At 29.1% G+C, this 110140-nt stretch overlaps 2 protein-coding genes across 6 annotated transcripts; one reads left to right on the forward strand and one right to left on the reverse strand.

Moving 5' to 3' along the window:
• The first annotated feature begins 11542 nt into the window (after positions 1–11542).
• Positions 11543–68824, forward strand: LOC136982662 (uncharacterized). 5 transcript variants are annotated; one of them, XM_067279222.1, is made up of 23 exons: positions 11543–11777; positions 20141–20217; positions 34509–34609; positions 39374–39507; positions 40787–40888; positions 43068–43190; positions 43303–43394; positions 44777–44945; positions 45016–45717; positions 45766–46809; positions 46896–47099; positions 47201–47394; positions 51339–51400; positions 54473–54753; positions 55243–55607; positions 57982–58043; positions 58161–58438; positions 58831–59090; positions 61442–61503; positions 61580–61785; positions 61861–61902; positions 62025–62170; positions 68093–68824. In XM_067279222.1, the coding sequence occupies exons 1-23, from the start codon at positions 11633–11635 to the stop codon at positions 68537–68539; spliced, it is 5298 nt and encodes a 1765-aa protein (XP_067135323.1). In that variant the 5' UTR covers positions 11543–11632; the 3' UTR covers positions 68540–68824. The 5 variants fall into 5 exon arrangements, with proteins under 5 accessions (XP_067135323.1, XP_067135324.1, XP_067135326.1 ...); XM_067279223.1 differs by having other exon boundaries at positions 45796–46809; XM_067279225.1 differs by adding an exon at positions 63059–63122 and having other exon boundaries at positions 45016–46809; positions 68093–68229.
• A 1278-nt stretch (positions 68825–70102) lies between these two features.
• Positions 70103–90537, reverse strand: LOC136982668 (probable rRNA-processing protein EBP2). Its single transcript, XM_067279232.1, has 9 exons — positions 90467–90537; positions 85402–85485; positions 81561–81757; positions 80609–80732; positions 80405–80494; positions 76292–76367; positions 74262–74331; positions 72390–72534; positions 70103–70321 (listed from the first exon to the last, which is right to left on the reverse strand). Exons 1-9 carry the CDS (start codon positions 90518–90520, stop codon positions 70265–70267), a joined length of 897 nt encoding a protein of 298 aa, XP_067135333.1. The 5' UTR covers positions 90521–90537; the 3' UTR covers positions 70103–70264.
• Positions 90538–110140: the final 19603 nt, after the last annotated feature.

Genomic DNA, 110140 nt, shown 5'->3' on the forward strand with positions numbered 1-110140 from the left:
AAATCTTCCTCGCGACCGACGTGAAAAATAGCTTAAGACGAGTTAAAACAAGAAACTGTTATACTTGCCACTTGTTGTGGCCTGAATAAGTTGTGTATATAAAATTTGAATTTGAAATATAATTAATAATATTTAGAATAGTACATATATTCAAATAATATTAGAATAGTAGTATTTTAATAATAATATTTATGTATTATATTAATTTAATGATAAATTAATTTTTCCCTTTTTTTAAGGCGGCTCGCGCCGCCCCCTAGGCTTGCCGCCCGGGTGCCCCGCACCCTCTGCACCCCCGGGTCGGAACGGCCCTGTGCCGAATACAGCAGAATTATTTAATATATAAGAAATGAAATAGAATTAATATTTTGTAACAAATATTTTCACAGGCTACCATAAATATGAAGTACGAACGAAATGGCCCATTGGATATCTTCAAATAAATTTTGTAAAACACTGAAAAACGTTACCCGAAGCTTATGTTCTATAACTCGTTTAGTCCTTATTTCGAAAATTTATCAGAATATGAAGATTATTGATTATTAAAGGATTGTTTTTAAAATTTTCTTGAAAAATATGCTATATGCTACTGTTTGCTTCTAAGCTGGAAAATGTTTGAAAGTGCAAATATAATTTAAAAAGTTTTATGCTCAATGTCAGTGGCGGACTGGGACTAAAACCATTGGTTGCCGGAAACAAAAGGGTCCCACCCACAACTATAAAGCTATTATTTAATTTTCATAAAAAATATATATTTTTGAAAATTTTATTTAAGTAGAAAAGGGTAAATTAAGATTTTTGCTAAATAAACATATATTTTTTTAGTAATTACAGTGTACACAAGTAATATTGTACTGTACAGTACATGTTACTGTACTTTTTTAATCTCTTTCCGTCCTGTGGAAACTAAAGGGGCCCTTTTTTTTAGCAATCCCATTATGGGTTTGGCCAAACCCATAATGAGGCGGCCGGGAGGTGAGATATGGGTCAACATACTCGGACAAACTACTATCTAAAAAATTCCTGGGGATTTATCGACCCGTCCACATTCGATTCCGGGTCCCTCCGAGCGGCAGGCTGCCATCTTTAGGCTAATGTCAGACGAGCGTGAAAACGGACGAACGCTATTTTTTCGATTCACGGATGTGAAAATTTACGTTGGCAAAGTCGGTGGTCAGACGAGCGCTATATTTCACGAAGCGCATTAGTAGTCAGTTTTATTTCGGACGCGCATACGTTGACAGAGATCTCGTAGATTGCCATGCGCTGTTTTTTTTTTTTTTTTTTTTATTACGCACAGAAGTATTTAAAAACAAAAAAAAGACGTAAACAATATTAGATACGTCCTTTTGATTGTAACCGGCCTTCCTTTTCTTATTTCTGTCTTTAAAAAGTTCAAATGAAGTTTCTCACAGTTCTGGCCCCTTAGTAATTTGTACGATCATTTTTCTTATATCAATGTGCATTTTTTTTTTTTTTTTTTTTTTTTTTTAATACGCAGGTACCGTACATCCTTCGGCAGAAACGACGCGACCCGGCACTTCCTCGAGATAAATGTTACTATGTCCGTCGTTTTTCGCATCTGATATCAGCCTTACCGCTCGTCCATCGGCCGTCATATTACTGTACTGGAAATATACAGTAGATATTATATGAAAATACAGATTATTATTATTATTGAATTCATAATTTTAAATAAGTGGTTGATATTTTTAAATACTTTGCTTGTACCGAACGTTTTACACATTTACAGGTAGTTCAAAAGCATATTTCATGCAGTACACTATTAAAGGAAATCGTTTGAATTCATTAGATTATTGCTCTAGCTTGTCAATAATTGTTTCTGCATCTAGCAGTTCCTTTCAATGGATAGCAACATATATGATTTAAGGTTTACTTCAGTGAATTTCTTAGCCTTGTCTTTATGATCGTTAGCATTGAAAATGTCCTCTCACATTGGACTTGAGTAACTGATAATATGCAGATAAGTTTATAAAAGTTATCATATGCCTTGTCGTAAAGTCTGTTGGATGCCAGAATTTTTAGTACACACAATGATCAAGTGCTAAAAATTTTAACACTTGTTACAACAGGAATTCTCATTTTCATTATCATTAAGCATTAGTTTAACATATAACATATTGAAATCATTTATTTTTTTCGAACTATTACTTATTATTTTTGTCAACTTGGACTTAACACCAGTTTAACAGTTCTGTTAATAATTTAAGTATTGACGCAAAATTGAGCAAAAGTCTGTTTTCTTTAAGAACTTTTGCTCAATTTTGCGTTAATACTTAACACCAGTTTAACAGTAGTGTTAATAATTTAAGTCCAACTTGACAAAAATAATAAGTATTGAAATAAGGACAATAAGGCAATAATAATGATTTCAATATTACTTCATCGTTGTCGATTTATGGAGACAGCTTAAACACAAACCGAATACTAATGCTATACTGACTAATGGATGAATTATCTTGCGTTGAATCAGCTTGAATAGAATATTTTGCTTGTAAAAAGGCGCCATTTTTATTCTTGGCCATAGGCGTCCAAAATCCTAGTTACGGCTCTGTAACATGTTAATTGTTGTCAAGTACGTAATAAGACCACCACGGTCTTTACTTTTAGCCTTTCTTTGTTGTTCTAATAGTTTGATTTTTGTGTAGACTTCTTTTGTACTGAAGAAACGTGAGCTGCCAAAATAGGATCATATTTTTCCATCAACTATACTAGCTAAAAAATTGCCATGATTCACTCTCATCCAGAATTTAGGCCGATTCCTTTCCGTAACCACGAAAAAAGTTCATATATAAAAAAATATTAATTAAAAAAAACCACATCAAACACAACCAAGTATCAATGGGTGAAGAGCTGACGAAACACACTGAGGCCGACTCAATGAAAAATATTTTCTGTCTTTGCAATGTATGCAATAGCTGGATTAAAGTTGATTCCGACTGCACATCACTGTCCTACGTTGGGATTCCCAGTAAGCTTCATTCTGCAGTCGCAATAGTAAAGATCCGAGCCTATATAACGTATGCGTCTTCCTCACATAACCCGAATCGGAATTATTTTTTCGGTTATTTATTATATTCTTAAATACAAAGTATTCTCATAAAATGATTTTATTAAAATAATAATACAAAATAAATTTTAGTTGCATATAGTAATAATATTGAAACTTCTGTTGTGTTTTTAAGCTACTAAAAGATCATTAACATTTCCAACATATTGTCTACTTTCCAGGCCAGTCCGTCACCGATCAATGTAAACTAACCAAATTAAAAATTTACTTAAGAATCTAAGAATATGACAAAAATTATAATTTAAATACACGATTTAATGATTATTTCAAAAAATATATATAATCTTTTTCTTTCTTTTAAATTTTGAATGTTCTATCCATGGGATATCTTAATGTATGTATAATAACTTATAAAATTATGAAACAGCGTTTAGCTTCTAAAATTGTAAAAAATAATACTTAACAAATAAAAAAAAATCAATTTTATTTTGGTGCGATTATATTTTGAAATTTAGAATTGAAAAATGTTTAATATTTTTTTAATTGTGATAAATCATTCTAGAGTTGATTGTCTATTATAACCAGAGGGCGCTCCGAAGGGACAATTGCTCTGCAGAAGATTTGCTGTATGACAAATTTTTTATTTGGTTTTTCTCGATTATGCAATTACTGCATAAACCGCGAACAAGAACAAGAACAAGAATATTTGCTGTATTATCATTATTATTATTTTTTGGTTTTTTTCGATTATACAATTACTGCATAAAGCAGAGGTAATTGGCAAGAGCAAATCTATTCTAATAATTGTTACACGAAGTAATTACAGTCCATGCGCGTCGAAATGGCCCTCTAGTTTTCCTTTAAGCCGTATGGAGGAGCTGCGCTATTTGGAAGACCACGTGTTTTAGAGTAGTTTGAGTCTTCGCTTGTTTTTTATCATACGGTTTTTATCATTCACACGCATGAAGTTAGGCGAAGATAGAAATAAATCTGTTAAAGGAATATAACTTTAATGATATAATTAGAGTGCTCCACACGAGGAAAAGATAATAAATGCATCAATCTTTCGCTGAGGGATCAGCATCAAGTTTGGACTGTCTTCGAAAATTTGCATGCATAGTTTATATGTATTTTAAATATTAAACTGGATAAAAATTTTCCTATATTATGATGTATATTTTTCTTAAAACACTTGCTTCTTTTTTATAAATGTAACATCTGTGCTAGTATTTTTTAATCAAAAACAGATATAACTTTGTCTTTTGATGAAATATACTGTATATATGAACGGGGCCTCTCGCAGGTCAAAAGAGGCCCATGATTATTACTTTTTTAAAGCCTCTAGTATACTTAAAAAATAAAACTGTTAAAAAATTATATTGTATTTTTTTATACAATAAAATATAACAAAAATAAAGAACTTTTTTCTTAACATACAAGAAATGCAATGGGCTGAATAATTTGCATAAATGTTCTTGGAAATCGTTAATGTAAGGCAGGCCTGGCCAACCCGCGGCCCGTCACGTTAAATTGTGTGGCCCGCTAAGCGATATTATATATCTATTAAAACTTTTGTTTCCGTTATGTGTAAACCAAAACAATTAAATAAATGAAAATTTGCTTGTGTTATTGTTATAATGCGCAAGTGCGAGTACGAACTCTTGGTATAACAATAAAATCTTATTTATTTTGTATTTGTTTTACTTTTTTAATAGCATGTTTGCCTAAATTGTGGCCCACCGTAATGTTACGCGTGATCAAAGTGGCCCGCGAAACAATTTGGGTTGGCCAGGCCTGATGTAAGGTTTTAGTGGCCTCCCGTAATAGTCTGTATATGTAAGAATATAAAATATAAATAATATAAAAAATAAGAAGAAAACTTAATTTTTACTCAAATATAAGTTATAATCTATGAGAAAATTTGCATTATTTTAGAGATATGTTCAGGTATTTTTTTAATAATTAATAAATTAATTTATAAGCAAGAATTGTAAATATTACATATTATAAACATAAAAGTAATAAATAATTTTTATGAAATTTGAACTGTTTACTTCATTGTACCTAAATTATATTAATAAAATAACAGCGAAATAAAGAAAAAAAAATTATAAAACCATTAAAAAATTGTTTTGTTGACAAAAAAGTCAAGAGTCCTACTGAGAACTTAATATTGATTTTCGTAATATTTCATTTTTAGATAAATGATAGCAAATGTGATAAGATTAATCAATGATGATACGACTATATTCCTAATTTTAAAAATAAGCTACTAATATCCTACAATACAATGTTATATATATACATTATTTATGCTTTGTATGTAAATTAAAATACAATTAGGGAAATAATACTGTTTAAATCCACATATTTAGTATAACTTATTATGGTAATGTTATGGTCTTATACGATAAACACTTAACTAATTAAAAATATTTTCTTTTTAAAATAAAAGGACTTGACTAGCATAGACGTGCAGAAGAAAATATTTATAAAGCTGATTTTCTACGTTACATAGTTCGAAAAATTTGATATTTTGATTGTAATTTCTAACAGTTTTATATCAAAATCAAGGCTTATAGAAATTAAGTAAACGTATCTGAAAAAATTTTATATATAATATTCAAACAAATATTAACACCGTTAATATTTGTTTCTTATTTGTAACACTAATAAGAAACTTACTAATGAGAAATAACTTATTATTATAAATTAATTACAACGTAAAAAATAATAGATAAACGATATTTAATCGCCTTTGTTGTTTTGTTATATGTTTACTTTCTTTAATTAATAATTTAATAATTAATAAATATATGGATTCAGAATTGTAGAGAAAATATTCATAACAATTATGTTAAATCTTTTTAGAAAATAAAATTTGACAAAAATAAATGCTCTTTTTTTCTTAATGCATAAGAAATACATAAATTAATAATTTGTACAAATGTTTTGAGATCCTTATAAACATAGGGCCCATTCCAAATTATGACTCGGATGGCCTCATTTAGTAAGGCTTGTATATGGATAAAAATAAAGAGTAAATTTTAAATTTATTCAGAGAAGGACGATTTGGAGAAGTGAGAATTTAGGAAAGGAAATCTTAACCGAAATTTAAGGATGTTAGTATAGTTCATATATGATTCATTGAATATAACATATAGTCTATTCGTAAGCGTATTTCGTTATCACTGATTGGATTGGATTGACGAGAGAAGGCAGTGCAACACAAGTTGTCAAGGGCTAGGAGGACTTTCTATGGGAAACTGGTCCCTATTTGGATGATTGACATGTGAAGGAAATCCGAAAAACTTACGTGGCTAGCCCGTTGGTGAAGCGCAAAACCCACGACGGATAAAAACCACTATTCACTTCGCCACTGGTGAGCTGTTCTGACTTTTTATCATTGAATGAACAAATGCTCAATCAATGATAAAAATTATCTCAAAGTTTGGAAGCGTAAAGAATTTATAATTCAATTTTTAACCAATAGCGAATAACAATCATCCATTCGTTTAAGTATTCTTATTTACTCGAAAATAATCTTTCCGAATAAGTTGTAGTAGAAGATAAATTAAAATGGAGAATAACCTTTTAATTCTTTCCTCATTTTTTATTTGTAAAGGTAAATTTTTAGAGAACGAGTCTATTTTAATGAGTTCTCAGCTGCAACAAATTATCATATATCTATAAAGCTATATTGGCTTTAATTCCTGTCACGAAATGCTCGAGTAGAAGCAGATTTCTTTCAGAAAAACTAAATAGTATGGTCTAAACGGGGACGTTAAGTACAGTACGTTTCGAGAAAAGTCGTATATTTTAAATTGCAGTTTCTTTTTTGTTATCACTGATTATTATTTAAAGTTATTCAATCGATGCATATAAAATTAATACTGTATATATAAAAAGTTATTATAAGTTCCAACACAGACGTGGAATGCGTTCTACAAGTTTATTAAGATACAAGAGGGATAAAACTCATTAAATATATTGCACTATTCGCATTGGAATGTGGAAGAACAGCAAATAGAACAAAGAAATGAAAGATTAAAATTTAATTATTTAAAATTTTAGATTTTCTTTAAAACGGAAGAGTAGAGATAAACAGACAATCTAATCAATAATCATTTTTCTCTTCCTTGAAGAGGGTCGAGAAAGCGATTACACGCGATAAGATAGACCTATATTTTTATAATCTATTGAGCTGTCATTATTCTCATCTTTTCAAATACAACGACTATTGATTTTACTTTTTTAATTCTCATTGCAAAATGAATCTAACAAATACCACGTTCTTCTACAGGTTCGGTTTTGTTTTATGAAATCTGACAACTTGAAATATGGAATAAAATTTCAACGAAACTGCTATTTATTTTATTCAAAATTAGTTTTTAAAGAAGAATCTAACTAATATAATAAATTTGAATGTCAGAATAAACTTAAAAAATAAAATAAAACTTATTTTTGATGGGGTACCGCGACGCAACACGTGAATGATCTGCCATGGGGGGAAATTCCTCTTGGGATGACTTTTATGAGAACCTGGTCCCTATTTAGGTGTTAGACACGCGAAAAAATCAGATCCTCACACGGCTATTCCATTGATGAGTGAACCCACGACCCATGTTCTGTGGTTTTATCCACTCGGCCATTGGTGGAGAAGTTTACATTAGCGATCTGGCGATCTGTTCCTGATATGCCGGACCCCATCCTCCTCACCTAGTTATTGTTAGCTTCGCTGAAGCCACGATAGATATGGAAAAAATCCTTAGTGCCAAAGGGTGGAAAACGTATATATATATATAAATTATGACTATAAAAACGTTCTCGCTTGCTTATATACAAAGTAGGACATGAAATTTGAGCAATTATCAAATATCCTCTGAAAAATTAGATAGAATATTTTATTCTAATTATCAGTAAACAAAATGTATTAACTAATGATAAACCTTTAATTTATTAAATATATTTAGAATAAAGAATTCAAAGTTAATATCATGAATAATATCATTATCATTTATATAGTGATAATGATCACTATTTGAATAATGATGACATACTGACCACAAGAGATATAGATCATCATTAGTAATTAATGAAACATAAATCATAAATTATTAATGATATCTTATAATTAGTAATAATTATTACTAAAAGTGAACATTATCAATGGTATTCGTGATAATGCTGTCATTCGTTCCATATCTCTAATTCTATTTCACAAAGTGAACAATCAGGGAAATTGCTTTAATTATCAGATACTGATAGCATTGCATAATGCATAATATAAAACTATAGTGAGATTGATGTTTTAGATATTTACAGACAGTAATTGTGATGTATATGACAAAGAAATAATTCAAAATATAATATTAAATATATATATATATATGTAGATCTATATACTCTACTGTTTATATATTTTTAAATTTATACATGGAAAAAGTAAAATAAAACTTTCTTACTTAATATATTGATTTTTGTTTATTATATACATAATAATACAATTCTTACCAGATGACTCATTCAAAATTATAGCTCTAAACTTATTTTCGAGATCACCAACACAGCAAATTCCAAGCTGTCATGCGTAAAGTCTTCGGGGCACGAATGTGACATATATATATTATTGTTTGCAAGAGATTACCATTCTTACTCGATTATGTATATGCGAAATGGAAAAAAAAAACCTACAGTCACGTACTAGAGCTAATTAATTATATGTTAAAAAAAAATATTAGTCTTTTCGGAATGCAAACCCAACTTTTTTGTTTACACTTAAAACCGTAACCAAATAATTTAATGGAGTTTTAGAGTCTATAGGGTATTTAAACTCATGTCGTATTATATATGTTATTAAACAAATATAATCCTTTATAAATCCATTGAAATGCAATTAGCTGTATTTTTATCCATCTATTTCCTGAAATTCAGAAATGTTAAAAGTAAATTTTTAAATCTTTATTTATAAAAATTGCCTACATACAGTAGCGATTGTAGGCAACTAGTGGCCTACAATAAGACCCAGGGTATAGCTGCTCCTTTACCCTTTTGTGTTTTGAACATATAAAATGTGTAGAATGTTTCTTTATTAATAAGAAAAAGTTTTGAAGATTTTATTTTCTGTTAATAAAAATAATGTTAATTTTATAAGGATAGAAATCACTATAGACCCCTAAGTTTTCTCCGGACCTGAGGAAAAATTCCTAGTGTCTTCCATCTCGATGTGTGTGTAAGGCCATTAAAGGCCTCAAACACATGCTACAAATACTAAATATGTTTATCGACTCTCAGTGTTAGTGCAGAATCCTGTACTAGTTAGGATGCCATACCTTGTATAATATTGTATAATACGAGTTTTACATTATGTAAACTTACGTGTAAAGAATCTCGCAGGTTCACGCTTGCATAACCTAAGTCCATTAATTAGTCATTTAGATCATATATATATTTAAATATTCTCCTGATTAAAAATCTTTTGCTGTTTTAAAGATGTCTTATCATGAAAAGATTTAATTTATTTGAACTTATTTTTAAGATAAGTTAAATTCACTTGGCATTCCAGGCGTGGTTCTTAATAATTTATGACAATAATACCTGATATCTCACGCATATATCTCATAAAAAATGTTACGATGATTTTTGATACTTTAACGTTCTCATTTTGTTTTATTCTAGCATTACACAACCTAGTTAATAAGACAGATCCTACTTCTACAAAGTATTGGATTGTTTTGTATATTACATGAAAAATATTGTTTAGAAATAATCTTTCATGTTTTTAAGTAAAGGGAAACTGTTTGTAATTGTATTAAATTCATTTATAAACAGTATTTTGGGATCATAAAAATGAGAAATAAATTATAAATTAATTAAATTCTTCAAAACACTGCATCTTTGAATCATATTTAGTCAACTAATGCAAATTACAAGAAATGTTTAACTTGTGTTGCTTGGTAGAAAAAATTCTTTGCATTATTTATAGGCCTATATGCTGATGTCACAGTGACAGAATTAATGTGAAATAGTAGACAAAGAAGTCATAGAAAGTAAGAAAAAAGGTCAAATGATTTTTTTCTTCGAAACTTATATATCATTGTTAACTTATGAGACATTTTATTTAATGTTAATGTTGAATATTATAAATGTAAACATTCACTATTTAAATAACATAAATTGTAAATTTTTCATTTATAATATTCAACATTTAAATTAATAAAATGACTCATAAGTTAACAATGATATAAATTTGAATTTAAAAAAAAAAAATCATTTGACCCTTTCTATTGCTTTCAATGACTTCTTTGTCCACTATTTCTCATTAATTCTGCTATTGTAACATCAGCATCTATGTGAAAACGTAGACAAAGGAATCACTGAAAGTAACAAAACAGGGTCGCATTTTCTTTCTTCGAAGTTTATATTATAGTTAAGTTATGAAATATTTTATTAATTTTTATGTTAAATACTATAAATAAAAAATTAAAGTAATTAAATAAATATTAAAAAATATGTTTTAATTTTGATGTAACTTAATTACAAGAAGTCTTACAATTAAATCAATTGATATTCTAGTTACATTATTGTTTAGATCACATTGTAGTATCGTTATTTATTTATTTATTTTTAAATAAAAATCAGTTTTACATCTATTAGGCCTAAATCTTATCTAAGAATTCACGCAAATGAATCATATATATATATATATATATATATATATTATATATTCGAATTTTTGTTTTTAGAGGAAGTGTATATAGTATAAATTGCCTTTAATATTAGTGTCAGATCAATTTACAAATATTATCGACTGTATATAAGAAAAATAAGATTAACCGAAGCCTAAGGTTATCCTATTTATTGAGACTATTCGAAGAAAAATTTTCAAAGTATCAGAAAAAACGAGGACGTTTAATAAGGATGAATTATTCTAAATAGATTTTAAATTTTTTAAAATTATTTTTAAATTTAATTTCAAGTCCGTTAAACGAGGACTTCTTGAGCATAATTTTTATTTAACAGGATTAATTTTATTATCAGAAAAAAAAATTCTTATGTAAACTTGAGTAATTTAATGTAAAAATTTAGTTTTACTAATGACAATTTCGTTAAAATTACAATTTCTATTAAAAAATACGTGCATAATTGTAAGAAATAACCAAAAATTATTTAAATATTTATGACTTTTAACAGTACATTTAATAAAACCTTTTATTTTATTTTATTTTTTTTATTGTCTTAAATTTTAGTTTATAAATTTATCAAAAAGACAATTTAAACAACTAAACCTACAGAAGAACTTACTAATCTGATAATAATTCAGCAACTTTGTTAGAGAAAGTTATTCTCACTTTGAATAGTTTCATTTATTGAAAATAAACTGAAAAATAGCCAGATTCCGGAAATAAAAACCAACTTTTCCTATTCGATGGCTTAAGTCGCCTCTTGAAAAACCAGTCTTACCTGTAGTCACGTGACAGACTGGTGGAAATAAGTGAGTCCAATCGTGAAGACAGTTCCTCGAACAGTCGGTAGAAAAACTACACACGAGCAACATCGGATTAACGTTCATAAAACGAAACTTTCATGTTTGTTTAAGTGATGTTGACTGGCGTGTTTTATTTGCTTTGTTGTATCGTTGGTCATTGTCTAGCACACGTTGCCCTTACCTATCCACCTGCACGTAAATATGATTTGGATTTTCTCGATAACGGAAGAACTAAAGCACCATGTGGAATGCCAAAAGGTGAGTTTAATCTATCGATTATATAACTAAATAAACATATAATTAATTATGAATTATTTGTTTTTATATATACTGTATATATATTACGAAATATGACCTATTGATAATGATTTCAAATAGTTTCAGTCGTTCCAATAATTACTTGATAACTGAACATGTTTCAAGAGAGTGTAACTGAAACCATCTGAAATCTGTAGTATTTAATGAGGTTAATTTTTATTTAAAAGTAAAGAATTTTCGGACGAATAAAGATTTAGATTTAAGCAAATCATTTTATGTATCATGATTTATAGGACAGATTAAGCTCCATTAATTTCGCTAATATGGGTCATTCAGATCACAAAGTGGCCTGAAAACGCAAATTAAGTGGACTCGATTGGATTCACTTGTATGATATTCACTTGTGGTTTATTATCTTGTTTTATCTAATTTTTTGCAGTGACATTAATAATTTATTATTTTTAATTCTGATACTCTATCAATACTTAACAATATTCAAACAACCTAAGCAATGTAGGTTTTTAGATCAACCCTGTATCAAATGTGTCAATACTCCTTCTGAGGATTATTCAGAAGGAAATCCTATTCACATTGATTATCTAAAGACAGAGCATCTGATTATTTGCAATTATTTAAGCTACACATAATTAAATACATCTTAACCTGCTTTGTGAATAAGAAATCATTAAGAAAGATTGTTTAAGATTAAAGATTACTTCAAAATTTGATAAGCGACCCTTTAAAAATATTGTCTTCTTGCATTCAAAGAACCGATCTTTCGTGAATCTTTGTCCTTATTACAATGCGTAAAAATAAAAATAAGATATATAATCCTTATCAATTTCATATTCTTTCAATTGAACTGATAGTTATTTCTTGAAACGTCTTTCTCTGATGAGCATAGAATTTTGAGCAGAAAGACAAATGACTTCATTGCCACTTCATTGCCCCTGCAGATACCACTCAAGCAAAACCAGACAGTCATTTCCGCTAGATGATTCTAACTTAAGCATAAAACTTTCTTTTCCCATACTCACTTCCGACAAGTTTTTGTTTCTTTATTTGAACATCAGGAAACAATTCTCGTCTTTATTTGAAGGTTAATGAATAAAGTTCATGCATAAAGGAACCCAATAATAACTAGGACAATAATGAGGAAGAAGTATTATTAATGAGATTCGTGCATGGCGTAAAGATGTTCTTCCCTCTTTTAGGTTCAAAAATTTGCTTTGGGCGAGTATCTTTCCCAATTTAATGTGATGTAAGAACTTCTTTTGTCAAACGTTTTAATAGATTTTGCAATTTATTTAAATTCTGCATTAAGGCCAACAATCTAAAGAATGACAAACGAATTCTACTTATTCTCGTTTCTCTTGACTTAAATTTCATAATGAGTAGTATAGAAAACATTCGATATATTACTTTAGAGTAAATATAAAAAACAAATAATAGTAGTAATAAATTTACTGCACTATATAAAGATATAGGTTAAATATAAGATAATAAAAATGTTTATCATTTATACATAAGTGTAGTTAAGTTTCAATACTTAAAAGTAGTAATAACATAAGTCTATTATCAACAATTGTTCTTATTTAAAGTAAATAAAAAAAAATTCAATAGTAATATGTTGTTTCAATTTTATAGCCATTAAAAAAAAATATATAATATATAAATTTAAAATGAATATAACTTTTTAAATAATGCAACAAAAGCATAGATTATCTTTTAAATGTCATTGTTTATTTTCCTTATAATAGTTAAATCTCATGATTAATTCTCATGATGTTTTAAATTATACTCTGAAATATTTAAGTTTATAAATAAAAGATATCGTACAGACTTAAAAAATTCATCAAAATTAAAATTTCTTGTTTTATCAACGATATTTTTAGAATTTAATTACAAAAGAGCATTACGATCCTGTCATAAATGTCCAGTTTCGAAAATAAATATGTGGACTAGATAAGTCATCGAAGCTCGTCATAAATAACACTTCCTGTTACCTTGAAGTAGCAGTGTTCTTTCTCTGGCAATGCACCGTACAGTACGTCTAGAACCCTGCTACTAAAGCGTGACTGCTTCATCATATGACAGATATTTTGATTCAAAGTTGCCCTCCATTCACGATGTCTTCCCTCAACTATAATCGAAACATGTTGCAATCATTGCACATAACTATCCAAATGCAATTTCTCTATTTGATAATCGAATGGAATTTTATAATTCAAACAATAAGTGAAGTATCTTATAATTGTTGGAATTGGATATTTATCTGTAGAGGAAAAGGAAAAAATAAATATATTTATTTCTACCTATTGGATCATTATAGTGTTATGAAGGAATGCTTTGTTATTTTTTGTTCAATTATTTTGCGCCAGTTTCTCCATGGAAGTGACTCCGCTGTCGTTTGACCGGTCTGTCGACTAGTTCACCTCTACGACACACCCTTTCAAGGAAACTAATACAGCTCCCGTGTCATAAACAGAAATTTATAATAATTATTTTCTATTAGTAAAAACAAACATGGTTATCTTTTCAACTTGGAAAATGTTATACATTATTTGGAATTTATAATTCCAGTATTATTTTGTTTCTTAAGCTAATAGCTCTTTCCATGCTAATTTTCGAAATAATAATAATAAAAAACCCTCTTTAATTACCTCATTAATTTAGCTTCGAGATTGTTAAAATACATCTAAAAATATTTCATGTAACATTAACAACTATTCAAGTAATCTTATGGTATAAACAGACGTATTTTCTGGTTTCAAAGTAGGTCATGGCATAAAAATACTTTACGTAGGTTTGACAGAGTATTTACAAATAAACCTGTAGAATTAATTAAAATAAAGATTTTATATTAAACGCTAATTAAAATTTCAAAACTAGAAAAACATATTTAATGTTATTTTTTCAAATATAAAAAGAATCATGAAAACAAAAACAGTTTGTATTTTGTAAATTGAGATAATGCTCAATACAACATTTAAGTCAATAGGTGGAGATTATACTGGATTATACTGGATTGAAAAATAGGAGGAAAAGAAAAAGGGGAAGACTAAAGCGGTGGTAGGAAGACGAAATTAAAGAATTTGCAGGAAAGAAATGGAAGAATAATGCAATACAACAAGAAGAATGGGCGACTTTAGGAGAGGCTTTCATCCAGTGGAGAATAGAGACAAACTGACTATAGTAAAAAAATATTGAGCATGTATATATTCGGAGATTCTATTCTTTAATATACAAGAGTTGAAGAAAATAACAATAGTTTATAAACTCTTGACTCACTATTTTGTTTGAAATTGAAAATCATATTAGAAAATTTATCATCATGCATATTTAAAACAGTTTCATTATGTAAAATTTACTTAATAAAATAGATTTAATTTAAAATATAAGAATTTAAATATATTATGAATATAAAATGATAATTTAAGTCTTCACAGTATTAAAATACTATTTCCTAACTCGTTAGCAGGAAAAATTTTTTTAAAAAGTAGAAAAAATTATCTTATTTTTTCATATTACATTACATGGTTTTATTAGTAATCCGAAAAAAAAGAATGTTTGTAAGTTTATTTTCATCATATAATAATGATGAAATATCCGCCATTTTACGGATGACTGCAAACTCCAAGCTTATTTCTAACAAGAAAAAAGAAAAGTAAGAACAAAGTGCTAAATGACTTCTCGTTTTTCCATACAAAAATGATTCTTATCAAAAATTACATAATTAAAATAATAATTTCGAAAGTGAATAATTACAGATTTTTAGAATAGAAACAATTCTTTCGCTTTTTCTTATCGATACATTTTTTAATTTTTGTCTGGGAAAACAATGAAACAATTTGTAAAGCAAGTGGGTCTCTTTTAATTTAAAAATGTTTATTTCAATGATAAAAATTAAATTCTCAAGATTTAGTTCATAATAAATAGATATCATTAATGTAAATATAGGTTACTTAGTAAAATAATATTCTATTATTCAATGCAAGTTTCTAAGATTTCTAAATAGACAAACGTTTCTAGAATTTTTTGGAAACGTTTTAATTATGTAAATTAATCTTGTCCAATTTTTAAAATGTGTTGTTTTTGTTGCTGTTGTTTTTTCAATTTTATGTCTTCATACGAGAAAAGATTAATTCTATTATATTAATTCATTCTTATGTTATCTAAATACAATTTATTTGTTTCACTTTATAAGTTATCTTAGTATTAGAAATGTTATATAATATTTAAATTTATTTAATTTAGAATTCCAGTGTAATTACTAGCTTCTGCTATATTTAAATAAAATAAAAAGATTTTATGATTATAACATTTACTTTATATTATATATAAAACAAATGTCCTAAATATAAAGTAATATAAACTCTATATCCATAAAGAAATGTATCGTAAAGGGCAACACCTTAGAGATAATGTATGCAGAAACAATTAAGAAATAGTAAAAAAATACAAAAATCCCGGATATAGTAAAAATTACAGCTGATTCATTTCATTATTATATGTCAAGACAGTTTATAGAACGATACACCCCCGCTTTTAGACCTAATTCTTGGAAATCCCCCGTCATAAAGGCTGTCATATTTCCCATAGACTCAGTGTCATAAATTGAGGTTGCATTCCTATGAAGTGTAATATATCGCATCAAAAATGGCCAACGAAATATACGATATTTCATAGTCATAACGATAGCGTTCTATTATGTATACAAACAAATTATTGATTAAAATTATTAATTTAAAAATTTCGAATTTACATGTTTAATACGTTGAAATTTCATCTTTACTCATCTGGTTTCCGAATAATTCGCATGTTTTAGTGTTAAACAAAACGCGTGAAAGTTTTAATATAACGAGTAGACATATCAATAATATACGCTTTTACTGCCCACTGTTCTCAGTTGCATAGTGGATCTAGATAAAAACATCAAAATGTATCATAATATTTCATATTCTAACATGAAGTATATAAAATTAAAACAATAATGAAATCATTTAAATATTATATAATCTGCTTAATCTACTATAAACTAATTAAAGCCTCGACGGTCACCTTCTCTGCCGAATAAGTCAATTAGCATAAATAATAATAATCATTTATCTTCAATTTAGTTTTCTGAAAAATAAATTGGATTTAAATATTAAATTGACAATGGAATTCAGACAAATTTCTGTTCTAGAAATAAATATTACTGTATAAAAAAATATGTATTTATAGGCCTTATAGCCTAACAGCATTTCTCATTGTTATGACATGTGCAACAAATTACCAATATTTATATATGCTTCGATACCCAACTTAATCTAAATTTTTTTAATACAAAGTTTTTACACTCTCATTCTTTAATACACTCTCAATTGACTCACGTGATTCAAATAATAGTTTGTTTTTGCATACAGAAAATTTTATAAATTATTGTAAATCATTTTATTCTATTGTTAAATTCAGTCTTTAATAATTTCTGTTTTCGTTTTTGTTACGACCTGACGGCATAAGAAATTGCTACATCATGATGAATTTCTTATGCCATGAGGCCGGTGTACCTTAAAATAGTAAAGTATGCCACACGAGAAGGAAAAGTTTGAAAAATGTTGATATAAAACTATATTTAAGAGTTTTTTCTTCGACATAAGTATTATAAAATATCATTATATCAGCTATGTAATTGAAGCAGATTAATTTTCTAGATAATAGCTAAATTAGCTAAGCATTTCAAAGTAATTTATTTAGAAATCCGGCTATCATTTAACTCTTAAGATTTTATCTTTACTTGATTCTTTTTTACTTAAACAGTGTTTTGTTAGTATAAACATAATGATGGCCAGATGGCCGAGGCAGTAAACACATCAGCCTGCAATTCTAGGGGATCTGAGATCTAAACGGGGAGGAGAACCCCAAGGATTTGTCCCGTCCCTGAATACCCGACCACTCCCATTGTGGGCCTGGTCAAACCCACAATGGACCTGGAAAAACCCAAAAACTAGACAAAGTATAAAAATAATTATATATTTTATTAGAAAAGAAAGTAATATCGGGTCAAATTTTTGAAATCCGAGTTCGCTGAAAACTTTGAGCTACTCTAGTGGGAAGTAAAAGTTATCAGCGTTGCGGAACTACGAAAAGTAATAAACACTGGTTGAACCTGTTTGCCTATTATTATTTTCTTTTTAATTCTTACTATCCTTAAAACCAGTCCCTCAATTTTTTCATTATGATTTACTAAAAAAAGCTTATTCATTTTACCATGATATATTATATGATTATATATAAATTCAAAATATTACATTATATTCAATGTAAAAACTTCTTTTTTGCACTTTATTTAAATTGGAATAATTTTTAAAATTAGTTTTATTTTGTAAACAATAGAAAATGGAAAGTGACATGTTTTCATTTTTCAACTTTTTTTTGGGGGGGAATCTGCTTCAAAAGAAAGATAAAAGTACAGAATAAACAATAGCTACCTTATTATATTTTGGTATTTTAAAAATTACCAATAGCAAAGAATCATAACAGATTTCCTAAGGCTATAGGCAAAAAATTCTAATGGAATTTTAGCAGCTGAACTTCTTAGGAAAATTGTATAAAAGCCTAAAGGTATTTAAGCAAGAATGATAGCTAGGTGTCAGAAAGGTCCTTGACCTCATTGAATTTTATCAAAATTTAAATTTTTAAGAAATCAGAATCTTTTATTAAATATTTAATGAAATTTGATTTATTTTATAAAATTAAATTAAACTGGTTTCCATTATTTTAATTTTAATTATTTTAATATCTAAAAATTTGATATTTAATTTGTATATCATGTCATAAATTTTAAAAATTGTATAAACATTTTTCTTTTTTTCTTTTTTTCCTTTTTAAAGTAAGGATAATATTAAATTTAATAGCTTTTAGACATTTTTTTTAAAATCTGTAGAAACTTATTTTATAATCAGAATTATAATCAAAATCTACAAGTTACAGTCAACTGCTGGTACTTTAAATCTCAAGGTTAAATAAAAATTTCTAGTCTTGTAAATTTCTTGAAAAACAGGTAGTTTAATATTGCTATTTATTTTCCTTCTTCATACAGATAAAAAGAAAAGCTGAAATATCTGAATATAAAATTTGAAAAAAGTTTAAAAATTTTTTATTAATCAATAAAATTCACATTAATTTAAATGAATGTAAATGAATTCATACAAATTTCAAGAAGAATCTATAAATATAATAACAATTATTTAAAGAAATTACATTATCTAGATAAATAAATTAACCCATTTAAAGTAAAAATATTTTATAACAAATGTTCCAATAAATTTATTATATTTTAATTTATAAATTGGTTAGAATAAATTTTAATACTTTATTATTTTATTACTTCATTATAGTACTTTTATTATATATTATTCTATAAAATGTTTTATATCTATTATTAAGGAGTAGATAAATAGAATAATTTTATATCTTCAAAAGGAGTACTTTGTTAAATTATTTATTACATATATATAATTTTTTTAAATTATTTTATCATCAGCAAGTACTTAATATACTCTTATCTTAAGTACAATATCATTAACTTTATTTTATACATAAACACTATATTAAATATCAAGAATAATTTTATCAGTAATGTAAGTTGCAACTGTATTCTAATATTAATATCCTCATTGGCTTCAACTACTTATAACTTAGAAAAATAAAGGAAAAAATAATAAAAATAGGTGCTATTTTTTGACGTCTGCAAGATTAATAATAAGTAGTAACATAAGTGGAATTTTTTTCTTTGAAATTCTTGCATAAACATGCAGATAATTATTATTATTATATGAGAATCTTCAGATACCGTCTTGTGTCACCTAATTTCATTGACCTTTTGTTCGTGTTCCACTTAACATCTTAATGATTATGTAAAATTCATATAAGGCAGATGCATGTAAGAATGAAAAACAGATATTATCATGACGATGATGTTAGGAATTCATGCTTAAATGTTCTTTTGAATTAGTAAAAATTATGTAAGAATAAGAGTCACAATAGTTTTTACCTTATACAGGCTTTGACAATGATGATAACTTAGTTAGTGTTCTAAATGAACGTATAGGAGCCTAGGGAAATCTACACAAATGCGAATGTCGGCACGATTTACGTGATTCACGCAATCGTGATGCATTCACAGATACGATTTAAGCAATCAAATAAGTTTTATTGCACATTTTCTAAGAACAGATGTTTTTCTGCAAAGATTTCTTCTGTAGTAACTTACAACACTAATACTAAAATACAATATAGTGCTGTATTTATTTAAATTAAATTACCTTTAAAATAACGTAGTTTTTAAAATTTTAATCATCTTGAATCTTTCTTTTTAGGTGATACAGTCACGCAACTTCCAGCAGCATCAGGAGCAATGATCAATGTTACGTGGCATTTAGCTTATCCCCATAGGGTATGTGTTTTTTGAAAAGATTATCTTCTTCCTCATCAATAAATCACATTTTACAACTATATATGTATATATATATATATATTATACAGAAAAGCTATTTTTTATAGAATTCTATATTTTGAAGAAGTTTAAAAATTAATTTAAAGCATTTTAAATTATAAATATACAGTATAAAACTTTGTATATTTTACTCATTATTAAATTTATGACACGAAGTTGTTAACAGATATCGGTCCTTGTAACAAGCTACATAATGTAGCGTGTTGCAAGGACCAATATATAGACCTTCATCAATAATTATAACCTTCAACAATTAATAATTTTGAGGACATTAGTAGTCTACTTCCGCTGAAAGGAGAAACTGCAAATATAAAACAGTCAAGCAATTCTATTTTTAAATTTTACTTTCGAATTCTACATTACAAGATCGGTTTACACTTATAAGTCAGTTATAAAATTTTCCATTTGAAATACACTGGGTTCTCGACATAGTGAACTCTCAAAGAACTAAGATAAAAGATTCATTAAGTGTTTACTACATACGTAAAATATAACAAAGCTCAATAAAATTATTCGTTACATCGGGTAATCACTACATTAAAAGTTCATTATTAAGGAAATTTTTTCATGCTTTAAACTTTTATTAGGCTACTAAATTAATGCGAGTATAGACAAAGTTTAGAATAAGAAATTTAAACGAATTTAAAGCATGAGAAATAGATACTTAACGCATTTTAAATGTCCACAATTAAATTATTTTCTAGATATGGCATTGTTTTTATTGACTCGAATGAAGCTACTTAAGTAAGACCTAACAATAACGGATTTCCGTTGCTTTGTATATTAAATAGTCTATATTTAAAAATTCGGAGTACTTAAAAGAACAATAAATAAATGTTTTTACTTTCAAAAATAGCATTTAAGTTTATTCTAAAGCTAAATTTACTGGAGCGTAACATTAGCCAGGATCGGTTTTTTTCTCATTAAAAATTTATATTAATTAATGATTCATCGGTAAATATATTATCATTTTTTTAAAAGAATTATATAAGTTAAGTTGATAAGATTGTTACTACAAAAGAAACTTAAATCGATTCTGAATGTCTAGGAGAAAAAAATCTTCGGGGAAGGTATTGCAAAATATCAAATGGACAAAGAAACCGAAGTCACATTGGATTGGCGTAATGGCTAAGGTAGAAAAAGTTGTCCTATCAGTGTCCTAAATAGCTTACATTCTTTACTTATCTAAGCTGGTTGGTGATATTTTTGAGGAGAACCACCTTCATATAGGACGCGTTTGCCCTGGGGATGAGATCATTTTAGTATATGTTAAGCTAAAATTATAACTGGAAATTTTTATAAAATTATTTTTAATATTAAAAGGAACGAATTTTTTTTTTTTTTCTTCTCTTTTCTTTCTTTCTTGCATGAACAGGATATAACTTTAGCGCTTCATAAACCATCGAAAAATGACATTTAAAGCGTAGCAAATTTGAAATGAAATTTTATACATTATCGCTCATGAGAAAAATTTCTCAGGATATAAAATCATGATTTGACTTTTCTTTTTCTTTAAATATAATTAAAAATTAAAAGTAATTTTTATACTTTACATTTGAATAAATCCTTAATTAAAATGATTTAAAATTTATTTAATTATGTGAGATTAAGCTTTAAAAATCAATTAAAATTTTGCTTTTATTATTAATGCATTTATCATATTTTAATTAGAAAAAAAAAACATTTATATTACTTAAAGACAGAAAATTATAGCGATGTTTATAGTAATGAAAGAAAAATTTAAATAAGACTCGATAATCTTGTTACTTATCAAAGAATGACAATATCTTAATTGGTATCTCATTACAGCTAAGCTTTATCGCATATAGAACACGACATTCTAAGAATATTAATGACTTATTCTATAGTTGTTGCTATTTCTTGCGTGAAAACGACGCTTCGGCAATGAATAGGTATTTGTAACGAATAAGAGTGGCTATTGATAACCATAGGTTTCATATTTTGGGTTCCTATAATTAAAATTGATATTTATAAAAAAACAAAAAAGGAATGTTGTTATTGTTATACTAAATACCTTAAAAAAACAATAAAAAGAATGAATAATTATTTAAAAAATTTTACTCTAATTGTTTCTAATATCTTAGATGCCACTTCAAACACTCGTGTTTTGTTCTCTTTATATTGAGATTTTAATATTCTGTCGTCTTAAAATATTATAAATAGACATAATTGTGTAAGGATAAAATATACCTACCATATTTTAGCACTGAAGATAGTAAAAATTGAATAAATACACATACACATACACAAAACAAACAAAAATATAAATTTCTGTAAACCTAAATAGAAAATATATAGATTTGAAACTAAATGTTTTCCAGTTGAACGATTGCTTTATAAAATATAACTCTTAGATCTTTTAAATTTAACATGCAAAAGTATCTATTTATATTATTGTTAATAGAGAGTGATAAAGTTCAATATTTTATACATATTTAAATTGAAAAAAATATCAATATTGTTTAATTCTCTTTGATAAAGCAATCTATTTCTTAATTTATGGCTTATTAAAACGATACAAATCGCATATAAAACCAATTTATTTAACGATGAGATGGAAATATTTTGATAATTATTTAAAATATTTTATATTTCATTGAAACAGGAATATAAATTTCATATGCAATATTCAATTTGCTTTAAAATAGAATCTAAAATTCGAAAAATAAATAAATAAATGGTGCAGTGAATTACTTCAAAGATTGACAACAGATTTATTAAGGAACTCTCTCATCAGTACGAATATTTAAAGAAAATGATCACAAAGGAAAACTTATTTTCTTAATAGTATTATGATGTATTAGTAGTATTAGTAATAGTATTAATAGTATTGATGATGATAACGAAAAATGAAGAGTACAAGAAATTTTTTACAAGAATTTCATAATTTTCCTGGATATTAGCATCGCTTGTCATATTACCTTTTAAAATACGAATAAAATTGAATTGGAAGATAATAATTACAAGGAAAAAACAATTGATGAAATAATAAGAATTAAATTCCTTATGCAAAAGCAAGAAAATTAGAGTGATTCTGTAAGTTAAGTCATAAGAGCAAATTTAAGAAACATTAAATATTCTAAAATTGTATATTTAAATATACATTCTAATAAAAATTGCATTAATTTTGTAATTTTGTAATTAATGGACCTTTAAAAACAAACTTAAATATATTTATTATAATTATTGAGAAGCAGCCAAGACAACGTTAGGAACTAACTAGATTACAAAGTGTTAGCAAATATATTGCATGATTAATGTCTCAGTATTATTAAGGGATGAAAAAGCATATAATTAGCATTAACTTACAGTTATTATTACATAATCATATTATATTTAGCCTATATATAGACTAAATATAATATGATTATGTAATATATTTATCAACACTACAGATAAATTTTGAGTAGATTATAAATCTTATTTTATTTTATCGTTTTATCAATACGTGTTAATGCGCTTATGGATCTGATGATAAAATATGATTTAAGATATAGGTCTTTCTAATTATAATTAGCTAATTCAGATTCGCTACTGTATAAATAGAAGTAGAAATAATTATTGCATAAGATGAGATAAAAACTAAATATATTTTCTAAGATATAAATAAATAAATTGCTCAAAGTTCATATTAAATTTTGAAATTCGTTGTGTTGAACAATTAGGCTATATACTGAGAAATAATAATATATGATTTTTAATTTCATTTTTTTTTTCATTGCAATAACAAACGTGTATAAAGAATTACCATAGATTTATATAAATTACTATAGACATAACTCCCCAGGAATTTTTTATAAAAGTCAGTCCGGGATAGTGCTGTGTCGGTAATTGATATATCAAACAGGAATCAATATATATTTACAATATCGATATTGATATATCGAATCTCGATTTAAGCCCAATATTGATATAAAAATTTTGGTAAGCACATTTCTAGACCGGAGTTCTTCCTTACCATTCTGTCTCTCCCATTTCAAACCTGTCCCAGTGGAACGTTGTAGCTTTGTGGGGCCCGGGAAAACTTAAATTAGGACCCCATGTACAAAGTTGACTTCAAAAATTTTTCTTCGAGGGAATTTTTTGGAGAAAATATTTCCTTATAAAAGATTGGTTTGAAGTCCCTGTTGGTAAAGGCCCCGGGAAATTGCCTTTTAGCCCATAGGATAACACGCCACTGGCCTGGCATGGGTATGGAAAAAGTCCTTTTAGTGATCACACAGATCAGAGTGAATTAAAAATGATTAAAAAAATACAATATATATATTTAATGTCACAATGTATGAAAATGTTAAAAAGGAAAATTCTAATAGAGTTCTTATTAATGGTAACTTAATTAAAATAATAATAATCGTATATTTCACAATTTGTCAGCCTATATCTTTGAAAACGTACTTTACTCATTTTGATGCTAAAGAGTTTTTAAAATTCGCGATTTTCAAATTTGTAACGGTTAATAAACAAAATGAAAATATATATAAAACAATGACATTCTACTTGTAATTCGTTCCAAGAACTATGCCATACGTAACAGGAAGATTTACTATCGGTATCACTCTCCCTCTCTCCTTTTTTTCCTAAAATAAATCACCTAACCCATCACAAACGACTATATTCAGTGAAGCTTATCAAAATGGCAAGCTTTCTTAGTCTCGATTTAATTTGTTTTAACACGGTTGTGCTTGGTTAACTCGAGAAACAATAGGAATAGATATTAATAGAACAGCATTAATGGTATTTATTCATTTTATGTGGACTTCTTAATGTTAGTTCATATTGTTTGGAAGTCGTTTATGTCTCATATTTTACACTGAATTTGTTAATGGTAAAAATTTACTTTCAAAACCAGTAATCAAAGCTTATGGTTCTATTCTTTAAAGATATAAAATGACAAAATTGGATCTACGGTTTGTATTAAATATGAATCACTGCACGAATTAATGGTTATAATTTTAATTAGCCTGTCAGCTTTTAAATGCGACGAATTTTAAATTGTAGGAATTATTTACTTATATGTAAATAAAAATACATATTGAATACACCAATTTTACTGTTACAATTTTAGAATGTAAGAGAAAATCCTATCTGTTCTTACCTTATATGGATTATTGCTTGATAAATTCTTAAGCTATTTTACCTTAGTCGCATCAAATAACCGTCCTGATAATTTTTTAATCTGGATATTCTTTCTTTTCATTTATTATATGTTAAAAACTGTCTTTAAAAACGGTATCTTAGAACTCACACTGACGAGCGATTTAAAAATAGAAATTCAAAACACGAGTAAGTATAGACTTATAAATAAATTTTAATGTAAAATGAACTATTGTAATTTTTTACAATTTCGAAATTGTTGCAAAATAAGGAAAACTGGAAAAAAAGAGGGAGGGGGAAACGAAGAAAAACATTATTAAACCGTATAAAGTGCTTTGGGTTTCTTAATAAAATCGAAAATAATAAAAATTCTATTACAAAAGTCATTTAACGCTTCTGAGTTTAGGTCTTTTCCATGTAGTAACTGGTACAAAACGTGTTAATGTCTATTTTCTTTAGTTGTCTTTCAAATAGTGCCGAGAGAAACAACAAAAATGTTTTGATATACATTACTGTAGACATTCTGAAAATAAAATTACAGATTTAACTATAAAATTACAGATTTAATTATAAACTATAATTTAACACTGATTTTCATATTTACACTTATTTTAACATTATCTAGTTTTAAAACTAATAATACGTTTATAAGTTAATATTAGTTTAGTTATTTATACTAATTAAAAAAAAAAAACAGAGCTCAGATCTAAACTACGAAATATAAAATATTATTTTAGATGTGTTTTATTTATCATCATCATTAAATTCAAATTTAACATACAATCTATACAGGTATATTTTCGATATTCTTCCAATTTTCTGCGAAAATAAAATTATAAAAATTTTATTTTTACGATTGAGTAAACGATTTTTATCTTTATTAAGTTTCTTTTTAAATAAAATTTTAATAATTAAAAAAAAAAAAAAAAAAAAAAAGGATAAGTGAGCTACATTCGAAAATTAAAGAAGCGAAGAAACTTGTTATTTTTTTCATTAAAGAAGAAATTTTAAACAAAATTAACTACAAAATAATTGAAGCTTAAAAATCGTCATTAAAAAGTATTGCGTGAATCGTGATATGATATGGTCACTTAATTTATATTCGAAATTTTGTAATAGTTACAAATATTTTCAATAACAAAAACTAAATAAATAATGATTTCTAAATTAGAATGTTCTATGAAATATGTAAAATTATAGTATGTTTCATTGAGTATTTTGCACTATAGATTTTACTTCATGCAACAGAAGTATTTTATTTTCAATTGTCATCAATTGTATATTAACTATTTCTATTCAACGAGCATTTAGTTAAGGTTTTGTAATGTAATGAAAAGTTAAGTTACTAAATCAAAAAAATTACATATAAATAAATTTTGTAAAGATATTTGTATACAAATTTTAGATAAAAGTGAAAGCTTATTTGCATTAACATACAGTGAATAAGAAGATTAATCAAAACGTCTACAGATATTTAAAAAATATGTAATAATAATACTAATAATAAAGTACTATTTTACCACCAGAGAAAGCGAAGATACAAAACCCCTTTCTATTCTGGAAGCATCAAGTAACGTACAGTACTGTACAATAAATTCAATTCATTTAAAGTGATATAATCTAATTAATTTTATATAGGTCTATATAATAATCATTTATAAATCCTAGAAAATATTTTAAATAATTAATTTTAAAATAGACTTTTTGTTTTTTCGAAAAGATATTAAAATTTATGAACTGACCTAAAGTAATCGATCAAAAAATTAAGAATCCTTGCACAAATTACCAAAGAACTTCTTACTAGGTCATCAATGATTTGAATAGGTAATCTTTTATTTGAATACGTTTTAATAACTGTAATTTGTATCACAAGATATTTCGATAAGATCGATGTTATCCACAAGAATTGTTAAAATTGTTTTTTGCGTAAGTTTTCGTACGAAAAATAATAGTCTTGCACAGTGTACAATGGGCGCTTGCACTGTTCTATTCATAAAAGAAATTCAGGTTATATTATTTATGATTATAATAAATTTTGTGAAATAAAATTGATGATTTGCAAGTCAAGAGTTGATTAATAAAACATTATTTTAAAAGGAAAAGAAAACCATAATATATTATTTAAACTTACATAGCGATGAGAAACATATTTATAAAAGAAAATATATATAAGAAAAATACACTTGATAATCTGAAGTATTAAAGAAAATTTAATATTCAATTTTTTTTAAAATAACTAAGTTGAATACTTTTTGGATAATGCAGTGTTAATAATTTTCTTCCTTCAGTTTTTTTATAAAAATTAATTGATCGTCATTTCATATAAATACAATATATTATAGATTAAAAAACAATAACGAATGATTTGTACGATCATTAAATTTTTTGGTTTTTCTCTTTTCTAACTCAGGACAGAAAAAAAGTTAATGGTTAGAAAAGGTTAAAAAGGTTATTAAGGAAACTCACCTAAGTGGAAAAGGGAGGAGTTTAGCTAGACAGATATTGAACCTGGGTTCTCCCGGTAAAGTATGATTCATTTTTAAGAAGCCACCCAATTGAATTAACTAAAGGTTAAATCAACGAGAAGATTACTTGTAGCCTTTTTACTCTTCCATAAAGCAAAATGAATGTTAATGATTATAAAATATTTTGCAAAAATGCATTAAAAATAATGAAATTTAAATAAATTCAGAATTTTATAATCTTTAAATTTATTCTCCTTAATATATCCAACCGATTTTATTGAATTATAGTTGTAGTCAGGAATTATAAAATTATGATATAATGGAATTGTTATTTACATTTCATAAAACCAATATAGAGAAATTTTTGTATGGTTTTTAATACTAAAACTTCTCATTATTCTCTGTGAAATACTCTTAAAAGTATTTTACTTCAAGCTTATTTACATTAAAATATAATGAATAGAAAGATTCGTTGATATATTTATAAATAGTGAACTATTTTATTACATTTTATTATTATTAGACCTAAAAGAGAAAACGAAGAATTTGAAAATCTTGCAGTACGCCAACATTTATACATATTTTACAGTAGATTCCAGGATTTATTGTACTGTAAAATACAGTATGTAGAAATATTATAGAGAATATTATAATAAATATATGTAGAAGTATTATTCTTATAACTTCCAGTTATAATAATAATAATAATAATGCAAAAATTGAATTTATAAAATAGTTTGAAGTTAAGTAATTCGGAAACACGTATATAACCTGATATTTGTGTAGAAAAGTGTTTTTGTTTCGTGACGTCTTCAAAATTTTCCACTCTTTTCTTGTAACATGTTCTCGTAACTTATGGATAAATTTCGTAAATTGCATATTTTATTTTCATATTTTCATAAATTACGAAGAAATAACAAAAAATGTTTTGAAGTATTTAAAATAAAAAAGTGTTTAAATTACAACTATTACATAAACTAACTTATTATCTTAAATATAAATATAATTAAATATAAATTTTTCATTTTTTCTTGTATTATTTACATCGTTATTTCATTTAATTTAATTATTTAACTCCAATTCAAAAATTAAAAAGGTATATTTTTTTGGCTTGTTAGCCAAAAACTATTGACTTGTTATAAAATATCATATAGTTAAAATTGAGATTACATAACATAAAAATTGAAATTATGTATCTCAATTTATGACAATGATTTACACAAAATGCAAGATCTACTGTCAAATACACATACAAGTATCGGAGTATGGCAAGATTTTCAAATTCTTCCAATTATAATAATAATATTTTATTATTATTATAAGTCTTGTGAAAAATGAATATATAAAATTGGAGTTAAATAATTCAGAAACATGTAGACTGTAGAATACAATATTTGTTTACAATTAGAAGTTTTTAGTTTTTTTGAAACTTTCTACTGTTGCAATGAAAATCAATTTTATTAATTGCCTTATGATTTGTGTGCATATGGCACATATGTATTTTCAATGTAAATTAAATGTAATTTAAGAAATAAGATAAACTACTGTATAATATTTTTTTATCCAAAGAGCCTATCTAGATTCTGATATATTTTTAGGCAAACCTTATTGTTTTTTCCTTTTTATACACTGTTTTTAAAACATTTTGCTTATATTTTTTCATTTACGATAATTCACACACCAATTGAATAATTAATCCATTTAATTATTCCATAAGAGGGAAGGTAAGTCAGGCCTCATCTACTAGATCAATCGCAAAAAGCTACGATCCAAAACAATTTGTCCGTTTGGAAAAATATTCTGCTCTTCTCAAAAAGCTAAAAATGTTCATTTAAGTTACCTCTAATAGTTAAATGAATAAACCTTTTCAATAAAATTTAAAAATAAATAATTAGTTTATTATAGTTTTACTAATATTTTGTGAAACTAAGAATATTGAAATGATTTATCTCTATAATTTCATTATTTATATGAAAAGAATGAATGTAAATTTCGCAATTGGTTCTATTTTGGAAATAATGCGGTTATAATTGGAATAAAGAAGAAACGAAAATATACGAACCAGGAAATAGGAAGATCAAAACAGGAAAATAATAGCAATAAAGTAATATTAGAAAGGACTCAATATATACAGTATTTGAAAAGGTCAATAGAAACATGACAAGATAAAATAAAATACATTGATAAATCTTTCCATCGTAAAATGTCAATAATATTTTATGAATTATATATATATATAAAGTATCTTATATATAGTAGACCTACAATCATTTGATTTCTTGCATAATCTTTGGATTATGAAATTTTTTAAGATATCAATTAATCACTTGATTTTAGGACATTATGACAAAAATAGGCTAATGTAATAAAAATTATAATCATCATAACTAATTTTTAAATATGACTAGTAACACTTATTTTACAATTTTTAAATTACATAAAGAATATATTCAGTGCAAGATAAATACAATTTTATTAAAAATAGATTAAAATGCAATTACAGTAAATTGTATAAAATCGAAAAGATAATCTGTTATTTCTGATAGTAACCGTGTAAGCAAGCTATTTTGGATAATCAAGGTCGACGAGAGGGTGGGGATGATGGTTTTTTTTTTAATCCCTCAGGCCCAGGATTCACAGGGGCCTAGACATGCAATTATAATATTAAATGCTTAACTATAACTATTGTTCTTTATTTTGTAAAAAGTAATGTACAGTAAGACCCCGCTTAACGCGGGGGATGAGTTCCTAGATGACAGAGCGCTAAACGAAACAGCGTTAAACGGGGTCATCTTAACATGTAAATAAGGGGGATACGTGAAACAGAACAGATAATAGGAAAATTTATCAGTTTTTTTTTTTGTTTTATTTTGTAACATTTATTGTTAAATACTTTTTTATTACATTAATTATAGACTTTTTATTGCTAATATCGATATTTATTCATAAAACATTCATAAAAATAAAAATAAAAAAGTTCGAATAAAGAAGTCATGTTTGGGATGAGGAAGGTTCTTCCTCATTTGACATCTTTTGTTTCTTTGTGAAGAAGTCATCTAACGTCGTTTGCCGTTCCCTGTTTCGTTCAGCAAGCAGTTGTCAGTAGCAAGACATCGCATCAATGACACTTCGTCTTGCCTTTGAACTTCTATCAAAATTGAAATCATTTTGTATAAACTGATCCATTATTTCCGTTATACTGGCTAAACTTTTTTTAGAAAATCCGTTGGAAGTTCCTTTCGTTCCTCATCTTCAGAAATGCTAATTTCGTCATCTTCGTACACCTGTTGTTCTACTAATTCTTTAAGATCGTCGTTGGAAAAACTTTCTCCAGTTGTAACTTGCAATAATTCTTCAATATCCTGCGCATTTATATTATCCAACCCTGTTTCATTAGCTAGCGTGACAATTTCGTCGACATCAACAATGGATTCTCTTGTGTCAACATCTTTGCTTAGCTCCGGCCATACTTTCTTCCATACTCCTTTCAAAACATTTCTGGGTCACCTCATTCCAGGAAAGATTGATGTTGTCTACAGCATCCACGATATTATAGTTTTTCCAAAAATCTCTAATGGATTGTTTATCTGCTCCATCTGTTTTATCAATCAGTTGTCGGAATGTCCGCCGCAGATAATTATCTTTAAAATTTGTTATTACGCCCTGATCCCAACACTGCGTGCGATCTCGGGTAATTCCAATACTACCACGTAATACTGAAACAGCGTTAAGCGGAGTTTTACTGTATATTCAGAAAAAATTTTCAAATAATTTATTTATTTGAAGCGTAAATTCTCCTGCCGGGCCTGGAGATGTCTCTCGATACCCATGATAATATTACAAAGTTGGCTCACCAGTGGCAAATTCCCTGAACACCGGGAGTGGATTCGCAACTCGCCGGGACATGCTTGCCACGTAGAGTTTTTTGGGTTTTCTCCACATTTGTAATGCCTAAATAGGGGCCAGTTACCCTTAAAAGACCTCCTGGAAGGCATTATTCCATTGCATATAAAACAAAAAAATATATAACTACTAACCATGCCACATAACATGTCCATGGTAAAAACTTACCACGGGGCATCATAACCTAGTAGCTCTTGCCCAACGAGAAGACAAGATAATATTACAAAGTTGATGTTATTTAATGTTAAGTATGGTTGAATTGTTAGCATTAAATACAATCATATTTAATGATTATTATGACATGTGTTGATCTGCCAAGAGGAATGTCTCCGGACGGACTATGGAAAACTGGCCTTATTTAGATGTTACAAACATGAAGAAAACTCGGAAAACTTCTGTAATAAATATCAAAAAGCCGTAATATTATATTTTTGAATTCATAGAGTTGTTATGATGCAGTTTTTAATAATATTTTTTATGTATATACAGTACAATTATGAGGTCATAAAGAATATCTGCCTGGTTAGAAAGCAATTTGATTGGCAAATTTAAGTTAAAAATCATAACATCCTAACTCATATATTTATCTTATTATCATTATATTTTAAATTTAAAAATGTTTAAATAAGAAAGAAGATAAAATTTTTTATGACATTTTGATTGAGAAAGTATCTTTTCTATGATCAATTCAATTCATTCCTGGATTTTTATAAAATATATTCTGCATATATTAAATTTTCCCTGTTTCATTTTATTATATTCTTTTGTGACATCTAATTTTACTTTTATGATTATGATTTTTTATGGGATATATAGTGTTATCTTTTGTCTCTTGTATTACCATTTAAATTAAAATAAAGAATACAGCACAGTCATTGCAACGTGCAACTTATCAAGATAATTACTTCTGTTAATTAAAAGAACAGCATTAATCATGCATAAAACCCTGAAAAATCCTTGCATTTGTTTTCTAGATCTTGACTGCCATGTGTCAACTGGCTTCTGCAAAATTTTATTTGGCCTTCAGTTCATATTATATAATATATCAATAAATGAACTGATAGATTACAAAGTGCCATTAAATAAATTCCATTGTTTTAGATTTTCAGTGATATGCTATTTAACTTTGGATATATAAAAATATAAAAACTATAAATTTAAAAGCAAACATATTTGCATTGTTTTTTAAACATGTACAGTACATATGGATTCAGACAGCAATTATTGCTCATATCAATTTATTTACAGTAGTACTGTGTAATCATTTCAACTGGATAAATATAACTTAAACTAATACACCAACAACTGTCGTAATTGGTCGGGCCAAATTTACGGCAGTTGTTGGTGTATTTGCTTATGATATTGGGTTTGGTTTTATGTATGTTTGTATAACTTAAACTGAAAAACTGTTAAAATCCAGCATGTACTTTTGGTGAGTGAATATGTTTGATTGTCTTAATTATCCCACTGAATGCTTTCCTGTTTTTTCTTCATCATTTATTACCATGTTTGAAATGTTCTCATGAAATATCAAATTAGTTTATTCATTTTGGAATATTACTTATCCATGGAGATATCCATATCCTATTTAAATATGATTACAATCCTTTTTATTTGAACATTTTTAAATGCTGTTTTTATTGCCATTTTTATTTTATCTTTTTCAATTGTTTATGTTGGTCATCACTGTTTAATGGATTTGAATTATTGTGAAGATGCAATAGAAAGAATTCTTGGTTTGTAAAATGGGTAACCATGCCACAAACCAAGAACTCTCACCCCCAACTTGTTTCCATTGTTTTTTTTAGATTTGTAGTGTATTTTGACTCTCCAATAACACTCCAAAGTCAAACAAAACATTACAAGGATACAAATTAAAGGAAATTTGAAACCATAAATCTGAAAATATGGTATACACATGTTTATTTTTTAATATATTTTATTGGTTAACTTATATTAACTGAAAAATCTTAGCTATTTTTTAAATAGCTAAGATTTTTCAATTAATATAAGTTAACCAATAAAATATCTATAGGATGACTCAACTAGTAAATGACAAGTTAGTTTCCAGTGGATGACTACCACCATCATTCACTGGAATTCTATGTATCAAAGTATAGCCAAAAATGTGCATGTGAATAAACAAGAGTAATTTTTAGACATTTCATACTACTGAAAGACTGTATATGGTTTCCTACCAATTGTTGATTGGGTGAAGGTCATTTACTGGGTTTTTCTGCCTTCAAAAGATCATGCTTAATATTCACAGATATTCTTAAATTGTATCATCTTTTCATAAAACAATATACAGGGCAAGTTACATCTCATTAATTTGGGATAAATAGTAGTCTTACAAAATAATCTTAACTGACATCTTTACCTTAAATAGTCATTCACTGGTCTAGTCACCCTATATAGAATCGTCTTTGTCTCATTGAGTAAAAGATTGTTTTGTATGACTGACATGTTTTAATATTCATTTTAATAGGTTTGTATATTTATTTTGTAGTTTATTGATTTATCTATTTATATCTTGATAAATAAAATATTTGGAAATTTATTATAATTGAGGTTATTAATGATTGTGGATTAATGATCAAAGACCTAAATACTTTATTTTTTATAGTTTCTCTAGGAAATTTTCTGAATGATAATAAAACAATAAATAAATTCTTAAATTTATTTTGTATATTTCCTAAAAAATTTTACAGATGTAAACTATATTAATTTTAATTAATATTTTTGCAGGGTGGTTTTAAATTAGAATTATTGGATAAAGATGACAAATACCTGATGGATTTAACTCCTACTACACCAACTACAGATTATGTTGGTTCTGAAGATACTACGTAAGAATTTTCAATACTAAATTGTTTAATTACATTTTAATTTCAGTAATTTTAAAAGCTTTACATTTTGATAAAACAGATAAATTTTTTAAAATTAATATAAATTGTTTAATGAGACCATAAAAAATAATTGAACTTACACAATAAACTTTACTCTCAGCAATTAGAGCATTGTAACAAATCATGGATTAATTATAAAATTTACTGAATTTTGAATCATTGACTGTTTAATGGGTCTCTTTAAAGAAGTCTGTCATTTGTTTTTACAGAATCCATTATTTCAATAATAAATTTTTATTTATTTGTTTTCAAATAGTTACACTACAACCATTACAAATATGCTATTAAGTTTAGATTGAAATTTTATGTTCAAGTTTGAAGGTGGAATTAAAGGATTGCAAAAATGAAATTAAAACATTAAAAAGAGTTTGACTTCTTGAATTAAGGTCAATTAAGTTTTACATTAAAAATGACAGTCAAATATAATGATATAAATGAAAGTTCTTTAGTGAAAAAATTGAAATTATAATCAAGTTCATTTATAAATTGAAAAATTTGGGTCTGTTTTACAGAAAATATTTGAAACTCAGTTTTTCATACTGTTTATCACATTTACTACTTAAGCAATTAAAGTCATCTTTGCTTTAGAATATCTTTACTGTTTAGAATATGAACATGTAAATGACTATCATTTATTTTGCTTTCATATGTGTAAATGAAAAATATCACAGCAAAAATAAACAAACAGTAATTTATGATCAGTTTAATGTTTTTATTAAATTATGAACTTTTACAAATAAGAAGAGAAAATACTGAAATTTATGAAATAATTATGATATATTAAATTTAGATTTTATAAATAATAAGCAATGAATGCCTGTATGTTTTTAGCATCAGTAATCAATTTCTGAAAAATCAGACATTCTGTGCAAAAATACTAACTGCAAATCTATTTCTCATTATTTTAGTTGGGAAAAATTATAGTGCCTTGTACAAAATTCAACTCAAAATACCTTCCCAATACCCTAAAATGTACCTTGAATGATTAGAAAGTAATAGAGTTTTGTAAATTATAAAAAAATATTTGATGAATTTCAAAAGTTTGCATGTATTGTGTGAAAGTAAGAACCTAAAGCGTATACAACACTGTAAAAGGTTTTTTGTCCGTGACTTTGTGTTACTCACTGCAGTGTTAATAGTAGAAGACATTTATTGTGAACCTAAAGCTGTTGTAAAAAGTCTTAAAAGATCACTAATTATAAACTTTCAATAGAAAATTATCATCATTTGACCTGTGGTTTAGAATTACTAAATTTTGAATTAAATTTTGACCTGTCACTGTTCAAAAACTAAAATACAGTAAGTAATATTGTCTTTGGATGTAAAATGTTTAAAATATTGCTTTCTGATTACCAAACAGTTACTTTGTATGCAGTAATATGTGCAATCTAGCAGACAAATTACTGAGCACAAACGTTTTCGGCCGTTTTAAAAGGCCTTCTTCAGGTGCACTGAGGACGGTTGGAAAGTCGGATAGCCAATGTTTACGTGACGTCATTGTTTATGAGGGGTTTCCTCTTACAAGTGACGTCTTAGCAGAGAAGGTTTAAACGAAATTGACCTTGGAAAATATTTTAAGATTAGCCAAGATGCGTGAACTATTGTCGAAGATATGCGAATCGTGAAAGGCGGAAAAAAGGAAATAGAAAGAAAAAGGAAAAAGAAACCTGATAAATTTAGAAACTGCACGAGAGAACGAAACGGACAAGGAGAGGGGGACCGGCCTATTTAATTAAGGGGGTTATCAAGGAGTGACCGCCAGGCAGGGGAAAGCGAATCTGCATCCCTGCTGTTAATGCAGTTTCCTTTGAGGGATTTCCCCTGCCTGGCGGTCACTCCTCGATAACCCCCTTAATTAAATAGGCCGGTCCACCCTCTCCTTGTCCGTTTCGTTCTCTCGTGCAGTTTCTAAATTTATCAGGTTTCTTTTTCCTTTTTCTTTCTATTTCCTTTTTTCCGCCTTTCACGATTCGCATATCTTCGACAATAGTTCACGCATCTTGGCTAATCTTAAAATATTTTCCAAGGTCAATTTCGTTTAAACCTTCTCTGCTAAGACGTCACTTGTAAGAGGAAACCCCTCATAAACAATGACGTCACGTAAACATTGGCTATCCGACTTTCCAACCGTCCTCAGTGCACCTGAAGAAGGCCTTTTAAAACGGCCGAAAACGTTTGTGCTCATTAATTTGTCTGCTAGAAATAGTGTGTGAAAGGTTTTTTTGTGCCTACGATTGTAATATTGTCTTTGGATGTAAAATGTTTAAAATATTGCTTTCTGATTACCAAACAGTTACTTTGTATGCAGTAATATGTGCAATCTGCATGTTAACATGCAGACTGAACTATGAGCATTACTTGTACAATACTATATGACAAATAACATACATTAACAAAGAAACTTTTTAGAGAAAAACACAGGTTTACAATAAAAAAAATAATAAGGCAATTTAACACGAACTGTTATTCACCACATAAGATAGACATTTGAAGCTTTAATGAGTCGTCATACTTTTCAAAACATTGCGGTATACATGATCAAGGGTGGATCTACATAGTGACTAATAGGGCTGAAGCCTTGGGCTTTGAAGTGTCAAGGGCCCACAAATATTGAATTATTATCATAAATTTTTAATACTTTTTCATTAACAATGAGCACTTATCACATACTAAAAAATAGTTCATATTAATAATAATGCAAATTTATAGTATTACATGTATTAACAAAAAATGGGGTCCCATTAAACTTCAATAAGCCCTAGGCCCCAAAAAACCTAGATCTGCCCCTGCACATGATTCAGATATTCTGTCAATTGTACCTGGAATATTATTCTAGACTTTTCCTGCACTCTTTCTTGTTTTATTTAAAATGTTTCATTGAGTTTTCATGACATAAGTATAAATTTTTCCTGTACACATACTGGCTGAAAAAATTATACTGAGAGAAATTTACGTTTTAAAAACATGTGCATCTTTCAGTACAATGTCTTTCAGTCTTGCTATGCATTTTTTGTTTTTTAAACAATAATATGAAGAAACAAAAGACATTCTACCCAGGAAAACATTAAATGAAGAAAAACTGTTCTGCTTGTATTTACGGTATATAGGCAGAACAGTTTTGCTTTTTACTTTTATATTATTATATACAATAAAACTTCTATAACTCAAAACTTTGAGGAGTAGGAAAAAGTTTGAGTTACAGACAATTCATGTTGGAGACCAATGGAGTAAAAAATGCCAATTCTGAATAGATTTGTACTTTTACCTCTCTTGCATTATGTAAAGAATCTTTGATAGTTTTTTTTTGTTTTAAACAGCCTGTATAACACTTTTCAGCAAATGTTCAATATAACTAATGGAATTAAACAGTTTTGCAGGTACAGTACATCTTGTTGAGATAAAGTGAAAGGACCTCTCACTTTGGACTGGAACAGTGTCTGAAGATTGTTGGAGAATAGATACAACTAATAATCTGAGAATTTCACGAAAATCTGATAATTAGGATCATTTTGGATAGAAAAAATATTAAAATTCAAGTCAGGGAAGTTGAAATTAACATACTGTAAATTGGTGTCAGGGACTATGAAAAACTTTGACTTGAGGAAAATTTGAGTTAAGAAATTCAAGTTGGAGACATTAAATCCGTATGCTATTCCATTGAGACTTACAAAATGTTTCATTTTCTTTGAGTTAAAGAAATATTCTGGTTACGGATGTTTGAATTAAAGAAGTTTTACTGTATTTTAAGTATATTTCTTTAGTTCTAATCTACATTGGATAGGCATTACATATTTTGCATGCTAATTTTAAATGGTGTAACTGACATTTCTGCATTAAAAACAATGTTTTATTTTTTCAAATAATACCGGAATGTTTTAAAAAATATTTTTCCACTTCAATAAAAATAAATTCAAATTCAAATATTGGTTTTTATATGAAATCTATAACACAACAATTCAATGTCCATAATGCATGGATGTCAATGATAAAGAATTTGAAAACCTAAAGTAATGTCAAAAACCTCCAACATATATGTTTATGCATAAACATTTGAGGTAAATTATGATTGATATTTTTCTGGAAAAGTAAAAGTTTGTATATATTGAAATCAGAGTTTACATTTTTTTTTTTTTTTTGAGATATTCTGCAATGTGTCTGATTTACAAAGGTATAAAATTTCTGTTATAACATTGTCAAACATTATATAGAATAGCTGAACACAATTCAGTTTAACAAAATTTCTAATTAAACAATATTTGCATCATACAATCGAACAAGTGTTTTTTATGAAGCATAAAAAACTATATAAACGTATAAAAACATAGAAAATATAAAAATGTAAGATTAATATGCAAGTAGATAAATTTTTTAATCATCTTAATGAATCATATAAATGCATTTACTTTTAAGAAATATTGAATTTTAAAAATAAATCATTTATTTGAGTTATTAAAAATAGAATTCTATAATATATTATCTATCAGTTTTTCTATTATTGCAGATTATTTATCTTTTGCTTTTTTGTTTATTCCTGTTTTTTTTAAATATATTCTATTAGAAATGTTTATCCTATCTACAAAAAATAATTATATTTATTTACAAAAATGTTTTTAACATAATAATAATAATTTAAATTATATTTGAAATATTTTACTTGTATATAAATTTTATTTAAGCAACATTTTTATATATAATATATTTCAGAGCACAAAGTTATACTGTATCGTTTCCTGAATCTTTGTCATGTAAAGGTTGTACAATAAGACTATTAAGACAAGCTCAGGAATGGGGTCATCAGTATTTATTTTGGAGTTGTGCTGATGTGGATATCGTACCAGGTAGTTATTGTTGATATTTTTAATACTTCTCTGCACTCAAAGCTAGAACTACTTAAAATATCATAAGTAAGACAAAAACCCTTCACACTTTGTTTCTAGCAGTTTAATCACTAAGTACAAATGTTTTCGACCATTTTGAATGGCCTTCATCTCTGCTATTAATATTATTAACAGCAGAGACGCAGACTCGCTCTCCACCACATGGCAATCACTCCTCGATAACCCCTTAAATTAAATAGGCCAATCCACCCTCATCGAGTCTGTTGCAATCTTTCGAGCAATTTCTAAACTTATCTCGTTTTTTATTTTCCACTTTTAACAATTATCTTATCATCAATAGTCATTTCACATCTTGGTTAAACTCAAAAGATAATTAACAATGTCAATATCATTTAAACTTTCTTAGCAATGACTTTACTGGTGAGAAGAAACCTTTATAAACAGCTATACTCGTTTTTTATTTTCCATTTTTAACAATTATCTTATCATCAATAGTCATTTCACATCTTAGTTAAACTCAAAAGATAATTAACAATGTCAATATCATTTAAACTTTCTTAGCAATGACTTTACTGGTGAGAAGAAACCTTTATAAACAGTGACGTCATTTAAATATCTGCTAACCAACATTCCAACTGAACTTATTGCACCTGAAGAAGGCCATTCAAAACGGCCGAAAACGTTTGTACTTAGTGATTAAACTGCTAGAAACAATGTGTGAAAGGTTTTTGTCTTATGATATTTTTAATAACTAAATTATGAAAACGTTGACAATTTTCAGTTTCATTAAATAGACATTTAAATTCTAAACATACTGTCTCAATTGTTATAAGAGAAAGATAAATTTAAATACTATTTAATTATTTTTCAGTTCATCTAATAAAAACTAATCAGCTACATTATTGCAACTACAGGATTAGTAAGAAAATGAATAGATCTTAATGGATTTGAATGATTAGATCTTGAAAAATTGATAGATTTTAAATATTATCTATGTTTCTCAAAACTTTAATATATATTCATTCTTTTGGACTCTGTGTTTTATAACTTTAGCTCATCAGTTAATTAATTAGTATTTATTATTAATTAGTTAGTATTAATTAATTAATTAGTATTCATTATTGTTAAACATATTTTTCTGTCAAAGTTTAATTATTTATCATAATGTAATTTATTTTATTGACAGTAGTTAATTAATTTCAGTTGTCAGTCAATAAATTTTTATAAAATTTATATTATTTCTAAATTGATGAAATAATCAAATGTTTTTAATTTTCAGTGACTGAGTTAAGAACTGTTTGTTCTAATCATGGAAAAATTAATGCTTTTGGACAATGCCAATGTGATCATTTGTATTCTGGAAATGTTTGCCAGTATAAAGGTTAGATTTTTAAAAATATTAAATATAATACTCATAATACTTTCCAAATTATTTAATTTTTATAATGTATATTAATTACAATTAATGAATATATAATATTACATTTTATAACTTAGATAATGGATTATTCATCAAATTCCAGGACTATAATCATTTGTTTTGATTTTTAAGCATTTATAAATTTAATTATAGAATAATGGAAAGAAGAATGGAAATAAAATGAACTAATTATATATTTAATAATCATTTATATTTTGAAAAGTATTTTTTGAGGCTTAAATTAATTATTTCTTAAAAATATATTTCTATTATTATTTAATAAAAAGACTAAAAAAATAAGTCTGAGGAGATAATTTAATATTTTCAAAAATAAAAATATGAAAAATCTATATCTGAATCAAAATATCATGAAACTTGATCAAGTTTAATTCTTATTTTTGTCTTCTTCATTGAAAGAGAGAAACTGTAGCTTAATCTTTCCAACAGTGATTGTATTTAAAGCTGGAAAAACACCATTTAAGGAGATTAGTCCAGTTCACTGAACAATATTCAAAGTATCTGTTATTCATTTGAGCAAGAGAATAATGATACTCATTGTAATAATTGAATAAATCTAATTTCAAATAATTATATAGTCATTGTACTTGATATTGTAGGCTATTGTCATATAAAGTACAGTATTTATTTTCAAAATAAAAGTTTATTAATTAATATTTTCTTTAATAGATCTGATCTATGTTAATGAGATAATTTAGTTAGGTTTATTAATCCATAAAGTTTGTTATTTATATTTTATTTTTATAGAGAAATAAAAACTTTGAAAATATCTTCAAATATAGAACTACATTTTTGTGTTTTTCAATTACATTTGAAATATTTCATAAACAAAAACAAACATCTTTGAAATCTTATTTGTCACAAAATAGAATTACCGTATTTTACGGACCATAAGACGCACTTTTTTCTTTGAAAAATTGCCTCCAAAATTCAGGTGCGTCTTATAGTCTGTAGCGTCTTATAGGTATTTTTTTAAAAAATTGCTTACAAATTAAGGTGCGTCTTATAGTCCATAAAATACGGTAGTTGTAGTTTTTTCAAAATTGATCTAATGAGATAAAGTTAAATAAAGATAATGTCAGTTTAATTTTAACAATAGTTAAAGTCAGTTTAACTCATTAGATCAGTTCTGATTCATCAATTCTAATGTCATCTGTTTTGAATATATTGGTTTAAAATACAAATTACTCTTTGTTTAAAATAGTGTTCATTAGTTCTGTAAACAATTTGCAATCTTTCTTTCTTAATTTTGAGATTATAAGAAATTTTCTATAATGATACATGTAAGTGTAAATGTGTTTTGATCATTGTAAATCAAAATCATTACATTGACTTTAATTTATGCAAAACTTTTTAACTTAATAGAAAGTAACATTCATAACAAGAATTTTTTGATTTTTTACCATGTATTGTGCACAGTGTGTATACAATGCTTTTTCCTGTTTTTGTGAATACTGTTTAGCTGATTAGATTGGATCAATCAGATATGGTATCATTTTAGGATTACAATTTCTATGAAGAGAGGACATTTTCATTCTAAAGAGATAGTTGTACTATTTTAATACTACTATAGATTTAGAGTTAGCAATATCATATGCAATATAAATTTTTTAGCAATTTAGTTTCTGTTTGATTTTTAATGATAATTTTAATGATTTTTTTCTTTTGTGCTTTATATCAACTTGTAACAAAACATTATAACAACTACAAAAATTTCTACTTTTATTTATTATATAATGTGTAAACAAAATATTTATTTCTATGACTATAATAAATACCATTCTTTTATTATATAATATTTCTTTAATTCAAACAATATAATTTATTATTACGTACAGTGTCAAAGTAAATATAAAATGATTATTATTGCGTATATTACTTTTAAATTATTTAATTCATAATCAAAATGCTCATAATTTTTAAGGAGAAGTAATTACTGTTTTAAGAATATTATATATCATCTTTAGATTCAAACTTAATAATAAAATATAAAAATCTTGAAAAATATTTTATTAAGTAATAAACTGACCCCTTAAAATTATTAGTGTTTGTATTGTGAATGATATAAATATGGAGTTGCTTATGAACAGAGAATTAAATTAATAATAATTAATTTTATTAGATGAATGCTGGAATGATGGAGATTGTGGATCCCATGGAAAATGTATAAATATTGATGCAACAACTTTTCCAAAAAAACAATGTTTTTGTGAAATTGGTTGGTTTGGTGAAAAGTGTTCAAAAGGTATTTTTACTACAATAATTAATTTTTAAAATAACAGATTTCATTCTAATATAAAAAGAAAAAATTTTGAGTACTTAAAACTTGTTATCTTACTTTTTAAATTTTATTATAGAATCTGCAGTTAAAGATATGAATATAGATTATTCAAAATATTCAAAACAAGATTTGTCAGATGAATTTTCTTTCTACTGGAGAATATTACAAGTAAGTAAAATTTTTAGATATTTCACATAAATAAACATATTTTTAAAATTAATATGCATTTTTATATTGTTTATAATCCTATATTAGAATTGCTTAATTATTTCCTATTATATATTTTGTCAACATGGACATTAATTATTAACAGGACAATTATACTGGTGTTAAGCATTTACACAAGAATTGAGGAAAAAGTTCTTAAAGAAAGTCCTCAATTCTTGTGTAAATGCTTAACACAGTATAATCATTCTGTTAATAGTTAATGTCCATGTTGACAAAATGTATAATAAGAAATTAAATAAGGACAGTAAGGTAATAATAATTAATAATTGCTTAATTATTTATTTACTATATCTATACTGTATTACTACAGTATATATTATAATACTACTGTGTATTATAAGATTTACATTTATAGTGTTGAGTATAATAAATGCTAACTCTTTCAATGAATGATAACTTTGTCATTGATGTACTTTTGGCTTGGGTGGAATTTTACCTGTTTTCTGAACAAAATATTAATCATTCATCATTTCATTAAATTAACATGAAATTGTTCAATTTGTTTTAAATGTATTTTTATAGTACCATAAAGGTTTATGGAATTCATTCAGAATTTATGAGATTTTACATTTATGCAGTTGTTTGAATACAGTGAAAATTATAAGAATCTATATGTCTAACATTCTTTCATAATTCATACTTTTTTAGTATTGAAATTATGATTAAAGTATTTTTTGTTTAAGTATAGTGATTCTGTAAGTTATTTCTTGAATTTTTGTATCATAAGTATTCTTACATTCTTTGTGAAATATTGACTCAAACCTAAACTTGAATTACAGTACTTAAAATGTTAATTTACACATATATTTAAAAATCCAGACAAATTGAAAATTGGATGGGGTGTGGTTTCAATTAGTCCAGATTGTTGATAATTTACTGTATTTATAAATTACGTTTGAAACATAATAATGCACAAATCACAATGGCTTAATTTTCATAAATGTATGTCATAGCTAATTACCCCTTTAAATTTAAAAAGAGAACCATTATACTGTCTATAGTCCCCTCTAGAAAAGATCATACAGGACGTGCTATACACAAATTTGGAAGCAATGATGAGATTAAAAAAATATATATATATAAAAATTAGCTAATAGATATAGTTTCAAAGGAATAAAATATATTAATTTTGAATGCTGAAGATGTAAAAATGATATTTATCCACATATAAGTTGTAATCTAAATAATTTTATTTTTCAATATTTTCATAACCAAGGAAGACAAAAAAAAATTGAAAGTGAAATCAATTTTCAGAAATAATTACTAATGCTTTACAGCTTATCTTTATTATTATGTAATTATTAAAATTTCTTGCATTTCAGGAATCAGAAGAACTTGAAGCAGTTATGAAAGTGAAAAGTACTAGTTATGTAGCTATTGGATGGAGACCGCATGATATAACAAAATCTTGTAAAGCTTTTCCTGTTGTACAAGATAAAATTTTATCAAGAAGTTTAGAACCTTCTCCTCGACATATTGGCTATCAAAATGGTAAATATAATTGAAATAAATATTATTGTATTGAATGTAATTGAAAAATAAAATTATTTTATTATGGTAGGAAAAGCTGAACCTCAACCTGAATTAAACTTAAATGTAGAATCTAAATTTAAAAGTAAAGGCAAATCAAAATCTGAACCAGAACCAGTAGGAGAAGTTCAATCAGAACCAAAAGCTGAAGGAAAAGCTGAACCTGAACCAAAGGCTGAAGGAAAAGCTGAACCTGAACCAAAGGCTGAAGGAAAAGCTGAGCCTGAACCAAAAGATGAAGGAAAAGCTGAGCCTGAACCAAAAGCTGAAGGAAAAGCTGAACCCGAACCAAAGGCTGAAGGAAAAGCTGAGCCAGAACCAAAGGCTGAAGGAAAAGCTGAACCTGAACCAAAGGCTGAAGGAAAAGCTGAACCTGAACCAAAGGCTGAAGGAAAAGCTGAACCTGAACCAAAGGCTGAAGGAAAAGCTGAAGGAAAAGCTGAACCAGAAGGAAAGGGTGAAGGAAAAGCTGAACCAGAACCAAAGGCTGAGAGAAAAGCTGAGCCTGAACCAAAAGCTGAAGGAAAAGCTGAGCCAGAACCAAAGGCTGAGGGAAGTGCTGAACCTGAACCAAAGGCTGAAGGAAAAGCTGAACCTGAATCAAAATCTGAGTCAGAACCAAAGGCTGAGGGAAGTGCTGAACCTGAACCAAAGGCTGAGGGAAGTGCTGAACCTGAACCAAAAGCTGAAGGAAAAGCTGAGCCAGAACCAAAGGCTGAGGGAAGTGCTGAATCTGAACCAAAAGCTGAGTCAGAACCAAAGGTTGAGGGAAGTGCTGAACCTGAACCAAAAGCTGAAGGAAAAGCTGAACCAGAACCAAAGGCTGAGGGAAGTGCTGAGCCAGAACCAAAAGCTGAAGGGAAAGCAGAACCTGAACCAATAATTGAAGGCAAAGATAAGTCTGAAACAAAAATTGAAAAAACAGAGTCTAAACAAAATATTGATAGTAAAGCAAATTCTACTCCAGAACAAAAAGATGAAGTAATAAAACAACCAATATCTCATCCTCAAGGAAAACAAATACATGATTCAAAAATTGAACACAAAATAGAATCAAAACATGAAGTAAAGCCTGAAGTTGAAACAAATTCTGAATCTCAACTGAGTGTTCATCATGTTTCAAATGTTGAACAATTTCCTGAAGTAAAATTAGAACCTTCCACTAATATTGAAACTATTATTATTCCAAAACATAACAGTAGATCAGTGACTGTAGATAAAACACACGAAGAAAGAAAACCTCGAAAATTATCATATATTGTTCCAAATCCAAGTTTTAAAGTTAATGAGCAATTTTTACCTGACTTTGCAAATGATCAAAATTTCCCTTTTTATCCAAGTTTAAATCTCAGACTAAAACGTCAAATAGTATCATTAAAAAATAATATTGCATCATCAAAGCAATCTATTCCAGAACCAGAAACAAACCCTGAACCTATTAATAAGCCATCATCATCAGAACCATCTCCTGAAATACATTATTCTACTATTCTGGAAGCTACTTCAAAACATAAATTATTAATATCTAAATCAGAACCTGAATCTGAACCAACAAACAATAATAACATAGATAAGATATTATCTTATAAAAATTATCCTGAGAAAACTCCATACACTCCTAGAGCTGATTTTCATGCTATGGATTGTACAGATATTGTAATTGGTGTAGCAAGAGGAAGTTTAAGTAGAATTGCAGATTTTTATACAAGGGACAGATCAACGCCAAAAATAGATTCATATTTTGGTGGTAAAGATGATATTACAGCTGCTATGGGATATGAAATTGATGGAATAACAACAATCTTATTTAGGAAGAAACTTAAAGGTAATATACAACATTTTTTCAGTTTTGATTATATAAACAATAAAACAAACTATTCTAAACAATTACAATTTTTTCTCTCCCATTAGCAACGGATTTTACAGATCATAGTATATCTAATAATTTAATGGATGTGATTTGGGCACGAGGACAAGAACCAAATATGTACATTCATTCTCCTACTACTGGACTTGAATCTGGAAAAGCTAAAATATTAGATTTCTACAGACCTGATGAATTAAAATATCATGGTCATGGAAAACAGAGAGGAAAACTCACTCTTAATTTCCTTAGTAAGAATGTTTAATAGAAAAATAGTGATATTTATATTTATTCAAGTTATTCACTTTTATTTTATCACAAGTATTTATTCACTAATAATTTATTTTGACAGGTAATAGCCAAGAAAAATCAAAAAAAATAACTGATTGTATGGGTGAGTGGAAGTATCCAGAAAACTGTGATGAAAAATGTGAATATTCTGTGAAATGGAAATTTTTAGATGCAACTGATGAAATTTCATTTACTGTTAATACCATTCATACAGACAGATGGACAGGAATTGCTTTTTCTAAAGATAAAAGAATGGTAAAATTAAACATAAATAATGATAAACATTTTAAGAATATACATAATTTTAATTGAAATAATATATAATATGTAATAAATTCTCAGCTTTTTATAGATGTAGAGATCTATACATTGCAACCATCTGGATTAACCTGATTAACTGTTATATCTATCCATTTCAGCCAGATAACTGACACAGCTTGATGGTACAGATAGATATAACAATCTAGCTTTAGCTTGTTCTATAGTCTAAGATTAAATTTGATCTATGGCAGCTTGGTTTATGAGATATTTGTTTGTTTATTGAAACTATGGATGCTGCAGTTGCCTCCACCGAATTTATAAAGGTCATTGATGCTCTAAGGATTTCTGAAATATGCAATATTATCTATTCATGTATAATTCTGGATGAATGGACTACTGGTGTCAAGACCACTATAATAAGTTTTATTTGCATTAATAATAGCATTTGTATACAACTGTCACTAAGTATTGATATAATTGTGTTCTTTTATACATCTGTACAATTGTCAGATGTATAAAAGAATACAGTACAATATGGCATGGCAGTATCTTTTTTCTTTATTTATATTTATCTGTAAATACAAATTTGATTTTATTATCATATTACTTTCTATAAATTAATGAAAAATTATTTTGTTTATTGGAAGCAAGTACTGTACAGTCAATTTATTCAGTATTTTGAAAACATACAAGGAATATAATGGGTAGCCACATGCACATTGCAGGACCAGTTAAAGTGATAGAGATATGCAAATGGTTAAAAGAACAAGCAAAAATATGTAACAGATACCTGTTTATTCAGTAACGAATATGGTCCCATGGGCAGATATTCAGACTGCTGTACAGTGAGGCATATTGTCAATGAGACAATTTATAGTTGTCTGAGGTTTCTCTTGCAACAGGTGTTCGAAGGGAGAGATATCTGGCAAGGCTGCTGGTCACAGTGGTGTGCCGTCCATGGAAGTTGTGGAAGCGTCGTTTCCCTTGTATTTTCTAAAATATAAATACATATTGTGCAATTATTTTCATATTTTAAGGTACTTTGAATTACTTAAAATTAATACTTTATTATAACCACATTATGTATTTTATTACAAATTTCTATACATGTGAAAAACAATAATAAGATTGCTATTGTATATTCAAATATAAATTCATATGTGCATATTCCCAATGGAAGCACTGTATTGTCAAATATGGGACAGCTTCCATGGCAAAAATATCTGAATCATGTAAAGCAGCCAGATTATACGCATTTGCACATGCGCTTTACAGAGCACCAACCTCTGGTGGTTTAGCTGGCAAATGATTCCATCCATTAGCCACTCATAGGGAGCTATTCGACTAAGAGGATTTTATTTTTATATACGTTTCTATACAAAGCTATATTTAATTATAGTTTTTTTTTAATTATAATCATATTGACAGATTTTTAGACATAAAATCTTTAGAATTTTTATCACTTTTAGATGTTAATAATTTTAAATAATATGAAAAACAATATTCCGAAGTGAGTTTTAATTATTTACATAAATTTTATGGAAAATTTTTTGATTTATCTAAATTATGTAGCAAACTGCAATATTTATATTCATGTCCAGACTATATTGGCAAGTCACTCTTAGATATAAAAAATATAATTATTGACAATCCAAACAAAGATGTACTAAAAGAATTATATGATTTTATATTAATTTTTATGGTACCATCTACGAGTGCATCCGTAGAGCTCAGTTTTTCAATCACGAAGCGAATTCGTACATTTGCAAGGAACACTCAGTCAGAGGAAAAATGGTTGTCACTAGCATTGGTTTTAATAGAAAAAGTGCTTTTAAATACTTTGATGGAATTAACAACAGGCAACTTTTATGCTAATTTTTTCCACAAAGTCGTTAATTACTTTGCCGAATAGAGTTAGTTTACAAAAGATAATAAAAACAAGTTTTTATATCTTTGTTTCGTGTCAATTATCTATTTTAGAATTAAAATAAATAAACTGTTTATTTTTGTCATTTCCAGTATTTGTTTAAAATTTTTATGGAAACACAGCTTCCCTATCATCAAATGTCACGGCACACCACTGGCTGGTCAGGGAAGGAGGTGAATTCTATTCAGGCTGGCAAGAGTTTACCATGCAAAGTGTGGTCAGGCATTATCTTGCTGACACATTGTGTTGGGTACAGCCTGCACCAGCATCTGAACTACAGGCACCACAATTTGTGTTATGATACTGGTCTGTTGTCAGAGTACCAGAAATATGCACCAGGGCTACCTGATGATTGAACATGATTCCTCCCCAAACCATGATGCCTAGTGTTGGGCTGATGTGACACTTTGCAAAAAGGACTGGTACATAGCATTCCTGGGATACTGCCACACCTGTCCATGGTCATTATTCCTCCACAGACAGAAATGGGATTCATCTATAAACAATACCTCATGCCATTCAGTGGTCCAGTTGCTGGTTGGGCTGCATGCACAGCAACCAGCAACAGGGGTGCAGTTAATGGCACTTCAGTTGCTGGTTGCTGTGTGTGAAGCCCAACTTTATGCAATCTGTTGCAAATGGTTTGGGTAGACACAGATTCACCCATTGATGGCTTCAAATGTCATGTGCTGTAGTAAACAGATGTTAATGGGCCATTCAGAGAATATGCCAGTCTGAGCACTCTCTCATGCACCAGTGTGATCCACTCCCTCTTTGGCATGTTGCAGATGTTCCTGCATTCATTGAGTCACACATCACTGGATGGTACTCATGTCATGCCCAACATGCATAGCAACTATGTGCATCAAGAATTTGAGGTCACGCAGCTCTAGAATATGGTCTCATTACCCAGCTGTTAACTGGTGGTATTCAGCTCACTGTCATCTCCAAGGCATTTTCAATACTTCTTTAAAAATTAGGCTGCCATAAACCATTGTTGTTAGCATTTACAACCTAAGCCAGCTGCTAGTCTTTATAGCCCGAAACTGGGTACCATATGACCCAATACATATGCAAACTTAATCATTTGCATATCTCTGTCACCCCAACCAGTTCTGCCATTTGTATGTGGCTATGAGTATTCCTTCATGGTGTTGTCACTTTTGAGGAGAGTAAATAATATTTATATTACTGTATATATATCTATTTAATATTTAATATTTATATAAATATTTCAAGAATCCAATATATTAATTAATATTTATTTTAAGATCTTTATTCAATATAAACTTTAGTTTTTAAGATTTAAACAACTAGAGGAAAAAAGCTGTTATGTATGTTGTTATGCTGTTATGTATACATAACAAGAGAAAGTATTATATAATCATAACAGTAAAATATTTGTGTAAAAAAAAAACAGATTTTATTTAAAGTAATGTTAGATTTATATGATGTTTCAAATGTACATGAATTGAGTTCAGCTACCAAACACTATTACTTTTGCCCACTACTAATATGAATCTAGCTTTGAATTCACTCCAGACACATGCTACTAATAATTATTTAGTAGTACAGACTGATGTCATTCCTCATCCTTCAATAATCCTGGCATTTCACAATGATATATTTGTAGATATAAGGAAGATTAGTTTTTATCTATGACCAAATTAATCAGACATTAAGAATTATCTTGTTTTAAATAAAATTGAATAAATTATTAAATTGAACTGAAATATTTGTGAATAAATAAATACTATATTTTGTATATAACCTGCAATGGGTTCAATAATTTATCTCACCCTAAACCCTGAAATTATGAAAGCAGTTGTTGCTCCATAGGTGTAGCATATAACCTGTTTCATTGCATAAACTGCATCTCCTCCTTTCAAAACATCTTTTAAACTGATATAACCTGTAGGTTATAAACATGAAAATATGGTCACTGTCTTTGTATTAAAAACTAGTGTAATTTTTAATGTTATAAATTGTAATATATTTTATTTATTTATAGTCTCAAACAGATGCTGTGATTGGATGGGTTGATCATATTGGACGAGCAACTATTTTAGATGTGTAAGTAATACTTATTCTATTGTTTCTTTTTTCAGTAAGTGTTACTGTTTTTTCTGTCCAAAGTATTTAAACTTTAACAAAAAACTGAATTAAGTGTAATAACAAATAATAATATTGTTGCAAATAAAGAAAAATTCAATTGTGAAGTTCAATCCACATATTTTGAAGATAAAACAGAAAAACATTTTGAAATCTTCTAAGCATTCACTCACAATTAACACTAGCAGAGCTGACCTTTTCTTTAATGACTCTTTTTCCTCTATTCATATGCAAATTGTTTAAAGTCCTCTTTATAGAATTGGATCTTCATACAAATATTTCTTCTTTGTGAAATTAAAAAATCCAGGATGGAATGTATTGTAAAAAATTACAAAAAAAAATGCAATTTATGAAATACAGTAGAGTGTTGTTTATCTGAAAGCTTTCCAGTCGGACTGTGTTGTGCTGAATCGAAGATTTTTGATATTAGATTAACTTATAAAGTATCATTTTTTTTGTTTTTATATTTTTCAATAATATTTATTTTGTTTGTACAAAATGAAATAATTTTTAATGATACAATAGCCATGATTATTATAAAAATTTTCGTTAGGCTTAAAATCGACGAAAGTTCAACGTGAAGTGACATGGGTAATTTTTTAATCTATGCAACGGAGAAAAATTTCAACATAGGATAGGTTAATATATTTTTTTGTACATAATCGGTTATCCGAACAACCCCAGTCTCCAATTGATTCGGATAAACAACGCTCTACTGTATATTGAGAATTAGAAAATTTTTTAGTTTTACAAAGAAAAATTTTTATGAGATCAGATGTCAGAGGGGTTTTTAAACAATTTGCATATGTGTAGATGGAAAAGTGTCTATAAGGAAAAAATCAGGTCTACTAGTGTAAATTGTGAGTGGATGTTTAAAGGATTTCAAAACTTTTTATATTTGTATATGTGTAGCTAGAGAAGAGTCTGTAAAGAAAACTCAATATATAATCTCTCTATTCACCGGAACTTGTAATAATAAAAGAAACCCTTCTAACCTTTTTTAACCGGTGAGGTTCTATTTTTAGAATCGCTTCGTTCTATTTACAGATTAGCAAACGTTTTCACAGCCCCTCCTGGGCTCTTCTTCAGGCTTCGTCGAATAGGCCGTTAACATTCGAAAATATTCAATTTAAATTTCTTTCCGGAATATTATCACGTGCGGCATCTGGATATTGAAAACAGAACTATCGAAAACATTTTTGCGAACTAAGGGACTTTCTGTTTTCGATAGTTGAGGACAACACAATGCACCAACATATTCTCGAACTAGCCCATTTGTTATGCTACGGCTCTCTTTTCCAATTTAAAGGGATCACGTACATGCAAGGCAAAGGAGTCCCGATGGGCAGCCCGCTCTCGGGTGATTTGTGCGAAATGGTAATTAGGAGATTGGAAAACAATATCCTACCGCGATTCTTGCCCAGCATCTTGTTGTACAAACGTTACATAGATGACATTATTATATTTTGGAAAGTAGAACCGGACATAAAATTATTCCTCGAAGCCATAAACAGTAATCCGTACGGGCTAACATTAGAGGTGGAGCAGCATGACTCATCGAGGGTGCACTTCTTGGATATTGATATCAACTTTGAAGGAGCTAATATACTTACATCAGTATACCGAAAGCCTAGCACGTTCCACACATATATTCCTAGAAATTCATATGATCCTTTTCAATATAAAATAGCTGCCTTCCGAGCATTAGTGAGAAGGGCTCATACGCACTCCTCTACAAAAAAAGCGCTCGAAACGGAGCTCAATCATATCCAAAATATTGCTATAAGCCATGGATACAGCAAAACGCTCATTGAAAAGTTGTCTAGAAGACATGAGAACTCCCAAAAGGAAAATAAGCAAACAGCACAACCATTGAATATCACACAGGAGGAAAATGAAAGGATACCTATCACATACAATCCAGTGCTGAAATCCATTTACAAAACCGTGGCCAACCGTCAAGGAATTAACATCGTGTACAGAAGATGTCAGACTCTCTTCAGAATATTAAGCAACGGTAAAGACCCACCAAACCCCGACAGGCTTCCGGGAGTATATATGATACCACTAGAAGATCACAGGTGCGATAGACAATTAACATACATTGGTTCCACGAAACGTGCGTTAAAAGTGAGATTAAAAGAGCACGAGTCAGACATACACCACGGTAGATACACCACGGCCCTGGCGACGTACGCGTCGGAAGAGGAGATAACGGCGGACCTGCATGCGGCAAAAATCATTATACCCAGCTATAACCCACAGCAATTGAAATGGCTAGAAGCCATAGAGATATTTAAAGCTGGATTACGTAACACCTGCGTTAATCATAAGGACGAAATGATCCTATCGAGCGCATGGCAGGTTGTCCTAGAAAACAGCGTTTAAAGGAGAGGAGCATCGAGCATGCGCAGTACAAATATCCAGATGCCGCACGTGATAATATTCCGGAAAGAAATTTAAATTGAATATTTTCGAATGTTAACGGCCTATTCGACGAAGCCTGAAGAAGAGCCCAGGAGGGGCTGTGAAAACGTTTGCTAATCTGTAAATAGAACGAAGCGATTCTAAAAATAGAACCTCACCGGTTAAAAAAGGTTAGAAGGGTTTCTTTTAAGAAAACTCAACTCTATTAGTGTTGTTTTCCAATGGTTATATATGGATATTTAGATTTCAATGTTTTTTATATTTAATTTTTAATTTTGTGATTTTTTCCAATACATTCCATCCTGGATTTTTTAATTTTTAGTATTACAAAGAAATGTAAACATATATACTCTAAATTATCTATCAAAAGTCACATATTTTGTTTTATAATAGTTTTTAAAGATTTCATGAAATGATTTTGTTTGTTTTTAAAAACTTGATTTTAATTAAAATGAAATTCATGATTAAATGAATCACTGCAATTACTATATTTGAATACAAATTAGATTCTTTTAAAATAACAATGATATATAAATAATAAATTTATTAATTATTGAATAATATAGAATGTTTCTAATAAATGAAATAAATATTGCATATTTTCAGTTGGCTAAATGACTATACACCTCCAAAACTTGATTTAAGTCAAGATATTTATAACATATCCGGAGAACGCAAAAATGGACAAACCTCTCTTCATTTTGTCCGAAAACGATTCACAATAGATTTCGATAATGATATTCGTTTCTCAGATACTGAATGCTCTTATTTTATGTTTCCTGTTAAAGGAGGTACATTTAATGCAATAAGTAAAAAAATTGGAAAACATGAAACGACACCAATAGTTTCACAAGATAAAATCTGTATTCGTAAATGCCAAGATAAAGGTAAGAGAACATAATTTTTAATAAAAATGTAATAATCAATATTAAAGCAGATAACCAAAGATTATTAATTTAATTGATATTTTTATTATACCAGTGTTATTAAAATGTATTTGATAATTAATGTTGTTTAATAATTGAATATAAATATTTCACAGTATTTATCATAACAATCATTTTGATAAATTAAATCACAGGTAATTTTTTTATCTGCACATATGCTATCACCATAACATAACAAAGCAATAAAACATTAAATTGATACCAAAGAAAAACTATGTAAAAATGATAAATTACATATAAATTGTATTTAAATCTGATTAAATACACTAGTTTGTGTTAAAAATTTCAATTGGTTTAATAAAATATGGATTATTTGTGATAAATTATAATCTCAGTTTAAAATATGATATTACAAATTAATTGAAAGTTTTGATAAAACCAAATATAATAAACTTTTCTGAAACTTAAGCTGTAAAATTTATTAAATAGGAGCAACCAGTGAACCAGAACCAGAAAGCAAGCCAGAACCTAAAAGTGAACCAGAATCAAAAAGTGAACCTGAACCAGAAAGTGAACCAAACCCAGAAAGTGAACCAAAGCCAGAGAGTGAACCAGAGCCAAAAAGTGAACCAGAAACCAAAAGTGAACCAGAACCAAACAATGAATTGAAGTCAAATCAGTTTGTTAGTTCTTGTTTAGGTGAATGGAAATCACCAGGAAACTGTGAAGCACATAATTGTGAATATAAAGCAAATTGGTTCTACATTGATGAATCAGATGAAATTATATTTACTGTTAGTAGTAAAAGTTATAATAAATGGACTGGAATTGGATTTTCTAAAAATAAAGCAATGGTAAGAAATAATTTCATTTATTATTGAGTCAAAAATCAATATAAAAATATAGTTTTAGAGTTAAATACTTTTTAATATTAGAGATAAATTTGTTATTCTAGAATATTATTTTTTCTTTATAGAATTCTTAGCCTTACACAATCTTACAAATTTTATATTATTATTATTATGTTTGGTGTAGTTCTTATTGGCATCGGTATCCCTACCAGGAGCTTTTGCTCCAGCTGGCATTGTTCTATGGATCAGTAAAATTACTGGGCTCTCCTACTATGGTTAGGTGGTGACCTCGAGAAAGTTCTTATTATTATATTAATTTTATAAGTATGGAATAAAAATTATAGACTTTTATAAAGAAAAATTTATTGCAATCACTGCTTCCATAGTTATATATATATATATATATATATATATATTACTTTCAAAGGTTTTGTATCTAAAAGCAGAAAAAAATATTATGCTTTCATAACACTTTATTAATTTTTACAATATAAGCATGAAGAGTAACTTAATAAAATAAAAAGTAACTGGATGGGTACAAAATAAATGTACAGTAACAATGAAAATAGTTTATACCAGTCAAAATTTACTTAACTGAGAAGAAATTATATGTAGATAAATTCTTAAGGTGAATCATGTAGTTACTGTTGGTCACTTCATTTATTATTATTGACTTTTTCTTGTTTTTCTTGAAATACATCCATTATGGTACATGAATGCTATTGATCTGATCATTCTTTTATGTAAAAAAATTTTAATATAGTAAGATTCCGCTTAACGCGGGGGATGCATTCCTAGACGATAACACACTAAACGAAACAGCGATAAATGAGGTTATTTTAACACAGAGTAAATAGGGAAAGGGGAACATGCGACCAAAATTAAACAAATTTCACTATAATTTTAAGTTACTTTTATATTAATTTGCATAATAATATATGTTAAATAACACATAAACATATGCACACAGAAATGTAAAGTTCATTTTTTGTGTTGAAGATCCTGGCTTTTTTGAAATTCTTTTTTTTTGTGATAAAGTCGTGTAGTTTCATTTGTCGCGTTTTTTTTTCTTAAGCAATTGTCAGTAGCAGAAGATCACATCCAAAATGCCTCGTCTTGCTTTTGGACTTCTTTTCATAATCTGGATCATTTGCTACAATTTAATTGACGATTTCAGTTATTGTTACCAAACGTTTACTAAGGAAAATAGTAGAGAAATTCTCTGGGTTCTTCATTTCAGAATCACTATTTTCCAGTTCTACATGAATTCCTTGTTTTGCCAGTTCTTGAAGGTCATCACCAAAAACCTGCAGTAACTCCTCAATATTTTTCTTGTCTACATCTCCTAGTTTTTCTGTATCGATTAGGTTGACAATTTGGTCAACTTAAAGATACAGCAATAGGCTCTTCTCATTGAGAATTCTTAGATACTTTCAGCCATACCTGCCAGCCTACGAATTATCAGTTAGTTCTTGCCAAGTGAAGTCGATATTGCCTATGGCATCCATGATGTTATATTTTTTCCAAAATTACACCAAACAAACATAGATTTAAGGAAAGTACAGTGCTACAACGAATTGCCACCTTTCGCTGATTGGTTCATGTTCGTAAATAATCATATTATATACAAATTGATGAAATGCCACGATAATTTGAATCAGCATAAATTTTGAGCTTTTTTTTACTCTTCAAGCAGACCGCATTATATCAAATCATTAAACGAGGCAGCATTAAGCAGGGTCTTACTATACCTATAATGTAATTGTTATTGTTACAACACAATAGTAATGCTCTTTACTATACAACTAATTTTACATATACATAAGACAAGTTTTTGGAAATGTTCCTTATTGCATAGCATTTGGAACATTTGAAAATTGCATAGTCTATTTCTGATTTTACAATTTTAAGCATTGATAGTTGTTCTAATTTTTTTCCAGGCAAAAATATAGTTCTACCATTCTATTATTTGCCTTTTCTTACTTTAATGCATTTTGATATAATTTTTTAAAGCATTTTAGCTTAACTTCGTAGTTCACAATGATAATTTTAAACATAAGACTTTAAACACATACAGTTTTATGCTATTTTGGAAATAAAGATAAAAAAGAAGTTTCACTTGAACTCAATCCAAAAGCAGAGAACTGTATATATTTAAGGTAATTGGAGAAATAAATTTATTTGATAATGAAGAAAGTTTCCATACTAACAGTTAAATGCTATTAATTTTGTTATTATACAAATCTTTTATTGTAAAAATTTTACATGTTAGCTTTTATGTAATTTATGATGATATAAATACAGTAGAAGACCCTTAAAAGGGTTTTTAATGATCAAATTTTGGTGATATATTATTTTTTTCACTATAAACATATAGACTGAAACAGATGCTATTCTTGGATGGATAGAGGAGACTGGACGTTCTTTTATTATGGACACGTGAGTAAATTTATTAAATATTTAACATTTTTGAGTAAGAAACAGAAATTTTTATTGTTTCTTTTTATATTATAATTTTAAATGCTATAACATATATATGTTTTTCACACCTTATAGATGGCTAGATTCTTATTCAACTCCAACCATTGATCCAAATCAAAATATTTATAATGCAACTGGACAAAGAGTTAATGGAACAACTGTGCTGCAGTTTGTTCGAAAACACAACACAGGAGATAATGCAAGAGATTTACAGTTTTCAAATGACTGCTTCTATTTTATGTATCCTGTACATGGTGGAGTATTCAATACTGTCAACAAAAGGATAAGGAAACATGAATCTACACCAATTGTTTCTAATGAAAAAATCTGTATTCATAGTTGTAGATCAAAAGGTATTAGAAAATTTTTATTTAAAATTTAATTTAAATGTTGTTTATCCTAAAAATTGATTTTATTAAATAATTACTAAATTAATAAAACTACTATAATTGAAAGTAATTTTAGCATTTAGTATATAGATAGGTAAATAACAATAAAAGTATGTTTATAATAGTATTCATTGTTATTTCATCAAGGCTACACATAAAATAAATAGTTAATATTATTATAATCTAATACTAAATGATAATTTTAAATAATGATAACTTTAAATATGTAAAGTAAAATTAGTGCTATCAATTTTATTAAGTTGAAAAACAAATTTGAATGTAATAATTTAAGTTTAATTCATTTAAAATTATGCATAAAATAATAATGACTTGCTTTTCTATTTAAAAAATTTTAGGACTTTCTACATTAAAAACTAAAGAAACAACTTTGAAAATTCCACCTACGACATATCCTTCAACTGTTATATCTGTTTCCACTACTGTAAGTAGTGAAACAGAAAAGACTTCTCCAGTAATACCAACAACTACTGCTGATGTCACTGTTTCTCCTGTTAAATATTCAGTTGAAGTAAAACTTCCCCAAATGTGGAAAACTGGATTAAACGACAACAAGTCTTTTGATTATCAAAAACTTCAGCAACAAATTTTACAAGAGGTATAATTATTTCAATATGTAACTAAGAGTAGAGTTTAATCATATTTGTTTAGCCAGAATTTTTATAATTTTAAAAACATTTTGAATAAACTAACAAATTCATCATTAATTGTCTATAAATATCTTCAACTTTCAAATTAAACTAAAATTTAAAAATGAAACAATATTCTGATTCTTAAGAACACTATTTACTGTAACAATAACAAAATTTTTTTTGGAGTTCACTCTAAGAACAGTTTTCCTCGAGCATTTTGAGGCAAACAAGCCCATTGTTAGAGGCTTGATTGCCCAAAACTGCTTGAGAAAAATTGTTGTTAGAGTGAACTCCAATAAGTAGATTTTGTTGTTATAATTTTAAAGAATTTAGAATTGTTTTTCATTACTATTTACTGCTTTATTGGATTTAACACACACATCTTTAGAGTATATTCTAACAAAATAATATAGCACTCAAACATAGTATTTCTTATGGCCTGTGGCATACTTATGAGAGGTAATGTGGGTGTTGGATCCCTATCCAGAAGTTTTAGGAATAAAATTCAAAGTTAAAAAATTTTGTCTTAAGCAAGAAATGTAAAATTACATTTTATTAACGAATAATTCAATATTAATCAATTATTTCTCTTCTTATTATAATAAAAAAAAATGAATGCCCAGTTATCAATTGCTTATATTACATGACTATGGATTATTCTAGAAGAAAGATCATAGTTCAGATATTAGATTTTTTCTCAAAGTTTCCTTCTAAATGTATCAGAAACATTCTAGAACATTTGTCTGGCAGGTATATAAGGAACACTCATTTGTTGGCAATGAAGAGTAAGAGATGCTTAAGGTCTCTTTATTCTGATTCTATTTTTTAGATTATTTCCAGATCACCACCTAGAGCAAAATCTTAGTTATGCCACTGCCTATGGCTATAAAATTTATACTAATGATAAAATAAGATGGAGGCAAAGGTTTTGATTCTAAGAGTTGAATGTTGTGCCATTCAGATATTAAATTTAAAAAATTTAGAATATAATCTGCAGATGAATCAGACATCTTACAAGCTGAACATTTCTTAGTAAAATTAAGGCTGGGCAGATGGCCAAGACAGTTAATGCATCATTTTAGTGCTCTGGGGACAGAATCAAATCTGGATGAGCAATTCCAAGAATTTTTCATGGGAGATTTATCCTGGATATATTGGGCCCTATCCTTCACCACCTAGTTGCCTCCATTGTGGGCCTGCCAAATCCATTATGGTTATGGGAAAAAGAGATCCTCTTTGTATTCTCTGATGAAAAACAACTTTGTTAGAAAAACAAAGTAATAAAAAATCAGAGAGGAGAGGAAAAGAAGAAAGAAAGGGGGAAGTGATCTCGGCTCTCGACGAGAAAGGTCAGGGAGCACGGGTTGTGTGTTGGAACGAGAGAGGTTAGAGATCGAAGCTCGACGAGTGAGGTCGAGACGGAGAAGACCTAGTGTTATAGTAGATAAAGAACTTCCTGACGAACTGACAATCTTGCTGGACAGATTCTGAGTGGATTATCGTCCAAGTGAACTAAAGGAGTCCACCAAAACTAAGGATAAGAGGCATCAGTAACCCTGCTCAGCATCACGAAGCCATCATAGCAAAAATCCCGGGTATTTCCACCTTCCCCTTTTCTATGTATCTATATTCTCTCTTTCATCCATTCTCATAGTATGTAAGTAGTTTTAAGATAGTTTAGGACCCTTAGTAATATTAATAGTTTTATATTACATATTCTGGACTTTGTAATACCACCGCTTACACGTTGGGATCTGTGTAAAAAGAACCTTGTAGCTTAGCGAATAAAGATATTTTTTTTTTTTTTGTAAATTAACAAAAAAAGTGTGTTTGTTAATCATTGCATACCATTTGCTGTCGGCTAATAACAAACTTTTGCATAAATAATATATTCTAAATGGTCATAGATATAGTCTATTGAAGGAGATATAATCATAAATATTTTTATAGTAGTTAAAATATTATTAGAGCAAACTAGATGTGAGACAATGGTATACAAAAACACACCTAATTGACTTCCAGCAGTAGATTTAATACAATAAAAATGTTTTTGACCTATTCTAATGTCATCCTCAGTTGTTTCATATGCTGTTATTAAAGAAAATTAAAGTGATACAGGACTTTATTTATTTTAATATTATTATTTCTTAATTTTTTTTAATATTAATATAACACTATTGTATTCAAACTTTCTAATATTTATATTTATAAATAAGATTTGCCACATTAAAAATTTGTTTAGAACATTTTTATGACATAAAATAAGCTTATTTATTTATATATTGAAATAATATACTTAATATTCATTTATACATAGATGAAATCAGTTCTTGGTCCTGTTAATGGTTTTCAAGCAGTAGAACTTGATAAATTTGAAAGGTATAATGTTTGTTGCTATTTTAAGTATAACAGTCTATGTTTAAATGACAATATTTTGAATTTTTAAAACTTTCAGTGATAAAACTGAACCAGATGATGTTATTGCAAAGATGAAAGTAATATTATCCAATAATATGTCATCTAAAGAAGGCAGACAAATTAACACTGAAGAGCGAAGTAAACAAAAGGATTTATATTCTGTGTTAAATTCAACAATTCACAATGGAAAACTTGGAAATTTACCCGTTGATCCTTCACATTTAAGCATCGTTGCTTTGGCATGTAAGAATTATTTATTGTATTTATATGAATTTAAAATGATAGTCTTATTACAAAGTTTTAAATAAATTTGCCTAGCTGCTCAAGACAGAACACCATATGAAGTACCTATTAATCAAGGTATATATTTTTTATTAAATAATGAAACATAATAGTTATGAAAATGAATTAATTTAAAGTTTCAATGCATAAAAAGTTTGTTGTATAATTCTTATAATTAAAATACTTATTTGTTAATATAGAATCAACTAAAGATGGTCTAACAGATGAACAAATCAAAATTTACATTATTATAGCTGGAGTTTTAGCTTTGGTATTTTTAATTATTGTACAAGCTAGTTGCATGATTTATCGTGACAGGAGGAACAAGCAAGGATCTCATACAAAGGTAGGTCTTTTTCTGTTTATTATTATTATGGATCCACAGATTATATAAATTTCTTGAATCCTTTTATAAACAGTATTAAAAAAATGAAATTATAATTTTCCTAAAAAAACTTAATATTCATAGAATTGCATAAGATTAATTTGAAACTAGTAGTTTCAAACTGTTTTCTACTGATCAAACAACTGTTTCTGAATCTTAAATAAATCAAATGCATGATTTCCATTACTCTACCTACATCTACACTTGTGATTATTTCAGGCTATATTAATGCTAATTTTTAATAAATTACAATTGAAATTTTGTCCTAATAATATGTGGTGATGCTACTGCCATTTTGTTTAAACTTGCTTCTAATAATAAATTTTAATTAATTAAAATTTATTATTAGAAGCAAATTATTAGAAGAAATTTTGAATAAATAATAATAATTAGAATAACCAAATTTTAATACTAATGAATTAGGCCAAATTTTAATAGTAATTACTTAAAGTTAGCATTAATACTATATAGCTAAAATCTAGAAGTTTTGAAAATTATTTTTTCTTAAATTATTTTCCTTTTATCTCCCTTATAAACTACTTACAATGATAAAAATCATTTGAAAATAATTAAAAACTTGTTAAAAACAAAAAAAAAGACTTTTTAATAATATAAAATGAATTATAATTAGCCACAGCAAGAATTTGCATATATAGCTGAATCTCATTTAATATGCATGCTAAATTACATTAAGAGAGTAGGAAAATATGAGAAATATTTTATTGAAAAATTAAATTATTATACAATATAATGTATACATAATAAAATAATTTACAATAAATTATTTATATCTCTTTTCTCATATTGTTTGTTGATATGTATCTCCCTTTCTCTCTTCTCAACCTATAGGTTAGTGGTCTGCATCTTACTATCCTAATATTTTCCTTTCCGTAGCAAGCTGTTTGATTACACAGTAAGATCTATTTTCCTATTTTCCAGTATTCATAGTTTTATACAAAAATGTTGTAATAAAAATGATTTAAAATAAATAGAAAAAACAAGACTTTAATAATAAAAAAATTAAGTAGCACGATGCCTTTGATTCTAAAAGAATATGTATATATTTTTTAATTAGCCACATTTATAAATATATATTTGTTAGAATAATTTTATAATTTTTATGATTAAAAATAATTCATAAGTTGTAATGTATAAGAACTTGTTTTGTATATTTTTTCATATATACAGGGTTGTTCCAAACTATGGGGATATAATTTGGGAATAGAATCCTGATAGGACAAAGAACAAAAATGGTCCTATCAACAAATGCACTGGTGCAGAGATAGACTCACTTCTGTGTTCGTATTTGCCATCTTCCCTGATAGATGGATAGGTTTAGAGAGGCCTGTCTGTTGCCAGACCTCAACCCCCTTGATTTTTACATGTAGTGACATATAAAAGTGTTGTATTGTGTACACTGAACCAGTTCCTGAAGGACATTGGAGCAACATTTGGATGCTGCTTGTAACACTGTTCAGATACAGGCAGAAAGATTCAAAAGGGTGCATCAATATAATGCAACATGTGACAACTTGTATTGAAGCCCGTGGTGGACATTTTGATCATTTACTGCCATTTTGCCTGAGATGTGTGCCATACATGTGTTGTACAATGTTATATCCTGGTTTGGCAGCTTATGATGTCCAATAGTACCATCCATGTCCAGTGCATTTTTGCACATAAGTAAATGAGACTAATTTTGTTCTTTGCCATACCAGGAACCTATTCCCAAAGTTTGTCCTCACAGTTTGGAATCACCCTGCATTTGCAAGTTATCGCCTTATGAATAATGCTATGATTGTTTTACAGAGTTTAACTTAATTACTTTGCATATCCTATTTTTAAATTATAAATAATTGATAATTCTGTTAAATTCAATAAAATATATTCAATGAAGATAGGCTGTTTAATGAGAAAATTTACAAATGTGATGTTTGAATTGGGTCTTAGTTCACATGATGTAGCATTAATTGTTTTGTGCAATTCTTCCATATTAGCATTTTGTGATGTATTTAATAAATGTTGTGAGACATGTGGGATATCCACAGCTTGGTTCATCATTAACAGATCTTTTTTTTTTAAATTTATTCAATAATTCAATATTGTCTTATCTATAAGACATTGACTTAGGAAATTTTCTTTCAAACTTCTAATTTCTTTGGATTTCTTTCTTGGACACATTCATTTTTATGGGAATTTTCAATTAACAAATCAATATTTTGCTGTAACAGACAGACTTTATAAGCATCCTTTATTATAATAATTTGTAGTGTTTGACCAAATATTTGGCACTATTCAGTATTGGATATATGACCACAAAGTAACTATTTAGTATTCAACCAAATATTAAACACATGTATTTGTGAGGCTCTAGACCAATCTAAACAGTTACTAAAATTTGTGTTAAAATTATTTTTTTAAAGGAAAAAAAATAAAAGCTAGAAATAATTTTTTGTATGAAAATGTGATGCAAACTTTTAAATAATAGAAGAATGTAAGTCCTAAGATTGACCATCTCCATTTGGAAGATTGAAGTAAACATTGATTTTGACCTCTCCCACGATCTGAGTTGAGATCTTGTTATACTTATTATCAAGTGATCAACCACTTAGAAAGCAAGAATGAGGAAAAGCGACCAATCAGAATAGATGATTGAGGATAGAAATTAATAAAAAACCTGGGAATTCAAGGATGTGATGGCTTCTTCTCCCAAAAGTTCCAAGTGTTGGACCAATTTTTGTGTATGTGTCTTGTGTCCTCGGATCAACATCCTCCCATCACTGGAAGTTGACAGCATTGTCTCGAGGTTGTCGAGACATTGAGGGAACTGTCATTTGCGAACAAGGGACACTCCTTCATTTGGGACTACCTTGGAAAGGAGAGGAAGACCCAGGGACCACTGCCGATCTAGAATTTCCTAGATTGCAGAAACCTTGTAAGCTCCTTCTTTGTCAAACAAACAGTTTCTTGTAACCATAGAGTCTGTCTCAGTGCCATTGCTCCCACATACCCTCTTAGCGACCTCTCGACCCTCTTGACATTCCCCCATTGGCGACTTTACATACTTGATATTCAAACGAAATACTTCCTCAAAGCTGAAGTATTTGGTTAAATAATTTGATTTTAGTTGGGGAGAGAGAGAGAGAGAGAGAGAGAGAGAGAGAGAGAGAGAAAGAGAAAGAGAAAGAAGGGAGGGAATAAAAAATAAATAATAAAAAAGGACATTTAAAAACTCAGATATTTAAAAATACTGTTGTTTATTCCTTTGTAAACAATATATTGAATAAGCTGACATAAACATTGAATAACCTGATTCTTTTCTTGATTAATACTAAATGATCTACCAGATTGTATTGGGCTATTTTGGCTACATTTAATAATTATAAATCCACAACTCCTGCATTGTAAGCAGGAGTTATAGGTTTGAGTCTCATTTAGGGTTGATTCTTTTCTTCTAGGACTTTCTAAATTAAATATTAAATATTAATTTTTTAATAATTATTAAATTTATTATCATTGATGACTAAATTGCCTACCTCTAGGCATAATTACTATATATCTAATTATTAAATGCAGACATAATATAGCTTGATACAATCTGGCAGATCATTTGATATTTCCAAAAATTATAACTTAAATAATATTTGCTCAAGATCATTTATTAATCATTTATCAAGAGTGATAAATTGTAATGAAGGAACAGTAATTCTTCTTGCATTCATAGGAAGTAAGCAATTTTTCTGGTCATCATAAATTCTTCCAGCTTCACTGAACATACTATACATGTGTTAAATACGAGGGTTGATCAACAAAAATAAGTTAAAACAGCTATAAATTGAATGCATGCTAAAGCAGGTAGGTAAATTTTTACATATAAATAAATGGAATAGAATGGAACACCCTTCATCACCAATCCAAAAAAGTTCAAAGTAACACCATCTGCTGGGAAAGTCATGGCTATCATTTTCTGGGATTTGTTAGGCATTAATCCTCATTGACTTCTTGGATCCAGGACACACAATCATTGCTGATTAGTATTGTGACACCTTTAGAAAATTGCATGAAGCTATCTGATGAAAATGCCTAGGTTTGAGTGGAGTCATTTCCTGCATGATAATGTGAGGCCTCACACTGCTTTTTACATACAGCAATTGCTCCAAAAATTCAAATGGGAACTGTGGAGACATCCTGCCTACAGTCCAGATCTGGCAACAGTGATTTTTACCTCCTCAAAGTTTTAGTTTCCTCTCCTCAAAGAAAATTTATCTGGCACCCAATTCTATTGTGATGATGAGTAAAGCAGCTACAAAAGCAGCTGCTTTTACGTCATTGTCACAACAGAATTGGGTGCCAGATAAATCATCATGTCCCTGCTGTTTCAGCTGTATAAAAATATGGCTGAAACAGCAAGGACATGATTTTTTTCAACTTTAAATGGAAAAATTTGTCATATGATCAGGTAAATGTCTGAATCAACAAGGTGAATGTATTGAAAAACAGTTTATATATGTATAAATAACATATTCATTTGTTATCTGAGATATTTCTTTTTTATAATTGAGTATGTAATCTTTTTCTTTTGATCAACCCTTGTACACTATACTTTGTAGAACTGCCAAAAACATCTGACCTCAATAGCAAGATTTAATTTTTTACTGCTCATCATATAATAAATTTTTAAAAATAAAAGGTATATAGATTTCTAATCAATTCCATTTGCTCTCAAAGTGAACACTACAGCTTCTTGGGAGAAGAATCAAGGGGATGCTGGAAAGCAAAAGGGCATTAGGGGGATTGAAAGACAAGAGAGATGAAAATTCATTTTGAAACAAAAAACTTATACTGTTGAACTTCAAGCAGATAGACTGTACAGTAAGTTTTTGAGACAGACTTTATGCATAGATTGCTAAAAGCACTTCTCTTCATAAATGTATTGAGAAAATATACAATTTTCAATCACATGAATTGAGCAAACAGAATTGATTGATTGGAGAATTGATACATTATGAAATTATTAGAAAAATTTATAGTTGCAAATAAAACAGTCATCAGCTTTAAGCTGTGATAGCATGATCTTATAAATATTTAAAAATCTAGCTTTTATGATCTACTTCACCTGGGTTTATAAAGTACCCATTGCAGTAATTTTTACATCTGGCATCATTAATTGTAAATTTCAAAAAATGTATCTGGTATTACCCATTTTAAGAACATCATCAGAATGCTTATAAACTGTATGGAAAGTATGTTCATAAATACCAGGTTTATAGAAAAATTATTAGTAGTAGTTTGGTTTATTTGGTTAAGACAAGGCAACATGGCAAACTACTGGCAGCTCAAATTCAGTAAAAAAGCTGATATTTGGCCAAATATTTGGTATTTGAAAATGTTAACATCTAAATAATTATTCAGTATTCAGTCCAACCCTAATCATCTAAAAAGAAAACTTCATTTGTTCTATAATAGCTTAACATAATTATTTTTCAAATTTTCTTCCAACTCATTTACATAAATCAAAATACTAACACCAATTAAACAAAAAGTCTAGCTGAGGTAATTCAAAAAATTTAAAACAAATTTACTTAAGAACCAAACCAAACTTCTATTTTGATTTCTTAATGAAATAAAATTATGTGTAGTTTATAATTATGAGACTATAATTGCTTGTTACAATAAATTTTTTAATGCTTATTAAAAATTTTATTAAAAGTTAAAAATTAAGTTTTCTGTGCAATTTCCTAATATAAAATTTTTTTTTACAATAAATAGTGATAACTTTTGGGTCAAACCATGATCTTGGATTAATTCAGTATAATGAAATAATATAAATATATGTTACTATATTAAAATTACTTAATTTTTGATTTCTTCTCTTTCACTTAGGAAAAACTTTTAAATAATTCACACTGGAGAGATTATTCGGTCACTGCAAGCAGTAATTATAGTTATGAAAATTTTGCTATGCAAGAAGATGAAAATAAAATCAGTAAACATCCAGTAGGTTCTGTATCTAATGGAAGTGCCTTGTCACATGCAAACAGTGGGCTTGGACTATCCAGAGTAGGTCCTCCCGATAGGCCTCTGCCTCGTAATAGTGGATACAGTGCAACGTTTGAAAGAATGGCATTGAGACGTGGTAATGGACAGAGTGGATCAAGCCCACCATCTTATGCTACTCATGATAGATCTATGCGATCAATGAGTGCAAATGCATACAGCCAGCAAGAACTGCGGCCAGATTTTTACTTTATGCCCCATCAGAGACGATATTCTGGCGAAGTAGTGAGAGTGTTTGTAGATTATAATAATCCTGAATATACGGGTAAATGAAGATTGCCTTGAAACTACAAAAAAAGACATTTTAAAAAGAAGTAATAGTATTCTTTTAAACAAACAGATACTAAATTTGATTTATCTTCAGTGCTGTATATAATTAGCAAATCAGCCAGTGTAATTAATTGTAAAATAATTATTTGTTTTAATATAATATTATAAATCTGTGCCACATGATTGTTTTTATTTTAACAACATAATGTAAATGTGATATGTGTTTGTGAATTCAAATGTAATTATTTACAATGTAAATAAACTGTGTAATATTAAATAATAAATTTTTTAAGTAATAGAGCTTCATTTATTTACATCTGTAATTACATGTTTATGAATGAATAATATAATCTATCCAATAATTAGCAGATTCATGTCCTGTTTGAGTGGCATGACAAAAGATCTTTTTCAAGAAAGGCTATTGATAAGAATGAAAGAATTTTCATTACATCAATTCTTCTTTTTCTAATTTGCTAATATGAGTATGAAATACACTAATTAGGAACTGGATATGCCATAAATAGGTTTTTACATAATGGATCCAAAAAATTTTTTCAGTACCTTGGTGGTGTTCTGAGAAAAAGAATGACTTGAGAGCTGGAAACATTTGTAAAAGGCTTTGAACATTGGAAATAGTCATTGTCCTTTGCTGTGTTAAGAAGTTGCTGGTCTTCTACAGCAATGAATTCACAGAACTCTTTTAGGGCTTAATATTGACATTAGCGAGGTTGAGGCCAAAGTTTTAACTGCGAAAGTGTGTACGTCAGACATTTGGCGCCGCTTTCCTGTAATCTAGAAGTTTGACAATGGCATTTGGATAGTCAGTGAAATCATGCTTGACATTCCAAATGCCATTATCAAACTTCTAGGCTTACAGGAAAGTGGCGCTGAACGTCCGATCTACACGTTTTCGCGTTTAAAACTTCGGCCCAACCTTTCTATTGTAAATTCAAAAGTAATTATAAATCTTTACTATGAATTTGAAGAACTGAGGAAAGCAACATGGTCATTTGTTCATAGGCCATTCTGACCTGATTGTGATGAGGTGTTGGAAGAAATGCTTATGTCAGGACACACACTGTGGGTAAGCTCTGAATGCCTTAGACAGTAGAGATGATCATCTGATTATGAGAGAAGCATGAACAGATGTAATGGTGTCTTTATCCACACCATCCAGAGACAGTGAAACCTTTGCTACAGATTCCTTTCTCTTCCTGTACTATTAGCAGGATCCCTGAAGATTAAATGTTTTTATGCTGAATAACGAACATAGATGAATTTTCTTTAGATACAACTTGAGCAATTAAAATAGTTACTGTAAAATATACAAGAAAAATGCAATAATCCTACGCGAAAGAATCATTAAATTAATTTTTCATCAATGTGGGAAGAGCCAATTTAAAAATTCAAGGAATGAAAACAACCAAAAAAGGTTAACAATTACAGAATCATTGTTCTAAAGCATGTATCCAAAGCATTCCTAATTTGTAAAATGCTTTAAAAAAACAGTTATATATATAATTGGAGAAGAGAAAATGTAATGATTACAAACTGATAAATTATAAATACAACTACATGTTAATTTAATTAGAAAACAATTAAATGATTACATAAATAAAGTTAAAACAGATATAACAATTTTCAGTTTGTGTATTTTTATTTACATAAAGATTCAGGAAATAACTTTGTTTCAAAACAGGAAAATTATTTTATAAAAAATTTACAAAATTATCTTCGTTTTCTATTTTTCAGTCTTTTTCTTATATTTTTACCAGGTCTCATTTGCTGTAATAAAGAAAAACACTTATTATCAACATTTACTTATTTTAAATAAATTATATATCAATAATTTTGAAAATTAATAAATTATATTTATTTAAGTCCAAAAAAAAAGAAAAACCATTAATTTGGCCTATATTTCAGGGGTTAAAGTTTACCTAGGAAACCCCAACAGCCACACTTCCAGAAACTCGATAGCATTTTCGATTAGAAATGCAAATTTTTAATTTTCATGGGCCCGAGTACACATGTTCTAACCTAACCTAACCTATTCTAATAAATTACCCAATTATTCTTTTCTTCTGTTTGCTGGAATCAAGGAACATGTTCTAACCTAACCTAACCTATTCTATTCCCTAATAAATTACCAATAATTTTGGAAATTTATTAGAATAGGTTAATTAAAACGAAAATTAAAATTTTGCATTTCTAATCATAAATGCTATCGAGATTCTGGAAGTGTGGCTGTTGGGGTTCCCTAGGTAAACTTTAACTATTTCAGGAACTAATGACCAGAACAGTATGAAACTTGTTCTGATCATTTGTTTCTGAGATGTAAAACATTTTATTCACATTCAAAACATTGTATTCTCTATGCAACAAAACAATTGGAAAACAGAAATTTCATGTGAATTATCTCGAATCAAAAACAACAGGAAAAATACTAAGCATCATTGTAAACATTTTGTACAGAAAATGATTAATATGATGAGTGATTCCTCCTGCATGAATGCATGCTGCAGTTATTGTTCATGCTAGTTATAAGATAGTTTATCAGCTCTATTTGGTAGCAAAGTCCATTCATGAATAAGGGCATCTTGAAGCTCTTGATGTGTTTCTGGTGGAGGCTAACAGTATGCGATTTGTATCCAAAGAGCATTCTGCACACATTTTATAAAACTTAGGTCTAGACATGTTGCTTGCCAGTCCATACAACAAATATCTTCACTTTCAATAAATCTGCACATCCAGCATCTCAGGAAAGTCTCACAGGGAGTTCCAAAACCTCATCTCTGTACTCCTTGCAAAATAGCAGAGCTCAGTCTGGCTATTAAGCCCAGATGATGCTATTACCATTGCAAACTGAGTCTTTTCATAATGTTAATGTGACTGTATTGGATACCCCACTCTCTACAGATTCTAATCTGATGAGAATCATTCTGAAAGCTGCATCTTGACTTCCTGTAGAATTTGATGATTTTGCTTATTTTTGGACATGAGTATATACCGTACATATAAAGTTGAATTTCTGTGTAACCAACTACCTCTAGGAAACATAGATAAATGAAAAATATATCAGTAGTGAATATAAAAAAAAGATGTATTTTCAAAATTCCACAGAAAAATTCAAAATTCATTATGTAGGATTCTGTAATATGGAAATCCAACTGTACAGTATATATATATGTGGTGCCCGTCCCCCGCGCTAGCGACATGGTCAAGCCGAATGTCGTGCGCACCCATTCTGGCGCACACGGGAAAAGATGAAGACAAAGCTTAAGCGCATTCTTCTCCCCCGAGGCGAAAAGACAACGACGGTAAGAGTAGGAAAGGAAGAAGCTACGATGTGTCCGCCTCAAGACGATTTGTTAGTGTTCTTTGTGTTGCAACGTCCTCTGTATTATATTAAAGTGTACGTTCTTATATGTTATAAGAAGTTCTTCGTGTTTTCTTAAACTGAGTTCTACATGCGCCTCTTAACGCTCAGCTCAGCCATCCACAGACACCACATATATATATATATGTATAACTCTAAGCACCAGAAAAGCATCTGCATGGGCTGAATTTTGCAAAAATAATTTTATAAAATAAAATCACAGTTAAATTTTAAAAATTTCTTCATTTTTCAAATAATTGCATTTTGTATTTAAAATAAATTGCATTTTTCTGAACTAATTTTGAAAAATATGAGAGAGGTAAACAACTTTATTTGCATTAATCAGAAAAAGGTAGAGTAAAAAACAAAAAAACATTATATATATATATATATATAGTTTGTGCATGTGTATGTGATTTTAAGAATTTAACAACAATATAATATAGGTTTATATGAGAAAAAATGAAGCCCTGTTACCTTAAATTTTTTTCCTGATGGAGTAAATTTCTTGCTTTTGAAACCTGAAATATCCCCGGCACTATTGGCATCATTATATTTTGATCTTTTCTTCTTGCCCCCATAACCATATTTCTCATTTTTCTTTTGTTGTTTTATCTTTGATCTACAGAAATAATTGAAGGAAGCATTAATTCATAAATTAACCATTAAACACTTTATAATTTATATAAAAAGTTTTAAATAGTTTAATACTGAAAAAAATCACACAGTAGAATCAAAACGTCTGCTTATATTACAAGAAATAAAATACTACAGGATTAATCTTTTTTGCAGTTCCAGGCAGTCTTGGGCTCAATAGGAACTCCATGGAATAAACTATGCAGTTCCTATTGAGACCAAGACTGCCTGGTGGTGTCTGTATATTGTGTGTACTGTATTAAATGCAGGTCAGTGTTGTGTAGGCTTAATGGTATATTAATTACCATGGTAGCCAAACCACACTTGCAAGCAACATATAGCTCCCGTATTCTTATAAATTTACTTTTATAGACTTGGTATAAAGTAGTTACACATATGTAATATTTTGGTAGGTGTGCTATTATGTAGTATTATGGATTTTAAATGAAATTTGCAACTTAACCTTGAACAGTCAATTAAAAGCTAAGAATAGATTCATAAAGTTGAGAAAGTTAAATGAATAGTTACCTAACCACTTATAAAATACCAGTAAGGTAATAGTAATATTTATTACAGAACAATAAAAACTATATATAATATAGTTAACAGTAACTATATATAATATAAAATATCATTCCAATAGGTATTTGATTCTATTTCTGATAGATATTCCTATTATGTCAAAGTTTGGCCACTCCTGGCATATTGTTTTTGACTGAAAGAATTACAGCTTTGTGTAATTGTGATATTTCTTGTTTTTTGAAGTGTTTGCAATTAACATGAATGTGAGATTCTATTGAATGCTTTTCTGTAATCTGTCATGTGTAGATTTCTTTGTTATTTGTGCTCAAAGAATAATGGAGTTTATAAGTAATTGTTGTTTGCATTCCATGTCATCATTTCTGATTTCTGACAATGTTTTTGTTAAATTAAGTATGTTTGGTAAATTATGTATTTTGACTCATTTATGCAATTTCTGGCTGGTGGAGTTGGTTAAATGATTCAAAGGGCATGGATTCAAATGGATTTAGGCCTAGTATAAAAATTAATTATTATTTTATTTGCCCATATAAGAAAAAATCTTATTCCTTAATAAGTCAATTCATTTTTACAAAAATTAAGCTAAAAATGATTTTTTGTAATTTATAAAAATAGTATGTAGATTAATCTGCCTTATCTTTCAATTCTACATCTGACCACTTCCATTCCTATGAGTTTATCGTCTAGTTATTTATTTTCTGAAACTAAACTTAAAGCTAAATTGCTGGATTATTTTTCAGATAAAGTTAATTTCTAATTAATTAAATATCCAAATTTATAATAAAGAAAAGTGATATAAACATCCACAAAGCCAAATATTATCAGGCTAGAAATACAAATAGTTTAATAAACAATTTGGCATTAGATGTAATTCTAAAATTATTATTTAAAAATTATTTAATTATTAAACTAATCAAGAGATGGCACCTAACGCCTACCTCTAATGCCAAATTGTTTATTAAATTATTTGTATTTCTAGCTCGATAATATTCGGCTTTGTGGATGTTTATAGCTTTATACGCATCGGGTTTAGTAAAGATGTTTGACTAAAAAAAGTGATTAAGCCATCCATAGAACAATGGATTGATGATTTACTAAATATAGTTTATGACAAATTAGCAATGCAACAAAATTAATATTTCTATTCTAAGTCAAAAGAATATGACTTATTACCTTTTGTTTTTTGATTGCTGAGATTTTTTCGAAGTATCTTGCATAAATGATTCAAAACTTTCTTTCTGACCTACAAAAAATTTTAAAATTATTTTAGAAATAAGAAATTTCTATAAAATTTTAAATATTAATAATTTAAATTCTAAAAAAATATAAACTTATAAAAAATATTTTTTAATTAATAGAATGTTTCTCGTTTTCCTTTTTTCATTTTTATCTAAATAGATCTACACATTACCTAATCAAATGCACAGTTGCATAAGAAAACATGATAGAATTCAAAAGTATCAAAAGTATAGAGAAAAATTTGAATACAAACTATTAATTAAAAAAAAATGAATAAATGCATAATAAATTATCATCCTTGATTTAATAGTAATAATAATGTAGATATTAATACATTAGTAAAAACATTAATAAAAGAAAAGTACTTTATCATCAGAAAGGAAATCATATATACTTCATTACTGCATTCTTCTCTAAATGCATTTAACTAATACTTGAACTTTGAGACAAAAATCTTTAAAATGCAGCCTTTTTTATTCAAATTTCTAACATTTTTGGCCATTTTGAAAGGCCTTCATCACTTCACTATTGATTCTTTTCATTGCTGACATATAGAAATTATTCTTAATTTATTATGAATTGATATATGCACAATACATTTTTATAATTTATGTTTTGTGCATATTATAATTATTATTTCTAAAATTGTTTTACTTAAAACATAGATTTTTACTTGTATAAATGAATTAAATGTATTTTATGTTCTTCTCTAACTAATTTGTAAAATATTTAAAGTCTAATTCTAATTTTAAATCTGCTTCTTTATTCTACTTTGCACAATCTGATGAAGTTCATTATTAAAAAACTTCATTAGGATAAATAAAGCCAATTTTAAAATAGCTAATTAATAGCTAAACTTTTGCACAAACTGTCATGACACTCTGCTTCTATATAACAATAAAAATTTTTGAAATTGGTTGTCATTTATTTCATTCTACGAACATAATAAATTAAAAAAAAATTAAATTCACATTTACAATGAAATAGTATATAATTTATATAAAATCTTTACCACCGTTCCATAAGCTTATTGATAAGCATAAGCATGGAATCAATATGCTTATGAAATAGTAGTAACAGGGTACTTGTTGAACCCCATTGCAAACAGCTTGCATTAATTGTACATATACTCTCTATATCAATATTCTATTATTGAGAATTAATACATTACCTGTATTAAAGTTTGCAGAGGATACATTATTATTTGAATTTTTTGTTTACTTTTATAATCTGTATTAAACTTTTAGCAGGATTAAATATGGTACTCTAATTACAGTTCAATTTATCAATTTTTTTCATAACTCCATTTAAGCGACCATCTCACTTATGTGGCCAGAAATTGTATACTTTAAAGGTGGCCGCATAAGTAAGGTTTTACTTTAATACTTCTAGGAAACATGTCGGGGACACAAGATTTTTTTGTCAAATGTTTTTTTCGAGAACCACTGACTTAAAGTATTACTAAGAATAAATATGTTTAAATATAATTATTATAATAATTATATTCAATTATGTTAATATTTTGCAAATTAAGAAAGAATAAAAGCTTTACAAATTAAAGAAAATGTTATACTATCATCTTTGATCTTTGTCGAATAAAAATATTTCATGAATCATTAGGAGTTAAGCTGAATTTATCATCATTTTAGAAATATCAGCTAAATGACCTCTTTGTTCTCAAAATTCAGCTTTAAGGGGACTACAGTATCCATTAAAAAAAGCATTCTAATAGAAAGTACTGTGTCATTGAAATTGGCTTAGTAAATCAGAATTTACATTTCATAAATATTTTTCTCAAATAATATAAAGTACGTCTACTAAGTATTAAACAACATTAAAAACTAAAATAAATTTACAGTACTTAAAATTATAAAGTAAAATTAGACAATTTGAAAATTCAACTGATAGAATGTTCCAAAATAATTACTATGTTACAATATGTTTAACAGCTTAATAAATTATACCTTTCTTATATTTTTTAACAGATTCAAGTAATTCTTTTTTCTCTTTCTGTCTTTTCTGAAGAACTTCATGTTGAATCTACAAATAAAATATTTTATAACTATTACTACTAAGTAATATTTGATTCATATAAAGTTAAATGTTTAAAATAAACTTATATTTATTTTACTCCAAACTTTTGTTTACACTCGTATTCCACTTAAAGCAGTCCCATTCTGCACTATTTCACTAATATACTCCCTGATAACTTGTTTCATTTAAATCATTTGATGCAGTCAGTCAGCCAATCATGGTAATTTGTTTTGTGTTCTTGTATTTGATTAGCTTTTGTGCATATTCTGTGATACATTTTTAGTATATTTTATCATATCAAGAAGAAAATATGCAAATGACAAATACAAAAGAAAGTAATTTCTCTGAATATAAAACTACAAGTCAAATAGAAACTGAAGTTGCGGATGCTTCTTTCAGTTTGGCATTATACACAATAATGAAACGTCTATGAAATGTAGATAAGGTTAAATTGTAAACTACAAGTTAAATCATAGTTGACAATCTGTTATTGGCCACAAGATGATTGTAAAATATGTTCTTCTTCTAGTATAAGAAATGAATATATTTGTAGCAAACAGATGTAAATAATAGATTAGATAGTGTCTGAAATAAGATTGAAAAATAATTTCTAGTGTAAGAGAACAAAATATTTTCATGAATTTTAATGACATAGTTTTATTATTTTTTTCCATGAATAAATGATGCATTCATTGATATTTTATTAAAACATTTTTCCACATCAAAAGCTGACTTCTTTGATGCACTGACAATAATAATATATTTCACATACAGTAGTGAACCGAAAATCAGAATCAATTGGGGACTGGGGTTGTTCACATTAGGAATTTGTTCCGATTACGGATTATGTACGAAAAAATATATTAACCTGTCCAATGTTCAAATTTTTCTCCGTTGCGTGTCGCTTCGTGTTGAATTTTCGTCAATTTTAAGCCTAACGAAAATTTTTATAATAATAATCGAGGCTATCGTATCGTTAAAAATTATTTCTGCATTTTGTACAAACAAAATAAATATATTGAAGAATATAAAAACATGAAAATTATACTTTAGAAGTAAATTTAGTATCAAAAACGTTCGATTCAGCACAACACAGTTTGACTGAAAATTGTGCCGATTACTGGCGATTCTGATTACCGGGGTGCCGATTTACGAGTCTATACTGTATTTTTTTTTTTTTTTTTTTTTTTAATCATCTTTCATTCGTACTCAACATGATTTAATCAGGCTTAGTTTTTTCCAGTGAGTGATAAAGACTTCTAAATAATAAAATTTATATTCAGTCCTACTTCTTTTTGTAGTGATTAGCATTTTATCTCAAATATTCAATGACTTTTTTCTCTGTAATTCAGATTTTTTATTGTTGAAATCAGTTATTTGATGGAAAGGATAGCATAATTATTTTATATGTAATGCAATTTTTGCTTTTCCGGTTGTATATATAACAGATGGAAAGTATGACACTCGGTCAAAAAATGACACCCCAAAACTTTTAAATTCTTGGACTCGAGAACCTTGAAACTTTGAGAAATTCAAAAATTTGGGAGTTTTTCTGTATGTATGATATAGAAAAACTCCCAAATTTTTGAATGTTAGTGTGGATGTGTGAGTGTGTGGTGGGTGGATGATGCAATTTTGTTCGCCCTGTTTGAAGCTTAATAACTCTTGTGCTTTTTGTTGAAAATTTCTGAAATTTTACAGGAAGGTATGTGTATTAGGGAATTGATGCTATTAAATTTTGGTGATTAAAGGTCAGGGGTGAGGAGGTAAAGGGAGTCATGTGTATCTCCAATAGGATCAGACTTAATGACGATTTTACTTGCTATTAGTATTTATAATTTTTTATACCCTCCCTACTTCAAAATTAATCTTTTTGTCATTTCATAATAATTAAAATATGAAGTTTTTGTAAATAAAATATAGCAGATAGCACCACCAAATGTTGTCGGGAAAGTCAAGCAACTTGTTGCTGGATTTTTTTCATCCATCTGATGCTGAATAATGATAAATCATTTGATCTGATCAATCTACAGAGTCCATATGGTAATTCCATTTGTGATTCCCTGACCAATTATGACATTATTCCGACTTATTAATGTTTCTGCATGTCCCCTTTCCATTACATAATATTTGGTCAAATCTATTTAAGCTTATTTTGCACATATTTATCTAAATTTTTTATTAAAAAAACACTTTATTCACTTACAAGCAATGAAAAACTTCACATAAAATTGATTACATAAATAGCTATGTCATTTCTACATCACATAAAAAATTTTTAAAAATAATTCATAAATTTTATTTAAATAAGAAAAAGATTCGTATTGCATTGTAAAATCAAATTTTCTTAAAGTGAGTTATAAGCTGATAAGTGTGCAAGTAGAAGAAAATTTTCATAATGTCGAAGAAATTGCAAAGGAAATATGAACAAAAATGTAAGAAAATGTATGTATATCATTGGTAAGAAAAATTTAAAAGGAATCAGAAAATCCCAAAATGACTAATGCTGAATGATGCAGATTGTATAGAGAGTATAAGAAAACAGAGCATGTCAACTCAGATGCGTATATTTAGAGTGCCCCACCACCTGAACTGAGATATTGACTTTTGAATGTGATAACCACCAAGACTATTCATTTACATCTTATTCTTCCTCTAATAACACAAAAGTGGATTCATGCCTTAAACCAGGGATGGGCAACCTGTGGCCTGTGACGCATAAAATGTGAATAAATATATCAATTTCCCAGCTTAAGGAAGTATGCAGCAAAAATTCAAACGTTATTTTTACAACTTACGTATGTGAATAGTTTTTCCCGCAATGAATTTAGAAAAAATTAAAATAAGAAACCGGCTAACAGACACATCGAAACTAATTTAAAACTAGCAGTGACGAATATTTAACCAAATATTTCCAATATATTACGTTTACATCAGTTCCAGAATCTAAATTATATACTTATGCTAATTTATAATTACTGTATATATGAATAAATAATTCTGATTTATCAACATTTTTTCCCTCTTTCTCTTGTATGCGGCCCACATCAGTTCAAAAGTCTTAAAATGCGGCCCTTACATAGAAAAAGGTTGCCCATCCCTGTCTTAAACCATTGTAAATGTGTCCCATACACAACAACCCTCATAATTTTTTTTACTTTTGCAACATTTGGTTAACTTATTGCAGTTAGTTGATGCCATGGGGGAGACAAAGAACCATCAGCTGGCTTAACGATATCATGTACAGGATATTTTGGAATGTGTGGCAGTAAGCCTATTTGAAAAGTTTCATGTAAAAATAAGCTTTTGTTACCCATTTGAAAGAAGAATAAATATTATAAACTGATTACTGAATACAGTAATGTGTCTAATTGAGAATGGCATTGAGCAGCAGAGTTCACCAAATAAAACAGAAGTAGTCAATATATTAAATACATTTATCTAGTCATTTTTAGAATCAATTCAGCATGTAGAATTTCAATGAATTCTGGAGTTGAATAAAAAATATTTTCTTTTTTCATTCATTCAATAATACTTTCTGATTTAAACAAGGAATGATAATCATTGTTTGCATAATTAAATATCCGATTAATTTATTAATACACTCAAACTAATGCTAAGAAAATTTTAAATTTCTACATAATTTCACAAATAATAATAATATCAAAAGTCTTCTCTTCATCTTTTTCTGTTACAGTAGTGTAATTCAAATTTTGTTTCGTCATATTTTTATTTATATGAAAATACTTTAACATTTGCTTGAGAAATATGCTGTTATATGTAAAAGAATTATGATTAAAACAACATGATTTGAATTAATACTGTTGCATAGGTATTGCAATAGGAGAATTATTCAAATCTTTAGATAGAAATTATATAGAAAAGCAAATTGCATATTGGTAATTCTTTATAATTTTCTGATGTAATCCTTTCTTCATTTTCTCACATAATTTCTTTCGACAATGTTGAAAGAATTTTTGAAATTTATTATATAGAATAATTTTCATTGTAAGAAACAATAAGTTTATTTAAAATATATTTACCTGCTTTCCATATTTCTTTAATTCACGTAACTTCCTTGCTTTCTCAGATCTTTCAATAGCTAACTGTTTATTTAAAAGTTTCTCTCTGATCTAAAATAAATTTTAAGGAACTTAATTTTTTAATACAACTTTTATTAATTCTATCATAAAACTTCTTAAATATAAATTCAAAACACATGCATAATGAATTATATATTAACATACCTTTTTCATATGTTCATCACTTTTGGCCATTTCAGCAAAATAATCATCTGGTCTTTTAGTGGGAATACCCAGTTTTTTAAGACGAGGAATGCATTCCAATACTGCACCTTGTGCTTGACGGTAGCTAAGTAATTTTAAATATTAAATAAATTAAAGGAGGATGCACACATGCGGCACGGCAAGGAAAAGCAGTGATGCAAACGCATCTTCGCCGCGCGGCAGCTAGACCACACAAGCAGCAATCCGTTTACATTTCGGCGCATGCGTTCAGTATTCAAGGTGGCGAACAATATCGAAGTTCCGCTATCCACGTGTTTACAAATTTTGTTTTGTACGGCTCGTTTTATTTAGCTAGAAGATTTCGTTGAAGATTCGAATGAATATTTTGGATTAGAGATATCGTATTGGCAAGAATCTTGCCGAGATATTTTGTTGGATCGATAAAGAACTGATGTACAAAATAGGCTTATTCTTCGATTAAGATCTCTCGATAAAGAATACTATTTCGAGTAAGATTCGGTTGTTTTGTTCTTTGAATTAAATAATATGATTACTGTATCTGTGTAGAATTTGTGTTAAATTTATTATTCTTTCCTCTTTATTCTGATGTTAGTTATCGGTTAACCACGTTCTGTCTCGGTTAACCACGTCGAACTTTCCGCCATTAAAACACCACGTGATTGTATTTTCTCACGTGACTGCCATACGAAATGTTATTGGCTGATAGAAACGCGTCTTGGCGGCGGCCGCCGCAAAAGATAGAATTCGACCAACTTTCGCGGCATGAGAAAAGCGGCATGAAATAGACCTCTGCGGCGAAAAAAAGTGACGTCATTCTGCCACTTTTCCTTGCCGCGCCACATGTGTGCATCCGGCTTAAAACATTAAAGAGCTAACACAATTTAATTAAGAATGTTTTATCATAATATTAAATTTCTTAAATGGAACTTACAAAGTTAATTCTCTTTTAAAATCATTTTGGGCATCATCATCTGCTGAATTAACTCCTTTTGATTTATTTGATGCTTCTAACTCCCCAAATTCCTTTTGCATCTCATAAGTCATTGGTGCCAAGTCATTTGACAAATCCAAAAATTCAACCCAATCCAAATGCAATTTAAATTCTCCAAGTTTTGATTTCATTCTTGCCTTAATTATTAAAAATAAATAATATAAAGCAAACATATAATCAATTTTTAAAATTATAAACAAATTTCCAATTAATTCTGACTAAATTTTATACTATAATAATCACAATTGTCATCAGTTAGAATATTTTTGTCAAATAAACAGGGAATTCTACAGTCTTATTTATGATACTGGATTCTTCAGTTCGTTAGATTTGAATATCACATATAAAGTATGCATCTGAATATGATAATATTTTAATAGTTTTACCATTTTTTTTAATTTAAAAATAATCATAATTTAGATGCAAGAATATAGTGTGAGGGCCAGATCGAATGGAAATGTAAAGAACCTTTCACTTCTTCCCCTCTTTCACAATTTTTGCCAATCTTATGACTGGAGAATGATTACATTTCCTTCTCTGAAGTTGTTTCCTTTCTCAGGGAACTCATCGAATGTGTCATGAAGAACTAATTGCTAAAATTCACGATTGGCGAAAGGGAATAATATGATTCGGGATATAAAGAGGAAAGACTCAAGGACGAGAGAGGGGGATTGGCATCAGAGAAGATAGTACTGGTGTGCGGGCCAACGAAAGGACATGTCGACATTCGAACCAACCTCCAATACAGATGATTTAAGTGATCCTCGAAGGAACCGGGCCCATCCAACCCAACCGACCGACAATTCCAGAAGGGTCTCCCTCAACCCAAGACACTCCATCCAAGCAAGCAAAGAGGTATGATAACGAATCAATGTAAACTCTCTCTCTCGGACCCCCCCTTAGGGATAGGGGCAGGCAAGGTTGATAGTATCGCGGCACCTAATTATTGTCATATACTTCTCTTGTAAACCTTGTCACCGGTGCTGCCAATATTCATATGCTACGCTAACGTTTTCGGCCCTTCACTAGGTCCTTCTTCAAGCGAAAATTTATTCGATTTTCTTTTTGACCGTTAGATCGAAGAATATCCGCGTTTTGGATAAAATTCGAATTGTTCGATTTCGGAATTGAACAATTCGAATTTTATCCAAAACGTGAATATTCTTCGATCTAACGGTCAAAAAGAAAATCGAATAAATTTTCGCTTGAAGAAGGACCTAGTGAAGGGCCGAAAACGTTAGCGTAGCGTATGAATATTGGCAGCACCGGTGACAAGGTTTACAAGAGAAGTATATGGTTTTCACCCCGGTGTGTATAGATGAACTGAATTCTAATTATTGTCTTTAAGCATGTGTCATCTAATAAATTTTGGTTTCATTTACTTGAATATTGCCATTGCCTTACTGACAACCCCTCCCACCTCCTCCACTCGACCTGACAAAAATAATCCCGACCCCTCGAGATCATTATACAGCCAACCTGACTAGTGGGCAGGTTTCACTGACCTGTTTGCTGACAAAAAGAAATACGACTCTGTCATACTTCCTGGGTTACCCACAATAGTTTTTAGAAAATAAATAATAACTGTAGTGAAAAAATGAGTATAAATTCATGTATTTCCTTTGGAATTAGCACAAGGCTGTTGAGAACAAATCATACAGGAACACTGAGTGGAAAAAATATGTTTATTGACACAAAAGGATATGCATTTCAGGCTTAATAACATGCCAACTTTAAATTTTGATAATATCTGGAATTATGTAATTTAAATACATTTCTTAGCAAGTTAATAAAATTTTATTTAACAATTATTAAAAAATATCTAATTTCAAAATTCAAATTTAAATAATATCTGAAAATTATTTAATTTAAAACCATTACTATTTGTTTAGAAATACTGTGTTACTACTACTTTATAACAAATTAAATGTTTAAATTTAAAATGACTTGATTTCAATATTATATTTCATTTGTATTTGATCTGAAGATGCAAAAGTAAACTAAAACACTCACTGAAATTAATTTGTTTTTTTTTTCTGAATTTATGTATCATGAATCCTGCTTATTAATGAGGTTACAATTTATTCTAAACCTACCTAATGGAATTAATGCAAAAATATGGGCTGACAATCTACCTCCTAAATGTTCATATCCACAAATCACTGTCATAATCCAAACATATGGAATATTGTACTGACAATTCTTAAAAGGTTGTCAAAATGTAAACAACACATTGTTCAGTATGTATAGATAAAGGTCATTCAAATATAACATTTGCACAGGAAAAGGGAATATGTAACAATGTTTGATGGATTGGGAAGTGTCAACAGAATGACGATGTCCTAAAAATTCTCAAAAATTTTCCTATTTGAAATAATTCTTTTGCCAAAATCTTTATGAAGTATTTTAATCAATGATCATGCAGCAAGTTTTTGCTTATTTAAATTGTACTTTAGAAGAAGCACTGTACTAAATATACTCCGTTGGCAGTACTTTAGAAGAACTTTCAGTATAAAAGGATAAAGGCAACAATGGCAGCCGAAGTTTTCATCTCTAAAATGAAAATGTCAAATGACGAGCACTGCTATCTTGTAAGCGGCACTTGATGTTTGACATTCACGTTTTAGAGATGAAATCTTTGGCTACAACCTCGCTAATATAATCTTTACAGATACAGATTATATATGAAATACTGCTGTACATGGTATATAACATATTACCTTTAGTCTAGGAGTTACTTAGTACACTGCCATCATTCTTCTTGGTAAATCAGTTAATTTCATTTTTTCTATATTGGCCTATTTTTAAAATTAATTTTGCCCTGGCAGGAAATACAAATAAATTAATATATTGTAATCTGTTTTACAGAAATGCTTGACTTTAATATCTAGGGGTGGCAGTCAAGCATAACAGCAGCATGAGGGTATCTAAAAATTGATGACAAAATGTGACAGGAGGACAGGTAGTCAAAAAGGGCTTAAAATTGGTAATAGCATATTTGAATGACCCTATATTTGCGACTTTTCCAAAACAACTAATGTCTAAGACAAACTGTGAAATACAATCTTGAATCATCAAGCTGTCTGGATATTAATGATATGATAGTATAAATAATATAGAAATTAACAAACAATACAATAACCTAAAAAACCAGCAACAATAATATTTTAAACAAAGTGCGAATGTTTTTGCCCTTGTTGAACGAACATCATCAGGGAATAACCTGTTGAGAAAACACCAGGGATTACTGAACACGTGTGTAGGAGGAAGGTTGTATGACATAGGATGGAAGGTGAAGGAAGGGGAAAGGGAGAGCTTATAATTCATAGAATGACCTCCAGGCTGTGGGAAAGGAGTCAATGTTGCAATAGTTTATGGCTGAGTTATGGTGGGTGGCCTTGTAAATTTCCACTTGTTCCAGATGTTTAAGGACATATTGTTTAGATGTGTTATGTAAGAGATGTGCCTCGTGGAAATCTATCTGGATGCCTGGATTGGATGGCTATCTACACATGGACTTTTTTTTATTATCAAAGAGATGTACAGTACTTACACTGTGTGGTGTAAGTACTGTACATCTCTAATTTTTATTATATTCATTATTTTAATTATATTTGCTTTTCTTATTAAAAGTTTTTTAAAATTAAATATAAATGTATCTTTTTTAAATATATTTTAATCAATCTTCCAAATTTACAAATTACATTTATGATTGAACAAATTGCAAAAGTAACATCAAATAAAACTTAACAAAGTTTTAAATTATTTTTGAACCACTTACCACATTATTTACATGTTTTTTCTCTTGTGGAACCAATGCATTTAAGCCTTTTCCAAGTTTACCTTCTGCATGAAGTTTTTGTAACTGAAATTCAAAAATCATATTCATAAACACTCAATGTGCAAAATTTTACAATACAGGGTGAACCAAAAGTAGGTGAATAGTAAATGATAATGTTTATTTTGAAATTATATATACTACTGCATTCAATTTTTATGTATATAGTAATGAGCAATTATTTATTGTGACATCATCACAATGCTAGGCTGCAATTTTTAATCATATTTTTAATTTATTGAATTTAAAATATATGCTCTCCACCTCAAATTAGTAATGGCTTGCCCTGTACATACCTTTCAGGGAAAAATTTTTGAATTGAAATAATATGACTTCTGACTTTCATCAAAAGTTTGTATATAGTAAATCGGGGCCTCCTGCCCCTAAGGTTTCCATATCAGGCCTTGTCTTTCATCTATCTAACTCCATTCTCAAGATTAAGGAAAGACAGATGGATGGACAACAGTAAAAATTTTTAGGGTCTACAATTTTTTTCAAATTGCAGCTCAATAATAAAGAAATTATAAAATAACATAAAAATATAATACAGACATCTCATAGTTATAACATGGTACAGATCTTATTCAATTACTTTCCACCTATTTTTGGTTCACCCTGTTAATGGAAATTCTACAAAATGTAAATTTTAAAATAAAGATTATTGATTATTATTGGAAACTTATAACTTAATCAAAGCAATTTAACGAATAATTATATTTTAAGTAGGATGACAAAAAACTATCATCATTTAATAAAATTTTTTTATTAAAAATCTCATTTTCCCCCTGATTTACCTTGATGCCAATGTATTTATTGTTCATTGACAAATGAAAATTTATATTTCAATATATTGGGTTGTTCGGAAAGTTCGTAGCGATTTTTGATAGCCGACAGTTGAGACACCGATTGACGCAAAAATGATTAGAATTGTACAAACCAATGAATATTACGATAAATGACCTTGAGACACGTCCGTTACAAAAAAACCGTTAAGATTATTCAAATAGCGTTTAATTTGGCTCATTGCAAAAATGGATGCGAACAACGTGCATTATCGACACTTGTTTCTTTTCTTTTTTCGTAAACGCAAAAATGCTGTACAAACAGCAAAAAAGATATGTGATGTTTATGGTGGGAGTGCTGTATCAGAATCAACTGTTCGAAAGTGGTTTGCAAAATTTAAAACGGGTAATTTCAGCCTTGAAGATGCTCCTCGCTCAGGAAGACCTCCTGTTATTGAAGAGGACCAGATCAAAGCATTATTGGATGAAAACCCTCATTACACAACTCGAGAGATTGCAGACATAGTGAAGTCATCAAACAGTACTGTATTTCAACGTCTAAAGAAGCTCGGATACGTGAATCGTTATGACATTTGGATACCTCACGACTTAACGGAAAAAAACTTACTGGATCGCATCTCCATTTGTGATTCTCTTGAAAGACGAAATGAAAATGACCCTTTTCTGAAGCGTTTAGTGACAGGTGATGAAAAGTGGATCATTTATAACAACATCAGCCGAAAACGATCGTGGGGTAAGAAAAATGAATCACCATTAAAAACTCCAAAGGCCGGTCTTCATCCAAAGAAGGTCATGCTCACTGTCTGGTGGGATTGGAAAGGAATCCTGTACTATGAGCTGCTTCCACAGAATCAAACAATTGATTCTGATAAGTATTGTTCCCAATTGGATAAGCTGAACATGGCAATTAAAGAAAAACGTCCGGAACTGGCCAATAGAAAAGGCATTGTGTTTCACCAAGATAATGCCAGACCTCACACGTCTTTACGAACACGCCAAAAATTATTGGAACTAGGCTGGGATGTTTTACCCCACCCCCCTTACTCACCCGACCTTGCCCCGTCGGACTACCATTTGTTCCGTTCTCTACAAAATTCCCTTCATGATAAAAACTTTTGATACTTTGGAAGCTTGCAAAAACCACGTGGATCAGTTTTTCGCGGAAAAAACTGGAAAGTTCTACGAAGAGGGTATCATGAAGCTGCCCCATAGATGGCAACACGTCATTAAAACAATGGAGCATACATAATGGAATAAAAGTATATTTTTAGTATTAAAACAATTTCTTTTATTTCTCTTAAAAATCGCTACGAACTTTCCGAACAACCCAATAATTGAATGTGTCCAGGAAAAAATGAGACAATTCCATTAGGACAACTTTTTTTATTACATCTTCATGTTGATCCCATAAAGTCACACCTTGCAGCAATTAAGATTTCTTTTTCCATTATAAATGACAAAAAGCCATAATTAAAAATGTGCATGCAAGAAAGACAGCAACATCTCCCAGAATGGTTCCTTTGTTTTCTGTAAAACAGTATTCAACTTGGCAGAATGAGAACCAGATATGTGCAAGGTTTTACCACAAAAACAAAAGAAACAGGTTGTGACTTAAGTCATTCAAAAATAAATAACTCACTACTCACCACACCAAAATTACTTCCAAAAAATTACGTACCCAGAACCTTTTATGGTGTGGTAACTCATAAATATTGTCACAGAAATGTTTTTGAACCCCTTCTGGGCTCTGCTTCAGGCTCCAAATCGTTTCTAGATGAATGTTTGATTGCCGTTAAAAATTTGTTCAATTGGCATGTCAAATGAATATTTTGAACTGATCGAACTGATATTTCAACGACATGCCAATTGAATGAATTTTTAACGGCAATTGAACATCCATCTAGAAACAATCTGGAGCCTGAAGCAGAGCCCAGAAAAGGTTTGAAAACGTTTCTGTGACAATATTTATGAGTTACCACACCGTAAAAGGTTCTGGGTATGTAATTTTTCGGAAGTCATTCAAAAGTGTATTGTCAGCATTAGTTTAACAACAAGCTTGGGATAAATATCATCTACTTGCCTTAACCTAATAACCGGATGTTAATGTTCTATACTTGCTTATAGAACATTAACACTCTGGTTATTAGGTTAAGGCAAGTAGATATTTATTCATTCTGGTGTGGTGATAGTCAAGCTCTAAATAAATAGTGTCAGCAAAAAGAAGTCACTAAATCCGGAACTTGTTACTGGTGTAATTTGCGTTAAAAAATCTTCTTTTCACAAACGTTTCCAAACTTTTGAGATAGTTCTTCTTCAGGCAAAGAAATTCCATTGGAACGCTTCCGTTGGAAAAAATGGAACGTGGATATTTAAACAAAAACCGAATATTCGCATAATGGAACTCATTGAGATGGGCTTGTGAATAGATTTTTTCATCCAAATTGCACCGGTAACAGGTTCCAGATTTAGTATTTCAGCACCAGTGTCAAGGAGAAGTTGAGTTTCTCAAAAAAAAGTCAGTTTCTGCCACATAGGAATGAGACAAGTTACTGGCACTAGACAAACACTGGAGAAGTGTGCAGATGAGTGAATCTGTCTAGTGCCAGTAACTGTATAACTAATATTGAAATTATTTTTATTGACTGTTACTAATGCCATGACTACTTTAATCAACCTGTAAAGCTAGTGTGAAAGTGTGAGAAAAATATTATTATGGTGTTGCAAATATTATTATTTATAACATAATAGTTTAGTTAAGAGTCAATCAAAAGAATTAAGATTTATGAATTAAAATTTGTATGTGTTTGTATGTTTTAACTAAAAAGATAAGAGAAAGAAAATAATAAGCAATTACCAAATAAAGAAATGAGATTTAAAACTGAAACCAAAATGAAAGCATTGTGTACATATGAAAATAAATAGAATGTAAATAATTTTGAAACAACTAGTAAGCCAGCATTGAGAACTTAATGGCTGCAATATTATATAAAGCTAAAGATAATTGAATTTTAGTCATAGAATTATAAACACAACTAAACACGAGAAAAGAATAATACACAACGAATACAGAAAACAAATATTAATCATTACAGAATTTCATGTTTGTGCCATTTGCAGCTACACAGTTCCCGACTCAAGAGTCATCAAGTCTTAGATCAGATATTGAGTCTGAGTATTTACAATCAGCCTGAGTCCAAATCTGGATACCTGAACCCAAAAAACCCTACATGTGACCACAATTTTGTTGCAATAAAGAAAGTAAAACACCATTACAGATTGTATGTATCATGACATCATTGTTACTGGACTGTCAGATGCCTCCGTTGTTGTCATTGACCCTGCTATGATCAAGAACTTTAATGATTAGTGTTCCAAATACTACAAAAGGAATGTGAGCAAAGACAGGCACTCTGCAGAGAGAAAAGTTAAAAAGGTCATGAACTGTATCAACATTCAACATGTTTGTTTTCCATAAAGATGAACATCGGATATCCCTTTATTGATGGTCTGGGATTTTTGAAGTGGACTGCAAAAGATGACACCATGGCCAGTGCCATTCCCATAAGAGAATAAGCACACACAAAAGGTGCCAATAATGAAGCAAAGATTAAAGATCTTAAAAATATATATACTTTAATACAATATGTACTGTACCTCAGGAACACTAATTTTTAAAGTGACATTATGAACTGGCCAACAGTTCACAAATACATAGAAAACGATTGTTGAAAATTTAAACACATATAAACCCAAAACTTATATTTTGCAGTTACGGTAATAAAATCATGGTGCTCAACAGTAACTTATTTTTTTTTTTAGGCCTACAAAACTACGGAGATGACCTAAGAACACTCAAAGACCCATGGAATATACGGGGGATTGTAATTTTATCCCATACAATATTTGGCTGTTTTTCTTGTTATAATCGCTCAAATAGCACATAAAAAGGAACAATTTCGCTGTTTGCAGGTAAAAGGGAGATAACTCCACACATTTTAAATGGCTTTTTTATTACAAACGTGACCTTATAAAGTTTACGTATTGAAAACAATGTCATTTCGCTGTAAGAAACCGTAGCACAATAAAGTAAACGAACTGAAGTTTGTAAAATCACAAAATGGTTTTAACGTTTTTCTGTAAAATTGGAACTTGTGAGCAGTCCCATTTTTCCTACACACATTCAACTACAAGTATTTTGAATTTACCTCAGCATCTGAATCGAAATCAGATTCACGTGTATCGTCACTGGACGTCGACATCTTGAAAACACAAAAATTATGTTGCTATCACGTTGCCAGATCTTAAACCAAAATAATCAAAAAACAAAATATTTAAAAAAAACTGCAAAATAAAATTTATTTTATTTTATTTTCAAATGTTTGTAAAAAAAGTACAACATATTATAACAAAAAAAAACATATATATATAGCCGGACATATTCTGAACAAAACAGCTATATTCCTGATTCATCCACTTCAACCCGATCATTTAGGGAAAAATTTTCCCGAAATGTTCCGATTTATATCAAAATCAAATAAGGATTGTAAGTTTGCAAATATCGACTATGCTTAAGCCACCTGTCTTCAAAGGCGCATACTTTTAGTCAGTGTCGTGGAATCGGAGTCGGAGTCGCCGGAATCGGACATTTTAGAGCGGAGTCGGAGTCGGCAAAATTCCTTCAACTCTTGCGACTCCGACTTTGAATTTTACTATTGATAAACCGCGCATTCTTTTATTCAGCAGTGTGCTGAGCAGTTGCTACCGGAAGTGACGTTTTTGCTGCTGACGGTCGAAAACACTTTTGCTGGAGAGAAAGCTATCTCAAAATGGCCGATGTAAACGATGATTCTCTTACTGCTATATTTACGCGCGTTTGTTCAGTATTATTAGAAGAAAAGCCATTAAGTTCGATGTTTTTTATAAGAAAACGTAGAAATGATGATTTATTTGTGTCATTGGCGTTGACTGATTCTATTAACACTTTATGTATTTTTAAATGATTTAATGATGATAAGTCTACTTCAGAAGGCAAAATTTTATTCTCTCTCAAATATTGCAGTAAATTGCTAGAATCTGTAAATAAAAATTAGAAACAGTATTTCATAAACCAACTTTTAACGGTAGGTTTGACTTCATAAACAAAGACAATAATAATAGATTCTTATATTTCGTTTTGTTGTTATACATTTCACATTTATTAAAAAGATACTTGAAGCAAAGGAGTTAAAAATCTGCTCATTTAATGTAGCAAAAAAACTGTTTATCGTTTGGTAATCGAAAAAGATACTTCTTCACGGAGGCGTCCATCTTGTAAGCAGTATTTTTAGCGTGGTCGAGAGGTGCTGCCAGTGCGCTGAAAGCGCAGCTTAAGCGCGCTGGCAGTAGGATTAATAATTGAACACATGCGCTAAAAGCGCTGCAAGCGCGCTGAATAAAAGAATGCGCGGAAAATGTAAAGTACGAAAAATACTTTTTAATTAGTATCTAAAGAAATTTCTTAGAAAACGGACATTTCGATAAATTTAGGTATCAAAATATATTCACCTATAAATAGGCTTACCATAATACTTTTTTCTCAAACCGAGACAATTTTGAGAAAATACTCGCAACAGAAAATTAAGCCTACTAGGATAAGTACCTGTGATTGAAAAGGCTAAATATAGTAGTTGTTAACAAAAACAAGTTAAAAACAATTTTTAATAACTGAACTAAATATATATAATTATTAAGTTATTAATATTTATCACTTGTGTGAACTTTTTAAAAATTCTTTGTCACTTAAATCGGTACATTTAAAATACGACAATACATTTGAGGAAGTTCCTATTGCTTGCCTTATGTTTCGCACATTTCAAGTGATTTTTAATGTTTGAATGCCCACCATGAGTTACTGAAAATTCTGAAAAGCATAGTTCATATTTCACTTGGTCAATATGATCACAGCCTTTTTTCAATCATCAGTAAAAACATGGTTTCTTTTTGGCATTTTAGAGATTAAATGAATTTAATGTTTTAAATGCCGACCAGCAATTCGAACTCGACTAAGATATGACATGCGCAGCAATGACGTGGCTAGTATAAGTTTCAATGTTGCCAACTCTAATTGAAACAAAATATTTAAAAAACTGAAATAAAAATAAGAATATCTGGATCTCAGAGGCTACGTGCTATTATAAATTTTGTGAAAAATAAAACATCTAAATTCATTAGGCCATATGCTATAAATTTTGGGGAAAAACATCTAGACAACATTAAAAGTACTTAGATCTAGATACGAATGAGTGTAACAGAAGAGCAATTGCCAAATCGCCATTTTACTCGAAGCTGCACTATTTTTACTTCTTGTATATTCGGCACTTTTAAAATTTTACCAAATAACCAGGACAAAATGACAAACTAGCCGGGACGCTGGGACAACATCGTCAAACCGGGACAATCCCGGTCAAAAACGGGACGTCTGATAAGCCTACTTATAAAGGTTATTTCGCACCAAAATTTTTTGCGTATCGCACGCGATGTGCTCTATACTGTCAGAAAATAGCTTTTAAAATTTAAACGAATATTTTTACATCGCCTAGAAAACCGTATTCTCTATATAATGCACACCAGGCTAGGTATGTTTTTGCTATTACCCAATAAAAATTACGGAACATAAAGCATTACTTGAATGACTTTACATTTGTAAAAAGATATCTTAGACTTTATATTAACATTTGTTTTGAATAGCTCGTATGCTGTGCGAATCGAAATTATGCGAAATAAATTGAAACTGAGTAGCGTATGAATCACTCAGAAAGCAAATAATTTTTTTAATGTGCTAGTGTATCGCTGATTTTAGATACTGGCACGAAACACGATCTGCAATCGAGGGAATGTGCCTTTCGAATAATTTTTTAAGGAAAAGTGATACCTATTTGGGTGTTATTGACACGAAGAAAATCGGGAAAACTCAGCAACTAGTCCGTCGGCCCAAGCGAAAATTTTTGCAACAATCTCGACCGGGATTCGATCCTGGATCCTCCGCGGTACTGCTCAGTTGTCTGGCCAACATTCAATGTACTGAATACATGTTAAGACGGAACCTATACTTTACTAATAAAAAATAATAGGATTTCTAGATCATTTTAAGGAAAAAAATGAGAAATTCTAGTCCCGTATAAAATAAAATAAATTTAAAAAACTGTTAAAGGGAAAAAAGAAAATGAGTTTTTAAAATTAAAAATTTCTTCTTATAAAATTAAAACAGCCAAAGATCTGATATATTTTTGGAAATTGTCTCAGATAAAACTAATAAAAGGAAAATGTAATTTTAAAAAAATTTATATTTAACCCCTCGAGCCTTATTGTTTAATACATAGTCCTCAGTGAATTTGTAAAAAAAAAAAAAAAAAAAAAAACTTGTAACCCGAAAAGCAACTGCTTTAAAGTTTTTTCCAGGTAAATTCGTTATATCCGTTTTTTGATTCACACCGTCAATTTTAGTACAACATTTTATAGAGAAATTTTAGATAAGAATATTCAGATATGTAGTGGTATCTTATAAAAGGAATCGTAGTGTGACAAGTCGAAGTCGGAGCCGGAGTCGTACTGTACATTTCAAATTTGCCGCAATCGGACTATTTGTTTACCGAAAGGTTAATTGATTTCTGCGTATAAGGGCTGTGCATAAATTGCGTCCGCATTTTTCTTGAAATTTTTACTCTCTCTCTCTCTCCTTGTCCCAGTTTGTCCAAGTTTCCGTTGCCCCCTCTCCTCTTAAGACGTCCAACAAAACTCAACTCCCTTTAAAACCTATATCATTTTAAGAATGATAGAAACGAACAACACAAGAAACTTTAAAATAAATGTAATAAAATGCAAAAACTGTATAAAAATTTAATGAAATAAAACGACGTCCATTGAAGCTCGATCCCTTCCCTTCCCTTGTTCGATTTTCTCTGACTTATAATGTTCTCTTCTCCCTTCCAGTGTGGACGTCATTTATGGACAGCAGATATGGTCAGTCAGTAGCCTTTTACGTGGCACAGACTTACTGTTGTAACTCTCGATTTATTAATTTATAAGATAACAACAACAACAATCATAATTTAAAATAAACATATATACTAAAAACAATCGATTTATCATTTATATATCATTCTAAAATTCAAAATTGCATGCTCTGAACAATTAAAAAATGATATTTTGCTGTGAACTCACAGCAAAATTAAAAGAATTAATCTCTATATTCTCGCATTAAATATAGAGATTTCTTTCTTTTATCATCGACTTTAATAAATTATTTTTCGCGAAAAATCATTTCAAAACCATTTAGAAAATTCTAGAATTTTCCAAAAATTCTCAAAACAAAAATAATTGCAAAGCAATTCTTCACATTCTAGAATTTTTCACACGCTGATCTTTTGTTTTCCTCTTGCAGGCGCACGTTCTCACCTGCAAGAATAAAACTGGAAATGGCTTTTGTTCGACTTTTCGGCACTCGAATGGGAGGTTAAGGGATCATTTGGAAGTGCGATAATTTTCAATTATACTACAATATAAAATATAAGTAACAACAGATGCGTAAAATGAGTAATTTTGTTGAATTATTGTATACTTTGTCGAATACTCCATTGAAAAAAATATTTAAGTTTAAAAATCACTATGATGCTAGCTTTAAGTCAAAATTGTGTGTAACGCCATCTTCCATTTATGAGACGTTATAAGAAATATTTTTTATATTACAATCAACTCAACACTATCCGTACTTTTTCCTACAAAATACTTTAATAGAACAAACGTTTTCTGCCTCTTTCGTGGGCCTATTCGAAATAGTTTACGCACAAAACATTAAATATATAATAAATACCGAAACAAATAAAAAGAAATTAGATAAAAAATAAAATTAACCTGAAATGCAATAAAACTTATACAAAATAGAACTTTCGAAACTAAAGTATGTGGTTTTGGGAGCATCGTGGACGGGTTGTTGAGTAAAGACTACCAAACTAGCGATAGGGTTTCACTATCTTTGTAATTAAAGCATTCGCCTCTAATTGGGCTGCAATTTGAAAAAATTGTAGACCTATAAATTCCTACTGGCGTCCGTTTGTCAGCCTGTCTGTTCTACCTTCATCTCGAGAACGAAGTTAAATAGATGAAAGTCGAGACCACATATGGAAAGATTAGCGGCAGGAGGCCCCCATTAACTGTATACGAATTTCCAATTTAAACCGGAAGTCACATTATTTTGATTCAAATATTTCTCCTGAACGGAGTTGGATAGATGATCGACACGACTCTGTTGTTAACAGGAAAAGTCCGATGTACAGGGCAAGACATTCGTAAAATTAAGAAAATTGTGACGGAAAATTGCATCCAGTCGTTGTGACGATGTCACAATAAAATAATAGCTCGTTCTTAAGTAGATTCATATTATTTTCTACTAAGCTACTGATGCGTTTTGAGCTGTAACCATGCCTTACATCGGACACACAAATTTTAATTTTGAGCTAGTGTCATAGTGATAAATATCCTATTTTTAAAAATTAAATTTAAATAAAATGATCCTTTAACCTCTTGTTCGAGTGCCGAAAAGTCGAACAAAAACCCTTTCCAGTTTTCTTTTCACAGGTGAGAACGTGTGCCTGCAAGAGGAAAACAAAAGATTAGCGTGTAAAAAATTCTAGAATGTGAAGAATTGCTTTGCAATTATTTTTGTTTTGAGAATTTTTGGAAAGTTCTAGAATTTTCTAAATAGTTTTGGAATGATTTTTCGCGAAAAATAATTCGTTACAGTCTATGATAAAAGAAATAAATCTCTACATTTAATACGAAAATATAGAGAGATCATTTTAATGTCGAAGCTCATTGTATGTCTGATAATGAAGATTTTCTTTGAATGAATTTTTGTAATTTATTACAATTTCTCAATAAAATATATTTCTAATGAAATTCACTTGGCGTTTATTCAATTTCCCTCCTGTAACCTAAAAAACATTTATTTTTAACATCGACTTCGCGTTATTCTAGTGTAGACGTACAGTACGTGATCACCCGTGTCAAAAACATCCACTAATTGTCTCTATGTCCTTAATTATTTTCATTTTATTCTCTATGTTGGAAGGGATTCAAAAACTTAATTTTTGAAAATAAAAAATTTTCCATAGACATAATGTTAAGGAAATTACCTTTTATTACTTTCCCGGCTATTATATGTAAAAGAGGGAGAGTATGGCGCTCGACCCTAAATGATTTTGCCAAGATTTTTTTGATTTTTGGACTCGGGAACTGAAACATCGAGAAATTCAAAAATAGTTGGGCTTTCTTTTCTTCTGTATTTATCGATGTTAGTTTGTCAGTGTGTGTGTGTGGAGGAAAAAATGGCACGATTTTGTTCAGTGTGTAGGTTAATAACTATTATGCCTTTTGTCGAAATTTTCTGAAAGTTTGCAGGAAGGTTTGTGTATTGGGGAATTGATGCAATTAAATTTTGGTCGAGGGGATCATGATATGACGAATGGAATCGAAGTTAATGAAGATTTTACTCATTTCTTAGCATTTACAATCTTTTACAAAATTATCTTTATTCTCAAAATTAAGCTTTCGCAGTTTATAATAATTAATGATATAAAAAGATTTTACATAAAATCTCGTAACAGATGACGCCATATACAATTTTAACTTTTTCGGGTGTTATGCAACTCGTTGCGGAATTTTTTTAACTCGATTTTCTCCGAGTCAAAAATTCTAACGTTGTAGTACTATATAGGCGTACACTTGAAACCGTTTATCGTGTATCACAATTTAGTGGAAATCGCTTTTACAATGTTATGAAAACTCCTTACGAAATTACGTCTTTTGATATGAAAATGGTAGCATTTGTTTATGCTAGAAATGACCTAATTAAATATTTATGCAATCTTTAATATTCCTGGCATCACATTCTAATTAAAGTCATGCCAATACATTTGCATGCATATAAAGTTTTATTACTCAAGAACAGATTTCAAAATTACAACAAATATATTAGACTTGACTTTTTATAAAAGTACAGTATAAATGAAATATATTATAAAAATATTAAATAACATATTTCGTAATTTAAACAAATATATATATTTAAGATTCATTCGTATTTCAAGATAAACAAGTTTTTTGAAATAATAATGAAAAAGTTTGACTTAAGTAATTTCAAGGCTAATTTCCTTAAAACTTACAGCGATATATCATTTTTAATTCTCCAGAGCACGCAATTTTAAATTTTAAAATGACAAATAAATGATAAATCCATTTTTTTGGTATATTTATTTAAATTATTATTATTATTATTTTATAAATTAATAAACATAGCTTTATTATCGGAATATTAATAATAACAACCAGCCTTTTTAATCGAAAATTTTAATCTTATTTATAATTTACTAATATTTATATTAATCTGAAAATTGTAGTCTCAATTATCTGCAGCAGTAATATAAATAAAAATCGTGTGTAATTTAAATCAAGGAGAAATACTAAATCTTTATGCCAAAATTTAAAACATTAGGAAATATTTCAGTGTTTTTTATTGTTTATAAATGGACTTATTTTTCTTCATATTTAATTACAAATTTAGTGAAAACCATTATTAGGACAATTACAGATTCATTGGATAATACGAAGAATCAGCAGGGGAAAAAGTAGCATCCTATTTGTAAAATAGGGCTGACGGAAATACAGTATTAAAACGTAAAAACACGTAAACAGATAATAAAAAATTTTTTACAAATCTCCTATTTTACAAACAAATCTTATAATTTTAAATTGTGAAGGGATTGTCACCGGTGGACATTTTAGACTGTTTTACATAATTTGGCAGAGGTGTAGCCTCTAAAGAAAGGTCGTCTCTGCTGTGGAGAATAGCTTGTTCCTGGTGATTGAACATGGCGAGTAAAGAAGATATTTTTATTATCTGTTTACGTGTTTTTACGTTTTAATAGTAGCATCCTATTTTGCGTACTGTTTTTACATATCTTATGTAGCTTCACATAATCATATGTAGGGGAGACCGGGGTTAGTTGTCACAAGGGGCATGTTGTCACAGTGCAAATATCGCCTATATAATCAAAACTGAATGGTCATGTCATCTAGGAGTAGGTTCATTTACCGCTCGCTCGCCATCATAAAATTCGAATAATATCCGTTGTATTATTTTCCGTTAATTAGCGGTTAAAAGATTTACAGCAAATCGCGTAAATTTTGATGTGTCAGGTCTTGTGCCGTTTGAAAACTTGCAATTAGTAAAAGGTGAGTAACAACTGTATTTCCTATTAGATAGGTCCTTGATGTATATATACATTACGAGGAATCGAATTTTCTATTTTGTAATTAGAAACTATGAACCGATTTGTTAAGGAAGTTCATTTGGGGCAAATTGTCACTAAGACTGACTCATCAGAAGAGAAAGAAAAGACTTTGGTTTATGGTGAGAGTTTGGTCTCACGAGCTATGTACAGATGTAAATCCATGTTATGTTTGTCACAACTGTGACTCCGAAGACAATATGTAAAGATTCGAGTTACTTGTCTTTCGCAGAATATATAATCGTAAATTAGTAATCTATTTTCTTTTTAGAATTGGCACGAGTAAATGTCATATTATGCATAATTTAACATAACCAAAATAAACTCAGGAAATGTGAGAACTTAGACTACATATACCTTGTGACAATATACCCCGTCTAGGGGTTTGTTGTCACAGAGTAAGGGGTATGTTGTCCCTGTGACACATACCCCGTCTATGGGTATGTTGTCACAGGGTGACACAGATTCTAAAATAATTAATAACTATGACAAAACATTATTGAATATTCATATATTTATTATAAACCAAATCGAAAGATATGTAGGTGTATACATTTTCACTTAAACCTAAATAGATTGATATTATAGATTCTAAAACTAGAAATTATTAAAAAACTATGACGACTAGCTCCGGTTTCCCCTACTCTCATTTCCAGAAAATATGTATTATACAATTAATACAAAAAAATAAATAAAATAAATGAGAACTTCCGATAAATTCTCAGGAGGAATTAAGCAATAAGCGCAGAGAAAAATGCTCGATATCGATGATGATATACAAGAGGCAGTCAAAAAGTTCTTGGAATTGTGGTCCTCCACGGTAGTGGCACGAGATATGACAACGCAGACCTAATTACCTTCAAAGTAGGCTCTTCCCGCACAGACACACTTGTCCCATCGATCCTGCCACCGTTGAAAGCAGGTGTGGAATGCTTCCTTTGGAATCTTCCGGAGTTGTCGTATTCGATATGATGTCCTCCCTGCTTGCGAAACGCATCCTTTTGAGTCCCATTTTGAGAGTACGGAACAGTCAAAAGTCACTGGGAATAAGATCTGGAGAGTAAGGTGACTGGGTGATGACTGGAATGCTTTTGTCGGTGAGGAATAGCTGCACAACAAGTGATGTGTGACTCGGTGCGTTGTCACGATGGAGAAACCACTGTCCACGCCACTTGTCGGGCCTCTTCCTCGTAAACTTGCTGCAGGGCCGATAACGTCTCCTCAGCAGTTTTTCCCAATTTGCACATGAACTTGATGTTTGCACGCTACTCGAACTGGGACATTGCACCGAATGATAAGCAGTCACGCCTAACAACTACGCTACAGTAACAACTATGTAAGTCTAAACTTGCACGAACATTATCACACTTTTTGACTACCTCTTGTATCTTGTATACATTTTTCAGATACGCTATCATGTCTGCCGACTAATTACAATTAAATGGCCAGATGTTCGTGTCTCCGATTCGAACGAAACTCGGTGAGCATGTCGCCTTAAACACAAACAGTTCATTGCCCAAATAATAGGACCCACTTCTCAAGCGTTTCCGAAAAACGGAACTTTGAAAATTGAGCGTTTAGCTTATAAGTCTTTGGAAGTTTTGCTTTCCCTTGTAATTTCAATAGTCGACCGCTTTAGACAGGATGTTAAAAGCATATCACCACTTTTGTATTCTTGTGTCAAGCCGAAACAGAAAAATCTACTCCATAGAGTTTCTACTAGTTTCTTTTCCTAGAAAATATCTAATATTTTTTAGCAAAGTGAGCGTATTTAACAATAGCATACCTCAGATAATATTTTATAAGGAGTATACTGTGTCTTTTCTGCATCTTTTTCTAAATATTTCAGAACTTGCCATTGCTTCTATTCAAAACGGCCTTGAAAATATTTAGCAGTCCAAATGCAACCAAACTTGGCTGCTATTTCAGAACATGCGGAATCTATTTCCATAAAAATAAATTAATACCAAAACTGTCGACTATGAGAGACTTTCTTTTGAATAAGTAAGTACAGGTAGGCCTCCTACAACGCGGTAGAAACCTTCCTTGAAAATACCGCGTTGTGAGAAATCGCGTTACAGGAGACACCAACTTAATACAAAAACTGGGATTCGGTTCTAAAAAGAGAGAAACTGCCTTTTATGGTGTAACATTTTTATCATTTTTTAAATTTATGTACATTAAAAAATTTCATAAAAAACTTAAATAAAATTCAACATCATATAAAAACTAAAAAGATTATGATTTCAAGTCAAAATCAAAAAGAAACATAGTGTTATACTCACAAATTTATTCCTCATCGTCACTTATTGTAGTTGTTCGAGAACATTTGACTGACCTTATTTCAAGATCTGAGCTTGTTTCATCAACAAGTTCCACTGCACTTCCGGTAGGTTTAGGTTTTAAAAAATCTGTCATTAGAGATTGTTTGCTCTTGCTTTGCAAATCTTTATAAATTTCTTGATAGGCAGATAAGCAATTTTGAAGATTTCTTTTAAATATTTTTCGCTCTCTCCGGCAGAGGATCGTTCTCTAAAAAGTAAGATTCCATCTGTTTCGCCATGTCCAAACATTTTTCTATACATTTCAGAGTGAAGTTTTTGGTTTCTTCATTAAAAAGATCTTCAGAATTATCTTCAATCGGCAATGTTTCAGATATAACTGTCATCAAATCTGCTTCGTTTATTTCATTTTCCGTAACTAATTCTAGAATATCATCAACAATTATTTCAGTAAATCCGTCGCCTCCTGTTGCGTGTGCAAGGCTTACTATGTTATTATATTCACGCTGAATTGGCTCAACAACATTTTCCTGACTGACCATTTCCGGTAATACAGCTTTCCAGAGAGCATTTACAGCATTATCCATCTGGGGACTAGGGGGAGCCTCCACACATTTCCTAAACCGCGTTGTAAGAAAATTTCCGCGATTTTCCAAGCGCGTTGGAGCGAAAACGCGTTATAAAAGTACCGCGTTGTAGGAGGCCTACTTGTACAGTACATATATTGCAAACAAGTTCTAGTTACCAAAGTGGTCGCAATTGCTGAATGTCACTTATCAACTAAGATGGCCATCATCATGACTGAATGTGCATTTCTTATAAAGCTGTTTTATGCATATAGTGGTAATACTGTGGCTGCATTTCGAGAATTCCGCTGTTGTAAGAATCTATACAATTTAACACTGACTCCTCAAGTTCTCAGGAGAATGACCACTCAATTTAAAGAAACTGGATGTCTGAGTGTTCAACTCGAGACCAACTCCAGTTCAAACTTTTCATTTCACCCGTCGTTAAAGATGTTAGCATAGCTGTTATTGAACAGCCAATGAATAATGTTATAGTTCCAATAGTGCATGTGCAGTTTCACGGTAGTTGAATGTATCCTATGACAAAGTGTAGAAAGCATTAAGAATGTTGGTTCATTGTTTTCTGTATAAGATCAGCTACAACCAGCAGAGCCGTAACTAGGGTATGGCCAACGTGGCTCCCGCCATAGGCGCCGATTTTATAAAGGCGCCAACGAGAAGGTTTTGGAATAATATGTATTCGAAATTAATAACACAAAAAAACTTCTATAATTATATTTATATAGTATTTATTATCTGTAATTTCTACGAACATATATTTCAGAAATAAACCACCATTTTTATTTTTATTTTATAACAAAAATTAAAAAAGCGTGCCATTTTTATTCTTGGCCATAGGCGTCCAAAATCCTAGTTACGGCACTGACAACCAGTAATTGCCTACCATCGACCAAAAAAAAAAAAAAAAAAAAAAACCCGGTTGAACTTTTGCATTGGCCTTCCTTGCCAGAATTGAAGTGAATGCGTTGTGTCCATGAAAGATCCTGTAGAGCGACAAGGAAGAGCAAACGCCGAAATTGTCGCATTTACGTCACGAGAAACTTTATGTTTTTTCAACAGATTTCACTACACTTGTTTAAAGTTTCAGTTTGATATGAATTTACAGCCACATTTACTCAACGGCCAAATGGTCACGGCGGATAAAGAGGCATCAGCTTACTACTATGGAGACGGAGTCAAATCCGGCCGATCGAAAAATTTAAGGAATTTTCGGAGGTTTTTGTTCTCGGATATGTCAGATCTCGTCTTCACCGCGGGGCGCTTCATTGTGAACCTGGCCGAATCTATGATAGTCTGAAAAAAAGGGTTCTTTTAGTGTCTACGAAGCGAAGTAAAAAAAAAACCTCTTTCCGCTTAATGTTTTCCCAGTTGAACGTCTTTTGAATTTCAATATTCAGACGCCATAGAACATCTGTCGATCCAACGTGTCATGGTATATGTTTATATAAGAAAAATTTATATATACGTTCCAAAAATCCAATACATGTTTAACAAAACACTCGAAAAAGTTTCAAGCGTTACATTTCAAATACAATTGGTTACAATGTTAGAATTATGTGTGGACATTTTGAAAAGTGCCTTTAATGATAAGAAATGGAATCTGCATCTTGAATGTAGCTATCTCTGAAAAAGACATAATCATTGGCGTCCGCAGAAGAAGGCAAACAGAACACTTGCTCCTGAGATAGAATAAAAAATTCTATAAATTATAATAATAAAAGTGATTGAGATATGTAACCATCAACCACGAGACGCTTTGTCTGTCTTTTTGTATTGATGCAATACTGTATTCTATAATATACTTGTGAAAAAACTCCAAAATTTAAATAAAAATTTATTGATGTAATTATTTGTTTCCAAGCTCTGTCTCCTGGAAGATTTTCTACGGACGTCTATGGGCCTAATACCGTAGTACAATTATACAAGTATATCAACACTTCCTATAACTGGAAGTTTTCTTAATATTACTAACAGTAACTAATCAATTCTGCAATTTTAGAAATGTTAGAGAAATTGTTAAGAACGTGGTGTGTTTCAATTTATTTCTTATTTTGTATTGTATATTTTTATTCTCACTTTTTAAAACAAATGTATTGCTATATATTATTTGTTATATTGTATCGTAAAAATGAAGTTTGCGGAACAATTGCAAATTATACGTGTTATTGCATACAAAACAGAAATGTGAAATCGGGGGGGTGCCGAATAAGTCGAAACCCCACTCGATTGACACCAATATGTGAGATCCCGGGGAGGTAAGAGGGAGTCGTACCTTCCGTTCCGGCGACTCACTTGTCAAGGATGGCTGTTACGTTGTCGGCGCGTTACGCGTTACGCGAGTGGATGAGGAGGAAGGATGGGGTCGACGATAAGGCGAAGCCGACAGTCAAGAAAGACACCATTTTATAACAAAACAAGATTTATTAAAAGCTAAACGAACAAAACTACACTTCTACCCTCATATACAAAAAGGGGTCCGGAGAGAGAGAGTTTACAAATATTTGTTCATACCTTTATAAATTACGTAATAGACGGAGTCCAGCGAATGTCCCTTAGGTAAATATTCACTCCGAAGTGATAGAAATCTTCGGGATGACGGAGAGTCACTTAATTGGCCGGTGGCACGTAGAACCTTAGAAAATTCGAGGCGGGTCAGTGGCACTTAGAAACGTAGAAACTTCGGGTTCGGTCGACGGCGCAGTACGATTCGTACTGGAGAAACGATCGGAGAGCCCTTTAGGGGGGAAGGAAGCGTCTTTTATAAGTTTTTCGTGACGGGAAAACCTGTCACGTGATCGATAACGGATCGCAATTTGGGCCATAGGTGTTCCCGGACTTTAAATAAACGACTAGCTCGGACGCTAACTGTAAACCATCGTGCAAGATGATCTACCTGCATCCGAGGGAATAACGGCTTGTTGATAGTTAGGGGGCGATCGTTGCCCGTCGAGGGTCAACAATTTCCCGGGTATGGAATGTTGTTGATTAAGTCGTTTATAACTGGAGTGAAAAAATTCAGAAATTTCTAGGTTTTTAACTTCCAGATTTCACAGAAAACATAAGAAGGGAAAAGAGTGGTCCGCCCAGAAAACGGAGAGAGGTTGTAATGATTACGGCCAATTATGACAATTTAGACGACGGCCAAAATTTTTCTTAGCAGTTTTTCTTTGGTAAAGACAAGCTTGGCGCTTGGAGGCGGTACCCACGAGATTTTTAAATGTATAATTGTTTTCTACATTTCGCTTTCAAAGCGCTAAGCTTGTCTTTACCAAAGAAAAACTGCTAAGAAAAATTTTGGCCGTCGTCTAAATTATCGTAAACTTTTACTTGGCTAATTTTTTACATTTCAGATTTTTTTGTTTGGATTTATAATTTGTTAATATTTATATTAATATAAAAATTGTAGTTGCAATTATCTACAGTAATAACATAAATAAAAACAGTGATTAATTAATTTAAAATCAAAAAGGACTAGTATATCTTTATTCCAAAATTTAAAACATTAAGAAATATTTTAGTATTTTTTATTGTTTATGAAGAGATTTTTTGTGTGTATATTTAATTAATTGCAAATTTAGTGAAAAGCAGTAAGAAATATCGGAATATTGTAAACTCATTAGATGATACTAAAAGTCAGCAGGGAAAAGTAGCATCCTATTTTCAGTACTGTCTTTTCATCTAGATACTGAATAAATCATAAATTTATTTATTTATTTTAATTAAACGTAACATAAAAAGCAGACTACTTTTATTTTCAGAAAATATATGTTATTATACAAAAATAGAGACAATTTCCGATAAATCTTCAGGAAGAATTAAGCATTAAACGCACAGAAAAGTGATTGGCATCGGTGTGGATATATCTTGTATACGTTTTTCAGAGATGCTATCATATCTCATGACTACTGAGATAGCAGATTTGTTGAAAAGATAATTAAGAATTATTTTTAAAAATAAAGCTATATATAGTTAATAAATAAATGTATGTAGGTCTATATATATATATATATATATATATATATATATATATACATAGCATAGTAAAATCTTATATATAAAATTGTCATGTCACAATTTTTGTTACCGTACTCCTCCGAAACGGCTTTACCGATTTTCACCAAATTTCATATGCATATTCAGTAGGTCTGAGAATCGGCTACTATCTATTTTTCATACCCCTACACCATTTCCCCCCTTTCAAAAATATATTTATATATAGATTAAGGCTTTTATGTCCAACAGATGGCGCTACCTTCCGACGACCTAAGTTTGCTTTTCTGTGAGGCATTCTGCTTTTCTGTGAGAATGGACTGAAGCAGATCATTTTCTATCTATCTATATAAATAAAATATTTAATATAACGTATAATACGTATAATATAAGTATAACGTATAATATAAGTATAAATAAAATATAACGTTCGTTTGTTCCTACCGATTCCTTTGAAATTTTGACACAACGTTGCATTCGAATACGCACGTGCTTTTATATAATATACATGTCGAAATTCCCCCAGTGGGGGGAGATGGACGGGATTAAGGCTTACCGTGAAGAACTCGGCTTCTATTATACTATTTTACATGCGGTTTTTTGCGTTTTTAATTGCGTTTTAATAGGTTACGTCAACAGAATATACATTAAAAAGGGATTTTTCGATATTCCCCAGCGGGAAAAGTGATGGGATTAAGGCTTACTGTGAAGAACTCGGCTTTTATTATACTATTTTAGATGCGTTTTTGATTGCGTTTTAATAGGGTACGTCAAGAGAATGTACACTAAGAAGGGATTTTTTGAAATTCCCCCCACGGGGGAAGTGTTATACATTTATAATAGATACATTTTGAGCCACAACAACGCGTGGCCGGGTCAGCTAGTCTTATATATAAAATTCTCGTGTCACAATGTTAGTTACCTTACTCCTCCGAAACGGCTTTACCGATTTTTACCAAATTTTATATGCATATTCAGTAGGTGTGAGAATCGGCTACTATCTATTTTTCATACCCCTACACCATTTCCCCCCTTTCAAAAATATATTTATATATGGATTAAGGCTTTTATGTCCAACAGATGGCGCTAACTTCCGACGACCTAAGTTTGCTTTTCTGTCAGGCATTCTGCTTTTCTGTGAGAATGGACTGAAGCAGATCATTTTCTATCTTCTATCTATATAAATAAAATATAACGTTCGTTTGTTCCTACCGATTCCTTTGAAATTTTGACACAACGTTGCATTCGAATACGCACGTGTTTTTATATAATATACATGTCGAAATTCCCCCCAGTGGGGGGAGATGGACGGGATTAAGGCTTACGGTGAAGAACTGGGCTTCTATTATACTATTTTACATGCGGTTTTTTGCGTTTTTAATTGCGTTTTAATAGGTTACGTCAACAGAATATACACTAAAAAGGGATTTTTCGATATTTACCAGCGAGAAAAGTGACGGGATTAAGGCTTACTGTGAAGAACTCGGCTTTTATTATACTATTTTAGATGCGTTTTTGATTGCGTTTTAATAGGGTACGTCAAGAGAATGTACACTAAGAAGGGATTTTTTGAAATTCCCCCCACGGGGGAAGTGTTATACATTTATAATAGATACATTTTGAGCCACAACAACGTGTGGCCGGGTCAGCTAGTAAATAGTTAAAATTTGGTAGTAGGATATACAAAGTGTTACAGAATAATTTAATTAGATAATTTATTGCTTAAATTTTTAAATAGTTTTTAATTGTTTGAATATTAGGCTATAAATTTAAAATATAAAAATAAAATGAAGTTTAAAGTAATGATTATAATATGATTTAGGCTTATAACTTTTGCATTGTCTACTTAAACTATATTTTCCAATTAAAAAGTTATTCTTCGTTTTTAATACGTAAACAGAAATAACTTACTTATTGCATTTTAACAGATCCGAAAAGGTAATGCATTTACAACTATCGGAAGATGTCACTTACGGCTAGAACGTTAATTTCTCAAACATAATTATCATCTATAACTAATAAAATAATTAATAATGGCTAATATATTATAAATAATTTATTATAAAAATTAAAATAAATAATGTCTTCCCTATTGTGTGATACTTATCACGTAGACCATGTCTGTTTGGGAAGCTAACTTATAGGATAATAAGTAGCTACTAGTTGTTCACGTCCATAACATTCTCGAGAAGCCTTATTATTGCGATCTCTAATCCAAGCACATAATAAGTAAATAATATGAGAATTATTAATGCAAACAGTGATTTTCGGGAAGATTAATGCAGAGAAAAGAGACGGAAAAAATTATTGTTCTATAAAACATATTTTCAAGAAAATATGAAATGATTTGCATAATGTAAATATGAAATATTTGTGTTACGGTTTTGAATTTGTAATTTTGTTACAATGCAATTGATAATCGATAGATAAGTTATTTTTTGTATGTTGCATTATATGAGTGATGAAGAATAACTTTTTATAATATGGCAATTAATTAAATAAGCGAATTAAAAATTAGGAATCGAAATATATGTTTAACTTAAATTTTTCCGTTATTTCCCGAGTCTATATCTCTTGAAATGATTGTAACTGTTAGAAAAAGTTTCATAAGCTTAAAATTACGTGAGGAAATATATTAAATTACTCTGCAAAATTCTGTATAATATCAAAGATTATATTTTGAAATATGTAAATATTTCAGAAATTCATCAAAAGTTTCTACAGGAATTCTTAAGTCTTAAGATATTGTTTCTTTCCAAAAAGAAAAAAAAAAGTTTAGTTTTTAATGAATTGTAAATAGTTTTTCTTTAGTAAAGTATTTCATTCAAAATTAAAACGAACAGCGACATTTTTTCAGTTCAGATTATTCATCTTTAGCCTAACTGTGAATTATTTATACTTTTCAATAATACATATTTAACGATTTTGAGTTATAATATAATTCATTGGAATATGTAACAGTTAAAATTAAAATATAAGCTATTAAATTTCAATTTTACGGAGCATTTTCTAGCGAGAAAAAATTATTTACAATATTTTTTCCAATTAAAAATGATAATAGATAATATAACGAGAAAATAATTCACGCCTAGAAGAATAATTATATTTAATTATAACAAGAATTATATGTAATTTCTAAAATATTTTTCTTCCTATGTACTATTTGCTAGAAAAATCCAAATATTGACCTAAAGCGCGCATTTTAAATAGTATTTAATATTCACCTTCTATTGTATATTCACTTAAAGAATATATTCAAATTTTAAAAAATAATAAATATTTCATAGAATTAAAATTACCATTATTAAATTTATTAAATTGAATTTTTTTTATGTTTAAGATTACATTTAAAAGAAAAAATTGTTTTAGTAATAATTGAAAGCAATTGTTTTGCGCTTGTAGTTAATTATAATTAAATAAATAAATAAATAAAATTTTAATCTAAATAAATAATTTCATTAGAGATATAATAATAGATTTTTAAAAAAATCTTTTATGAAAAATTCATTAGGAACGAAATCAAAATGGTATTAGGATTCAATTCGGAATATTAAATAATGAGATTTTATTAATCAGATGTAAAATATTTATTTATTTTAATTATTTTCGAATAAATAAATTTTATCATTATTCATTTTTTAATATCAAAATTTCGATTTAATTTAACTAAAGACGTTGTATAAATTTTGAAATATAAATAATCAACTTTTTAATTATAAAATTATAATATTTTAATAACAAAAGAACTCATTTTAAACAATAATTATATATTTAGCATCGAATTTAATTATAAATTCAAAAAATTCTGAATTTAAATACAGGCAACTAGATGTAAAAAATACATTACATTTTTATATCTAGTTGCCTGTATTATTATAATATATATATATATATATATATATATATATATATATATATTTTAACACTATATTAATTACGTCACATATTAAATAACGAATCAGAAACGTGTGTACATTTTTAATTTTATAAAATTTATTTTAACAATCAATACAGATATAATATAAAATAAAATTAAAGGTTCTAAATTCGATCGTGTTTTTCTGATGAACGTTTTTTTAAAGCGTGTTACATTACTTACTCCATTATTGATTTTATTAAGAAATAACTACCAATTTTATAATACAGAACATTGAGAAATTACTACATAAAGATGTACTTCGGTGATAATATATTTATATTCATCAGATGCCATGATTAAGCACATGAAAACAGTAAACATGTTGCATAGATCTTAAACATTCATAGCGATAGAGGCGTAACAGGAAAAAAATAATTTTAACATCGATCAATAATTATTCACCATTTCTGTCTAACGTTATCCAGAGGAATAAATTTATTAAATATATCATTATGTCGAGGTGGCTCGTTTTAAATTTATGTTAAAAATAAAATAAAATGTTCACATCATTATTATTATTTGTTTTCCCCCCTTTCCAGACGTTTTTATCGTTAATGCTTAAGTTATGCCATCTTATAACTTAGCACCTATAATAACCTTGAAAATCGTGACTTTTAGTAGAAGTGAATGCTGTCTAGTCTACCTTTTTGTTTTTTTTTTTTTTTTTTTTTTAATAATGAAAGTTTAATGCCTCATAAAATTAAATTTAAAGAAATTTATTTAATTTTTTCGGTATTTAATAATTATGTCACTCTGCACTTAAAGAATTAAATAAATT

Source organism: Centruroides vittatus, unplaced genomic scaffold (assembly GCF_030686945.1).
Source record: "Centruroides vittatus isolate TY-2023 unplaced genomic scaffold, ASM3068694v2 contig_862, whole genome shotgun sequence".
Classification (NCBI taxonomy): domain Eukaryota; kingdom Metazoa; phylum Arthropoda; class Arachnida; order Scorpiones; family Buthidae; genus Centruroides; species Centruroides vittatus.

Excerpts from the sequence above, each read along its gene's own strand:
- LOC136982662 (XM_067279221.1), top strand. The coding sequence starts at position 11,633 with ATGTTGACTGGCGTGTTTTATTTGCTTTGTTGTATCGTTGGTCATTGT. Across the intron at positions 58,044-58,160 it reads CGTTCTTTTATTATGGACAC|ATGGCTAGATTCTTATTCAA; the intron begins GTGAGTAAATTT and ends CACACCTTATAG. Across the intron at positions 58,439-58,830 it reads TCATAGTTGTAGATCAAAAG|GACTTTCTACATTAAAAACT; the intron begins GTATTAGAAAAT and ends AAAAAATTTTAG.
- LOC136982668 (XM_067279232.1), bottom strand. The coding sequence starts at position 90,520 with ATGTCGACGTCCAGTGACGATACACGTGAATCTGATTTCGATTCAGAT. Across the intron at positions 85,486-90,466 it reads ATTTCGATTCAGATGCTGAG|TTACAAAAACTTCATGCAGA; the intron begins GTAAATTCAAAA and ends TTTGAATTTCAG. Across the intron at positions 81,758-85,401 it reads AAAAACATGTAAATAATGTG|GCAAGAATGAAATCAAAACT; the intron begins GTAAGTGGTTCA and ends TTAATAATTAAG.